Consider the following 121,896-nt stretch of genomic DNA (forward strand, 5'->3'; position numbering starts at 1 on the left):
CAACCACCTCCCCACCACTGTTCAGGGCAGCTCTTGTCTGCCTCATGATTTGTTTCTCATTTGCCAATGTATCTTGTTTCCCTGATTCACTTGGCTGCTAAGAGAAAGATGTTTTGGTAACATTATCCCATACTGGCAAACTGCCCACTAGGAAATACATCTGGAAGAGCTGAGCATCAAATAGGAACAGTTTTGTTCCTTGATTCTGGCTTGGATGATCTATATTTTAGCAAGACTCAAATTTTCATAAGCAACCTGTTGGGTGGGTCTTAGTTTTGCATATTCAGTTTGATTTCCAGGACTTAATTTTCTACCATTTTTGAAAACCTGAAAATATCTGCAGATGTTAGTAAGGCAGCATCATCCATGTCTCCTCATGGGATTCTCAAATTATCACCATGTAGGTGTGGATTTGATCCTTAAGAAATAGCATTCTTGATGATGGAAAAAGTATCTGAGAGAAAAAAGTAGGATCTAACAAATTCTAAATCTGTAGAGATCCAGGGAAATAGAAAGGAAAGGAAAAGGAAGGACAAATAACCCTAGTCTGACAGAAACAATCAATGATTAGAGAATGCAGATTCCCTAAGGAAAATAACAGGGAAATCTTAAGGATGACAATGGCAAATATTTTTACCTTCCTTTACAGACATGGTATAGAATGTGCACTCAAGTATAGTAAAGCAGCACTTTCACAAGAATTTTTTGCATGAGCATGTATCGTTTTCCAGAATGTCAGTTTCTTACCCTTTCAATTCAGACTTTCTTTTCAATGCATTTTGTTCCACTTTGACTATGAATACTAGTTATTTACATCTCAGTTTTATTCAAAGAAACAATGCCTTTTGAAAAACATTTGCTACTTGAAATTTTCCTCCTGTAAGAGCTGTTGGAATTTGGTCAGACAAACCTAGAATCTAGGTGATTTAAGGTGCTAAATTTCACAATTAGGAATATGCAATAGTAGTGTTATTTTTTAATAAGGTACATATTCATCAGGTTTTCTTTAAAATCTGCCTGCTGGGTGAAACTGAGTAGTCTCCAGTGCTCCAAGGAACCCTGAAGAGTTGCACTTTAACAACTGCATTTCCTGTCTTTTTGAAAAATCTTGAAGAAATTGTTTCATATGGAAATGTTCTGTTAAAGAGCCAGACACCAACTGGATCACAAACATGTTTATTGATTTGCATACCCAAGATGGTGCAGGTTCCTTTCTCAGTTACTGGTGGGTGAGCTCTCTGAACAGAATTGCTCAGATGCAGCTCCTGGTAGAACTTGCCTGACTCAGTTCTGAGAACAACTGCACAATGCTACATACTGCCCCAAAATGGTTTTGCATTTACACAGCAATACAAGATGCTGAGGAGCCTCCCTTGAGAAGTTCTGGGAACAGGAGCACAGGGAGTGTGTATGATGCACAATCACCTACCCTAAGATTTCCAAGCACATCTAGCTCCCATGTACTTTATTCCTTGTAATTTCAGCATCCCAGCAGACACAGATCCTCTTTGCTATCCCATTTCCCATTATCCACTCTCAGCTGTAGTGGCTCCCAGTGCTCTATAAACCCCAATTCCCAATTCCAAACACTTAACAAAGGTTTGAAAAACACAGTGCATGTAAAACATGGCTGGTTGTCAGTCTCCAAGATCAAACCAGGTATTGGCTATCCAGAAATTTAAGTGTGTTTGAGTTCCTCCTTCCTCTGAAAGAGGATGGCAAAAGGCACCAATAATGTCACTCCTGGTAATAATGTCTCCTCAGAGCTAAACTTTTTCATTCTTATACTATTTTCTGAATTAATATTAAAGACAAGAGCACAAAAGTGTGTCTATTCTAGGAGGAAAAAGAAAAGCCCCATTCTAGCATCTGTTTCTGTCTCTCAAGTTCTTTTTATGCTACAGAGCTGGTTCTATCTGATGAGACATAATGTCATAATAAATCTGTCTACCTCTCACTCACTCCACCAGAAAGTAGATCTTGCTTTTTATTGTGTATGTTCTTTCCACTTTTCTGGCTGACTTTTTTCCTACACTTCTAAGCAAAGTGCAGTAGTCCTTTTGTTCTCAAGATGTACTTCCCTTGACACTAGTTCTGCTTGTGAGTATCATGCACAGGGGAACTTCTGTACTGTGCTGCACCTCAATAAAAAAACCCAAAACTCAGCAGCAACCTCAGAAAATTTTTTCAAATCTATTCTCTCATATACCATGCAGAGAAGACAAAATGCAAAGTAACTTAGCCCTTCCAACACCAGCTGTGCAAAAAGCATGGCCTTCTTTTTGCTACAATCTAATCCACAGAGATTAAAAATAAATATTAGAATGATGGTTTTATAATTATAGTACTAATAAAAAAATACCTTCCAAGTAAAAAGGGAAGAATTACCTTTCTTGGCTTTGGGAAAATTACTGTCTCAGAAAAAGCTCTTGTGATTTTTTTTCAACATTATCCTTGTTTCATGACTTACTGCCTCCTGTTTATGTCCCTGGTGGAACAATCAGAACCCAGGCATCTGAACTGACCTCCATCTCTCTTCTCTCTTGAGTACAGATGAAATAAGCAAAGAGATCACAAGATTAACTCTTCTGTCAAATGCACATCTTCTGGATGTTGTGAACAATATATACATAACATGCAAGGCACTTTTAAATCACTACTCTCTTTTGCTGTTAACATCATCTCAGCATCTTAATAAAACTTTGCACTCCCATATTCTTTAAGTGCTGAGTTCCTGCAACATTTCCTTACTTATAAGCAAAGAAAAGTCAGGAAAAAAACTACATATGAAGAAATGCAGCCAAGGAAAAACCATCAAGCCATCAAACTGAGTAAACTCTCTCTCACTTCTATGAAACTAAGAGAAAACTTCTTACTTACCTGACACTGTACTTCTGTCAAAATAACAGCTATTCTTTATGTCTGTCTTCAGGTACCAGACTTAGATCAGACTCTTAGGGAAAAAACTGTTCATGCTTTGTCTCTAGCTCCTTGTCTCCTTCACTGTAAATTCTGGAAACACAACTTTGATTGGGCACAATTCCCTGGCCACTCCACAAACCAAACTGAGATGAGGCCAATTATGGGAGTCTTTCATCTTGTAGAAGTGAGATATCAAAGAGTGTAGTTTGATAGAGGCAAAAACTTCTAGTGAGACATTATCACATGTATTACACTCACACATGGCACTATGGACATAAAAGATCAATGCAGAAAAGTACCAAAAGGTCAGTTTTCAAGATTTCCTGAATATTCAAGGATTCAGCATAGATTTCTTTCTGACTATTGAACAAAACCAATTTAAATGAAAAACTCTGCTTGTGGATTGCTTGGTCAACTTCCCAGACCTTCCATACTTGCTATTGTAGAGAGTCAAACAAAACAAACATTTAAAAAATATCTATTATATATTTAAATAATTTTCAAACAGAAGAATAAGTATTAAGTAGATTTTCTCATTAGCCAATAGTTTCTATATTTTCCCTGAAGTGGTAATTTAATAAACATAGCTACAGGATTGTTTAAGGCTAAAAGAGATCCTCTTTCAAAAAAAAACCAAAAAACACCAAAACAAAAAACAACAAAACAAAAAACCCCCCAAAACAAAAAAAACCCCAAAACAAAAAAACCCAAAAAACCAAAGAAACAAAAAAATGCCAAAGAGATCCTTCTTTAAGGGCAAAAAAAAAGCTTATTTACTTTTTTTTTTTTTTTGGGTCTATTGTGATTATAGACTCTTAAGAAATGCAACTTTTTGTAATTTTAATTATATAAATAATTCTCAAATTTTTTCCTCTATTTTTCAAGCTCACACAAGAAAATCAGGCAGTCATACATAGAAACAGGTGATTGTGAAGTGTGGTTTTACCTAGAGTAATTTTTGAAAAGGAGAATCCTGACTGAAAGCTAAAGGTAGAGTCCTAAATTTTCACTGAGAAAACAAACAGTTGTGGCCAGGAAGAATTTGTAGATTTGCAGAACTTAAAGCAACTTCAGTCTTTCCAAAAGCTGCTTTTTTCCTCCTTTCTCTCTCTTTTTCTCCCCCAGAAACACACATACGCACATAGCAGACAGGAGATGTTTGTGAAAACTGCAGTTTCCGCAATCAAAAGTACAACATTTACTATGGCTTTTATCAAAGATTTCAATTCCCTCATCTTAAGGAAAATGACCCTTTTATTTTGTTGTGGACATAAAATTATGGTTCAGGGAAAATTGGAAGCATTTCTGTTGAGGGAAATCAATTTTCTCACTGCCATATATGATCAACATGTCACAGCCATCACCTAGATAATAATAGTAAAGTACAAGTAAAATGGCTGGTAATACTGGCTTCAGGGAAAAAAAAAAAGAGCCAGATAACACCTTTTTTCCCCCCAACATGTTTTCAATAAAAAAAATCTAAGAAAGAACTCAAAGGTTTCTCCTGTGATCATAGCCTTTCAGAATAAGAATTCTGAATAGGAAGAGGTTTTTTTGTTTATTGATAGTCTGAAGTGATGATGAATCTGATGAGAAATTTGGTCTTCCTGGAAAATAGTCAGCGCTTGGTGTAAGCTGTGCTGGGCCCTTTTCAATCAGCTTGTTAATGGGTGGCTAATGGTGAGGAGAAGTGACCAGCCTGAGATTACCCAGGAGTATGTTTATGTAGAGGCAACACTCAGAGCAGAGAAGCATCTTCTTAATTTGGATACTACAAACAAAGGAAACATCAAATTTGACCTTGCTGGGGAAATGTTAATGGCTTCTGCTCATCCTCCTTCTGCCACTTAGCATCTCTTGTGCCCCACCTTGGGAAGCTTCCCGGCAGAAGTGTGCATTAGCAGAACTCTACCCTTACAAAACACTGGCCCAGGCAAGGAAAAAAACATTACAAGTGATTAAATGGTCTTTTGATGTTCACTTCAACAGATGTAACAGGTCACCACAGTTAAGCACATCTTCAGTGATGCCATAATAGTATATACAAGGTAAATCAGAACTCTGTAAACAAAAGGAAATAGTTTCATGTTTCAGGTCGAATTTTCAATGTTGCCAAGTAAAAATCAAGAAACTACAGCTGCAAAGGTTAAGGACTGCAATGCTGGAAATGAGAATACATATCAACACTAATTTTAATTCATTAAAGAAATGTAAATGTTACAGAATCCTTCAAACCCCAGTGGTAACTGAGAGTAAATAATTTCTAGAACATGAAATAATAATCATCTCTGCACTTCCATCTCTGTTGTACTTTGAACGTCACAAAATTTAAAGAGAGATGATGCCATTTATATCATGCTTCACAAATGGCAGTGGGCTTACTGAACAAGCTGAAAAATTACTGTGATAAGGTTTGTCTTAAGACAGAAAGGGAACACAGAAGAAAATTAGGGCTAATCCATCTCCCATAGTTTTTGTTGATGATTCTGGACTTTGCTACATTTCTATTACCCAGTCACCTTACCATCTGCAGCTGAATGAAACTGGTTTTTACTTTGTTATGCATTCCTAGGAACTTATGTGGGATCCGAACACAAAATCACTGACATAGATCATCAAATGAGTTAGGGTCCTTGAAGAAAGGTATCAGCGAAAGGTATGGACTCTAGGTGTTTAGCATCAGTTAAGCACTGTTTGGTAGAGTGCACAGATGAATAATTAGAAGTGATTTTCCTTGGTTGTGCTTGACCCATCCCCTCAAATCACTCCTTCCAAATACGTCCGAAGTAGTATGATTTTGTAGGGTGGTGTAAACTGGGATGATTATATATAAGGATATGAAAAAGAAATGACAGCACCAATTGAGGTCACTTTAAAGTATAGCTATTCCTGACATACCTTTGCCAATAGTGTCTTTTAGAGAAGCCCCTGTTTCCACTCAACTCAAGTGAAACTGGTGCTTTGGCTCATGGCTTTCTCCCATGAGAATTCTTGTGAGAGGTATTCAGAGAAAGGACCTAATTTGTGTTCTTATTAATGACAAAAGTGAGGAAGAGACTTTCTACTTGGGTTTTCAGACAGCAAAAATATCTAATTTAAATATTCTGGTAGTTACATTCTTCACTAAACTGCATAAAACAAAGCATATATTTATATTTTCTGAAGCACTTATTGTGAATTGCATGAAAGTCCACTATGTCCTTGATTTGACAAAATGTTTAAGAATAAAACTAGTGTGACTCCTAAATGCTTAAAATCAAGCATCTGCTTACTTAGGTGAGGAGCTGTGTGTAATAATTGATGAAGGTTAAACATTAAATCTTCCAAGTCTATCTGATCATTTTAAGAATGTGCAATGTCATGACATGCTTCAAATTTAAATACAGTCTGGAAGTGTGTGTCTAAGGAGTAAAAAGTATAACTGAAATGTGCTAAAAATACGGTGAAGACCTTTCAAATCCTTTTTAGCCTTTAATCCATTATTTAGCACTTCATTCTTTAAAAGAAACCTGCGGAGCTATATCCTCAGAAGCACAACCTTGAAACAAAGTGTTTTTAGACATGCACAGAAAGCATTAGCAGCTTTCATTGCAAAATGACACCTGTGTGCCCGTATGTCCTGATCCCTGAAGTCATACTTCACAGTATAGACTTTTTCATTCAAAAACACTTCATCTGATTTATATCAAAGTACCTGCTCCTGTCTACACAGACTAAAGTAAATGTCCAGCTCAGACAGCAAACATTACTGTCTTGAAATCTTTCATTCTGGTGTATTATCATACATTTATCATTATGGTGTTTCATACCAACATACCCATAAATATTTGGTTTTGGTTGTAGGCAGACCTGAGTGTCATGGAAAGCTGACCTGCAAGTAAGTAGAGAAAAATCTTATCTGTGGCCTTGGAGAAAGGGAGATAAAAATGAAGGGAAAGTTTGAGCAGTGTGGGCAAAACTTTTTTAAAGGTAAATTAAGTAAATGTCCCGTAGTCAGTTATTAACTTCACATGGTTAATACTGCTGTTTGGTCTAGGAAGGTTATCTGCTGTACGATTTCTTAACATTTTCATAATGTTATCAAGAATTAAAAAGGCAACATTTATCAAACATTCACAGTGTCTGTGAGTCAGAACAAAGAGCAGCCACACAGTTGTGATAACGTCCGGCTGTCAGTTAGAAGCGAGTCCAAATACCTTGGAGATATTTGCTTTTGCATGATGCATTCTCTGTCATGTAAAAATGTAACTTTTCAAAGTACACGTGTTACTGATTAAGTTAAAGTCAGAAAATCTTATTTCCTTCTAATTACTTCTAAAGCCATATGCAAAAGGCATATGGAGAAGGAGAAGGATAATCAACGGGATGATCCAGATAAAGGAGCCTTAACATGAAGAGAAATCAAAGGGCCCAATCCTCCAAATCCTTCTATGATTAGTCTTTAATCTGCAGTGAGATTGCTCATGTGAAACAGAAGTTGCAGGACCAGATCTTAAGTCTCCCAACTGCATCTTCCTAAGAAAAGAGGTGGATTAAAATCCAGACCTAATGTCTCATTGCGTCTGGCAGAATCAGAGAAACAATGGTAGCAGCCATTGAGTCTAAAAAGACTTGTACCATTCCAGCAGGCTTTGATTTGGACAGTTAGGACTAATCCTCGATGTTGAGAAGGGAAAATTTTGATTACAGCACTTTGTGTTAAAACCCTTGCCAAGAAGCAATTGAACCTATGCAAGTGATCATGCCAAAGGCAGCCAAAAAGCTGGGACTGACAAACCTTTTCGCTACAGCAGAGCATAATCTCTGATTGAAAAGCTTACTATCATTTCAAAAGAATGAAAGGAAAAAAAAAAAAAAGTTAGGTACTCTACCTTCTTTTTCTAACATTTCCATCAGTGGCTATCATTGCTGCCAGAGTGCTGGAAGTGTCTTGGGGCTGAGACTATGACACTGTGTGCTGATTTACATTTCATGTTGACAATCATACATGTGGGGGTAATTCCAAGAGACAGCAACGTGCAAATTAGGGAATGGAGAGGCTTGAAAACATGGAACTGAACAGCCTTGAATACAATTCAGATCTGTTTTAGGTTCACCTCCAACCATTCATTCCCCTGTTCAGGTCTGGGCAGATCCGATCCTGGCTCTTCTGTACTAACAGCTCTCATCCAGATCTATTTCTGGTCAATAATGAATAACTTGGGAAGAGTAAATAGGTGAATAGAATTGCTAGTTACAATCTCTAACAAATTAAAAGGCATCAAATCAATATAATGTTTCAGCAGAACTCCACACTTTCCAATTCACTCGATACTTCCTAAAATTATAATTTCACTAGTTAATCAGGGATTATTTAAATTATGTGTTAACAGTGGCTTTTCTGTCAGTGTGCCTCCCAATATGCCCAGTAAATCCTGCAGCAGGAAGTGGGACTAGAAGATGCACCTGCTGGTGCTCCTCAGTGTGTAGGTACACACAAAGGCTGGATTCTTCACATCTCTCTTTGGCTGGCAGCCCCTCTTATGGCAGGAGCCAGCAAACAGGTTGGCTCTGCTTCTACCTCGGTAGGACAGGGGACATGGACAAAGGGAGCAGCACAGGACAGCTCCTACTACTTCCAGGTGTAAAGCTCCCTAGGACCCACAAATGCCTTCACTTCTTGGGAAGGAGAATGTACTTCTGCTCTACATTTTCCTTATTTCCCAGATTTGCTAATATTTTAATGTAAAATACATCAAAATTATAGATGGCTCAGTGTCTTCTTTCAACATGTTACCAAAGGCTTCCTGATGTCCTGACCCCTCTGTGGAATATAACAAGTCTTAGAATAAACCTATTATTCAGACCTGTAGATATTACCAATTCTGGTTCCATTCCTGATAGGCATGACACAAAATCCCTGCTCAAAATACATTCTGGGTTTTGTAGCAAAATGCAAAAGTAGTAGAACAATCTTGTGAATTTATTGGGTTTTCTAACTATGGAATTGATAATATTTGTTATTTTATTTAATATTTGGTATTAATTACATCCATCTATATTCTCCTTTGAGAGGTGCTAATCTAGGATGAACGACCAATTCCAGGCCAAATTCTGATCCAATTTATAACCAGCAAGTACAGGATGATATTTTGATTTCAGTGACATTGCTCTAGATTTACTCTAATCTAACCAAGATCATTACCAGGCTTTCTTTAAAGACATTGCTCTCTCAGATGCCTTTCCAGATTAATTGGCACAATTACGTCCTTCTTTCTCTCTTCCCCCTCAGGTCAATCTGTATGTCAGAGGGCTACAAGCTCTGTTGATTCAGAGCTGAATGAGTCCTGTAGGGAAATGAGTTACAATGATCCTCCTCATCTCTAAAGGCCCAAACTCCTTTGGTTTTGACATAGCAGTCACAAAAATACAGTAATCTTTCATTCACCCAGACTTCCTTTTCTTCATTTGAAGTGTAAGAGACACTTCCAGGATGTGATGGGCTGTCTCTTCACATGTGAAGCACTTCATGAAACCCTACACGCTCTTACTACTTCAGCTTCCAGAGTAAAAAGACTATTGGCATTTACAGTCAGAAAGTAATTTGTCAATGGGAGAATTGCTAGGCCAGAGGGGATAGCTTAGTGATCTGAACATCGAGGATCAAATTAAGCCTTGGTGCAAGAGAAAGCAACTCATCTGACTTCAATGGAACTGAGCACATTTACATCAGAGGTGAATTTGTCCCAAGAGTCTGCATGGGAGCAGAGACTCAAATCCCAGCAGCCACAGATAAGGGAGGACTGTATTGTCAACTCAGCAATATGAGAGAAGATTTCTTATGAATGCTGGCTTAGGAATGGCTCCTGTGAATAGAAGTGGAATCTTTTTGTGAAAGATACAGCACACCCAGCAATGAAGAAGGCTTGGCTTGGAAATGTATACAAATCCATGGCATATCACACAGGAAAAAATCCCTCCCCCTTTCCTTTCAAAATTTCTCATTACTTTATTTCCTTCAAATATTATTTGAAGATATCAAGATATTTTTCAAAAATTTTTATCAAGACATCTTACCAAAACGTATTAAAACAGGGGTTTCCCTTATTTAAAAAGTTACTTTATCTAGTAAAAAGCTTCAACAAAAAAGCAACATGAAATATAAAGAGACATTTACAGTTTGCCATGTGTTTACCTAAGTCTAAATAACAGCAACCAGAAAGATACTGCTGTTAACTTTTCCTGAAATTTGTGATAATAGTAGTTTTTCCTCTTCTATTTTACCATTCAAGCTCATTGGCTAAATAGCTGACAAATTTTCATCAGAAGAGAATACTGCTAGATGTATTTCATTAAATAAGCATTTCTGAATATCTTCCACTGTTCTGCACAATTTTTCTGCTATTGTTTCCATTATGATAAAAAAATTAAATAAAATCTTCTTTTATACCACAAGGGAGCAACTAATACTCTTTTTTTTTTTTTCACTGCCCTTTGACTATATTCATTATTTCACCAAGGCTAAGTAATCAATATTTTAATTTAAAAATAAACACAAAAATCTTTTTGTTAAGAACATAAATGCCAGTTTCAGACCTGCTGTATCAGACATTCTTAGGGAAAGCAGGAGAAATCAACGACAGCTCCTATTCTCTCCTCTGCTGTTTAAATTTCCAGGGGAAAAGGCTGTGGGTTAGTAGCATTCAAAGACAATGTTCCAATATTAGAAATCTCCCAACCAGAAAGTTGTATTTTGGGCTCGTGTTTCCCAGACCTCTGCAGCAGCAAAATCCCTCATTGCTCTTGGATGGCAATTACACTTTAAGCAAAAAGATATTGCAGATCATTGATTCCTGCAAATCTCTTCCCCTTTGAAGTAGCAGCACTTGCTTATGAATGAAGATACACACACTTTCACCTTGAAATCACATCAGCCTATTTTCTCCATTTAGTCCTGGAAGCACATGAATTAGATGTGCCAAATTGGATACATCTCATCAGAAGAAAAGAGGTTTGGTCCTGAGAGCCTCCCTTTAAGAAGGTAAGATACTTGCCTGAGGAGTCTTAGCAGTGTGACTGACACTACCTGTGGGAGTAAGAATTACAAACAGGAAGCTTGTCTTGGGCCTGAACACTCACAGCCCCACTCAGGTGAGGAAGATCCAAGTCCTGCTGCAGCTTTGTGTCTGAATGTGTGCGTGTGCAAGGATTCCTTGCAGGAGGAAGGCTTGCACAACTCCACTGTGTGAAACTACGCAGCTGATTGACAGAGAAAAAATAGTTGAATTAAGCCCTTCTTTGATTTTACGGAACATTGACTTCTGCAAATGTGACCTTAAATTCAAATTGATTTGATCTTAAATGCAGGAGATTTCATCTACCTTCCAGGCAAATATGCTCCATATGTTAAATACCAGTAAATATAGTTAAGTTCTCCATTGTCTATGAATGGAATACAGAACAGCTTTTCTGTAAAGACCAGATTCTCCCTTAGCAGCAGAAGATTTAAAAGGTCAGAACTGGTAATGATCAGCTGAAAACAAGGGCTTGCCTGAAAGCTGTTAGAGTTTGCATTTCCAGTAGGTCCTAAAACCCAGTGCTTGACAGTCCTTATAGAAAAATTCAGGTGAAATGGCACCTTGTGGTTTTGGGTTTTTTTTGTCCTCATGATGATTCTTTCTTCTTTACTTTCTGATGGTGAACAAGAAAACTTAAATGCTGTTTTTAGGGCATATCATCAAAATTCAGGTATCTCCTCTCAGAAACTGCCACAGGTTCATTATTTAAACTGACTACTACTGTAAGGGGTAAGAAAGTAACTTTTAATTAGTAGTCTCCTAATTGCTTCCTGAAAGGTTTTGTAATTTTTCTTAAGGGTATTGTACGGCTTGACACCTGAAGAAGATTTTTTCAACAATTTTGGCTACTTATTTGATATGCAGCCCTCTGATATTGTTCTGGATAGCCTCTATTTTTAGCTCTTGGATCATACATCCTGGGGAAGGAAAGTGATTCTATTCTCTATCCCAAAGATAGATTGCCCCTGAGTGCCAAAAGCTGGCAATGGAAAAAAAACAAAAACAGCAGCAAAGTGCTCATGGCAGAAGGCTTGATGGAAGCTTTAGGGGACTAATTCTGATATGTTTACTTTATTTTCTTTTTAATGGGTTGTCAGCTGAGGAGAACAAACAGCTCTTCCTGCATCCAGAAGCATAAGCATTTATTGGTCCAGATAAAGCACAGAGAAGAAAAATTGTTCAGGGTGTACTATAAGTCATCACCATGTCTCTTCAGGTAAAAAAAACAAAGTATTTCTGCTGTACAGTTTTCACTGTGCTGCTCTGTGCAGCACAGACTGGAACCAGAACGTACCATGGCCATGGGAACAATGCAGAGTTGAATATTGAATATAACCTCTGAATCTCACCCTGCAAGAGCCAGTCAGGTGAAAACATTGCAGATATCATTAACAGAAAAAGCAGTTCCCTTGGGTATGGTATTAAAGTGTGTACTTTCAGGAGAAGGGTACACACTCCTATGCACATTCAGCGCCCTCCTAGAGCTGGGAGGGGTTTGGGAAGCTTTGAAGAGTCAAGGATTTCAGTGTCCCAACTCTGACAGACCTGTACTGGGAAGTCCTACTTAATGCTGTTAAACCAGTCCTTCCTGTGCAAAAGGAACTTGCTATATTTTCCTCTTCACAATCCATATCACCAGTAAAGCCTTGATTTTTTACACTGGCATCGGATCAAGCAAAGGGTATGCATGGAAATTGCTTTCCTAACTTTTCTGGATAAGGACCTTAGTAAAAACATAGGGGATTGTTTTCAAAATGCCTGTGAAAGAAAATCACATTGATACTGTTTAGCTGTGTTTCAGAATGTTGTCAGTAAAAGTGCAAAATTACATTTCCCCATGCCCACACTGGAGGTGTCTGGTAAATGTACTGCTGAGCTGACATTCAGTGTCCTTGTAATGAATCAAGTCCATGTCTTTACAGAACCTGGGGTTTACAGCAGTGCTCCGAGTTTATAGCTGAGGGTAGTCTTAAAGATCCATGTTTCCTTTATGTATTTCAAATTGATTTGGACCATAAGCCTTTCTTTGCAAAAAATTCTCTAGAAAGTAACCCTACTAACTACCTTATATATTCTGGACTAGGACCTCAGCTCCTTCAATAGGTTACATCACAATTGCACCTGTGTTGCTGTGTGAAACTGCCCAGAGGGAGACCAGAATGGCAAATAAATCTCATTGCCCAAATGACTGTTATTCTGGTCAGCTTTGGTGTGGTTCTCTTGAACTGGCCAGTCTTGAAACGTGTGGACATTGGTTCTTTTTATGACCACCAGTATTGTACATGTCAATGAGTCAAACAGTCTGAGAGGCCTTTAGCTGTCTGATGGGCCTTTGTGGTGACAATGACATTACCCTCAAAGGCAACCCAAGGACATTCCCAGACTGAGCAAACAGGTTTTGGTGGTGGCCTAAACACATGCTGGTGCCAGGTTCTCAAAAGGAGCAATGGAGATGCATACAGGGAATCCAGGGAATTGCTGGAACCCTGTCAGATGCAGGGAGAATATGGCCACCAGGGATCAGCAAAACCAAGAACTGGCTGGGTAGCTCTTGAATTCCACTGTTTTAGGGATATGAGAAAGGTATGGTTGCCATTTTGTCAACAGCATGCCCAATAATTTCTGCTCAGGCATAATCATTCATCTATATCTGTTAATGACAATTTAATTGCATATCCTTGTCTCACAAATACAGAAATATCTGTGTATAGTAATATGTGCTAAAGAACACATTGAACTTCACTTTGCCATCAATTTCAGTTTGCTATTTATATACAGCATATGGATTTCAAGTTTTCCCTTGACACTGGCATTGTTGAAACAACCACTTGATCTATTAAATTTTTTGAGTAGCTCTTTAAATTATAAATAGTGCCCAGTTGTTTATTTCAAGTGCTTTCAATACTCCAAATGTGGTTTAATTGTATTTGAAAACTGCCAAATATCAATGGAGATCAATCCCGTCCCATTGATCTGTTTATGCAGTTAAACATGTAGAATATCAGATTCAGGCTCTAACATATTTAAATACTCCTCTATTGATCAGCTGCTGCCATGATCCAGCACAGATGATGGCATAGATGATTACAGGAAACTGCCTGCTCTGGTTTGCTCAACTGATACCTCCATCTTTCAAAAGGCATCATGGAAAAACTGACCCACACCTCAAAACCAGAGGGTGAGTCAGATGGGCACATGACCTTGCTATATAAAACTGTTTAATATCCATGGAAAGATTTTAGCATCTGATGTGGGGAAAAAAACCACATACTGAAAAGTACAATACATAAAAATCCTGACCTTTCTGCCTTAATGGGACAAGAGATTAATTAGGGACATCAAATAATCTTTGTTCCTTCCCAAAAGCAGACAAATACCCTCCAGGGCTGCTTGTCCAGCTACAAGATAAAGGTCTAAACTTATGATGCAGAACTGTCCTCTTTAGAACATATGGCAGAAAAATGTAGTAATGCCAGATCTGGCAATGATGGTACTTCAGTGATTTGGATGAGTATGTGATCCTGATTAAAGAGCTCTACAAGCAAGGGAAAAACCTTTGCTTCAACCCAAAACACTTACGAAAAGATTTTCTAGAGCTAAGGTCCCTTTTATTTGTTCGCTATTTTAATTATCCATGAAAAGGCTGACCAGGAAACACTGACCTTTGCACTTGTTGTTCAGAACTAACAGGGCACAGAGAGAGTGAATGGGTAAGGACAAAGTGTTAGTTCCCAATACTATGTACTGATCAGGGCCAGGTATCAGAGGAAAATCACTCTCTGGCCAGTGGTGAGGCTTCAATGGAGCAGTCAGCTCTGTGTTGGTATCTCTCAGTCAGCAGAGGGGAAAGACCTTTGCATATCTCTCAGACATCCAGAGAGCTAAATGAAAACTGCAAAAGGCAGAGGAACACAAGGGTTTAGATCTTGGGAAAAGAAGGGGAGTGGGATGGATTAAAGAGCAAAATTGCTTTAAGGGATTTACAGGACCTTTCTAGGTAAGAAGAAGAAAGGAATCTCATTTATAGTTTCATAAAGTACCCCATGCATGTGACAATATTTGAGAGAGTGGAGTGATGCAAGGAAGTGTCAGGAGAGTGGTCCTCCCATTCCTAAGCACAAGGTCTCAGAAGAAAACCAGCAGTGCTGTGGATGAATGAGCAGAGTTCAGGCAGTTCAATAGCTCTTTCTGAGACCTAAATGCTTTATTTCTTGGGTTTCTTTTGAAATTTCAGCTGGCTGTGTAATACTAAGGTGAGAGCAAAAAACAAATACATATAAATTGCTCTGTGCTGTTTCAGGTGAGTGAAATGCTTGGAATGCAACCACCCATCATTATTATTACTATTGTGCTTTGTCTGGGAGTTAAGGTAAGTAAGAAATCGTCCTTGTCAAGTTTTCTTCAAAACTGATGCTTGCTTCAGGCCTTAAGTAAACAGCCTTCTCTGGGAAAACTGCACATGGTACTGTCGTTATCAGATAGGTACTTTTTCCTGAATTATACACAAGACAGTGTTTGAACAAAGTCTAAATGTTTTTCAACTTCTCTTCATAGCACAAAATAAGACTAAATCTAGTTTAAGGTAACTTACATACCCATTATGACATCCTATAAACTTGTCCTGAAGCAAATTCATATAGCCTCAGATAGGAATTAAAATACTTTTTCATTATTAAAGAGAACTATTGTTTTGTTTAAACAAGTTTTGAGGACACTACTGCATCTGCTTTAGACACAGGACTCCACAGCTGATGACTGTCTTTGGCAGGATTTAAATATTTCAGCAACTGCTGAAAATTAATTTTATCACAGATACAACACCAAAAGTATTTTGCACATTAAAATATGAAAAAAGGAAAAGTACGATTGTGTTGAGTTCAGAAGACTTCCTTCTTATCAGGAGTCAAGAATTGCAGGCAATACACTGCTGGTAGCAACAACTTGAACCAGCACTCATCAATTTTTCTAAATTACTAAGAGTCTAGTTAATAATTTGTTTCTTTACACCTTCTGGCAACTTGCAGAGATTGCTATGAGTTAATATAAATCCCATAAAGTTCAAAAATGTCCTCTGACTACTGGAACTTTGTGGGAAACACTAATAACCAACCCAGGGGTTACACTGCAGAACGTTTGTTGAAGGTACCTCGGTATCTGCTGTGACTGACAGGGTGATGAATGATGATTGCTGGGCTGGCTTTGAACAAGCGTTCTTCCTCCAGCAAAGTCAAACAGACCTTGCAGAGGAAGTTACAGAATTTGCTTGCTGTTAAGGCAACTCAGAGATTAAAAATCCATATGCCAAAACTTGCAAACTTGGAACCCAGCTTTAGGAGTGGATGACTCTTCTCAAAAGAACCTCCCTGGAGCTCTCTTGTCACTGCTGTAATAGCTGATACCCCTGTGCTCACCAGCAGAGACGTCGCCAGCAGAGCCCAGCACAGCATTCAGAGGAGAGATGCTGCCCTATCCTGTCTGCCAGGCAAATGCAAAATACCTGCCCAGGATTGGTATAAATAATATTTGACTCTGTGTGCTCAGCAGATTTGTTGTTGAGAGGTTCAAAGTGGGCATAGTGGGCATAGAGAACAGTAATTGTTGCCTTTGTATGTGTGAATTTGAAAGCCTCAGTTAAAATTCACCATTTATGTTTAAAGGCTAAACATTCACATGATCCCTCTCTTCTTAACACAGTCAATACACATCATAGCATTCATTCATAAATGCAAGCAGACAGTCACAGAAACTGAAAAAAATAAGGATGGAAGAGGGTAAAATATGCAGGAAGCTATCCTATCCCCCTATGGCCTGAAATTTGCTCAGGGTATAATACATGTGATTAGCAACTGTCTGTCAACGAAAGGAAAAAAACTTGGGAAATTTAAGGAGGATATGGCTTTTACTGAAGATGCAGTAGCAAAATAATAATGAAATATAAAAGGCAGCATTGTAAATTTCAGCCTGAAAGGTGCAGTCTTTGAAGACAGAGAAAACAAGTGGTAAGATTCCTCTATCTTTTGTTTATTGGCATGTTTGCTAAGACTAGCCTCATAATAGGTTAACATTTCAAATGTAAAGCCAAGTCTATCATTTGTATTGTTGCAGTCTGATCGTCAGGACCAAAATGAGACACGTTTATCTTTAAAATAGCTCTAAGAGGACCTCTAGAATACCTCTAAACATATGTGTGTATATAAAAGTATAGAAGAGTTTGATGAGGCAATAGTATTGATTATAAATGGACATGGGCTAATACACATAAAGATTGGTGCGCAATACATACATGCAGAGGGAAGAGTTAAGCATTGCCACAACCATTCTCTCTGCAGTCCTAGAGCTGACATTTCCTGATATAACGGCAATCTTCACATTCACTATTAAAATAGGTGTAAATATGGAATATACAGTAGTGGATACAAATAAATACCTACACACATACATGCTGTACATGTACACAAGGCTTGACTGAAAATACTTTGGAATCAGTACATCTGTTTTAGTGGGGCCACAGCAGATAAATGTGATGTTCTTAATATAAATGTGCAACTTTGAATTTTAATGTATTTTAAAAACCTAGCAAACATTTTAATTTAGCATCTCTAATAGGAGTATTTTACACCTTCACATTTAAGTTTCATAAACAAGATATTCATCATAAGCATGTATAATTTTGTCTCTCTGGTCACAGGATTTTCTGGATTTATGGTGGGATAAACTCTTATAGTCTATTCCCACCCTGCATTCTTAAGATGCCTCTCAGAATATCTCATAGAGGATTCACAGTTATTGCTGTTTCTTTAGGCTTCACTCCACAGTTTATTTCAAAAGTACAATGAAACTTCTTAGGAGAAGGAAAATTACATTTAATCTTTTAATATAATGACCAGGTATATGAATCTGTTTACCTGCATTTGTTCCATTAAAGAAATATAACAGCTTAATTTGAAAAGGTCAGTGACTTCTGCAACACTCTTGATTCTCTTTCCTGTCTGTAGCCAAGAAAGAGCAGAGACCACTCTATTCTCAGCAGTAAAGTGGTTCTGTCTACTTAGCTAATTTCCCCCCACACTTTGTAGTTCACTGGTGACATATGTCCAATGCTTCCCCAGGTCTTAAAGAAAAGGAACTCACATTTTGCCAAAGAAAAGCCAAGACCACAGAGGAGATGAAATATAAGATAAAGTAGTAACACTGCAGTGGAGTGAACCCAAATGGGACCTTGATTTTTTTAAAGTGACATATTACAGACATAAACCCGAGTTGGAGAGATCAAATCTATATCAACAGCAAGAGCTAAGCTCTCCAAAATTTAGCAGGGCTCAGATCTACTGGCTGGCTTTCTCCCATCCTTCTGTGAGATGAAAATGTAATAGGAAACTCTAGGAAGAACATGTATTTTCAGCTCCATTATTTGATTAATACTGGTAGAGCACTTTCAAGATTATTCATATTGCATAGCATGCATTTCTCTTGAAGAGGATCCAATCCACTTTTATCACATTCAGAAATGCACAAATACTATGTTTTACATACATTCCATCATCCTGTGCATACCCTTTGTACATCTGTAATGGCAATGTTCTTCAGTTAGTTTTCTGGCAATAAAGCCAACTGCCATTAGAACTGAAAGTAAGTTTGAGTGAGAAATTATTTTACCTCCCAGAAAAGCATGGGCATGTTAAAACACTTCCTATCAGGCACGGTCATCAGGAGTTTTTGTAGGTCAAGAGAATGGATACTGTTCCATCGTTTTATAAATTTTTGTAATTTTCCATACCGGAGAATGTTACCTCACTCTAATTTACCAGCACAGATACAGCATCTGTTTCTACAGTCACCTTACAGTGAGTCATACCTGCTCGTATAAATACATAGCTATAGTACTAAAACCATGGAAAACAACATAAATACCTCATAAGGAAAAATAGATTAGTACTTAATTTCACAGTGTTGGGCTCAATAGACCAAGGTAGTCAGAGAAGCACAGTTATGGATTAGTTACGCTCATTTTTGTCCTATAAAAGTTAAAGCATTTTATTTTCATTATTACTTACTTTCTAAGGATAACTTCAGACACCCAGGTTTACTAATGTGATTTCATTAGTAGAATTGCATTCGTTGGTAGCATTTCAACTGATAGGTCTGAGACCAGAAAGAAAATAGAAGTGCTCTTGCTGGGAAGAAAGTGTCTGAGGGCAGAGGAGGGTCTGCTGTGTTTTTCTCTGGATACCATTGCAAAGTTTTAGCCATGGATTGCCACTGAGGACCTTATGATAGCTTTCACAAGAACAGTTCAATGCATTTCACTTAGTTGTCACTTTTTTCAAAAACACCGTTGTGCAATGGCAGTGGTGTGGAATAGAAGTTGAATTTCACTGTAGAGATAGCTACATTTCAGTGGTGGGTGAAGTGATCCCAGCAGACTTTGTAAAGCACTTTGGGATTCTTACAGATGAAAGGTGCTATATAAATGTCAGGTATTGTTATACACCACTTAGGAAAAATGTTCCCATTTATTCCTCTGGATTTACTGTTGAGCATTTAGAGATAATCGTCATTGCTGATAATAACAGTAAGAACAGTATCTTGAACGCTGCAGACTGTGCAGATCGTTCTGTATTCTGCTTGTCTGTAGCGGGAGGTCGCATACTGATAAGAAGGAGGAATTTTTGGACAATGTGATTATAGAGAACAAGCTATTTTTTCATATTATATGGTCAAAGTGCAACTGTCAGAGTTATTTACATGGCTGCATCATTTACAGCCCAGGATTATTGAAAAGACTCAGCTGAAAGGTAAGCTGCTTTCATGACGATATTCAAAACAGCATAGTACAACAGCTCCCTGTAGTAGGGCCATTTGTTTTACTGTATTACCTCTCTATACTTGTCTAAGTTCTACTCATTCATTTTATTAATAGAATTTATTTAAATGCATGACAGATGTTTCTAACAATGCTTACCCAAGCACTGATTAGAATGTGTTAGAAGGATTCCAGTGTTTATCCTAACATGAGCACCTTTGGATTTTGGTGTTTTGTTTATGGTTGGTGGGGGGCTCTTCTTTTTAGCATAATAGAGTTTCAAATGGAGTTCAGTATTGATTTTAACAGGAGTGTAAAAGGCAGACGGCTTTTGCCAGGTAGATGAGTAATTTCAGCAGTGCACTAACAGATCAAATGGTCTTTATAGTACTGGAAAACAATCCTGCCCCAGCAATTCTCTCAAGTGAGTAACACCTGAATATAAAGAAACTCACATTTCCCCTTCCTCTTCTGCTTCCCAGTCTCTCCTCTCAGATTTCTGTCTTCCAGTTGGGGTATCTCATTAACCTGCAGGCTCTATCCCTGCCTCATTATCTTCTCCTGAACATCTGAGGGAGGCAGAAGTGAGGCTGTATTAACCCACTGATTGCTGCTGACCGAGTGATGCCCCTGAGCCCTTTTGGAAGCAGCTTTGGCTGAATAAAAGCTGCTGGAGGATGTGGTCCAGGAGTGACTACTGGATACGTATAGGAGTAATCTACAGTGGGGATTCCTTTTATTAAAACCTTGGCAAAACCTTTGTGTGGAAGGGATCTGAGTCTATCTCTGAGGAAGGCGTGCAAGCTTCCTTGCTATTCCCAATGTCTTTTACTACAGAAGTTGTAAAAGCATTAAAATGTACAGAACTACCTCCTCTCCTTTCTGCTAGCAGCAAGGGCACTTTCCCAGCTAATCCAGAAAAATTAACCCCTGGAAAAAGACTAAATGCTAAAGAAAATTTATTGTTGCTGTGATTCCTTTTACAGTCCCATACCCCTATCAAAAATGCCACATGAGAGCTCAGTCCCCATCAGCATGGGAACTGAACCCAATACCTGCAGGATTGTAGTTATGGCTCTATGTATCCTATGTAAATTCCCAGAAATTTCCAGTCTTCCTAGAGTATTGACATTTACACCCACCTTCAGAGCACTGCTCAGAATTATCATAAAAGATCAGAGTGCATCTTGGAGGCCAGTGTAATCATAATTTGACCATGCTAGTATATTTACTCTAGATAATAGAGTTTCTTTCCTCTTATTTTTCCTTTTTGCTGCTTTTACCTTGGTCTCTTGCTGTGAAAGTTTAACCACTGACTATCATTAGAGGAAGAAAAAACTCAAAATTCTGGAAAAAGTGTGATAGATTTTTCCCACACACGAAGGAAAACGAGCCAAATGCTAGGAACAGAGATTAGCATCTATAGATTAAGGGGGATAACACAGGATGCTACATGTTCCATGGGCTAAGCAAAAATTTAACACCAATTATATGTGCTTAAAAGACATAAGAGAAGGCATTTTTAAATGAAAAATTTAGAATGAAACCTGTGAAGTACTTATGCTGTTAGTCATATATGAGTCAAGATATGAGGAAAGACATTTCTAAAATCTCATATAAAAAAACCCACACAAAGCTTAAGGTTTAATCCAACAGTATCATCAATTCTCCTCACACACAGGGTTAGTACAGGAGAAACCAAAGAATGGAGTGTCTTTCAAATTTTGACTCTTTTCAAGTGAAGGAATATTCTCAAGTATTTAGCCAAATAAACATGGACACAGACTAGGACACGTGCTCATCATATGAGAGGTGGCAGATCCATCTAACTCTTCCCAGAAATTTCTTTATGGAAACCACCAAAGAACGTCTGTAATTTAATCACTGGCTGCTGCAACTGGCTGCCTGCCTGTTAATTGCTTGGACAATACCCAAATTGTCAGACCAAAAGACCACCTAGTGATTCATTGGGCTGTCACTTCATATAACCAAAGCAACAAATATAAGAAAGAGTGCCTGAAATGAGTCTTTGCTTGTGATGTTTTCTCTGATACTTTCTCAGTATCCAATCCATTACAATTGTTCATCACCTTCTTTAAAAGCTTGAAATGTTATTGCTGCAAATCTCAAGTTCCTAAGGAGAAGTTATACTTCAAAGTGATTCTGCAAAAACATCTCTAAGGAAAGCCTGTTTGGTAGTTCTAAGAGTTTCAATGTTGTATTACTCAGGTGATTTTGCTGCTTAAGCCTAGTAAGTTTGGGCGGGGATAACAAAAATCTACCAACATTTTTATTATGGAATTTTGCTTTTGTATTAACTTGCAAAACACCATGACCATCTTTTATATATCCTTAAAAACTGCTCCAATGTGCTACACAGAGATAGCACTAATGTGGTGACAGTTATTTCAAGTTCCTAGGAGCTTTTAAAATATATTTTCATTATAGGTGATGAATAATCAGCACTAATAAGAATTCTAAATGTATGCTTGGTTGCAATGCATAGAACTCTCCCATAACTACAATGAGTATATTACCAGTGAGGTAGATGGAAGGTGAAAAGATATTTTTTATTACTTAAGCAGTGGCATAATTTTGAAAATACAGGGAAAATAGTGGATTTGGGAGACATTGAAGCAGCTTTTTGACAAATATCTGCTCAATGAAATGAAATCTAAGGTTGATTTAATGGATGCTATGAAGTGAGAAGTAAAACCCATCAAATCTTCAAACTATATCCCAAAAGCAGCAAAAATATATTTGCTCTCAGCATGCATTAGTGTGGAAGACATTTAAGAAGAGCAGTGCTTTTCCTGTTACTGATGTCCAAGGCACTGTACTCCTCAACAAGTGTAGGAGAAACAAAAGCTGTCTACCCCAGTGCTTTGATGCAACACGTGTCCAGTTGCTGCTCTTTTCTCATCACTCATCCACTTTTACTGTTGTCACACATTTTATCAGCCAAGAATTTCTGCTTTCCCTTTGTAAATCCTTTGCCTGAAGCAGTAGTTAAGGAGTGCTGTCACTCCAGGATATGTATCACGACACCTGTACCATGTTTTTGGTCACAGACATTAGAGGATTGTTTGGTCAGAGCCCATCCACTGAGTGCAGTGTGAAGCTGTGACAGACCCTCCCATGTGGAATCCTGGCCTCTGCAGACTGCCTGACAAACAGCTAGGTGATCTCCTGTGCCAAGAGTTTCTACTTCACACCACACAGTGAGGGCATAGAGGGATATCAGTTCCCATTTCTCTCCCAGCTTCTGCCAAGGGTTTGAACAGACCTGCCCAAATCTGCAGCTGTGGCAGTTGGATGAGGATGGCTCAGTGCCACAGTCTGTCCATTTTCCCAGTTACTTTAGCTGATTCCACAGTCAGTGTGGCTTCAACCTCCACCCAATGCATTCTAAGACAGGATCCTGTGGAATGACATATGCTGTCCATTGGATATTTCATCTCCCTCTTCAGCTGCTACTGGTTTAGAACTATTGAGGGAGCTAGTGCTGATCCGCTTTGTATGACAGCTCACTGTAACACTACTGTTTGCCCCCAGCATTTAAACAGTATTTTCTGGTTCAAGGCACTGAGATCATTATGCTTTCTTGTGCTGGTTTTCCCTCTGTGCACAGTTACACATATAACACCTGCTTTTATCTCTGAGGGCCTGGAGATGATCCCACAAAGTCTCCCTGAGGTTTCAGTTGACACTACAGAGACTAAGACTACTAGACAGCTTTGATTCTGGGTCTCAGTTTTGTTGCTTCTCTTTCAAAATCTCTCTACGTAGCCAAAGTAAATGTCAGTGCAGACAGTTCTACACTACACAAAGATAAAGATATTTGGACCTTCAAAATGTTTTTTTTTTTTTCCAGATAATTCATGATACTTTCTATAAAACACTGCAATTAGTAGAATCCATAGCACTACACTGTGTATCCCACTACCTTTATCTGTGGTTCCTCTTTGTATCTTTGACCAGGATGTCCACAGTCATCAGCTTTCCTGCCAGGGCTGCTGCTCATTCTGCAGGGAAATAAAATTTTGAACTTTCAAAAACATCCTGTGTGTCTTGCAACCTAGTGCAAAAGGAAGAATTCTAGAAATTTAATACACAGGGAAAAAAGTCAAAATGTAGAAAAAAGTAACAGTGGCAATTATTTTAATACGGGCAGATATGACTTACTGTCTTTTAAACACTCATATTATGAAGTTAAAAGCTTCTTTAGAGGCACATGTTACTAAACGAATATCCATCTTTAAAGTAATCAGGCTTTCGGTTCAGTCTCAGCAATAATATTCCTAAACATGTTTTTTTCTAACAAACTCAAGAAAAAGCTGGAGTGAATTTGAAGGCTTGAGTGCTGCTGCCATCTACATGGCAGGAAGACTATAAACCAAAACAAACAACAAAATCTGTATGTTACATTTACTGGTCAGAGCTGTAAGTCTGCAGATCAGTGTGATGACAGAAAATACAGTTCTGAAACTGAACAGAATCTTTTACTACCCTGAGTTTCTGTGTGGAAACTTCATGATGATTTAGGGTAGGATTTCCCTACATCCTTATTTTTGAAAAGATCATACATTATTTAGATAAAATTTAAGAATAAATAAGGAAAGTATCACTATTTTACTAGTTTTGGATATTGTTAATATTTTTCTGATGAGTATTATGTTTTCAAATCCCCCCCAAAAAAGAAAGAAAATCTGCCAGTTGATGTAAAACTGGAGGGACTAATGTACTTAATGAAACAACATGTACTTACATATACTGCTTACTCCAGTAAGGCTATTTTTCACAACTGTCTTATTGAGAGTATTGCAGAGTAAGAAAACCAGTTTTTATTGCTGTATTTGCATGGCACAATGTAAATTCAGGCAGCACAACTCTGTATTCTGAAGCTAAACATACATGAAAGAAAAAGATAAATGTAATTAAATTTGTACTGCTAAGAAATTTTGTCAAATGCACAGTCTGCTCTAAAAAAAACTTTGCAGACATTTACTAAGTTTCATAATCTTTGACATTGTTTAGCAACTCACACTGCTTCACCTTGGCAGCTCTGTTTGTACTCACCCATCACATCCATCAGAAGACAGGGAAGGTGTTCTTGTGATGTGCCTCCGTCCCACAGCACAGCTCTCAGACACACTTTAGACCTTCCAGCAGGTGTCATTCAAAAAACAAACTCCCATGGGCCCCAAGAAGACAATCTCAGGTTACTGTGTGAATTTTATGTTCCAGCTGAGTTCTGAACTACTTCTCCAAAAGTAAAATTGATGAATTTTCAGTTTGGGGATCTATGAATTCAAATGATACCCTAACTCAAATGTTAACAGTAATGCTAAGATCTTTGTCTAGCAGTTCAGACTACATATTCAATGAGGAGGAAAAAAGCCGAAGACTGGTCCTTGAAATTCCTTTGCATCCTTTCTCATCCAAGAAATGTGGCCTGCAAAATCCAGTAGAAATTTCCATTATATGAAGGGATCTTTGTCTTCACAGATGCCCCATCACGGATGTGGATGCAATGCTGTTCAACACTGGGGCAATGACTCTGGGATCTGTGCTGGAGCTCACTGTCCTGTCTGCCTTCAGAGAACTTGTTCTTTCAAAAGGAGTAAAATCCTGGGCAAAGGTAATGCTGCCCACTGAACTGTCTCCTTCTTTTCTGAATTTTCAACACTTCAGCTCAGTCAGACTTGCAAAATCATTTCCCTTGCTAAAATGCTGCTGTTTGGAGGTTGTAGTCCCATTGCATAGTGCTTCTTTTAAAGGATCTCTTTATTTCAAACACTGAATCTCATCAAGTCCCATGCCAATGTGCTTTGAATACATCTTTCATTGGGTTAGGGAAGGGCATTGCACCACAAAATACAGCCCCAAAATGGAAGCAGTTTATTACAAAGATCAAATTCAAAATATATGAACGGCACAAGAGATTTCAAAATAGAATGTTTGGATTTGGAGATATAAATGAACAGTTCAAACTTTAGGGAGGTTTCCACACAGGAATCTTAAGTCAGTGACCATTCAGTATGACCAGTCAGACCAAGAATGAATTATTTGGAAAACTCAAAATCCCACAAATAAAAGAGATGCTGAAGAGTTTTGATTTTGTCTAATACTAAAAGCACTAAGTGTCCTTTAATTTTTTAAAAAGAATATAATCAACTATGCATGCAATATAAAAAATGCTTATAGGATTTGAAAGCCAAAAGTCTATGTTTAAGTAAGACCCCTGCACATAGCACTCCAAACTTCAATTTCATGCTCATTTTTGTGTTAACTGTACCACATTTCCACTGTGGGTTGCTTGTTCCTCCTCTGGTCTTTGCACTGAGGCCAGTGCTTGCCTTGGCACAGCCTGGGCACGCAAGCAGTAGTGCAAACATAAGTGAGGAGAACGCAGAAGACTGAGGCTGGGGTGAGGAGAAATCCCTCTGACTGTGAAATCACATCTTGAGCCATACAGATCATTGTATCCTGTGACTTGTGAATGGAAAAATCCAAGCCAAACCAAAACACCACATTCCTTAAGCAGTTTAGGTATTCATGAATTTTCCATCCCATATTTAAAATTTAAACAACTACTCAAAAATATTAGTATACTATTCCTTTTGATAGGATTCCTCCAGAGTAACACAATAGAAAAATATATTCATAATTGCCTTGGGACTTTGTTGTAAACTCCATCTCCAAAAGCGCGAATGCAGTGGTACATCAGACCACACTCATAGAAAATGCTTCTTCAGTTTGACTTACAAGAAACTGTTGCAGGAAGTTCATCTGTATTTGTGTATTCAGCTCTGAAATTGCCACTTTGTTGCAAAAAGATTTTTCTGAGTGAGTTCACTGCAAGCACATATTATAAAGTTGGTTGTTTGAAAGACATCCAGAAGACAAGGGGAATATATTTGCTTTACTGGGAAATAAATGTACCTAATAAAAAAGTTCCTGCCTTACCTTACTGATCCTGTAATGATAATTAGCAGGAAGCACGCACAAGCATGTGCCAAACACCGATCATCACTGCACAAACCCTTCTAGAGGGCTGGCTCTATCGGCAGGCTGCTGATGTGCACTGCTTTGCAGAATTAACGACAAGCAATCAAATATCATGTTGCACAAATGTAATTGCTACTACAGCAGTACTGGGTGTTACGGGCAATGCCAATTCCTTGAGCTATGAGACCTCCTTGAACACATCCACTTTTGAAATATCTAGATGAAAGAGTTTTCAAAAGATTTGTTATCCTGGCCCAAGTGAGCAGACGCTGATGTAAAGCAGTGAGTCTTGTTGTGAACAGCCTTTTTCATGTCCATGGAAGAGACTGCTGCAACAACTCAATGTGGTTGTTCATATGGAACAGGAGCAAAGGAGGGAGATGGGTCCATCCTTTGTTTGCAATTTGTTCTACTGACTGCAAGGTTCCTGTAGGGCTAACTAAGTTCTGTAGGTATATTTACAATTTTATTTTTACCTCCTTGATGTTTGCAACTCTCATTCAGCCACAAAAGTTAAGAGGAGGATATATGTTAGCTAAAGACATGTTCTGCTCTCAGTTGTGTTGTGCAAGTATAAATGCATCAATGATATTATTCCACACATCCAGCACAAGTAATGCAAGAATGAAGCCATAGCACTGAATATTCAGTCATCATAATTCAAATACAACCACATCTGAACCAAAGATACATTTTAGAGAGGAAAATGCCTGCCATGAACATGGAAAGTTGTTTCTGAAAAATACCAAATGTGTTAAAACCATTGACTTTTCTGCCCAAAGATGCCATTTTTCTGCAAGGTATTCACAGTCACAAAAAATAACATTAATTATCTTTATCTTCTCTGGATTGCAGCCAATTTGATTTATATATTCTTTAGTTAAATAAAAACTGGGGTACTCCTTCTCACAATGCCCTTTCACCACCCAGTGTGTCAGAATACCATACACTGCACTGAGGGACATGGACTTACAGGATATAAAAACCAGAGGGAAGAAGCTTTCATGTCTGCTTCATTCAAACCATATTGTGGCAACAGAAACCAGGTTTTATCATGCAGCCATGACAACTCCCCACAAGGAAAAAAGAGATTCATTGCCAGAGAATCTTTCCACACTGAAGAAACCTCCACTCTCCCAGTTAAGGGATCTTATGGCTAATGTGACAATTGGAAGGGATAAATCAGGATTTCCACCATGAGGTACAGATCCATAAGGCACATCCTCAAGATCCTTTGCCTTCAGTAGCACTCCAGCTATAGGCAACAAAAAGAGTGAGCTTACTGCTCTGAGCAGCCATTATTTGTCAAACCAGCTTAAGTCCCACAGAATATCAGGTGATAAATGAGCCTAATAAGCTGTATTTATTCTACAAATGTAAGTGTACTTTTTTTAGGAAAAAAAGTAAAAAAGGCATAGCTGTTTTTCCCAATGAGCACAAATTGATATTCAATGAAGTATATAATTTCAGAAGAGGACCCAATGGGCTTCTCCAGTTCCATACTTGTACTACATTTCTACAGATTATGGTAATGGCAGTATTTAGAGAAAATTTACATCCTAGACATGACCAGATTTGTTATCAAGTTTCCATTCTCTCAGAATGGGAAATTGATAACAAATGCACAGAAAAACAACAATTGAAATTGATAACAAGTGCACAGAATACTCTTTGTTTTTTAGTTAGTTCTAAATATTCCATCTTTAATTCAAACTGTGAATTTCTATTTTCAGTAAAAGTAAGTTTTCTAATTATTTGAAATGCATTTGGTTTTGCTCAGTGTTGAAATGCTATTGATAAGAAAAGTTATAAGGAAAGAGAGAGAAAAATTTATATTTTATATATGTAAAACAATACTAAAATTGATATAATTATTTAATGGCAATCAAAGTTCTAAAGATCAATATATAAACAAGTGAATGATATCCAGCAATGAAGACTTGATATTTTCTATATCAAAACTACTCAAATTTAGTTGAATATATGTAAATCTATTAGCAATGGAAGTGTGAATTGAAGCCAATAAATCAGCCAAAAGAAGCTGATCTTATGGAAGGTATTTCTTCTGAAAATTAATTGTTAAAGGTACCATAATAAATACAAAAAGCCATTTCATGTCCACTTCACCATATAGGTCCTATTTCTTGGCTGTCCTACATCTTCCAATTCTTTTGTCTCAGTGGTTTTTTCTAACACACTTTACAGGAGCAGACCTTAGATATCCAGGGATGTTGCTTCATGTCATCTGGAAAAGAAATGCAAAATTTCATAAGGATTTACAATTTGAGGCTTAATGATTTTACAATATACAGGTAATAGCTGAGACTTTGTTTCTTTGTTACTAAAATATATGTTATTTTACAGACTTTTTATAGAGTAACAAGCTGTATAATTTTTGTAATGGAATAAAAACTTTCAGCACCCTAATATTAGCATTAAAAGGTGCAGAAATCTACCTCCAGAAGACTGTTCACATTATATGTGATATACCACAGAAAGCAATATGGAACCTGAAACAGCTCAAGAGAATGTATGGCATTCCTCAAAACTCTTCTTCTGCACAGACTTCTGCTTCTTCCTTTTGTTTTAAAGGAAAGTGCTCCAGTGGATCAGCAGAAAGACAACTTCTATTTTAAATTAATAGAATTTTATGTTCTCTCTGCAAAAATAATTGTCAAATTATAGATATATTTCTCTTAGCAGAAATAATCCTACAATAGCTGTAAACGGAAGTTATGTTATATTATATTTTAAACCTGTCAAGGTAATTTAGACTTCAACAGAAAAGCTTTCAATCACCAATTTTTATCTTCATAATTTCTTTTAATTTGAGGTATGTTGCAACCTGAATTTTAAATATTACTTGCATTAGAAGCACTGCTCAAACAGGTACCACCACACCTCTCATGATTATATGAACACTGAGAAAGCAGCACACATTACTTTATTCCTATCTAATGAATACCTTGTAAATTTATCATATTATCTATGACCTTTCTATCTATCTGTATTATAAACACAGAGACATAGGCATTTTTCTGATGACTATTATGCAGTTTTCTGAGTCTACAGTTAAATTTGCTATTAAAAAAACAAAACTGAAAGCAAAGAAAAAAATCACAAATCAAACCAAAACATATGAGTCATGATTTTAGTAACCCAGAACACTGATAGGACATGACACTACATCTGCTGCAGTGAAATGATGATGAATTCATCCATGCCTACACTGGAAATTCCAGAACTTCTTTCTGGAATAACTCCTGGGCACTGACATTTTATACACAGTCCCTGAGCCAGCTGTGCCTGTGACCAGTGGGCTGCCCCTACATTGCATCTTCCTCCTGCTCCAGCATCCTCATAAGCAACTGCCTCCAGCACCCCATTCCCAGGTCAGTCCTCATTTACTGCCTCCTGCTTTTCATGAGCATGCAAACACAGAAAATCATGACTTTCTAAGGTGCTTTGTACCTGGAAATTTACTGAATATTTACTTTTACATTCTGCCTGTGTTCTGATCAACGGCCATAGAGGTGACAAAATGCTGATTTTAAAAACACTCTTCAGTGGATGGAACTTGGAGCTGGTATGTGAATATTTGATGCAGTAATTATAACTTGCCAGATAACAAGATAGTCACACTTTTAGGGCTACATTTTTAAGCACAGTGTGGCTAATAACACATTTTTATTTCTATTTGCTGCAGTTCTGCCTCTCACACACTATTTCAGGGACAGTCAGAGACCTTTCCCATTTCTGTGCCAAGGTCTCTAAATAGCACAAGCAATTAAGCAAGACTGTGAAAACTGCTTGGATTTTCCCTATTATCTGTTATGCACTCAGAATTACATTTTGTCCTGAAAAGTGAAAAATTGAAGAGAGAAAATTTAATATGTGGAATGGTTTTGGAATGCAGGGATGGGAGAGATCTTGAGCTGCAGAAGGTATCAGGCAGAGACTGTCTGATACTAAAGGCCATAAGCATACATGGGTTTTACTATTTACATGGTTTCTATCCAAAAGATGGAAAACACTATACTTTCCATCTACAGCTTCCAATTCAATCTTCCATTAGTGAGGCTCATTTTCCCTCTATTACCAAGTGAAGTAATAGTCTATTTCCTACTCTACTGCAATGTGTCTTTTGGGGAAAATAAGAGGGAAGAGGCATCTGTGTCTACATGGTTTCTTGTGACTTCAGCTCAAATCTATTCCTTCTCCCCACAGGAGCTGCACTTGCAGAACTGTCCTTAGTGGGACTGCCCCACACATGAAAGCTAAGACACCTCAAACTGCATTAAGTCCTGCTACATTCCTCTTAGATTTTGACTAACAAAATGCAGAGCATTTTCAATCCCCTCAGGGACCATTTCAAGCAACTCCCTTTGGACAATATGATCTGCATCTGGGGTGTAAATTTTCCACCACTGTTTGTACAAGAAAATTCAGGTGAATAGCTCATACCTAGAAGTCTGACTAATACATCCATGGATACTCACTTTCAGCTTCTTTTTGAGTTTCCTTAAATATGGAAAATTTGTCTCATAAAATGGAAAACTGCTGGCAATATTTATTTAAAGAAAGAAGCACTTTAAGGGTAGTGAATTCTTTAGGGGAGACTGATATGACTAAAAGTCAAGTTCTACAGAAAACTGTTGCAATTCTTATCTGATTATTACTTTCAAGGCCAGAGCAGAGACAAATTTGAAAAGCCAAGGCTTTGCATGTCAAACAGGAGTAGTCCTCAGCATGTGGGGAAAAATGGCAGTGATAAACCTACTATTAGGCATCTGGGAGAGAAGCCCAGCATCTCCTCTGTGTGGGGTCTAAAATAGACAGGAGCCACTATCACAGATAATGGCAGCCTGTAGACACATGAAGGGAGAAACTAAAATCCATTTCACTTAGACAAGAAACTGCAGTCTGATATTTACCTGTGTCCATCACTTGTGAAAAGTGTTTACTGTGAATTATCCAAGAGAAAAGTGCAGGTTGAGGGGTTTCATTACCTATCTGAGAGTAGTTCAGATCACACATTAAACACAAGAAATCACAGGTAAATCTTGGATTGGTGTCTTGGGTAGTCAAATGGATTCCTGCTATTCATCTGAGTATCTGCCTCCTACAATTGCTGGAGGCCAATGCGCAGAGCAGTGAAAACATGTGCAGACAAAGAAAATGTGAAAGTAAAACAAACAGAGCAAGTTTCATGTTATTTTTGGAAACAAAGATCACTTTAAAAATAAAGTTCATTCTAATGTCAAGGAAAGAGACTGCACCTCTCACCACCAAAAACCACAATGTACAGATAGATGTGTTAATGGCTGCTCTACAGCCTTCCTGAATCTGGTAGAAGTAGTAACAAAGAACCCTTTCTAGCAATAGCTGGAATTCCTTCCAGGTATATTGTCATATTTTCACCTTTTCCTCATCAGAAGAGATAATAAAATAAATATATTTCTTAACATCACTTTTGCATCTATGACAACATCTTGTAAGTGAAGCACAAGAGACTCTTTATAGATTAGTAATAAGAACTTCTAAGTTTGTAAGTTTGCCCAGACTTTGAATATGTGTGAGAGATTCTTAAGTCACAGGTTTCACCAAATGAAACGCTGACCTCCTAAGCACTCTCAGGTTCCATGATTCAAAGTTAAAGCACCTGAGAAAATCATAGCCAACTGAATGTCATATTATTGTTTCAATGTTTGCTACTAAAAGTAAATGGTAACCTTTAAGTAAATGTATTGTGTTACCAAATCTTTCCTTTCAAACAAGCACTTCTGTCAGAAGTGTCTTAATTTCTTATCACAGAATTTCATCCGCACAAGGAGCAATAAATAATTCATGTTCCTAGCTCTTTGTTGTGTGTCCCTGAACTGCACAGAGCTGGAAGGCTGACAGCTGTGTCAGGACAAGCACCAAAGATCTGACATGACAAGTGACTAACAAGTTTCTTTCAGTCTATAGTGAAAGAAGACAATGGCATAAAGTGCAAAAACGAAATCCTGAAACAAAATGAAACTGTTTCTTTCTCTTTACCTAAGTGTTTGCTATGAGCTTATTTCCGACCCATAACCTCTGGTCATTTTATAGTACTGCCCAACCCCCTTTACTCCTCACATTCGCCTGGCCATTTACGCCTGTCCACGGATCAATATGAGCAATTCTTGGAGAAATACGATGTCTCCATGACAACCAAGCCACAAATTCTCAGTGGAAAGCAGTGAGACCAGTAGTGAAATCTCCTGAGGTTTTCAGACCTATAAGACAAGATGTCTTAAAATGCAGGAATGGACAGAAACAAAAGCCAGAGTAATTCATTGTTTATTACTAGTTTAATGATGTCAGATGGACCGATTGGAACTCAGTTTTTAAGTTTGGATGCTTTATCAACATGTATTTTTGCCAGTCAATATTCACCTCCTGAAAGGCTTTTATTCTTTCCATTACTTCATATAGATATGCAGAGTGAGGAATTGGATTTGTAAGTTCCCATCCAAACAGGTACACTTTGCCAGAGAGAATTAATTTAAGGTTAAAATTAGTGTTATCTTTAAGGTACATTAATTCTCCCCTGAACACTGTAGTGCCATCTTGCTTTAATCCTTTCTCACTTCAAAACTGATCAAATCTTGGACAATCCATATTTTGGCCCATAATTGTTGTTGAAATGACTACAGATGGTTTCTTAAGGAGATACTAAACACCACAGATTGTCAAACCTGGCTCCTTTCTGAGTAGATTACCTATTTCTTTCTTAATCTCAGGCTGGTTTCTGCTGGACAACGCTGAGTCCAAGTCTATGTGGTTTTAAAATGAATAGAGATTTACAATTCATTGGTTTCAATTATTGTAACATATACTGGTGCTCATTTCTCTGGAAAAGATGAAAAGAAAATGTAGTTCAAATCAGGTATATGACAGTAGTTGAACTCCCAAGGAATCTTGGAAGAGTGGAGTGTGCTGAAATATAATCCCCCAGACATGGGTCCTATCCGGGTTCTGAGATGACTTAGGGGACCTGACATGGATTTCAGACTGCACCCTTTGACTGAAAATTAAATCTCAGCAGTGTTCCTTGGGGAAGGATCAGGGGACTGTTGGCAGCTGCCCCCTGTCAGCACAGGCTGCAAGATTTGGAAATCTCTTAACTAAGCTGACAGGCCGCAGAGACGATGAATCAAAAATATGATACACGGATCAGCACACAAAGATGCAGGAGGGTACAGAGAAACCAGATAAAACAGGAAGGAAAATACCAAGTGAAGAAAGATGTTTAACTCTTTCACTAATGAGGACTGTGTACAGGTTATGTGTGTGCTGTATATGGGTCAAGCTCACAGTTTGCTTAAAAGATCTTGGTATTTAGTCGCACAGAATGTTTTTAATCAGCTGTGACTCGATACAATTTATATTTAATTGTTTCCTTTTGGGATTCATTAATAAATTTTGTAGATGTTCCATAACGAGAAAGATAATGAAACTACATGAAGATAAATCTTTCGGTTACCAAAAAGGATGCACTTTATGGATGTTCCTGTATTTAGCTGAATCAATGTTAAGAGTCATTAAAATGAAATGATTGTGAGCTGATTTAAAGGAAAGAATCAAGCTATTTAATGCCACCAATTTGCTTTCCTCCAGAGATACGGTGTTTGAGTGTCCACTGCTGCATTCAGCTGCAGTATATACAGTACTTCTAATTTTTCATAATCTCACACTACCTTCAAAGGGTCAGACATTGTACATATATTAAGCAAGCAGTGTAGTCCAAAAGTAATTATAATGAACTAGTAGTGTCAGCTTTCTTTTTGGTCATAAAGCCTTTATCCTTTTTCAGACCTGAAATCCTGATGAAAGAGGAAAGGATAACAGCTCCACACTGTGACCCCTGGAGGTGACCATTAATTTGACATTGCAGCTGCTAAAAAGGAAACAGCATTACAATCTGCTTTTTTTACAGACCCAAAAGCTGTGTCAGATTTATCACTTGATACTTGGTGGTTGTCTTTAAATGCCTCTCACCTGGACTCTCAGACTCTTCCAAGACACATCTGTCAGACGTATCCTCCACATCTTGGAAGTTTGCCGACTTGGAGCTCTTGTCATGCTTCAGCACACTGACTGCAGCAATAAGAATAAAACACAGGGAGAAATGTAATGTATGCAGAAATCAACACTTACTGCTTTTTTGCAGAGCCTTCAATGCTGAAGACATAATTTGTAAACACAAATAATAAATTGAAAAAAAAACCCAGAAACACAAACTACTTATACGCAACTACAAGATAGTTGAAAAATCTAGGGACAAGAATGTGTGCAGGGTGATGTTTGAGGCATCAGGTTAAATGAGGTCCCTTTGAAGTAGTAAACCAGTTTTTTCTTACAGAATCTTAAAATAATAAAATAATTAGGAAGTCATAAACAGTTCTTGTCTGTTTCACCAAAGAAGCCAGTAAACAACATAAAAGATCAATCAGATGGTTTTGTAATTACTGGAGTCATTTAGCAGGGAGAGAAATGGTGTATGTTTTAAAATGAAAATATGTTGTATACAACAAGCTGGAATGTGTAAGAAAATTACTCAAAATTCCAAAATGCAGTGAAACCCAGACTGAGTTGCAGTTTAAGGATTACCAAATTTGGTTATATGTTTTACTTAACTGCTAAAAACATATCCATTTCTGAGCATTCAAATATTTTCAGGGCAATAATTACCAGTCTATGTATGACTTTTTAATTCACTTGGCTTTTGAACAAAATACCACATAACTTTTCTTGAGGAGAAGAGAGTTGCTTCCCTTGTCAAAGTCCATTTCCCTCTCTTCTGCTTAATATCACTACATGGAGCCACAACTACAGCTTGAAGATGAAGTACAATTATAAGTAGTATATTATAGAATAATAGAACAGTAAAGACTAGATCTCGATTTTTCTGTCCCTTAAAACTCCTAGCTGATCCTATTTCCCAAGATAATAGCAGTGGCTAGAAAACACTTCTTTTTTTTTTGTAATATCTAGAAAACTAAGCAAAATTCCAAACTTCAGGGGCATGGGGATACAAATGGCTATGCACAATCTCCATGTTCTTCTGTCTTCTTTTCAAAAGAGAAATTCCTTCCCTTATAAATGTTGATAGATTTTTTTTTGGACCAAATGAATATTTGCTGAAGGATTATGTAATTTGAACACCTATTTAAATTTTCCAGGATTATGAGTGAATCAACAAGGCCTCAGGGCAGTATGCAGACATGGGAAACTCAAAAGACACATATTCCACTTCAGTGCCCTGTGCTTTCCATGGGTTTGCAGCTATTGATCCCAGGTCACCAAAAGGTTCCATCATTCTTGACTTTTGCAACTACATAGAGTCTGTTTGAAGCAATCAGGGCTTCAATACTATTGTGGAATTAGAACCTTGAAATGTAATATTAAAACATAATATATAATAAAATCTATGATAGGGACACCACGCATTTCACCTGAAAAAACCAAAAAACCAGTAAATTTTGCTTAGAAGGTTTGCCTTGGATAGCAACAAATCAGTATGTAAAACTCTGCCCAGGTAAAGCATGAAGGGTTGACATGATAATCTGCATGGAGTGAGTTGACACTGAAGAACAATTACAATAACAAATAACAAATGTTCTTTTTCACACATAAAAAACCCTATCATATGTAAAGGAAGAAATATCTTTAAAGATAGCTGTCCTTTTCTCTTTTTACAACATTTAAATAATTTTCAAATACACTAAGTGAATATTCACCCTTCAAAAGAAAAATTGGAATATACAAGTATTCATACTATATTTAAAAACAAAATAATTTTATGCCAAATTTTTAGAACACTTTTTTCTAAAACAGTTCTTCATACAGTGGAGTCAGCTGCAGTGTGCTGAGTGACAGATTGAGTCATTACAGCTGCATGAATTTAAAAGTCAGAGCTACTCTGAAGTAGAACAATAGAAAAATTGTCAACAGAGTACCCTGTGATGAGAGAGAAAAAACAAAAAGTACAGCTATACCTTTGGAGGGAAAGCAAAAAATCACAAGATCTGTCTGTTTTGGTCAAATAGTAGTCACCAAAAATTCAGAATCAGCCTTTCAATATGAATTGTGTATTTTTACCCAGTCAAGAACTCTCATAGTGAACCAAAGAGGGAAGACACTTCCACAGCACCAGAATCAATCCCAAGTAGGAGCTGGCAGAGACTTCCCTTACTGGAACTCTGTGCTGCAACCGCCTTGCGTGGGACTAAAACAAACCTGCTCAGGTGCTCTGCTCTTTCCCAGGCCATGTCAGCACAAGTCAGATAATTTCAACTGACCAGCTGGACTTTACAACACAGTACTGAACAGTGTTCTTAGTGAAGATACCAGATTCAGCTGAGAACTCATAGCATAATAAATAAAACTCAACTAAAAGCAGTTCCATACACAGATGAGGTAGCTCACAAGGAAGGTGTGAAATGAACAAGACAGAAACCAAGACAGGACAGCAAGATGCTTGGACAAAGCAGGAGGATTTCCAGTTGGTGTATCTGAGTAGATACTGCAGAGATTTGGGGAAATCTGGGAGAGGATGGAGTCATTAAAAGCCAAGAAATACAAAAATAAGAAAAGGAATGACAGGCAGTGCTGATAGAGCTGAAAAATGCCAAAAAGCATGAAACACTTGCAGAAATAGCTGGTCATTAGGAACAGTTTAAAGGGAATGGAAAGCAGCGGTGGAAAGAGTTTTCATGAGGACAAAGAGACAGAACTCTGGACAACTTGTGCAAAAACAGCTGGCAAAGAAGGCAGTTCAGCAAGTGGGAGTGAAAGGAGGGAAGTGCTTGTTTCAGAAAGCCAGAACACAGGCTGGGATGGGGTCACTGGTGCAAGCAAGGGAAGTCTCCCTCAGCCCTGTCACCTGCTCAGAAGTACACACACCTCCCTAGGCAAAACCAGGCAAATAAACTTCACAAGACCCTGGTTTATGAAGTTACATAATAAGCGCACGTAGTGAGCAAGAAAGGGACCAAGGCAGAGACCTTCAGATCTTTTCTGAAACATCATGTTATATGCTCAACTGGAAAAAAAGGTTTCTTAAAAATATCGTAGAAGAACAAAGGGAATTGAGAAGTTAAAAATAAGGAAAGTACAGTCTGGCCCAAATAAAGAGTGAAAGTAAAAATGGCATTACATAATAAAGGAAAAATATGAAAAAAATATCTCAGCACTAACACCTATTTTTCTGCATGTTCTCTTAGGGGAATAGGACTTTATGTACAAATATCAGTCAGAGAAAGAGTGTTCTGAACTGCTTATACTGAAGATGCTGATGGAATTTAAGTTATTTAAACATAAACAGTGTCATCTTTATTCAGAAGACACTCTGTCCTACTTTGGGTTTAAATAGACCTTAAAATTACTTTTGCTTCCCTCTGAAAGGTAATCTCTGTAGTCAAAGTGACATAAATAGAGTATAAATGAGCCCCAAATCTACGAGTCCTAAGCAAGTTAAAAACTATATCTGATAACTCCAAAAACATTTTCTTTCTATTCAGTGCAGTGTCATTTCCATTGTTATATGGACAGTAGAGATTACCTTTGTTAGCATGGAAATAAGGTAAAAGCACATATTTCGTTGAAGCAAATGACCTTGAACTTAGCATATAAAGATGACATAAATCTTCATTGCACAGGATCTATCTTGAGAATTGTAGTATTTTTTTCTGATGCTTCTTATTGAGCTCTTAAGATTTGTTTACTGAACTTGATACCCATTTTCTTACATTATTGAAATAGAAAAAGTCATTAATATAGGTATGGGATTTAGAATAGTAATGTCATAAGATAGTAGCATTTAATGAAATATATATGTATCTAGTTTCAAAATATTTAAAACAATTTCACACAATAAAAGCAAATAATTTCCAAAAAGATACTGGTGATCAGTCTTTAAAGAACAGCCTCTGAACAAACTGTTGAAGCTGTTCTTTGTGAACACAGCCTAATCACAAAATACAGCAACAACTCACCATGGTCATTTATTTCTACACGTTTGGTTGAAACTCTGAAAAGCCTTGTTCCACTCTGTAAATATCCTGCACTAAAGTTTAAAAAACATGCTCTGCATAGCAATTTTTAGAGGGCAGACACACTGGAGAAAGAAGTTTGCATAACTCAGGCAAATAAAACATTTAGCATTTTCTGATAAGATGCCTGTGTTATTGATAAGGTGGATTAGTGACTTAAAGACAGTCTGTCTGTAGGGAAAACAAGATATTATTTGTCATTCAAAATGACTGGATAGGGGAACAAAAATGATTTTTCATTTGAAGATGTTAGGCAAGAGAAGATTCAGGTGATAAATATATTTAATGTTCAATATGGAATACAAAGCAACCTGAATCTAAATAAAACTGCATGAAAAAAAAAAGCTGTAAAAGGGAAACAAAATGGTGGCATTTTTAATTTTTGTAAATGGATAAAACAATTGTGCTGCAATGTGACTTCTGAGCTGTTTGGCTTCTAAAGGCACTTACTGTACTATACTTAAGAAGCTTGATGGAGCAATAAATGCTTTGAGTACTATTTTAAAAGCACACTTCATAGATATCATAAAAATATAATGAAAAGTTTAAGAACAGCCATATTTGCTGAGACTAAAAACTAGCAGTTTAAGAGTCCAACAACCATAAAAAAATACTTCATCAGAAATTTCTCCTAAAGTCCAATCTGAAACTCAAAGAATTACAATTTTTTTCCCCTCCTGTAATACCTCACAATAGATACCTGTTCCACAAATTTCTTCAGTTTTTCCTTAAATGTGCAATTTTTGCATCCTTTACATCCTACATCCTAACTCACTTTGAAATGGCAAACTCCATAGTTTTCTCACATGAGGGCACCTCATTTTGTCTGTCTGCTTATTCCCTGTTGGCTTAATGTGCAACTTCTTGTTTGAGAAAAGGCACAGGTATGAGCCCAGCACACTCTCTCCATAACCCCTGTGGCTGAAATCTTTAATTTTCTCTCTTTTCAAGACTGACGGTTCCTAATCCACTTTGCTTTCTCCGTGTACTTCCAGCCAAACTAAAAGGGTAAGATTATTTCACAAATATTTCAAGAAAAGCAGAACACATTCATGAGCTGCCAAGAGAACTCTCAGCAGAAGCTCTGCAGTCCCAGAGGCACAGGAGGGGCAGACACGGAGGTGACACGGCTCAGACGGAGCTCCCAGCCCGCCCAGCAGGCTCCCAGCAGGCAGGAGTCTGCCCGGGTGGGGCTGTGCCCCTGGTGCCACCAGTGCTGAGCACAGCTCAAGGATCACTCACAGGTTTTCCAGGTGACACTCCCCAGTGTGGTGCTTGCCTTTGTGCAACACCAGGAATGCTGTTGACTCATGCTCAACTTGTGATTCAGATTCTTTCCTGAGAAATTGTTATCTTGCTTTTTCTTCCCCATCCTGTCTCTTTGCAGAAGATTAATCCTACCTCAATCTAGATCCCTGTCCTCATCCTTATTGAATTGAACCATATTTTCTTCCTAGGCCATTTCTCAGGCTCCACAAACCAAAAATTCATTTCACTGACAGAAGACATCAGATGCTGGTCATTTCATAAATTTTAGTGTAATTTGAAAAAATCTGCACAGATATGTGTAGTTGTCATTTAATTGAGAATGGCTGGTTTTTATCTTCTGATGATTAAATATCACATTGGCCCAATTTCCATTATATTTTAATTTAAAAAAAAAAGAATACATTTACCTAGAGAAACGTATTATTATTCTGAAGTGAATGCTGCAGTACATGGCAGTTGAAATAAGCCAGTATGGAACCAGCCAAACTGGAAGGTCCTGGACTTGAATCCATCACAATGAATGCAGAAGTAGGACCTGATGGCAGAGCTCAGTTTGCAGAACAATCAACCCACATGCCTGGGAAGTCTGAGCTGGCTCTTGCGCTTCAAAGGCACCTGCAAACAGAGCTCGTGCCACTCGCCAAGTGAATTGCAACTAAAGAACATTTTTCCTTCTGTATGTGAGAAAGGTTTTAATATATCAAAAAAATCCTCAAAAGTCCATTTTCCTCTCTCCCTATGTCTGTGAGGGCAGTGTTCCTCCAAACAGAAAAATTGAGATTTTCAGCGATTCTTTTCCCAATATACCTTGAAGTTTTATTCACCCAGAGGGACTTCTCTACTTCTCTCAACTAAAATATAATGGCATGTAACAAATTATGCTCTCAAAGGACATCCCATTTTTGTTTCATTAGTGCAATGAAACATTCACTCAATTTTAAAGCAGTTGTCTTGATCTTAGTTGTGATTTATAGCAGATTCTGTCCATGTATTCTGTGTAGTATATATTATAAAACACCTAACTAGTTAAATTTGTCTCTGTGGGTTCGACTGCAAGAAATAAAATACTTTCCCGTAAAATTCCACACAGCATCTACTGCACAGCTCTGAAGCACAAGCTTCTGGAAAACTTAGGAGGATTTTAAAAAGGAAAATGCAACCCCAAACTGCCTTTTATTAATTCTTCTATTGTTATATACTGTTTCTTCTTCTCAATGTCCTCTCTGGAAAGAAATCCTAAAATTCTCTTTTCCAATTTCCCTAAGTGTGTCATTTAATCAAACATGATGTAAGACTGAATTATTTGATTAACATTGTTTATCCCTCTCTCATTTTTTTTTCCAACCAGTAATTGGGAGACAATAGGGAAGAAAAATTTGATTACAGAATCAGTAAAGAAAGCCAAAACCTGCTAGTTACTAGATAATCAGTCTCCTTTTTAATTAAGGTATATAGCATTTCCTCACCTATCCAAATTTCTAAAAATATCAGAGAATACGCTGAGATGGAAGGGACCCACAAGGGTCATCAAGTCCAACTCCTGGCCCTGCACAGCACCATGCCCAAGAATCCCACCCTGTGCCTGAGAGCATTATTCAAACTCTTCTTGAGCTGTTTGGTGCACTGCCCACTTCCCTGGGGAGTCTGTTCCAGTGCCTGGCCACCAGCCACCAAGGATGAAGAACCTTTTCCTACAGAAATACAGCAAAATTCCCCCTGGTTTCTGTATTTTAGACCAATAGTGCTGCAGAGCACACAGTGCAGATGTGAATCCTAGCACTGTGTCAGTAACACCTACAAAACCAACAAAGAAATACTTCCTATTTTTAAAATTGCATACTTGACAGCATTGATATTATTCTTTTCATGATACTAGATTGATTTGGTATTCAAATATAAAATCATAAATCAGGAAGCTTGCAGAGGATTCTGGTTTAGTTCCTTTCTACAGAGAAATTCTTACTATAGATTGCATCAATTTGCTTTTAAAACCAAAACTAAATGAATGTGTGCAGCACAGTTATGACACTGACACATCCCTGTGCATAATATGAGTGTTACAGCTTTTATAGTTTTTCCATCTCTCGATCAAAGCTGTCCAAATAGCTTAATCCATGGAAAAAAAAATACACAGAGCCTCTTTATTAACCTCTTCTGGCCAGATTATTGTTATTCTTTTGCATTATGGTCTTGGAGATGTATTACTGATAGGGAGGTAAAGCCAACTGCAGCACAGCATGACTCTGCTGAATGGCTGCTGTAGGAAAGTGGAAGTACTTATTTCCAAGACATTTCTGTGATGCTCCCTACTGTTAAAATGTTATCTGACTTTAAAAGATTTTCAGTTCAATTGTAAGCAATAAGTAAACTCAAGCAGTACAGAACCGTCTACTGAAGAGTTTCACTAGCTGGTCAAACAGGCATTATTCCAAGACACTAATGTTGTATAGGACTGCTTCCTGGTGGCTGAGACCTCTGATTGGCAAAAGACAGTGGACTTTTCAGTCAGCAAGCTCGTTACCCATGGATGTGGCTCAAGGCTGACACACAGATTGACTGGTTCACACTAATTTACTTCACACAGATTCCATTTATCTCCTAGAAGATCCCCTGGCAGCAGCTTATAATGGCATATCCTAGGATGCCTGCCTGCATGAGTTTTTAAAGCGGCAGAGCTTGATGAATCTAAGTCCAGAAAACAGTTCACAGATTGAGGACTAGGTGCAATCAAAAAACATCAAGTAGCACAGCTGGGACTTGCTAGCTTGCTTGACTGGTTTGAGCAGCTGAGCATTAACTACGCTTGCTTTCCTGCTGGCAGCCCTGTGTCACTAGGACAAATCGGAGCACTACCCGACAGAGGAGCAGAAAAGAGATGGAAAAAAAAGAGAGGAAAGGAAAGGAAAGGAAAGGAAAGGAAAGGAAAGGAAAGGAAAGGAAAGGAAAGGAAAGGAAAGGAAAGGAAAGGAAAGGAAAGGAAAGGAAAGGAAAGGAAAGGAAAGGAAAGGAAAGGAGAAAGGAACACAGATCATTGCATTGAATGGCTACTATTTACAGATGCAGAAATAACTCATTAGAAGATTTAATATCTTCCCAACCCTAGGATTATTAATGTAAATAATGTACTGTTACAAAACAATGGATGTTTTGAGGCAGTAAATTTGGAAAATTTTGTTTTGGTCATCGTGACAGTTTCTAGGAAAAAGACCTGAATGAAACTAAGGTTGTTCTCATTTCTTTCTTATTGAAAACAAAACATATTCAATGTAAAATTCATGTACATTGAAAAATAGTTACCAATATAGTTGATTATTCATTACAGCAATGTGAGCTATATGGCAATGCATTGCCTTGCCCTGATGGAGAACAATAGACTTCAATAAATGCAAGTTTGTAAGCAGTATTTTTAAAAGGACTAAAAATAAAAAGACTGAAAATACAGTGTTACACTCTAGCTCTCCAAACTCAGATGGATAGAGACTATTCTAAAAAGTACTTTTTAGAAAGGAAGCAAAAATTAATATTATCAGAGAATAACATTTGACAGTAAATGTATTGTGAGAGATCCAAAGCACATTTAGTACTTAGAAGGTTAAAGACTCAGCTGTAGTGCTAGTTGATGAAAAAGTAGGATTAAGGCTTTAGTATGAGTCTTGACATGATCATGTTGTCTGCCTGCTGTCTTAAGCTTTGAAAAACAGCTGGGATCATCTTCTTATAAGCTCCAACTCAAAGATGTTTAAGCAGTTCCAAATCCAATTAAACAGAGGTAAATATAAGGAAGGGCCCTACTGAGCCAAATAATCTTATTTTTTTAATGAAAACCAGCATAATTGCAGGTTACACAACTCCTTAATCTCACTTTAAACCTAACAGACTGCTGCCTTACAGTGCACATGGCAAGTCCAGTTAACCCAAGCATTCTGTATTGGTGTGCTTAATTTTTGATCATTATCCTTTATTATGTTACTTGTAATCCTAAAAGCCTATGATTGTGTCCAGATATTTGGCAAGGATTGTACCTGGATATACAGGGCTTCCTCTTCTAAGAGTAATGGATTAATTGGATAGCACCGTATGACTAGTAGATGGTTTGCAGTGAAACTGCTGCGCAGTTTTTAATTTGTGAACTCCACTTCCTTCTCCTTCTGTGCCCATCCTTTAAACAAATTGCCTTTTTGAACATTAGCAGTGTTGTGGGAGTAGCCTATCTATTCTCACCCCTAAGGTGACAATGGATTAGCAATAACACTGCCCTTTGGAGTGGGCTGCTTACTAAAACCCTCTTCATAAAAATTAATGGAAGATATGGAAATGTTTTTGGAAATGGTATTTTTCACAGGGAATTGCATATTCAATTTAAAAGTAGCTACCTTTTGAACATGACCCAATCAGAGTATGATTACTTAAAGGCTTACAGCATTAGACCCTTTATTTTCCATTGAGTCAAAAGATTTTTGAAATGATCATACTGGACCAAGGTATGTATTTCTTACATTAATACATTTAATACCCTAAAAGCAAAAAACACACATAGGTAATCCTTCTACTTTGTCCTATAAATATGTACAAGGACATTCTCCAAGGATGAAAAGGCAAAATCTCATCAGGGACTACTTCAAATACAAGCTCCTCATGTCGGTAAGAGCAAGAAGGAAATTTAAATGATCAGGAGCGGACTGTTTGCAGTAGTTGTGTTACATTATGCATGATTCTTGGCTGCACAGGATTTAATTAATGATTTCCAGTTACATGGCTAAGATTTGTAGTAAATTAGTGTTTAGGGCAGCAAACTAACATCTCACACCATAATTTAGTGATTTTTCCCAAACACCAGTTACTCGGGGTTGCTGTCCCCTTTGTTATTTTGTAGCTGAAAATCAGTTTTGTATATATGGGCAATAATTGTGAGCTCTGTTACAGAAGCATGAGTTTAGATTAATTTCAAAGCAGTTATTCTCCTGATGCAACTTATAACAAAATCTGGACTTTGCTATTCTCTGAATTAAGGAGCAATATCTGTTGCTATGTGTAAATATCAGAAAGGCGCTTGTTGAACTGTCAGGTGATACACAGTTATATTGGTAATGAATGTGGATCATCTGCTGCAGTTACCACAAAGCAGACAGGTTTGGGAAACAGGCTGTCCACTTTAAGCAGCACTGGATGTATCTCCAGAAAATGAATATGGCACTCCCTCAAATGAATAGATAGCAAGACTCTGTGAAGTACTTAATGGGTAAAGGATGACTGCTGCCAAATACTGCACCTTCACCTACACTCAGCTCTATTCTTCAGGCCATCAGCAAGACAAGGTGTAAGTGAACAGAGCCCGGAGCCTCCCCTTTGAGACAGGAAATAAAGAGGCAAAACAGACACCACAGGCACTTCCAAGAAACTGGACATCTAAGGAGGTGACTGACAACTGTCTCTGTGCTCCAGAGGCTATGTGAGACCACATGTACCAAGAACTAAAAAGCATTGGGTCTAAAAAGGGCAGCTGATCTGCCTTGCCACGTAAGACTTTGTGCAAGATCACATTCTTATTGGAGTTAAGGACCATGGTGGGATAAAGAGCCAAGGCGTAACACAAGTGCGAGCTTTTCCATGAGCTCTTTGATGCATTCAAGTGTCATGTATATGTGAGGCAGAAATCATCTAGATGGAGAAGTGGCAGGATATCTTAAATATTTTAAAATGTCAAACTCACTGCACTTTGCTTAAATAAGGTTGGTCTAATATAACAGGAAGATGCTGCTCAATGCTGCCAAACTGAAAAGTCTGTAATCAGTTTTGGTATTGCTCACTTTCAGCGTAGGACTTGAGCCTCCAGAGGTATTAGGTTAAAAAAAAAAAAAAGACAAGAAGAAGAAAAGTTTTCTTTAGGTTCTGTTTTCACTTGTTTTTTAAGTGTTAGCCTTTCTGGGTGTTAAGCCTTTATTTCTCAGGAAGAAAAATTTCCCTATAGCAATAATTGCATACGATCACTTCGTCATACAAACTGGGACTTTTGGGAAAGAAACACACAAGATACCATAAGATTTACCATAAAATTATGAGGGTTGGTGAAACATTACATTCACTGGCTGCATTATATTACCATAGTAGCCAAATCACTAATTAGAATTTATTTTTTCATTAATGTCTGATCATTAGTTTCTTATTAGTTCTGAAAATAAACATTTCTATTGGTTTTCTTTTTATTACACCTTGTCAAAAGTATCTGGAATATCTTTATTTAGGTGTTCTGGAACTTAAGTCTACTAGGGTGTTGTTTATTTGTGCACATCTATATTCCAATCACACATAGAAAAGGTAGGTATACACTGACTATTGGGAAATTATCCAGTCCTCCACAAGAAATTCCATATGGAAGTGTCCTACCAATCTGCTGCAGATACTTCAAATTGTATTGCTGGAATTCTTCTCTTTTACTGGTTGATTTGTTTCTGTTTCTATTTCCTTTCAACTACCAACTTGTCTGCACATTCAGAGGTGAATCTAGGGACAGTCATATATATCCTTGTTCATATGGAAGGATAAAAACAAATTTAGTGTTTCAGGACACAAAACTGCCAGTTCAGGAGATCACTGAAGGTTGCACTCCAGCTTATAAGATGAGTGAAGTGGAAATGCCAAAAGGGCTCCTGCACAAAAAAGGTACAAATGTGCAGCAGGACCTTGACTGCAGTTTCAAAAGCACTGTGCAATGGCTGTAGCATAATTAACAGAAAGCACAGCAGTCTTGTAAAATAAATCACAGAATGCTCACTCCCTTCTTCACCTCTGTGTTGACTAGGTGCACTTTTATAAAAAGCAATAGAGCTGCTCTTGATTTAGCACAAACTGAGTTTGGCCAAGGTGACCGAGATGAAGCAAGCAGTGTAGAAATTCCAATGGATATGTGAAAAGGACAAAAACAGATACTGTAAGTGTAAGATGACTTTTCCTAAGTACATTCAGAAGAACAGAAGACAAGTTCACTTATAACTGGCTGCTTAAGGAATCTGCTTAATCATTTCCAAAACAACCCAAGTAAATTCTGAGCTTCAAAACAGAGCTTCAGACTTCTTATTCCATTGATTTGAGACTGCACAGCTGTAGCACCACAGTGTAACTGCTTTCAATCGTTAATTAAATCCACAGAACCCACTGAAACTCACAGGCACCCCAGTCTTTGCACATCTTTATCATAAATGACAAATGCAGGTGAACCTCTAGCCATAAACTGCTCCCACAACCCAAAGCTTTTTCCAAAGAAGAATAGCCTACCTCTGGCAAGAGAGCTCCACATTTTTACATTGCTACAGAATTGCAAGAACTCTTGTGGCAGTCTGTGAAAAAACACCTAAAGTGCATGTGGCCTGTTGGACTTCAAGAGGGTGCAAATAGATCTACAGCTGTGTAAGGCATCAGTACCTAGGAGTATTAACTTACTTACAGACATTATTTTTCCTAGAAAATATGAAAGGCTAAAAACAGATTTAAATAATTCTTACAATGGGAAATAGTAAATTCAGTATTAAAAAATTGGGATCAGCAGTATTTACCATACTGTATTGTTATAAAAAACATTTGCTTTATCTACCTGTCACTTTTATAGTTGCATACACCTGCTGCCACCTCAGGTTCAATTCCCAGGGAATTGCTCATTCAGAGGTAAAGGAAAGTGAAAATGTGGCTTAGAAGAACAAATTACTTGATTTGTTTCAGCTCATGAAGACAGCTACAGAGTGTAAATGAATAGGTAGGGCTCACTTTCCTTCTTGTCTTATTTTTTATTCTAATAATGTCACCACCTAAAAAGCAGATTTTTTTATTGGTTTCTTTTAGACTACACCCTCTTTTGGATACGTATGTTCTGCATGATATTAAAAGGCTGGAGTAGGATCCAGGGTTAACTCACATTTGGCAGCACATGGCCATGTTTCTAGACAATTCAGAGGGAGCGCTGAGAACTCTCCACATAGCTCACCTGCACTAAAAATAGGTCACTTGTTTGGGACCACAGTGTGTAGGTAGAAGCAAACAAATATGATATATAAAATTACAGAATACCTGCAAGATACAGACATTACTTATGAACAAGAGAAACTCTGCACTTCAAACAGTCACAGGGCAAAATCCTGCATTTCATTAATACTAAATGGCCTTAACTTACAGTTTAAAACAACCCAAACACAAAAACCCTAAATGTGCCATCAAAACTGCAATGAGTACAAGACTGTTCTTAAAGCTAAGGAATTTGTTAAAAGGACTCCTGCACTCTGTTACAACTCTCCCTACAACAAGCAGTCTTTCAGCTTACCGTAATTAGAAGAAAACACTTCATTCCAACCAAATGTTATGCACACCTTGACATCTTACTAGTATACATTTTTTCTCTCCTACAAGAAATATCAAAAGAGGAGGGCTGATAACCTTACTGAATACTAATGAGTGACAGAGCTGCATTTACTAAGGTGATTGACTACAGGTATTTGAAACACCAGAAATGCAGTATTTGCAACAATTCGAGTATCTACACAAATACAGATGTTCAGGAGTTTTTTAATGTAATTTTATCACTACTTTTTCATAGCAATTTTCTTCATTTATATGCATATGATTGGTCATATTTAAGATAGGTACAAATACTATTATTTAAAAATTTATTTTACAGCAACACTTAAGAAACCATAAATCTATGGCAGTATTACTAGAGGAAATCCATTTCTATGAAAGCTGTATATTTGCAATATATTGTTGAAGTATATATTGCATTAATACTTCACAGCATTAATATAGGTTATTTGTTTATTACTACGTCAAGGTTATTCATCATATGCAGTGTCAGAAAGCACAAGCTGACATCTCATATTGTCTGCTTCAAGGGCAAGACCAATGTGACCTTTGGCTCCTTCTTTTAAAAAGGATGAAATCATTCCAGAGGGATAATGCTGAACTGCACAGCTCCCTTTAAGAATCAATCTGCCATTTATGGTTTCCAATTTTCCATACTGTAGTATGGCTTGTTAAGATCTCATGGCTAATTTTCTCTTCAAAAAATTCCCCAAATATGTTTCTTACTGCAATGTCACTTATGCTTCCTACTTTAATCATCACAGAATTAAAATTGCAGATCATCTATTCTTTTTAATTTTGCTAAGGTGCTTCTGGATTCTGTCTGGACATGCTGGCCAGTGACTTCCTAGATCTAGATCACACCTTGAATCAAAAACTATTTTAGACTCAATTTTTTTTCTTTCCAGATTCTGTTAAAATGTCCAAGAAAAAGTCTTCATATTTATTGACTTTTCTTGCTTTACCATGCTTCTAAGCTCTCCTATATTCAACTGACACAGGTGTGCAACTGATGGTAGAAGATACAGTTACCAGTGAAAATACGTCAGAAACAGAAATAGTTAATAGGTAACAGTGCAAAAATATGGGAGTGATAAAAATGAGAGGTCATCTGTTAACTATGGAGCTCTGCCTTCAGCTGCCTCTGTACCACGCCAGGGGAAAGCAGATGCACAATCAAATCATGAGCTAGATGTGAAGCTACGTGTGTTATTTCACAAGGATGACAAGGTGCCTCGAGGATCTTGAAACATATTTGTACAGGCAACTCTTCCAACTTCATCAACCTCAAAGTGAGTACATTTTTGGAGAGAGAGGGATGAGATTAACACGTATTGGTAATTTTATTATCTGTGCGTGATACTGATTTCACTATAAAATTCAACCAAGGAGAATGCAGCATTCTTTGACCTAGCTGATAAAAGGTCAGAAAGCAATTTTGAATAATAAATGAGACCTGCTGACCTCATGACCCAAGTCTGGCAGGGTCAGCAGCAGCCCTCTCACCAGATGCTGATGGCAGATATACAAACGCAGACAGCTCAACTAATGAGCTTCCCGGATAAAGGTTTTAGATCCAGTGACATTTAAGTGCTATGCAGTATATAAAATAAACTTACAAATAATCTGTGCCATAAAAAATTAAAGTGATATTTACAGTGAGGTGCAATATGACATACTTTGTAATCTTCACTACAATGATTATTTTACTGCTTCTCCTAGGTGGCCATTAACCAGAAAATATAATACCTGACTAACATTTCCTCTAAGGTCTTTTCACGCTTATATGGTTCCCATTCAGTGGATGCACTTTGAAAAGACAGACTTTGATAGTACATTTTCTTGGCACCTCATTCAATAAAAGTCAACAAAAATTACTTTTAAGACAAGTTTGAATTTATTTTATTTAAATTCAAACCAACGTATTTCCTCCTAGCGAGTAAAAGACAGGCTTAGGGTATTGTAAGACCAAGAACTATTTTCTTCTCATTGCTTCATGAACACTTCCACACAGAAATGAGTTACACAGTACGTGGTTCATGGAGAGGGAAGTGTGCTAAAATTCATTCTCTCCTCTACCTTATATTTCACTCTGCAAATGTCTTATTCCATTCGAGACCTCAGAAACCCTGAGTTTCAACATCACCCTGGGTGCTGGGTCTGAGTTCCACAAGCTATCATCTCATTCCTCAGGTATATAACCACTGCTTGTTTGAATTTGTAGGAATATAACTATATATTTATGTTCTGCATGAATTAGCAGTATAAGGCAAAATTTCTAAATATCATTTTTGAGAACTGATTTGTAAGGAAAAAGAATTGATTAGGTTCTTTTCATCTGCAAATAATTCACCATGAACACAATTAACTACAGCAACCACAAAAATTAGCTTTTCTGTCTTTTAAAGTCACTATTATTAATTCTATGGAAGATGTCTTTTAGCCACTTACTGAAGTCTAGAGACTATATAAAAATGTTACAGAAAAATTATTGTGCTCTACTCAATTCTGTGTTCCTTTGTATAACTAATTTTAACTTATACAACTGGTGCTTAAGAACTCAGAAAAATTAAAATACTAGCTGGAGATGGAGGAAAAATACTGTCCCATTTCATTGAAGGGGAATTTGAGACACTAGGTTACATGAAGAAATATTTTCTTTTAAACTTTAGAAAGTTTCAGCCTTTCAATTTAATTGCATTCCTGCATGGTCTTGAATTGTGAAAAAGGATAAAGAATGATTAGTTGATTTAATTTTGTTAAACAATATGTATACTTCTACAATACTATTTCCCATTTAACTCCTCTTTCAGCTAACCAGCTTTTAAAATTACATTTATATTGTTAATTTTTCTTGCCTATCTCTAAGGTGTCCTCTATTTAGGCCATAGCTTTTCAGAGTCAGCAAAAAAGATCATGACCTCTCCAAAAGGCCTCCCAATCAATGTACACAATAAATTTGTAATATTTGCGGTGTTATTTACATTCTTCTTATATCTTCACAGTACATCAGCTCTTCTGAGTGCCACTGTACAACTTTTGACTGAAATGTTACCCCTGACATTTATAGATGGAATTTACCTACCCAGTGGTGACTGGCATACCACTAGGGAGAGAGCATCTGTATCCTTCCGATCCAGGGGCTGCCAGGAGCCATTTAGATCTTTTTAATCAGTGCTGATTAAGGCAAGTCAGATGACTACCCTCAAATTTATCACTGCTTCTAAAGACTTTGTAGCTGCCAGTAGCTTGGGTAGCTCAGGCAAGGGATTGTCTTGGCCACTCGCCTTCCCTCTGCACTTGTGAGGACTTTGCAAGGGGAATTACACACTGTCTCTACATAATCTATCCCAATTTTTCACTGAGTCAAATGTGTGCCCAGAATACAATTTTGGGACTTCAGCACTGTGTGTAGATACCAATTAAACTCATTGTTAGTGAACCCAGCTTCTAAATCTTAGTGCATTCATTTAGGGAACCAGTAACAGTAACCAGCTCCTGCACTCTCAGCCTGCATGCAATTGAAATAGAATTTGATTATAAACATATTAAATTATAAAAGTTGCTCAAAAATCTGCCTGTAGCTTTGCCTCATGTATTTAAAACAGCAGTAGCTTCCACTACCAAGAAAGATTTTCTTACTGCATCTAGTGCATCAGTAAAATGCACTCAGTCTCGATGCTTTGATTTCTGTCTTGCCACTAGACAATTATGTGTATTGTAAGTCTGCTAGATTTCCTTAAAATATTACATTCAATCTGCCTTTAAATGGCTTCTCCATTTCATCGCTATGAGAGTACAAGGAATTTTGGAAGTCAAGAGCTGTTCACAGTAGCTTCATACCAATTTTCCCAGAAGAAGACACTACAAAGCTGTGCATCAGCAGAACTTCTGCCTAGCAGAGTAAATCTTTCATTACATAAATCAGCTGGACTTATGTTAATTATTTACTGGTGAAATAGTGCAAAGCAGAACAGTGGAATCTGGAATAAGATTCAGGGTTTGGAGATACATCTCTTAATGAACACACCTGAAAATGTAATCAAAGAGAGAGAGGAGGACTCATGAGATCCCTCCAGTGGGATCACCTATGAGCAGAAATTCCATTTAGCTTTGCTCAGCAAAAGAAAACAAATGCAAATAATAGAGTTGATCTAACTACAGGCTTGCAAGAATATATGTATGGAAAGGAGAATAAGAAAAATTACTGTACCCAACTGGTACTGTAAAAACAGGAAACTGTTCTCTTACAGAAAATCATCCTAGATAGGTAATATACACTAAAATTGTTAAACAAATCTAGCTGTGTTTTGATGTACCCTCTGCCCCTGCACCATTTTAGTGACAGCTAATGCGGGATGGGCTGCTCTTTTCCACTGCTTGTCCTGCTTTTCATGCAATACAACACCACCATCCCATTTCATTTTTTATTCTGCACATTTATGCTGTGACTACATCCACCAAAGGATCCATTTTACCTCTGTACTCTAAATGAAGAATTTGTAAATTAGTTCTGTTCACTAAAAATCAACACACTTTTCAGAGTGTACAATATTTATTCTTCTTAACCTGGAATAGCTTATTCCCAAAAGCAATTAACATGCCTTATGCTCTTTCCTCTCCTCCTCCTAAAATCACTACAAAGAAAACTAGAAATTAGATTTTCATCTTGGTATGCTTTATCCAAATACAGGCCAAAAATCAAAGCCCTGGTTGCCAGAGTTCTAGCAAAATTATGCTTGAGAGGAGCCACATTCACATATACCAGAACAGCTTCTGCTGTGGCTTTAATTTTCTTTTACTAATTACATATGTCACTTTTCCTTGAAAAGATTGTTCTCTTCTGATTCTGAATGTGTACTACAGTTTTGCAACTTGAATGAACTAATCAGTTGTGAATTTTCAAAGCAGAACTTGTACATTATCACAGTAATAAACATACTGTAATAATTTTTCTTTTTTTAATTTCAAAGAAACAGTTTTTCTGCATATAAGTTCCAAGATGTCTAACAACCCAAAATGTAAAGCTTTTACTTGTATTCTTGTTTAGGACATTAATTATTATGACAGATTTTATAAACATTTTGTCATATGTCATCATATTTTCTCAATCCTTAAACTACACTTAATTTTTAGTCTTCTCTTTTGAGTTTCACTTAGGACTGACTCACATACATACTGGTCTTCATACATCTAAAAAAGTATTAGAGATTTATACTTCTTGTTCATACAGATTCCCTTTAATTTTATTCTTTATACTAGGCAGCTTATTCACTGAGTAAAACCTAGTTTTCTAGGAGTCCATTGTATGTAGGGAAGCTTTCAAATATTACCATGGCCATAGGATAATTGAAAAAAAAAGATAATCAGAGCCTCTGGAATAATAATGGGTAAAAAAAAATGTTTCTGATGAAAACAATTAGTTACAAGCACTACGAGTTGAAATTCAGTTCAGCGTTAAAGAGACAGTTTAGAAGCACATGGTACATTTATCACAGCTCCACAGACAAGTTATTGAGCTGTCTGTGAAAAACAGAGCCAAACAGGAAAGCTTTCAGCAGAAAGCAGTGGTTGAGGTCCTTGATTGATAGAGTTAGATGATGCAAAGCTGTCTGATGGCCTTTCTGCAAAATAAAGTGAAGGAACTCAAGGTCTTTCATGACGATCTCTGACCACAGATGAACAGCTACTTTATTACAGCACAGATTGAGGTTGCACCTTAGTCCATATTCTGCCACTTTTGGATGCACACAGTTAACTTTACCAACAATCCACTGTGTTTAACATAAGTGTCTGCCATCTTTATACCATTTTAAAAGGGCAGCAGATTGCAGTAGTTAGAAGCTTAACCTCTTTTCTTTTTAACTGTGGTGATTGAAAAAATATAATCAGTTTTATCACAGGGTTCTTATTGCAGTGATAGGGCTGATTGTTCAGGGGGAAGTGCCTCATCTAAAAGATACAGATAAATCCCTGCTATGTGTAAGAGCCAAAATCTACTGGTGCCTCCTCCCTCAGAAAGGAACTAATTTACTTTTTCCAAAATGTAAATCCTGTCTTCCTAATGACTTGGGGGTGATTCCAATCTTCACTGATGTGATGCTACAGATATCATAAAATACATCTTTGCAAAGCCTGAGAACAATTATAGCACATTTGCTCTCAGCAGAAATTGAATACTTATCTCCATGATTGTGATGTTTAACAAAAAATGTTTAGGAAAAGATACTACACTACCTGACCAATATAAAGTACTTACAGTCACTCAAACAACCCTGACTTGGGGGGCACAGTTCAGACAAGAGCAGTGACTTCTATTCACAGTTCAAATTGAGGATATTTTGTCTGGGGTTCTCACAGCTGCCTGTGATTCACACTGGCTAAGGCTGCACTGCCTCTTTCATTTCGAAGTAAACCTGGAGACAAATACTATGACCCAGTCACTTCTACACTTACCACATTGACTGATACTTTTGATTTTAGAAAAACAAAAAATTCCACAAAGAATTTTTGAGTACATGAGTTTGACTCTGGGCTATATTTTAGTTAAAGTTTCTATTAGCTTAATTAGCTAATGGGGTCGCTAAAGCAACTGTCCAGAAGTTACTCTCATTCACTCTCTTCAAATGTCCTTTGAAGAAAAATATGTTTTCACATATTTAAAGTCCTTTCTCCTTAATTATAGGTCTCTTTCCCTCATTGACAAGGCCAAAGTAGTGTCCTGGACTAAACAATTGCTGTAGGCTTCTTCCAAATGAACTATTCCAGTCTAGTGCAATTTATATTTGAAATGCTTCAATTAATCCTTGCATTCATTTGTAACTTTGTTCTGGGTTTACTCTCTCAGCTCTAGTGCTCCACTGTGAGCATCCTCAGAGCAGAACAAGTTACAGTAAAGCAGTAAACATCTCTCCCCAGGAAGTGTCTCAGTAAAGAACAAAGTGTCATTGATGGCAAAAACCTCAGTTCTAACAAGGACAGGTTCATATATTCAGACATCAGCTACAAGAATTATTCAGCTTTTTAACATTTTCTGTCCTGCAGTGATGAGTCTTGCTAATACCAACACATCTACTCCCCATGTCTTTGACATCCTTGGTTTTAAAGTCAGTGTTAATCACTACTCCCCAAACTCTTTTCCTCAGAATAGCTTTTTTTCCCATTACCTTAGTTTAATATTTACTTTAGAGGCTGGTGCCTAAATTGTCTGGATATGGAATTCAGTGTGTCATCTATCAAAGGACTGACAAGAGGAAGTCTGCCCTGAAATTCTGACTTTTGAATTCACAGAACTGCCTAGCTCCTTTTTCACGGTTGAAGTGGCATACAGATACTATGACCCATGTACTCAGCTTTCAACTCAGTTATTTTACCATTTTTACAATACCATACACTAGTAGTAGTTTTAAATTATAACATTTTAAACACCTCACTTGATGTTATTTGGTTGAATCTATTCTGAGTGCTGAAACAAATGCTGCAAATCTTACAGGATTTTTATGCAAAGTGAGAGAGTATTATCCAGGCTTTTCCTCCTGTATCATATAAAAGACTCCTGAGCACAGTGCCACCTAAAACTTCTTAAAAAGGAAGATGCTCTCAATTTCCTAGGTTTGATGCTGGTCCAACAGAGTTGAGGAAAATAAAAACAACACCAAGTGCTGTCAGTAGAGACAGGCACTGGGAAATAAAAAAATATTTCAGTCTGAAAGTTTAAATTGATATGTGTTTCTACCCACAAAACTGTAAACAATTTCTAAAGCATTTAAGATGATCTCAGAGTAGTCTTTCTCTCTGATTAATGTTAAACACAATGTTTTTACATAATAGCGGCTGAACTATGAAAAGGAATGCTTTATTACACCTTGGTTGCATAAGTTCAATCTTGAAATAAAAAACCCTTTAAAAACAAAACACCATGTCTGGTTCATATAAATAAAGGTGTTTTAAAAACATGTATTGACTTTTCCATGTTATTAAGCTTTTTAGATGAATCCAGTTGTTAAATGGTTGTTCTAGTAACTGGCCTGTCATCTGGAAATGTTCTTAGATTGTTTTTTTGACACAATGTCCCTGCAGAAAGTTGGGCAGTGTGACACAGAGAGCACAGGTTTGCCTATCACACTGATTACTTGATGTAATAGTAAGCAAGCTTAAGTGAACTGTGTGTCTTCAATCTTTCCAATCACTTAGGGATGGGCACCAGAGGATACCATCCATCATCCATGGCCTGAAACATATGGTGCATCAGCAATCTTAGGCTGACCTAAATGATAGTAAAAGCTGCTATGCTGTTCACAATAAGGAATTGTTGTCCACTGAATTACAGGATTGTGATTAGATTGCTAACATGGCCAACTTGATGTATAAGTGAAGTGTCCAGGAAAGATATTCCCTAGGATCCTTTGAAGATTAATTTATACCCTTGAAATGTGTACCAATCACAGAATGAAAAAATATGTCAAGGTATTTTTCTTGTGAACAAAAAAAGCACTGCAGTGGTAACAGCTATTAATTTATTTTTGGCAGTTTTAGCCAACAGAATTCAATAAACAAGGTTCTTAAAGGTTTCTGTTTTGTTGCAAGGTTTTTACTGCTTGACTCCTAAAAGCACAGAGTTCTACAACAATATCTTCTATAAGGGGGTCAGTTCCCCTCACATTCTATTCTAAAATCTCATAAAGAATTGTAAGCATTACACAAAGGCAGCAAGAAAAAGACTGAAAATTCTTCATTTTGTATTATTGTATTACTATGTAATGGGCATGTAAATACAGTGCAATATTATGCACCTATTTTTAAGATAAAAAACATACACACTTGACCACTGATCCCAAAATTATCAATTTTTTTCTCTCCATAAATTAGATTATGCTTGTCATGTTACTCATTCATCAATTTAGGAAAAAATAACCCGCATCACAGAGCTAAGGCTTCAACCGCAATATCAACTTTGGTGTGACTCGGGGCAGGGGGCAACAAGGAAAGGGGGAGTTATTATTCTAGAGTAGCTCTATCCCTTAAATCCTCTTTAGGTAGTGACACAGAGATAGTGAAAAGCACATTTTAGGAAGCACAGGTAAAGAGTGAAAAAGAACATTATCTTATAACAGCTCTGAACTGTATTAGAACACCACTAAAACCAGCATACATTTGTGCTGACCATCCAAGACCATTCAAAAACCAGCTTAGACCAGGCTGAAGTAAATTACTCCCTTATAAGATATGGAACTTTAAAGAAATTGTTTTGCAAATATGTCTACTATATGCAATTATCATGAGAAGACTGGAAACAATGTTCTTTTCTGTCCTATCTTCCAGTCTATTTTTTTTTTTTTTGGTGATTTGCTTTGCTTTTCCTGGAACGTGTGAGGCAGATGTGCCTGCTGTGCCTGTTAGCTCAGACCCTCTGCTGGTGCTTTTACTTTATTTCTAATGTGCTTGTAAACAGTCTAAGTCCTTAACCATGTACAAGTTCTATTTTAAAACATTCCTAACCACACAACTAAACCATTAAATTTCATTACATAGAAGCACAGGTTTAAAGTCATGGACTTTTTTTTTTTACTATTCCCCAATATAATCTGCTGACAGAAGTGTAATTCATATAATACACTATATATCACACCTTGACACAGATAACAATGGTCACTAGTGAAAGGGGGCCCTATTGAACCTTTCAAGGGGACATACTAATTAAATAATAAATTCCTTCCTGTGCATTGAGAATGGCCTTAATCTGCTAAAAATATCTGAGACACACCTATTAGAAAAATTTGCCTAAAATACCAAAATGCTCCTTTTTACTGAAAACACAAGCTAGGACCAGTGTCTGCTTAACTTACATTAAAAAAAATTGTCTTTTCAGTCAAGACAAAGACTTATGCTCATTGGCAGCATTAAACTTGACAGTTTGGTGAGATGCAAAACCCTGACAGCACTTAATGTCCAAATGAAACAGAATAATTTTTAGCATTACCATATTATTAGTACATTAAATTGAGCTTGCATGCTTTAATTATGTCAGATTCCTTCTCTCTTTTTACACTTCTGAAAACGGAAAAAAGAAATCCAAAACCTATTCAGATAAATGAATGGTAGAGAGGAAAGAATACACATACAAGGTACTAATTATTCTACAGGAAATACTTCCTGGATTCAGGTTCCTACTTCACCCTCTTCACTAGGCTATCTGAGCATCTCCTAGTAGTGCAGCAGGTGATGTGACTAACATCCATCATAGGAGAACAATACTGGCACCTGGTCTTTAGGGAATTAGTGATATATATCTTCAGTGTGATATAAGTTGAATTTTTCCAAGAGTAGGGAGAAAAAATTCTTCTGCTGAAATACTTGGAATTTGACAAAAATTTCCTCAGATACATCAGAAAGCTTTCTGTATTCTTTAATTCTTACTTCATTTGAATAGTCATCTTTACCAGCAATGGAATTGAAGAACTAAAACATGATGCTGAAGCAAGATAGGATACTTGGTGGACATAACTTTGGTCCTTAAAATAAAGCATACAGGGAAACATTAAATATGAACCAGCCATGAGAGAATACTGAACAACTTAAGTTTCAAAATCTGGAAGTCATTATGTGCTGATTGGTTCCGTGCACCATGCAAATATGAAATACTATTTCTCTTAATGATGTTCATTTGCTTTGAAACAACACTGAGTTTACTTTTATATAACAAAGAGAAACAGATTCTATCCACATGAGACAGGAAATACAAAGAGATGCATTAAGCCTTCTAAAAATGTGTACAGGTGCAGAAGTGCACCCAGAGATGAACACATGGTCCATCCTGAAATTTAACAGCTCTGTTGAGATACACTCTAGTGGTGATGGATATACGTACCTCCAACTGGTTCAATATTTTCTTGATAAAGAATACTTTTCTTGGTAGGAAAGTATTTTTTATTTTATTATTTTGAGCTATTTCCATTTTTTGTTTGCTGAGACAGATGCCTTGATCTCATTATTAGAGACAAGCACTGTTCAGTTGTGTCAATCTGCTGTGTGTTAGCTGGAAATCTCTACTTCCATACTAATAATGACTTGTATAAATAAAGTAGTTTTACCTTTCAGCATGTTTTTCACAAAACACATAATGAAAAATTTCCATCTTACTGAAAACTATTAGGAGCAGCTTGAAGTAATTTCTCTTTCTGCAAGGTTTTTTTTAAACAAAAAAAACCTCTTAAAACATTTAACTTGTCTTACTGCCAGACAATATTAGTAATTCTGTTGGTTCAATATTTGCATGATTAATTTTATAATTTCATTCCAAATAAGGTCTGTTATTCTGGAATTCCAGGACAGAAACATTTCAAATATATGTAGTTATAGACCAAGTTCAGGAACTCATTCTGTATCTCCTAAAAGTTTAAAAAATTTAAGATGCAAAATTCAAAGGTACCTTGCTTCATATATCATTAAAAAGAATCCCTTCAATAAATTGTATTCCAATTACATGAGAGAAAACTAACTAAAGCATGACAAAAATTAACTGCACACTGCAGATTGTTCTGCCTTCACTACTGCCCAGTAGAAGCCATAGGTAACTGCAGTCAAAATGTCTCAGAAAGATTTTATTCCCCATGATTAGGAAAATTCAGACAACAGAACCTGAAGAAAACGTTGCCAAACTCTTGCAAACATTTTTTAAGCATGGCAGCCATATAATCATATATTGTTGAGAACTTCTGCCTGGGGGTCATCCCTTTAGCCATGCTGTTCTGAACCACTCCTCTCTCAGAAAGCATCTGGCTCTACAATCTTTCAAGGTTAGAACCTATTCAAGTCTTTCCTGCCCTATGTGTTCCTATAGTATCCTACATGAATATCGAACAGCAAAGAAATTAATAAAAATAGTATCAAGAGATTACAAAACATCAATACAGCACAGAAAAACTCTAGATGGTGTCTTATAAATATGAACAAGGTATTCTAATACTGTGTTACCTATGGCTGTTAGCACAGAGCTCAGTTTCAGTGTTAATTATGGACTATACACAGTACTACTTTTTCTCCCACCTCAGCCTGCCTCTCATATTAGACCCATCTAGAAAATCCCCAGCTTTGCAAGAACGATTTGCACAAAAAATTCTAGGGGAAGTGCTAGAATTTAAGTAATCTATTTTTGCTATTTTATTCACAAGATTTTACAGAGGCTGGGTGAGCAAAAAAGCACAGAGAAATAGGGAAACATCACTAAGGCCATCACTCTGTCCTCTTTATTGTCTACACTCCTTAACAGTGTAGACAATAAAGAGGACAGAGTCTGAGCAGTTAGAGATTGATTATTACAAATTAAAATAGGAGAAGGACAAACTTCAAAATATAACCTAACCAAGGTGAAAACCTTCAGGTTTTGTTCTTTCTACCTTTGTGAATAAAATTAACACTGTGTTATACAGACACAAATGGATTAAAAAGGAGAGTATGACACACAAGAAATGAAAACATTACTTGGTAACTTATACACTTATTTCTTATGCTATGTTCAGATGTCTTCCAGTTGTAAGGGTTTATTTGACCCATGGCTCTCTGACAAGAAATCCAAGGCTCCAACAATGATTTCAGGTTATATACTCTCAGCAAGTCTGAACACTGTGTTCAACTAAGAGCAACAATATAGGCAAGGAGACATTCAGACTAAGGAAACAAGATGTGACAAGGAGTGGCTCCTCAAAAAAAAAAAAAAAACCAAACTACAAAAAACCCCAAACCCAACAAAAGAAGAAAAACAAACCAAAAACAACCAGTAGAAGACAGTCTTAGAGGAGACTAAGTAACAAGGAATATTTGCAGCTCCTTCACATGTTATTTTGAAGCCCCAAGTCAGATCTGTGAAATCTAAGATGAGCGTTGCACTTTACCTCACCCAATGAAGTTCTAAATAAACAAAAGAGACTAAAAATGAACCAATGATAATTTTATATGTCTGTATTAACAGCTCCTCCCCTCCCAAAGTATTTACCTTTAAAGATTTAAATAGAGCATTAGAGATTCTTTGCATTCAGTAAGCACAGAAAAAGCACATAAAAACCAAAACTGACTAAAGTTTATTACACATTTGAATTTAGAATATATGTGATCCTTATGCCTCCTTGACCAGTGAATCCTATCTATCCTAATGTTTTGTAGGAGTCTGAGATGGCGCCTTTTGAATTTGATTTTGTGTAAAAATACACACCAAATCTGATTTCTGCTACATTAAGGAGTCCTCTGGTAAAATATATGACGCATGGAATGAAATAAGCTGTAGTTCTAGAATGAGTCTTTAAGCTTACTTCCTTTAGTACTTGACCACTAATATTAAAGACTACTGGATCAAACTACAGTTTTAATTGGATATATAGGACATGATACAGTGGTATAGTTAAACTGCAAGTTAGATGCTAAAATATAGCATTGATTTGTATTCTTTTACTGGAAATATTTGTAATATGAAACTATGATACAATATAGTCATTTTTAATGCCTATTCTGTACAGAGGAAAGCTACTGCTGTCACCAGGTTATGCCCAAAGTACACTCTTCAAATAAATGTTAGATTAATTGGTTTGCTATTTCTCAGTCTAAAATGAGATTACAGATTAATCTAATTCACATTAATAGTGATGAAATGTTGATTACATAATTCCTACACTGCTTATTGCTAATGCACACACACAAAACTTGCCTGCCACATCATTTTTTAAAATCGTCTGATGTCTAATAATTTAATGAATTGTTGCATATAGGAACTTGCCCAAGAGCACAAAATACCAGTTCCACCTAAAACCTTTGTTTTATTGGACAAAATGTTTGTGCTAATAAGATGACCAGATTGGATAAAGAAATTTCATTTTTGAGATAATTTACTGATTACTCAGGTTCTGTTGAAGTTTTCCGTACATTTAGTATCTCACCAGAACACAAGCAATATAAATTATATAAATGTGTTTATAGTTAAACTGTGTCAATGCATTTATCCCCCAAAAAGTTACTTCCCCAGCAGCCAGGCAACAGAAGTTTTCATTGAAATCTTGTATAACTTTTGTTGGCATCAGTGATCCAAAAGGGCTAATGCTCCAAGTCAGGATTATCTTTCGGGTCTTTGATTGTTCAAATACAGAGTCAGAATGCAAATCTGACTAATATGAAAAGGAAGTAGGTTATAACAAGATGACAATGTGAAAGAATATATCAGAGACAGAGCAACCCTCCTCTTTGGCTGCACTTCCTTGACAAGACCTTCAGACAGAGAGCAGGCAAGGAGTTTCATTTGCTATGTAGAAAGACAGACACAGAATTATTTCCTAAGAGCTGACATAAAAAAAGTCATCTGCAACTGGACAGGTTTCTGAAAGGCTGACAATGGCAGCGTTTAAAGCCCTGTGCCGCAGGTCACTATTCCTCTCTAGTGAGCAGGAGCTGTTATATCCCGCCCTGCATTGATTTACCATTACTGAACGGATTCCTCATTTTAACAAAACATATCGTTAGATTCTAGGTAAGTCTTTGACAATTCTTTACACTGGCCTATGGAATTCAATTGCCACCATTAATTTCACTCTGGTATTTATCAGCAGAAGCTTTTTTCCTGCATGAACCAATTTATTTAATTGAATAGTTTAAAGGGCTCCAAAACCACATACAAAAGATGAGGTTATAGCTAACAGCTTTCAAATATACTTAAAAGCTTGAATCATTAGCAGTTGCTTAAACTAGGAATTTTTAAGTGCAAGCCAGAATTTATTGCAAACTAGTCTCAGTGTTGTGATTTTTTCACATTTCATTTTTTCACAAATACAGCAGGCAGTTAAAATATTATGCTGTATTTAGGAATAAAGCCTATACTTTGCTGTCCTTCCACTTTTCCAGTTTTTGGCATTCCTGGAATATCCCATGCATCATTTCCCCAATTTATTACCTGAGTATTAAGTTCTTAAACACATTTATCCCCACAATTTTTTTAAAATGGTAAATAAATCCAGTTCCTCAAATTTCACAAAAAACTGAGGCACCCAATTCCAGAACAACTGGAATGCTGTAATGCTGTTCCAGATAAAAAATTTTTGGCTCCCTATGTATTAGAAGAAACAGGTATCAAAGGATGGCACATGGCAAACTGCTTCAGTGCAGTAGCTATTGGGAAATTGCAGTCCTACACACAAAATGCACCTAGAGGTGAGAGAATCTCATTTCTAGCTATTAACTGTGCAAATATTTTGATATTTCCACAAAAAAGGGAAAATAAATCTGTAGATGGCTAATTGCTGAATGCCCTGAAGATAAGCAATGAGTTACCACTGAGAAAGATACAGGTTCAGATCTACTCCAGGAGGGAATATCCAATTTCTGTGTGTCCAATCAGTGGGCTAGGGAATGACAACAGTGGTTTTATCCCCACACTTCCTTGATCAAAGAAATTCTGCACGTGACTTGGTATGGATTAGGTATGTATGTCATAAGATCAAACACTACAAATGAAAAATGAATGCCGGCATAGTTCCTCTTAGCTTTATGCTATGTGGATATAAAAGTGGATAAATAAATTTTCAAGACCTGAAAATCACTGCCTGTGACTCACATGAGAGTAGAAAACAACCATACTGACAACCTGTTAAATGGTACTATTAACCTGAGATTATTGCTGTGTAGAAAAAGGCACGAAGGGATAAAGTCCAATATACTTTTTCAGAATTATGATGAATGTCAAAAAAATTAGGGAAAACCTAAGCTTCTTTGAAGAACTGAAGAAAAACCTTCAGAAATCAATAGTAAGATTGCTATCAATATGTTTGGAACAGGTCCAAAATTATTATCTCTGACATTAACATAAAGAAATTGCAGCTGTTTGCATTTATAATTCCTTTTAGCAACAATGGAAGAATGTACTAGGACAGAATAGAGTTAACCCTTTCTCTGGCATGCTTTACATGCACAGTTTAGGTTTTTTTAAATTCCTTATCTTGGTTTCTGGAGAAATATGAGTTTGGTGACTTGGGTTTTTTCTTTTGTTGTCGTTTTTGTTTGCTTGGAGTTTTTTATTCAAATAAGCTATTCTGTCTTTATGGAACCACAGAAAAAATATGGCATTTTAAATTATTCATCAAGTGAAGCTGTTGTCTACATTTTATCACCCTTAACCATGAAGTAAGGATGCAGGAGCTTCAAAGGAATAAGTACCTTTCTGAAAAAAAAGCCCCAATTATATAATATACTATGAACTTCAAAGATTAAAACAGAATGGCAAATTCTGAAAGTTTGTATTTTAAAAAAACAAAAAAACTTCTATTCACTTCAGTGGAAATTTGTTGAGTTAAATAAGATTAAACTTCTCTAGATCTAACTTATTAATTCCAAGTAAAGAAAAATGCAATGCAATACAAAACAGTCATGATGGCAGCCAACATTCAGATTCTTTTACTTTGGATCAGAGGGCACAAAGCCAGCTTTAAACTATAACTTAAAAACCCAAAACAATATTTAATCTTTACCTTGATATTGCACAAGATGCCAAATACTGTACAGACCATAAATACAGAGTATTTAATAAATTATGACATACCAATTAGATAAATTACTAAATCCAGATATAATTACTTGTCTGAACAATTACACTGGTCGTGGACCTACTCCTGAAATTTCTGCATATCATTTCAAGACACAAATAGTTATACTCTTTCATATATTAGAAATCATAAAATTATTTGTTCAATTCCCTATGAACTCATCAAGTTTTACAATACATATGACAAAACCCGACAAGCCAAAACAAGAATACTTCTGCTATTACATATTGTGATAAATAATGCAACAAACATAAGTGGAAATGAGAACAAAAAGAAGTCTAATATAATATTAAATACAGTTCAAAATCTCTTTTCCAATCATTCTGAATGTTTTCTGCCTCTTTCAGACTACACTAAATTCTGAGTATGTAAAAACATCCACTCTTCTTTGCAGCATGTATTTATGTAGTTCAGATCATGGAGCATGAAAAATTCATAGCCAGTACAAATGCTTATGCATGGTGTTCTCCTAGCAAAGCAACTTTCTAGATGTTTTTTGAACAACCATCAAATAATTGGGTTAAGAACAAAATGACAATAGAAACTATTTGTTACTAGACATACCAAAAATCCCCCTTTCAGAGAGTGGAAGTAACTCCTCTGAATTCATAACTTGTTTGAGACTTAATTAGACTTAAACATCAATTGACTACTAGAATCATACCAGCACTCTTTATGTAACAGAAATGCTTTTTTCATCTAGTACAGAAAGTTTTGAAATAAACCCAAAGATCTAAACACATTTGGAGTGTGAAGACACCTGCATTTGCAACTTTCAATGGAGAAATTAGTTCCATTTTAGCTGTAAATCTCTGTCAAAATACTTCATTGAAATATGTCCTGAAAATTCAGGAAATTGGAAATTAGGTCCATACATGAACTTTACAGCTGGGGCTGCTTTAGTTTCAATGCAGGTTGAGCCAAACCATATAAACAAAATTATTTGAAACAATATTAAATGTAAGCAAAGTATAAACTCATATATGACAATCACTGAAAGTGTTTTTCATTTCAAAATTATAGAGACACCTCTTTGTATTGTGGCCTGAAGCACGTATCACTGATCATTTTTAGTATGCTGGAACAAGGATATTGGTAACAAATTTTCATGACAGACACACACACTCAATGAGATAATAAATTAGTTTCCCAAGTGAAGGCTCACTAATAAGATTGGATCTAAAATTTAGGTCACTTAATTTTAAGACTCAGCTAATGGGCTAAAAAAAAAAAAAGAGTATAACTTCATAACATAAATTCAGGTTCAATCTTTTTTACCATAAACATTAGCACCATTGTAAAGTTGCAAAGAGTAAGCTTCTTGTAAAATGAAATGATCTAATTGTAAAATGCATTTGATATCTCCTTGCATGGAGGTTATTTCTAAAAGAAAAGTAAAATATTCTGTATTACATTATCAAGTTATAAAATTTAAGCAATTAATTTTTAGTGCTGTGTAAGGTCTGATGTCACTGAAAAGATAAATTTGTAAAACTTCTTTCCAATATGATTTATTGATTCTATTTCAAATACAGTGCTTCTTTTATTTGCAAATACCAGACCTATTATACAATCAAAGAAACGTTACCTTTTCTTATTTAGTATTTAGAGGTGACAAGAGAGTGTGGAAGTCCTTTAACTCCTTGACAATCATATGAGAGAACTCCTAGCCTGATCAAGTCAGAAATAGGCCATTTGGCTTGTCTCACATAGAAAGTACTGTGAGCTCTACTCCCAGCTTGCTCTGATTTCTAGAGGAAGTTCTTTTAAAATTATACACCAACAAATTTTCTACTTACAAAGAAAAGAAAATTTTCTGAGAGGGACATTTTACAAGGTTCTGTAGTATAGAAAAAGGGGCAATGTATTTGAAATGAAAGAGGATAGATTTAGCTTAAACATAAGGAAGAAATTCTTTATTGTAAAGGTATGAGGCACTGGAGCAGGTTGCCTGAAATTGTGGATGTCCCATCCTTGGGAGTGTTCAAGGCCAGGCTGAACAAAGACTTAAGCATCCTCGTCAAGTAGAAGGTGGCCCTGCCCATAGCAGGCAGTTGGAACTGGATGATTTCTAAGGTCCTTTCCAACCCAAACCACTCTATTATTTTTAATGTATTGCAAATCCCTCTCCTCAGTCTTTGAGAGTGTCCAAAACTTACCATTTCCATTCTCTACTATGGCCAATGGCTCTCTGCAAATTGCATTTCTCAAGGGATTAATAGTCCTCTGAACTTCTGCCAGCAGCACTGCTTGCATTGCTTCAACAATCTGTCATAAATGCAAATTATTATTAGATGATATCAGTACCTCAATTATTTATCAAAGTATTTGACAATTTTTACCAACTTGCACAAACTGGAGACTGTCCTGGTGAATGTCATTAGAAAAATAAGTCTTTCAGACAGTGATAATCATGTGTCTCTACATGCACACTGAGGGAGAAAAAAGGTTAACTAGATGGCAATAAAATAGGGTAAGTTGTCAGTCAGGACTGCTTCCCAATATAAATTCATTTTCTTTAATGTGAAATCTAGAATCAGTCACCTACTGCCTCCTTAATTTCAAGGATAAACAATTACTAACAAAATATGCTAGTAAAACACAAGGTGCTAACAGCTAATAAGTATCTTCATTCTTTTTTTCTGATGTGTGCAAAAGTGCTTGATAGACTGAATAATGACCTTGTTATCTTGGGGTGACTTGGTTTTGACTATTTTAGAATTTCTGGCATCTAATGTCTCTGATAAAATTAAAGAACATTTTGTCATTAGGAGTGATGCTCTATTCCTCTAGCTCAAACATAATACCCCTACATTTTTTGTCTAACACAGAGAGAAATATCATTGCTCAAACCCCTCTTATGGAAAAGAAACATCCACTGGAGTTGTGAGCAGCCTGTAAATGGCACTTGTAGTAGCTGATGTACTTCATGTGGGCATTGGGACAATGCAGTGTGGACACTGTCTGACAGAGTTAATACTTCCCTTCATTTTAGCAAAAGGGTGCCATAAGAACTAAGGACATTTTAAGATGTAAAGACACTTAAAGAGCACATGAAGACCTTAGACAAAAGACTGCAAACCTTTGTAATTCTTAGTCTAAATTTCAGCATGGTGTACCTTCTCTGCATTTGGTATTTCCTTCAGAAAAGGAATACAATTTTTCCCATTTAGGAAGGTATTAATTCTCAAGTACAAGAAATTTCCTGAAAAACAGGGTGAATCTAAGGTTTCAACCTCAACTTAAATATGAATTTAAATGAAATACAAAAAATTTAAGTTTAAGTTTAATATATGTTATTATAAACATTTTAAGCTTATATATATTTTAAGCTTATTTATATTATAAAAAAAGCTATTAAAATTTAAGTTTAAGTTTCATATGGCTAAAAGTTGATGTGCAGGATCTTTCAAACTGCCTGGAAGAGAGATTGTTTCAACTCACTAATCAAGTACTTGTCCTCAAAAATACCTATAAATGCCCTTGTAAATTCAAATCATTAAGTGGAACAAAGGCTGTGGGTGTCCTCTGTGGCAAAATCCTTTATTGTAGACAAATATACCATAGTCAGGTCCACAATGTAAAAGTTCACTGCAAGTGAACCCAGCCCTATGTGATTCAATATAGCACAATCCTTCATCTTGTTATAATAGAACTTTATTTTACAGGGGACATCAAAGGCAGTTTCTAGTTCCTCACATCTATACAGCCCTGAGCTTTGGGGATTACAGATCCTGACTTTGCAGCAGACTGTTACAATATATCTATAATAATTAAGAAAGAGAAAGAAACACGGACACATTTTCATTGTCCTGGGGAAATTTTTGATGAAACAATTCTTACAGAGGTACACAAAAGATACCTGCTAAGAACCTGTCACTAATCTGGATCAGATGCTCTTTACTTCTATCACTGCTGTGCATGCCAGGCAGTATGTTAAAGCCAAAAACTGTAACAAAGGGCACAACACAATAGAGGCACCTGTAGATGCCTCTGCATGTTACTTGACTGTGTCTGTACCTGCATTTCCACACTGCTTGGTGTGGTTTCATGTTTAGTTTTGTCTTCCCACGGAATCTTACTCCAAAATTTATATACCTCATCTACCCTTATCACCAAGTTCAATGATCTCCAGTAGTTTTTCCTGTTTCTAACATGTAACAAATCTACATCAGCACCTTTCATTTGCTCTGATCACTTCCACTTTAGTGTCCTTCTAGATATAAATTAGCTGCCTTATTGACTGCATATGCTTTCGTTTTTTCCCCTACAATTGTAATTGCTGTTGAAAATACAATGTGTTTTTTTAGTTTGGATTGTTAAACGTGACAAATTATGCTGCTTCTTTGACTGAGGAGGTATAAATAAAGTATGTTGACCTATAAATACTGATATTAAAAGTGAAAGATAATTGTTCAACTCTGAAGCAGCAATAATACAGAATAATTCAAAAAGACAAGTGAACAAAAGTTGAGATAAGTAGTACTGTTGCGTCCATACTACGTTATCTTGGCTTTCCTTTCTACACTTTATCAATTACTTCCAAGGATTAATATTCTCCTTCTGATTAGTGTGTTTAAGAAGAGAAGTCAATCGATATCACTCCTGGTTATTGCTCAGGCCACAACCTCTACAGGTGTGAGCCTTGCAGAAACTGCCTCCCAGGTGCCTCCATAACAGTCACATCATGGGGCAAAAATACACATCAAAACTGGAATGATCCAGTCTGCTTCACTCTGATTCTGCACAGTAATTGTCAGGACAGTTGTCTAGATATTTCTACTGAACCATATATTTTTCTCCATATACCCCTCTGGAAACATGAACACACAAGTCATTTCTGGGTGGGATGGGAATGTGGCAAGGAATGGCTATATTTTGTCTGAAAGAGCAACAAAACAGATGAAGATGACCTTTCCTTTCAAAACATCAGGGGAAAAGAAAATACTAAGAAAATATTTAAAAAACATACATATTTTTAAAATTTTAGTCAGAAAATTACCTCCCTACAGCCTTCAACTTCCAAAAGTCAGTAGACCCTAGATAAAAAATTAGCAGCAGGTTTTTTCAGTTCCTTTGCACAGAATCTGTTACAGTGCTGTAAGGAGATGAGGAACCAATAATTGGTAACTCCTTTGTGTCATGCTTGAGAGTCAGTATCCCTCACAGAAGATCACAGTAGAAGAAGTTTTTAAAAACAGCCTAAATAGTGATGTTTTTGGTAAATGTACATGAGTGCTTAATCAGGCTGCTCAGGATTAATAAAATAAAACTGGGCATTAAACTGTGATTACATAAATAAGGTTTCAACAAAACCATCTTAATGTCAAGAAAAACTATAGTTTCATATAAACTAGTGGTCATTAAATATCATACGTACTGCCAACAATTTTTTTTTTTGAATCTTAAAAGTTTTATGGCACTTTGGTAGCAAGCAATCTAAAATCTGTGCTACTAAGTGGGTTATCAAAGCTTAGTACAGCTACAATGCTGTACCTGAGTAATGTTAAAATTTGAGAAGCATTAAGAGTGTGATATTTGCAGTACTTGACAATTTCAGTGTCTTACATTTAAAGTCTTTTCAGGTGAAAATTGTGAAGCAGCTTATTCCATCCCTTATCTTTCAGCACACTAACCTCCTGTGCTAGATGAGACCAGTATCATTGTATACACTGGTCATTTGCTAAATGCACTCAAAAACATAAATACATAGATCTCACATAATCAGTTATGCTACAAACACAACTTCATAAATATATTAACTACTCTCTGAAGAGTTCCAGTGCCTGACCAGGTCAGCAAGAGATTTTATGCATTCCACATGACAATTGCAATTATTGAGGTTTGAAAAGGAAAGGGAAAAACTCTTATTGTAAGAGAAAGGGGAGAGAAAAAGAATTCAGAAGTGATATGGAAGGTGTGCAGACAGCAGGAATATAATAAACAACTGATAAGCTCAAGATGAAATGCTGGAATCAATTGAATGTGAATATGTGCAGAAACTATTTTTGTCTAACAGAACAGGGGACTATTACTGGAGCACCCCTGCAAAACTCAGCTCTGGAAAATATTCTTTGCATTTGAAGTAGCAGAGAGTTGCATTCAATTTCAAAAGTAATATCATAAACTAGATTTGTAGCAGGTATTTTCCCTTTCTGGAATAAAATCCAATTGTTGTCAGAGTATAACATCTTGAGTTTTGTATCCCTGAATATTAACTCCCTCAAACAACAACACAACTTTATTAAAATGCATATTTCTAAAATGAAAAATGGTCTCTAGATTTCACTGCTTAGATTGTTTCACTGCAGCCTGTCAACTCTCAAAAAGTTATTTATCTCTCAAGAGTTCAGATTCTTCACTAATAATAGATAGGGATGAGCATCATCTGACCTGAAGAACTCATAATTACATTACTTGCAAGTTGTTCTTAAAGACTGTTGTAAGAATTAAAGACTCAGGATTTTTGCTCTTCACTAAGGCATTTTCAGTCTCTTCTATAATAATACATTTATAAATGACACTGTTCTTATTTTGGCCTTTTGTTTTCCTGGAGCCAAAACCAGCATTTTTGATGTAAGTTACATGTGGTTGTTAGGAAAAAAACTCATTCCTTAAATAAATGCTATGAATAGGAGTACTTAGATAAAAGATTAGTAGGAGAGTTACTTTGTCACATCTAAACATTTACTTTAAGGCATACTTCATACTGTAATACTAATCTGCTTTCCACAGACCTGAATGGCATGACTTATGTAATAGTTTCCCCATAAATTATAACTATTAGGTCACATTACTGATTCCAAATACTAAATTACAGCAAATGGCACTTAAGGATAACATTGCTACAACTCACACAGGCTATTTCCTACCTTTACAGATTGGTCGTTCCAACAACAAATGAGTTTCAGCAATGAAATGCTCCCAAAGTCTGGGGGATGATATCTACTCTTACCTGAAAAACACAGGTAGTTTATGAACTGACAATATATAGAGAAGCACACAAACAGAAAAATATTTTAACATCTTTAAATTTTCAGCAAGATACCTGAAAAGATCTGAAAAAATGTGATTTCTTAGAACACGCTCTCATCCAATATAATGAACACAGAGTGTTCAGACAATCTATTGCTTTAACATTTATTCTCATCCCAAATTAAATTAGTGTTGGGTCTTGGGAGGATTTTTTCCTGGGTTTTTTTGTTTGTTTGTTTATTTGGTTTTGGGTGGGTTTTGGTTTTTTTTTGTGGTCTTTTGGTTTTTTGTTGTTTTTTTTTTTCTTAAGCAGAACTGATATCCCATGGAGTATTCTTTCACCACAACTTTCTAAATACATTAAGAATACTTCTGTTTTGGACTACTTACCTATGCATTCCCTGTTCTGCTGTCCAGTCTGTCCTTGATGCTAAAGAACAGCTTGTTCCTAGAATCTCTGCTATCTGCAAGTCTCAGATCAGATTTTAATTTGTAAATCTGAACAACTGTATGAACTAGGAGATATGGCATATAAATTAGATTACCTTAGAATTTTTAGGTCACTCAGTAAATCTATTTTTATGTTAATGAACATTTTAGTCACCATTTCCATGCATTTCCCCTACTTATTTTCTATTGTCATTTGATTTTATGTTCCATCTCTTTTTTCCAATAGATATTTCTGCTGTCATTGTAAGTTCTACAGTTGGGGTGCATATAAGACTCAGAGAAGGAAAGGTAACTAATTTTTGATGAAGATATTAAGGTTTACCTACACAGCACAGCACCAAGGTTTGATGTAAAAGACTTTGTGTTTTCAGTCTAGACGTAGCTTATTCTGTAAGAGGACTGCTATATTTTTCAGGTAATATGTACTGAAAAATGTCCATATTCTGATTAGGTTTTTATTTAAATGTTCTTTCGTTATTTACATACTGCAAACAAGCCAAGGCTGGCTTGCAAAGCCAAGATTGACGAGCAATGGCCTGTGGGACATTAACAGGAACAGATTACTTTATTCTGCCCTGAGCCAGAAGTCTCAAGGCATTATTGAACAGTCAGGATGGCTCTTGTATTACTAAGGCAACAGTTTGCTTGGAGGGCTGTATATATTATTGGGTGGGCACGTAATGGTGATGAGGGAGATGGGGGAAGGGGGTGAGGGCAGTGTTTGTCTTATTACATTGCTGTTTTTCTGATTGCTGAAAAGAGTCTTTAGAAACTCAACTAAACGTCTTGTCGTAACAGGAAAAATATCATTGATTCCAGTTAACACTTTGTTTACACATTTTTCATGATATTCACAAAAGAAACAGTAATTCAGTTTCTCTGTTCGCAGATTGGACAGCATAAAGAGCAGCATTTTTTATCATTATTGAAATTCAATTCCATATTTTAGCAACAAAAAGCATGCAAAACCAGAACACTTAAAAGTTAATACTGCCAATTCACATACTTACTGCTTGGTAATTCCGCATAAAAATTGGGGCACGAAAGTGTTATGGCTTCTACATTTCGCCATTTGTCATGTACAGATTCTGGTTTCTGTGGACTTAAAGAATATGAAACTATTAAACAAAACCTGAACACACATACAAGACACCTTATGTATTAAGGTAGGGTTGGGATTTTTTAACAGTAGGTACTCTGATATCAATTACTATCAACCCCAATTAAGTTTCTCCTCAGAAGCCACTCACATTCTTTTGTCTACAACTTGGCATTGAAACATTCACAAATATACAACACTGAAAATTCCCATCCAAATGCAGGAACTTAAACCTAATAAACTTTGAGCCAAATGTGATGCTTCATTTTGCAATAAAGAAACAAATTCATATGTAAAGAACTGAATTAAAATACCATTTTCACAAAAGAATTTGTCTGGGTTTTTTCCTAATACACAGGAAAAAAGTTCAAGGGAAACTAAAAGCCTTTTTTTATAGGTTTCCCTTTTTTCCCACAGTGGTAAATAATTTAGAGTATCGTTACAATACTTGGGATTTCAGTGGATAGCTACAATTTAGGAGACTAGCATGTACATATGCTTACTCTTTCTGAGTCACTAACTCAGCAACCTAACCCTTGAAAACAAAGGATATGGATGGCAGAGAAAGTAAAAACCACACTCAAAATCCTTGCACAATTTAGAACTATTTCTTTTAAATAAATCACTATAGTAACCCGCATAAACTACATTTATGTGTCATTTTAAAAATAATATATTTGCCTTTCAAATTCACTACAATGAACAGTGAGTTGTAACATTTCAAAAGACTTTACAATACCAAACCACTCTGAAAGCTTTCAGCTTGAGAGCTGTAAGTTTGGGACACAAATGTTAAAAAGCAGAAGAACACAAATTCATTGAAGATCTTTTCTTCCCAGCTTCTTCCTGTCTCTGTCCCACTTTTATGATCTGACACATTTTGCTGCAGGTTCCTTTATTTTCACAGGCTGTGTCAAGTTGCAAAAAACCAACAGATAGACAAACACCATCCAAGCTGTGAGAGCTGTCCTACTAACTGCTTCTGCAAATACTGTGCTGAATTAGAATTCAGCATCTAGGTTTCTTTTCCCTTGAGCATACTGCAGTTTTGGATAAAGCAACTGTCCAAAGAGATTTGGCTGCATACTGTACTTTTTGAAGGAAAACCCACCAAAATAACATTTGTTAAAGATGGTAGGGCTTACATCTTAACATATCCTAGAGAAAACTTAAAAGTATATAGCATTATTTGGGGGGGGGAGGGGGAAAGGCTTTTTTTTTCCTTGCAGAAACTTTAATACTTATTTACAGGATTTATGTCCCAAAGCCAGGATGTCCATGTCTGGCAAAAATGCTTGATTTTAGTATGCTAATTCATTTCAATTACACAATGTCTTTCCAAAAGAATACTTTCCAAAAAGCAAGCATAAAGTACTTTTTTGCATGGAAAGGAATTCATGTTCAAGCTGGAATCCTGAAACAAGTATTCGTGTAGGTGTTCGTATTCCAGATGGACCAATAGGCAACACGATTAGCAGCAAAAGTAAATGAGAAATGTGCTTTTGTCCTGCAGGATGGTGCACATGTCTTGAGAGAGGCTGAGTGCCTGGAGCTTTGTGGGAGATGCAGATATTTGCTGCAAGATCAATATTTTCTGTCCCCCCTTCTTGCCTTGGGGCATAGCATCACCGACACTGAAGTTAATTGTCCCTAAAAAACTAAATACAGACCAACACTATGTTTGCCAAACAACAAAAAACTCGTGGATAATATCCATTGCCTGATTAGCATGCTCTATTTGGCTTGGTGAAATAATGTTGAGCATATTATTTTTCCTTTAATGCTGAAAAAGCATTTAGTCAATACATTTGCTTTGAGTAACATAAATGCTATTTGAGATGGTTTTCACAACATAAGGGCTGATGAGGCATTCATTCCCAGGAGCTGCCATCATTACTGGGGGCATTGTACTTCAGATAGTATAACTAGGGCAGACTATTCTTCTCTCTTATGTTTTATTTATCTGTGAAGTCAAGGGTTCCATGGCAAAGGAAGTATATTGCTTATAGGGAGTGGAAGTTTAAACAGCACAAATGTGCTTAATGCACATCTCACTATGTGCCTAAAGAGACCTCATTATTCTACTTAGTTTGAACTGTAAGGAAAAGAGTGATCTCTGAAAAAACTGGGTGTGAAGCCAGATAATTCAAGGTCTTGCTCTTATGAAAAAAAAATCTTGCATCGGTTCTCATCTGTTTAACAGAAAAATGTAAAAATTACATCCTGATCTCCTTTTCTTCAAAGAACATCTGTCAAAGAGCTCCAGAGAAAGAACACAAGCTTCATTAAAGAAGTACATATTTAAGAAAAGTTTGTTTCATTTTTCATCACTACAAAGGAAGAGAAGACTCAGACTATTCTTGGCTGTAAGGGACCCAAGAAGGACCACCAAGCCCACCTTTTAAGTGAATGGCCTATAGAGAGATTGGACCCACAACCTCAATGATATTAGCACTATACTCTAACCAACAGAGCTAATCTCAGAGTACTACAGGAGTGCAGAAGCTGAAAGTATGGAGACTTACTTGTTGAAGATCCTCTTCCCAAAAAGTACGTGACTGTGTGTGTTACCTAATAAGCTTTTCAGAGATAAGGTTTGGGGTAGGAATAATACCAATTCAATAATTTATGCTTAGAGATTACTCTGCTGTGTTTGATTACTCTGTGGTTTTGGGACAGAAAAGTATAACCAAGTGAATTAGTGTGACTAGGAGGAATTAGATTTGGATGTAGAGGCATTAGAAAATATAATCCACTCATAATGAAGAAGTTCTTACCTTTCAATTTCATCTGTAACTGCTGAAGGTGTGTTAATTATCCTGTAGATTAAAGCTATTCTGCTAAATAAGAAAAATACTGTTTCCAAGTCCCTTGTTCCATAATCATTATTCCCATGTCCATCCTTCTGTCCAAATTGTCCTTCAGTTGCAGCAAGGTATTTGTTCGATAAATCAAGGACTCTTTTTGAAAACAAATTGAAAACTCCATGTTCTCCTAGCACACCACAATCAGTACATTTCCATCCGGGCAACATCAGTGAGAGGTGGCTTTCATCTGACACAAGTCCAAAAGAAACAGGACACTGAAGCCTCAAGATGTTCAGGTGTCTTGCACAGAGATTGTCTATTTCTTTATCTACACCCCATGGTAGGAGACATGACAAAAGCAGTTTGGCCGTATCAGTTACCATGTTCACATCAATGTTTCCTGATGGCTGCATTCTGATCTTTCTTGAACTCTTCATTTTTTTCCATCTTTTTATGCCACCACCTTCTTCCATAGGCCTAGCTGCATTATTATCCCTGTGAACTTGGTCTGAACAAACAGTCTCTGCCTGCCCATCTACTTGAGGTACAAAGGCAGCAGTTTTATTTCTTTTTAATGTCAGTGCCCTTTTCTCAGTAGTACTTTTAGCTCTTTCTAGAGTGTATTGGTTGTGGAATGATTTTGATGACTTTAATCCATTGAGTTGAGATGAGAGAAGTTCCTCAAGTTTTTCCAGGTCAAATAAGAGAATATGAAAGTTTGCATTGTTCCATTTTGTCTTAGCTGGTAAAATAGTAAAGGGCTGTTGGATGCAGCTGGTATCAGTCAACTAAAAGAAAAATATTAAATGTCTAAACAGTTTTTTGTAATTTTCAAGATATCAGCATAGAATTGCCTATGGAATAGAGAAAATCTATTAACTCCGTTAAGTTCAATTAAATTATATTTGTTCAGTTTTTGATTAAGTACAAAAAAAATTTGCTTCCAAATAGCTTAAGACACCCAGAGATATCTGTGTGCAAATATTATAAAACAGGCTCCTTCAATTACACACCCATACTGTAGGTAGCACATATCTTTGCAAAAACTCCAGGCTGTATTTCTTCCACTAAATCTCATTTCAAGTTAAAAGGATTTTTGGAAAATTTTAAAGCATGAAACCATTTTTTTTTTAAATAAAGCTAGAGAAGCAAATACTACAATGCTGCAAGATTTTTGCAAACCCTGAGTGTCTGTATGCCTTTTTATCATTTGCTACATATATATAGAGAGATAGAGAGAGAGGATTTGTACGGGATAAAGACTACGCCTTTTGCTATTTCAAAACATGCAAAGCTACCTCCTTCTGAGATAAGTCACAAAGCAAGAACAATAATGAACCTAGGTAAATAAATCTACACACAATTAATTCACCTTAGCTCCTTAGCTAAAAATAATTAAGAGAAAAAGCTTAATAAAATGTTTGTGAACATCTGACTTTATCTTGTGCCACCCTATTTCCTACCTGCATCTTTTCTAGAATTCTCCATACTTTTCCCCCAACTTTGAAGCCCGTTCACAGCAATGGCAATTCATAAAGAATAATTTCAATTCTACATACTAACATAATAAACACACATGGGTAATTGCTGTTGTTAATAAATGACCAAAGAACATAGTTTTTGAAACCAGAAGATTTGAGAAGAGCTACAGCTTCACTCAACTTTAGTATCACATGTTAAACTGTAGAAGTAACTTGATGATGATGAACTGTCAGCTGAACATAAGGAAATGTTCAAAATCATCTTCACAAAAAAAATTAAAACTTATTCCATTTTAGCCTTGCAGTTTCATTATTTAAATGATAAATTGTCATTAGGAAGAAAACTTTACATCTTTTCTTTTACCAGTGCCCTTGGCACAAGGTGAACATGCTGTGATAAACTCCAGTGGAAGGGATGTCTCCAGGCACTTTGAAAATGACCTGATGAGTTCACAGAGTGACACAACACCTTCTAATCCTGCAGCATCTACCAAAGTATGTTTTACCTTCAGGGAAACACCAGAAGTGAGGGAATATAAACTCCTTGTTGACACTTCTGCCTTTTTCTTTAAGCATTTATGACTGGTATGTTTTTATTGTCCTGCACAAGCTTATACTCTCAGCACCATGCTCAGCCTATTTCACCTTCACAAACAGAAAGACACATCAAGAAGCAACTTTTCATCTCAGTAATACTTCTGCAAACCATCACGCCAGCTTCCACATCACAAATGACACAGAATTTTCCAGATCACTCTTAGTTTTAATTTTCTTCTGATAATTTGAAGCATTCTACTAATGCAAAGAACTTTCTGTTGAACATAGTTAAATCTCAAAATAAATCATCACGTGTTAGTAAACAGAGCAGCAACCAGCTCTAGCTGGAATGCAATGTTCTTTACCTCATCTTTCTCATGACCATCTTACCCAACTTCTTTTACATTACAAACTATGATTTTATAGGATTAGCTATTTTTAAACTGTTAATATTTTAGTACAAATAACACAAGGAAAAAATTGACTGCATAAACTCTATGACATGACTATTTAGTTTTGGGCAATAATATAATTTGGCTTTTTGTTATTTAGGGAATGATGCTCCCAACCAGATGAGAATGTACTCTAAATACATAATCTCATTTAAAGATCTCTATAGGGAGTCATAAGTAAAAGATTATAAGTGCTTTTTCAGTTTTTTTTTTTATCCCTTTCCTTTTTTAAAAAATAATACTTTGCAGTTAAGTACTAGGATTATTTTAATCTTTAATTATGCTGTTTCCTAATAGATAGGGAGCACCCCATGGAATGTAAATACTGGAATTCCCAGGCTAGCTTTGACATTAATTGACGCTATTATTATTTAGCCTATCATTTTCTTCTTCTACACACTCATAGTTTGCTTTCTTCTACACACTTATATAATTTGCTTGATTAACATTTAGAAACCTTTAGTGAATCAGCATCCAAACAAAGGAAAACACAATGACAATGGCAATCCATTGTGACATCTGGTGATGCTACTACATGTGAAGTCACAATAAACATTGATGTTTTATTGGCAATATGAAAGTTTATTGACATTGATCCTAAAACTGTCTGCCAAGTTATCTTAGCTCTCTGCCACAGGCATCACATTCCAGTGCAAGAAGGTGGGCATCCAAAGCTTTAGACATAAAATGCCCTTTAGGACATATAGGCAAGCTATTCTCTGTAATAGAAGATTACAGAAAATGGAAAGACACCCATAAACCTAAATGCAAACCAGAGAGCTGGAAACTGCATTTTTTGAATACTGAAAATCAGATCAACAGATATTTACATTATATATTGTACCTTTCCTTTTCTAGTTTAACCATTTCTAGTTTTTAAGTTTATTTTTGACATGGACAGCCTACTGTTGGCTTTAAAGCAGCAAAAAGGCTGACTACAGACTAAAATTATATCCTGAGACTTGTGAATCTCTTGTACATCACTGACCCACAGCAGAAAATGCTTTATATATCCAGGAAAGAGCAAGATTCAGGGAGGCTTTGAAAAGCCAAGCTATTTTCCATGCATGGCCATCTCCTAACATCTCTCCAGCTTGCCACTAAAGATGTTGGAGCCAGGATCAGACAAGAGCTAGAATAAACTACTTCAGTTGGAAGGGAACTACAAGGATCATTTAGTCCAACTAGGCTCTCCAAATGGCCCTTAAACACTCACTGGTTTGGGGCATTGTACACATCTCTCAGAAGCTTGCTCCAGTTTTTAGGCATGCAATTCATCACTGCTCCAAAAGTTACAACCCTGTTCCTCTACATCTTTTCCCCTTTACTTGTTCTTAGCACCCAAGGAAAAGTTTTCCTGTCACTATGGGGAGAGGGCAGCAGGGGGCTGTGCTTACTGTGGCCCCCAAATGCATCAAGACATGCCATTATCTTTAACAGATTTAGGACAGACATATCACATAAAAATTTCATGGGAAGTACAATTCAAGTGTTATTTTACCTAGCTGCCTTCTCATCTCTAAAGGCCTTTTTCCACTGGGATCCAGCTTGTTCTGGGAATGGTATTCCACTTAAAATATACTCTTCCATTAGCTGACAGGGATTCCCATACTTTTTCAGCTCCTTGTACGTATGCACTTTCTCCACATATCTGCTTTCTTTACCAGAAGTATTCTATTGTGGGTTTTGTACTAAAAGCAGATTTGACAGGAATGATCTTGACATTCATTTTACATAAAGGAAACAAAGTGGTAAAAAAATCACAAGGTAGAAATTTTAGAAGGCAAAATACCAGCACCAGCATTCAAAATATACTTAGAAGCTGCTTTAATATCACTGAATAGCAGTTGCTCAGTTCTCACAGCACTAGTAGTACCAACTCCCATGCCAACTAAGTCCTGAAGTATTAAATGTGACTTTTCTTCTAGACTTACAGACTTCTTTATTCATTGCACTCCCACTTTATCCCAAAACCTAACAGGATAGAAGTGGCAGAAAATTGGTCCCAAAGTTCCCAGTACCTGCAGAAGGAATCATGATGTACAAATCCTAAGTGGGAGCTATCCTGTTGATAGCTCATATGCTGATTCTAAATAAGTCTTTTTAAATTATGTAATATTTAAGAGGTTTAATTCTGTTCCTTTGAACTTTCCCCTTTGAAAGAACATATTTTGATTCATAAACATGGAACAGGTTCAATCCCCTCCTTTACCCATTGCTTGCCACCTGCAAAGGCTCAGGAAAATATTAGACAGAAGTTGAACAACTTTAATGGGAATTTTTAGGTAGATTAGGCAGGGGGAGACTGGAGTGATGTGTGGAGCTTACATGAAATAATGCCAAAGAGTCTGGAAGGTTGTTTCATTCACAGAAGGTGCACCGCTGTTTTATTTTTCTTGGGGCCAGGGATTTTCTACTTCTGATTTGCTTGAGAGATTTTTTTTAAGATATATAACCTTTATATTTTGACAGCAATTAGGCCATTGGCTTTTAATACAGATACAATACAATAGCTCACTGAAGGACGTGATAAAAGAGTATGTCTTACCCAATGGACTTTTAAAGAGTGTTTCATTATTAAATATACTCACTACCAATAAATTAATCCAAACTTAATCATTAAAATACCAGCACCCAATTGTTTGCTCAGTGGAGCTATTCTGTGAATATCCAATTGTGTGAATGCCAAATTGACATATTTTCAAACAAGATTTTTTAAACAAAGTCCAACACAGAATCATCAAAACTACCATATCTCATAGGCTCTAGGAAGTTTTTTGACACGATAATTTTGGAAATATCACAATGATGTTTGATAATACCAATATGCTTATTTCAATGACATTAACAATTGTTTTTGTTATCTGTCTTCACTGTGGTCTTTTTATGACACTAAAAAGAAAATAGAAACTGTAAAGACATATAATGTCTGAATCAGTCTTCATTAACAGTACACATTTTCCTTTTAAGAAACTGAATTAAGGAGAACGCGCTATAGAAATAAAAGAGAAGGGTAGTAGAATTTGTCAAACAAAATTTATTGATGGGTGAGAATTTTTTGTGTCTTGATCAAGCCAGTCACTGGATTGTCAACAGTTCAGAGGTCATAACTTCTCAGAATCACATCTCATCACTGATCGGGCTCTGGGCTCACAAAAAATAAGTACAATCACACATCTGCTTGTAAAAGCTATTTAGGTACTCCTACCCTCCTGTTACATTTGCACTTTGTGGAGATTGAAGAACTGTTAACTGAAGCATGGTTACCACACCTAAGGGTGTTATACATTATATTGCCAATGACAGCTCTATTTTATTCTACATAACGTTTTATCCTTGATGGTGGGAAGGAATATGTGTGTTAGTTTTTGTTGGATTTGAATTTGCATTTTTCATCTGTTTTTAACTACTGAATGGGTTAAAAATCATCTTTTCTTGCAAAAAAAATTTTCTCTTCAATCTTTTTAATAGACATAGTAGCATAAGAGTACCTGCAAATGTGTCCCCAAAACTTAAATCTATCTCAAGCATACTTTTGCAAAATAGGAAACTTGTAACTGTCTCTTGAATTGTCACAGAAAACAAATACATAAACAACGCACAAAATGGCTGGCACAGTGTAAATTAAAGCATTAAATTTATTTCTAAATCCTCTGAGCCCTCAGTTGCTAGAGATGGTAGTCGATAGGAATAAAAAAAATTGCCTCCTTGAAATGTGCTTGGTGAACAGCAGCTTGATGATTGGCAGCACAAATAGAAGACAAACGAGAAAGCCTTCAATCTGCAGCTGATGCACAGGAAGAACATGGGGAGCTGAGTTTACAATAGAGAAAACATTACCAAGCTAATGGCAGAGGCAATCGTTTGACCACCATGCATCTCTGATAGCAGCAGGGCATCCATTTTCAGTTAAGTGTTAGAGTACCTTTTTGCTTTCTCTGACCACTGCAGGGGTAAAACAACCCAGTGCGTGAAACCCACTGACTGGTAATAAATTACTATATTGGATACTTTTTGTTTTCTTTCAGCAATGACTTGACTGTGTATTCTTGCTATCATTACCAATTAAAGTGGAGCCCACGTTAGCAAGCTGTATCTAACTGTATATCAGTTCTACGCTCCAATTGCTTTGGCAAGAACCACGGGGTCAAGAGGCTCCTTTGACCTTTATCAGCTACCTCTCTCTGACCACTCACTATTTGAAGCAATCTCAGCTGAACAGATGGACACTTTTGCAGACTCTATAAAGCTTAGAATATAAAGATAAATGAAATTGTGTTTGGGGCTTCAAACTGGTTTATGAGCATAAAATATAGTTAGCAAGTTCCACAAAAACCTCAGATTTCAAATAGCACATCTTAAACCTACACCATGAATGGAACACCTCTTTATCTACTGGGAAATTGTATCTTTTGGATGTGTCTTCTACATAAAAAATGAAAAGCTTGATGTAACTTATGTGTCTACTTAGCATTAAGTCACTTCTAAATTTCAGAAGACTAATTTACTTTGATCACTAAAAGACAAGCAAGAAGAAAAGCTATTATAACCTTTTCCCATGACAGCACAGCATACAGCACATGATCAAACATCATTCAGTAGAACAGTACTAAGAGAGTGAACACCACTCATCTATTTTATGACTAGAATTTTGATGCAATAATTTAAAAAACAAGTTCTTTAAGAAATGTAAGATAGAGAAATCTGAAATGGGGGTCCAAGTTTTCCCTAAAAGAAACTTCAAATTCTCAAGGTCATGCTTGAAGAACTGTTAACAATTAGATAGAAATATGGTCTTTCAATCCTATTTAGGTATTTGTAACTTAAAAATAATCTAAGCATTGAATGATGTCTTATTTCAGGTAAATCCCATTAGCAGACCTGCTTTCTTGAGTTCATAACCTTTTTGCAAATACACAGCTATCTTATTTTCTTGCTCTGCTGAAAGGGCAAGCAGTCTAGGATATGTGCAAAGATGCATTTACTCAAAAATAGTTTGCAAGCAGCAGGTATATAATTGAAATAGCACTTAAACATACACCATACACCATCTCTAAAATAACCTGCTGAGGAAGAAAGGATGCAAATTATTGGCTACACTTTCATCTTCCCATAAAAACCATATGCACTCCCTAATCCAATATTAGCTCCTATCAGCAGCCCGCATATCACACCCCGATCTAACCCTGCCCACATCCCGAGCTTCAGATTTAGGGAGCACGTGATGAGTTTGTCACTGAGAGTATCAATGGTCTCCCAAAGGGTACAAAGAGGCCAGCCTACCTGCCAGAAAGCAATGCTGGCCTCTTGCACAGGGTGAGCATCACACACAGTGTCACTATCCCAAAGGCATTTATTTTTCTTACCTTGAGACACCTTACCTTGTCATAGGACAGAGGATCCTTTGATGGGGGCATTCAGAACTTTTCTCTTATTCATTTACCCTTTTATAGCTCAGTACTCAGATATAAAGGACTATCTGTAAAAAGCCTGGAGTCAGTAGTAGTGCCCCAGTTTGCTTTCACATGCAATTTATGCTTGACCTGAGGCTTCATCATTTGGACAATGCAGTCTTGAACAAATGTGTCAATTCATGATGAATTTTCCTATATGAACTAGTATAACAAGCTGTTTTGAACTTGCCTTGCATTACTTTTATTATGGCATTCATTACAACTCTGTTCTTATTACTGAGGATGCCCAGATCCTCCTAAGAATCCACCTCCCATGAAGAAAAACCTACAGTATTTTTTGAGTTTGCACCAGTGTTTATCTATCAACTTAATTGCAACATAAGCAGAGTCACCCTCTTTCCTCCCAACTCTGTAATCTTTCTTTTTTCTTTTGTTAAGTCCCAGTGGAAGGCTTTACTATCCTCACAGCACTTTGAACAGTAACTGTAGCATCACTGCTGATGCATCTGTGGCACAATGTAAGTAATTAAGCCAAGGAGTCTTCAAATTCAAGCTGTGTGATGAATAGTCTAAGCAACTGAATAAACCCTCTTTTTATCATGTATGGAAGGCCACTGTCAGGCAGATTGTAGTCCAGATGGATCTACTGGGCACAAAAATTGCAATTGTTCAGGAAGAATTGCTAACACATCTATTGAATTGCTCAATGTGGAGGTCTGGTATCAAAATTTAGTGTTTCGCACATTTTGTTTTCAAGCTAACACCCTCTCTCTCTGCAACACTCATCTTAGAGTTTTCTATTGGATTAAATTAAAGTGTACATATAAAAGTAATTCTGGAGACAAATCTTTAAAAGATATCAAAGAATAACAGGCAAGTAAAATTAATATCCTGAATATACTTCACAACTTTTCAACACTAGGAAACAAGTCTATCCTTTATTTTTCAGAAAAATATTTGAAGAAATGTATGACTTTTTTACAGACAGCTATTGCTTTGCCCTGGAATTCATATCTCTGGCTGTCTGGGCACACTATAAGGCAATTCTAAACATAAGACTTTTGACAAAATCTTGTCTAATAATTTTATCATAGAAAGAATATAAAAGTGAACTGTAAATCCAGTCATCTTTAACATCCGTTTCTGACATGAACAGTCTTGGCTGTGAAAAGTTTAGATAGAATGAAGGAATAAGATGGTGTTTAAAATTAAGTATTATTTATACACTCAGTATTCAAATACTCTGCCTACATCTTAATATATTCATTATTTTGAATGTAAAAGTAAATTTTCTAACCATATCTTTAGAAATATTTACAGCTCAGTGCTGTGTGGTAGTGAAAAATTTCTGTCCTCTCTCAGCACTTTAGAAAAAAGATGGAACATATCCAAAGTTTTCTTGATCATCAACTGGACAAGAAATGCTACAGCAATCCAAAGCCACAGACTGCTGGCTCAAGATTTAGGAATTATCATATTGAACAATTTACTGGATGAATGAACATCCTAATATCTGTGAGATATAATGCTGAACATAGAGATACTGCCAACAGGACCTTTGCAGGAGCTTGAGAATATTGCTTTGTCCTAAGAAGGACTGATGTATATAAAAATTAAGTTAGCATGATATGTCTGAGTGCTGACTCCAACTGAAAGAACATATTTTCCCCAGGCTGTTCTGAGTGCATTTCCCATCTTGAATTATAAGAGTCCCACCCAGAAAATTTACCTACATAAAAGTTCTAGGTCAATTCATAAGCAAGTGACTTTCTACTAAAGAAAAAGAACCAAAACACAAAAAATCCTGTGTATTCTAGAAAGTGCCATTCTTGAGATTTTAAGAATAGGCAAGTTGGACTTTTCTCAGATCCTATAGCATTCTGAGATGTATCAGAGTAGCAGTTTCTGCATCCATTGATTTCATACTGTTCTTTCCTAGCAAGATGTTCAGTCTTACTGCAGAGGCTTCCAAAAGGACAAGTTTTGGAAACAAACATTCTCAGGTGTCTGCTTGGATGACTCATCCTTTCCATAAGTATTGCAAGAACCAAACCTGACTACTGGAACAAATAAAGGTTGAGTATTAATATACAAAAATAGATATCAAGAGAATGAATTTACAACCACTGCTGTTGCTTTGTTTGTTTGAAATCAAACCAAAGGTTAGCCAAGGATTTTATTTCTGCTCTATAACTGAGACGAGTTTCAATTAGCAATCAGAAGGAAGCTAGCAGATAACAAGTCTTTCTTTTGTGTGTAAGGTTTGTTTGCTGCAATTCCTGTTTCTAAGTTGCATGTAAGATGATGATGTGCTTCTGAAAAAGTCAATGCATTTTTTTTAAATAGATGTGTGAGCCAGAAATCTAGGAAAAAGTCTCACACTGAATTCACTCTGAATTCTTGCTAATATTTTTCTTCACTAAAACAATACTAATTAAACTATAAGACGCCAGGGAATTAACGTTTAGAATAGAAAAGTGATTATCAGACCTGCAAAGATTCTACCATATCACTATAACAAATAGTGAAGAATTTAAAGAACACTATTGAACAACATGAAAATATAAAGGTTAAAACAAAGATCATGTGATTTATTCTAGAATTAGGCAGAGCACTTGGAAGGGAAATCAGTCAGGCTGATCTACAGAACAAGTCATACCTTCTAGACTACAAAAGTAGTAAAGGTAAAATCCAAGATAGGAAAACTCTAACTGTGCCCAGCTCCACAACCAGACCTAAAAGAAACAGTCCTAAGTGGCAAATATGATATCATGAACACCACTTCCATTAGAGAGAAACTGTAGGTTTTTAACTGTAAGTATAAATCCCTAACCAAAATGCAAACTTTGCGAAAGATTCCAAGGGACAGAAGGGAATTGTAGCATGACAGAGGGATGGGAAAAGACAAAGACAACAATAGCTAGGTTAGCTTCAATAAATCATCCTTCAACATGAAATATTTCACAAGGACTGTTGATATTGACCTTAGATTTATTTCTAGTAGGATACCATAGCAGCCTCTTTAGCTTTATCACACAGTCCAATTAGCTGTCTAAGAAAGGAAAGAAGTTTTAAGTCAATCACCTCCAGTATAGTCACAGAGTAGAAAAGAATCAGTGTCAGAAGTGCTGAAATAAGTAGTTAAGACTTATTATTAGATTTCTGACATCCTGCGTTAATTGCTATCCGCGTGTGTAAGATTAAAATGTGCTACAATATCACAAAGGCAATGTTTTGGTTTCATTTTGCTTTGAGGCAATCAATGAAGAAAACACAAATCATCAAATTCTTGACTTGGTGTGCCAATTCAAAAACTACACCAACTTCCATAAAGATGGCATTTGGTCAAAGCTATCAATATCCCTCAGGATCATGGTTCTTTTTAACTGCTCCCAATTTAATCTAATAACTCCCAAGTTACTACTTCACTGTAGATATGTTGCTACCTTGGTCCCTTAATAAAATACTTAATTGTAAAATTTTACAGGAAATGTAGTACTAAAATGTTTTGCAACTGAATTACAGAGAAAAAAAAAAACAACCCTGCATACATTGAGCCCTTTTTCTTCACTCATTTTCCTATTACACTTAATAAACTACTAAATATGGCTACAGAACACTAGTTCCAGGAAAAAAAAACAACAAACCCTTGCAGCAGCAGTGTGACATTACCAACTTTAAGGAGAAATACTCTACTACTTTCTATTTTGCTTTGTCCTTAATAATCCACTTTATATAAATCACCAAGATCTGTAATTCCCCATAATAATGCTCTAAATATTATAAAAGGAAAGAAATTAAAGGAATCCATGTCTGTGACACCATTGTTTATGGTACCACTCCTGAATTCCTATTTGCTAAGTATTATTTTGTATTCGTGCTTGTATCTTATTTTCATTTTTCTATCAATTTTTCCATCAGTAAGATTTAACTAGCAGTGATTTTCCAGACTTGCAATAACAATTTAATTTTCAAATCGCTTCCCTTGCTATACTAAAACAAATAGCTGCTATTATCCTACAGTCTTCATTTGCCTCTTACCTAGTCTGTGCAGCAAAGTAGATCTTTCTTTTATTATTTACAACTTCTGGACATTCTTCCCTTTACATATTTTTGCCCATAACAGAATATGTATACTAGTATGTAAGTGAATATCAAGTTCTAAAGGACTCCTATTACAACAGATTTTAAGAAATTTCTGAGTTAATATATCAAAAAATACATATAACAAGTCCACATATAAATGAATGTTTCTCTCCCCCATCTTTGTCTTGTCTTATATACACAGTAAAAAAATCTCTGATCTAGATTTTCAGTAGTATAATTTAAGAGTTCAAGCTTCAGCAACCATTGCACAGAGATTATAACCTTCCCTCCAATGTTTTTACCCAGACCATTCTGATTACTGAAATCACTAGAAACATTAGTGCATGATAAACACAGGCTTACATCCAAAATATTGAAGCTGAAAAGGTAGGAAACTTTCGAACATGAAGGGTTTCTGGAACATCAGGAAAACAATCCCCAGACACATCCAGCTTTTTATGTGCATCAATGAAATCTTCATATGATGCACTGGAGCATTTCAATTCTTTTTTTTTTAAATCAGTTTTTCACAGAGCTTCAATTTTCAAACAGAACTATGACTTAAAGCTATAATGAGAGCTAGTTCCATATGAACACCATGAGCACAGTCTAGTGTGTATTCTATTGTAATTAAGAGCAGTGATTCAATACCTATTGCTACTGGCTGGGTATCATAGCAACCTTGTGTCACTGAATACTGCTGGAAAACTGTTCAGCACTAGCAAGACCATGCTTCAGGAAAATCTACAATGGCACTACAGATTGTCAACATCTGTGGGGGTTGTTAAAGGGAGAGCAACAAAGAAACCTGCTTTAAAAAAACCCTATACCTAGAAAATTGACAGGGATTCTACAGTAGCACTAGAAAAAGAAAAAAACACAGAGGAAGGAAAGAATATTTTTTGTCATTAGTTACACAACTTATGCACCCACATCCTAACATCTACCCCTATAAATAGAGTTGCAATAATGCTGCATCATCACATCATTTATGTATATCCACAAAGCACTGCCTTTTACTTTTTAACTAAACACAAGCGTCATTTGCCACCAACATTAATCTGGAAATAAAACAGCCTCACTTTCAAAATAATGTTTAAACTTTCACAAATGAACTCTAGATAGTCTTGTATAAATCTGCAAAAAAAAAAAAAAAGAAAACAGGTTACTATGAACAAGAACCCAATATTGATTTTTCTGCGGTGCAGTAAAGCATCTCCATTCTATTTGGCTGCTGTCAAAGCCACTCTTTAACAGCTGGAGTCAAATTGCACTATTTACAGCAAGAGCCCTTGTCAAGTGGACCATAAGTATTCTAACAATACACTATTCAAATGGCACTTTGCCACACAAATTGCTGACTTGATGAATACCCTATGTCAATGACTAAGGCCAATATAAAAGTTTCATTTTTATGAGAGGTTTTACATTCACATATTAAGTAAAGCTTTCTTGAAGAACTATTAAGCTATATATTTTGGGTCTTCTGACATTAAAAATAATTAAAATCTGTTTAAATATATCAAGGGGATTTGACAACATTAATATGGATCTTGTGTTAACTGCATTTGTCACAGTCATCTGTTATTGGTACTCCCACTGGCACGTGCAGCACAATAAAAGAATTATAATGGTCAACACACCATGAAATCAAAACATTCTGCTCTTGTATCCATGATTTACATGATGGCAAAAGTTTTGAAAGAAAGCTTTTGGAGCTGGACTACTATGTGAGAATATTTATCTTTTTTAGGATGGAGGAAAGAGACCATTATTTTGAAAACATTCTTTCATCTTAACTATAATAGGAAGGGTAAAACAATTTAAATATGGCAAGAGCAAATGCTGAATTTTACTTGCAATCTTCATGTGGATCATTCATTGGACAAAAGGATCATTCTCATTTACAATACCAACAGGAGACAATATCCACTCATTTTTCCTGTCAGATAAATTTTCTGAAATTCAGTTCCTTAACATATACTAAAATTGATGACGGGTTTTTTTGATAGAAAAGTTATTAAAAATTTAGTATGTTGTTAAATTTCTAATACACAATTTGCCAAAGAAGTAAATTGATAACAAAACACTCATTCTATATTAAAACTCTCTGATAATCTAAAAGTTTTGTGATATTTTTATGTGTGTAGTAATTATATGCTTTAATTAAGAGGGGATGGAATGTTCAAGTCTGATAGCTACAGTCCTCTCACTAATTAAATGGGATCTGAATTTCTAGACTATTTCAAGATGCTAAAATACAATGATGCAAGAGAGTCAATAGAGCACTTTTTCAAAAACCTAATAAAAATTTTTCTACACAAAACTTAAGAAAAAAACCAGACTTCATAACAAGCCTTCAATTTAGCAATAACAGACCAGTGCTAAAAAAGCTGCAGAGTTCCACGCTCCTTTTGTGTAGCCAGCACTGGGCTTCTGCAATAGCAATAAGGGGGCTTCCATTGTTATGTTTTCCCCTGGTTCAGCTACACTAAATACATTTAGGCTCCAACATCTCCCACACCAATCTACAGAACCCTTTCCAATGCAGATGCAAGTGGGAAGAATCTCTGAATGTACTGGATGACATATGCTTGATGAAAGAAAATTGCTTTCCCAAATACAAAACCTAATTTATTATGAATTTAGACAAACCTAACAGGTCTGTAGTGACAAAAAAGAACATGAAACAAAAAAAAAGATTTTAACATGAAAATTCTAAGAGACATCAATAGTATTCTTAATAGATTTGCATTTGGACAAGGCAATTAATGAGAAATATTTAAACATGACAAGAGAATATTATTTTGCTAAATCAGAGCAGACAAGATGTATATCAAATCAAAAAAAAAGGACTACAAATTACTACATTTCCACGGTTTCCTGTTGTGATATTTCTCCAAATTTAAGATCATAATTCCCAAAGCATGTTAAACTCCACATTTTAAAGTCTACAAAAAAACTCTTTTCCCATATTCCATAATCAGCATATTTTCATTCCTCCCACCTTGTTAAATCCATGCAATTTTCAATTTAATAGACATACCTAAAACTACTTACCAAAGAACTACCAAAACTTTTTTTTCTTTTGTTCCTATTTAAGAAGGCAAGAAGAAACTATTCCTTTTAACAAACTAACAGGGAGATCAGATTCTGTGTCAATGGCCAACTAGTGCACCATCTGCCCCACAACATGCTCAGCAGGATTACGCGCTAATAAGACTTTTCAGAAAATGGGATCAAAAAGAACTTTAGAAATCAGACTAAGGTTAGTAAAAGGTCAAAGAAAAATATTAAGAGTTAAACTACAATCATTAGAAACTCAATGTTATATGTAAATTTGATGATACAATGACGAAAACTTAAAATTCCAGAGTGAGGACTTGGATCAAGCTGTACTTGATCAGTTTTGTAATACCTGCTACTTCATTTCCTATAATTAATAAAGCTGCAATAAAGGCCAGAGACCATTCTGAAGGCCTTTTCTATGTGTGATTGAGGGAAAGCATTTTTTACTCTCAATACTTGTGATAAAACACCTTCTATGTACACCGAGGGTTGAGGAATAGCGGATATGACCTCTGTTTATTACAGAGAACAGAATTTCCAAAACCCATTAATTACAAAGTGGTAAACAAGAAAAAACAACATAAAAGCCCTATTCTTAAGATACACTCTAATCAAGGGTTCAGAGAATATACTACCTCCTGATGCATATAGAGGGTTTAAGAAAATATTTTTGGACCATTTTTTTCCTACATGAAAAAGGCAATATCCATCTCACTTAATTTGAGGTTGTATTAAATTAGCGACAGTTATAATAAACAGTTTTAAAATTAGCAAATACTAAATTAATTTTTAAATATCTACAAATAACTGATAAAAGTATAGATTTATCTAGGCCACAAGAAAATAGAGTGACTATTACATTTTTAATCTTACTTCTCATGATTTGATGCCTCAGTACTCATTTTCTCAGTTTTAACATCACATTAACACTACTTTAAGCATATTATTTCCTTCTATTACTTATTCAAAACAAAAAGGAGGAGCACTTCTCCATCAGTCTCAATTAGTTGGTTTAATCATTTTGGTAGGAAAGTATTTCTAGATAAACCTAAACACAAGTCTCTCCCTGGCCAAATCTTTCCTGAAGATGATCATATCCATTTGCAGCCCAGTACCTCACACAAACACTAATTTAATCACAGTAATAAAAACATAAGGCACTTGCAGTGTATTCTGTGATGATGCTAAGAGAAAACACACCCAATAAAAACTATCTCTGAATGACAAGAGAGATCTGTGGTCTCATTAGAAGAGCAACATGAGAAAGAGCAACAGCACGGGATCGCTATGTGCTTGTTCTCAGGACATACACATTTGAATGGGTGCAAGGTGTATTCAGGTGTTCTCAGGGTGCTACTGACAGGTGCTGTCACAAGCTAGAGGCATGAGGAAATAGGATCTAACTACAGGTAATAAGGTCTGAGAAAATCCTTTTGAGATTAGCTACTAATGACCTTGCATAAGGCCCTCTGCCAATTTTTCTCATTTATCTATGAAATGGGGTTGAAGGCATAAAAGCTGGGCCAGCCAGAGGAAGCCTTTATAAACTTAAAACCAAGCCACTACCCCATTTACTCATCAGCAGGTGATAGGGTAAAGAATTGGAATCACCACTAATTGCACAGGAAAAATGCTCTACTCTTCACTCTTACCTTATCTGAAGATTTCTCTGTATGAGCAGGAAAAGGGCCCATGCCATGCTTATATGAGCTGGAGTGTTTGTATCCAGAACTCTTGTTCTGTTTTGACTCCTGAGACACAGGAAGTAGAGCACCTGCCACTAAATATTCTGAATCTTCAATGGCAGCAAGAATTGCTCTTGCTGTGTCACCCGTTTCATGTCGTTCCAGTGTGCCTAGAGAAACACAACAAAAGTAACTTTTTCAATGAGCTATCACTATAATATCATAGCATTAATATAGTACACTACATGTAAGCAAATAAATCACAGAATATTTACAGATGAGACGAATAACGCCTCTTTTTAAAACTAAAAATGTATTATACACTATCACTACTACAAAAAAATAAAGCTTAATTTCTAAAGAAATTACTGCAGCAAATAACTTTGTATCAGACCACAGACAGCTCCAGATGTTTTATACATTTGGAGTGAGATGCAGTTTTCAAAGGGAGCCAAAGATATTCTCAAAAAATATCACCTGCCCTAACTGTTCAAAACAAATTTGCTTTCTCCTCACAAACCCCTCCCAGAGCACCTATATCATTAACAGTGTAAACAACAACACATTTATGTAATATTTTAGTGCTGTCCTCTAGTGTTCTGGATTACAAATAGCAAGAGATAGCTCATTTTTTTTTTTTGTTCCATTCCTAAAAACTGTCAGGCATTAAGAAGGTTTATGCTTGAATATACATGTAGCTTAGTCATCAGGGATACGAATGTGATATTTCAGAGACTATATCATCGCTTGTGTGACTCTGTGGAATCTAAATCCTGAGATGCTATGGCCAGTTATATTACTTTAGTAAAAATTTTATCTCGTAATAATTTTAGAAATAGTATTTTAATTATAACTAACATTCAAAACATCAAAACTGAGCTTATATGTATTTGAAATGAGCTACTATTACATACTACACATTTCCTATAGGAATTAAAAGAAATTGCTGAAATAGCATGTTTCCTATAAATATCAGGGATAAAATACATCTGAAGGGTTTTTCAAGTATTAAATATCAGCTATAAAATGAAATGTTTTTCCCTTAAGTTTGAATTCTTTCTACCCTCAAGTAATACAACATGAATTTTCCCTTTCACTGCTACAAGAAAAAAATGTGTAACACTGAAGTTCTATCAGTAACACCTGCTAAAAATATTGGACTGGGATTGAGGGATCTCATACAATAAATGTTTGTGTGTATATGTGTGTATAAAATCTCTTTATCTGAAATTATTTCTCTGAAACCCATCCATTTCTTTTCACTGCAGTATCACCTCTACTACTCATATGACAAAGTCTTTGAAATCAGAGCAGAAGAAAACAGGGCACCTGATTTTTTGTCCCCTAATAAAAATCAGTTAAACGCCACAGATGACTGTAATATTACACTGAAAGAAATAAGAATCAGACCCAATTGTTTTTAATGTGCCATTTTCTTAATTCCTCCCCAGGACTTGCAGCCAGTGCCATACAGAGCAGGAAGGTCACTGAAAGGAAACTAAGTTGCCCAAAAGGTCTTCACAGTTGGACTGTCTACAGAGCTCCCAAGCACTGACACATTCCAGGAACACAGAGACCATGTTTATAGATGCCTACAAGGGATGATTGTACAGTTCATGCTGGACATGAGCAAACATTCTTAAAAATACTACAGCATTGGCAAAGTGAAGAAGTTTGGAAATAATACAGTCACTCAGCTAATATTATTTTGTTTTATAGATACTTTATATATGTAAAGTAGCTTTTCAAGCTATAAACATGCCACAGAACTACGTGGATTATTCAAAGTTCAATATGAACAAAATTCAAATAAATCATTATTCTTCTTACTTTGAAGTGTAGGGGCTGAAGCTTTCTCTATCCCCTTCTGTGGCAATTTCGCTACACAGTGAATATTTGTATGCATTTATACACATACATTTGTCAAACCTTGTTTTCTATAACACTTTCTTCACTGCAATTCACTGCTGGAGTCCTCAAGACTATTATAATATCTCTGTGAAACTACCAGGCCTCATGTTCCTTTTAAGAGAAATTACAGTAAGTTTTTAATAAATCCAGGACTTCTGGGGGCATGCTATTAAATTTCAACAACCTGACTATGTATAGTCTTTGGTATTAGACAGAACTTCCAAACGTGTCTCAGTAGCACCAGATGCATATGAGTGCTTCAGCAGCAGTCATCCCCCAGAGTCAGACTATCCTGTGGGATAATCTAGTGGATAAATAATAGAATATAATTTAGTTAATGCTATCATACTACAGACAGACTTGGGTTATTTCCCATATATCAGAGCTTTTCTCTGGCAACAGCTTCAGAGCCAATTTTTCAACCTCTGGTTGAAGAAAAAGATTTTAGTTGACAGAAAAAGAAACATAGCAGAAGTAGTAAAAGGTACAGAAAATCTGACAACAGAATTTAACCTTGGAAGGCAACAGCCTGAAGAGAATATACAGGTATTCTCAATGTACATTAAAGCAAATTCATGTTTTATATATTTAACACACATCTTATTTCAAACAGATGAGATATGCTTCTATATATTATAGACTTAGCAGATGCCAAGTGAGAATGTACCAACAGGGTGTTGGGTTACTGAACATTTCTGCTGCTAACAAACTCTTCTCTAAGTGCATCAGAACAATGCCATTGCAAGTATATAATTTTTGAGTAGTTTGGAGAAGAGAAAATTAACATATCAACTGAACAAAGCTCTTCTGGGTTTACACTAAGTAAGAAACAGGGCTTGGCTTCTCACATAGAGAACTTATAATTGGTTTTTTAATTTTCATTTTTAATGTACATTTATAGATAGGAACATTGAATAGCAAATGCCCTGGACAACCAGCTTATTTTCTTACTAACAGAACATTATGACACCCTAAAATCAATTTGAAAAACTCCTGTTATACCTTTAAATCATTTATATATCTCTCATAACAGCTATCTGAAATGCCTTTTCAGTAGCACCTTCCAGAAGATGTCTAGTTTCTTTAAAAAACCCCATCCTTTCTTGCATATACTGCCCAATCATGTTCCCTATTATGAAAATCTGTATATACAGGTTTGTGTGTACAGCTGGAGCTTCAATAAAATGGCACAAAGTGCATAGGAAAATGTGTGATCATGAAAGTGGTTTTTATAATATAAGCTCAACTTTACTCTTCTGAATAGCCCAAAATAGTCATTTACAGAGCAAATAGTTGGCAGAGATAAAATAAAGGAAGAGATCTATATTCTGTGATGCCTGAATACATCTGAGAAACAAACAGGGAGGAGGAGAGGAAAGGATTTAGAAACCTGTATATATGACAAAGACTTTCTGACGACTGCAAACAGGCAAAATAATACTGGGGCAGGGTGCTTATTGTTCATAAACTGTTGTTTGTTAGGAATATGCTTAAAAGAAAATAAAAATAAAGAGTAAGAAAACACAAAGGTTGTAGATGAGAGTACAGGAAAGAGGACAGAATCAAAATGCACTCACAAACCTGAAGTATTTAAATACAAATAAGTCTAAAGGGTTTTGATTGAAGAGCATAAAATAACAATGGATGAACAGGAAGAGATAGGGGTGTCTACACAGCAGCAACACCACTGCTATGACCCCCTACTATACATACAAAATACAGGAAAAGAAAGTCTTTATCTCTCTAAAGCTGTGACCATGGCAACCAAGTCTCAGGAACAGACAAGAGTGGAGTATTTCACTCTCCTGGGCAGCTCTGGACCACCAGATGTGACTGGCTAGAGACTGCTACAACATCTTATTCTTCCTGTGGACCAAGTACTGCAAATTGTGTCTCTTGGTGTTAGCGCTGTCCACAGAGTTCTCTGGGTTCTGCATACTGAAGGATGCATTTTTACTGGAGAGGTCACACAAATCTTCCTGCCTCGAGATGAGGCATTCACTGCCATCACATGACCTGTCATATCATCAGGCTCCAGTGCTCTCTGTGTTTGCTGTCACAGCTAAAGTAAGGAAAATCCTCAATATTGCACTGCTGCTGTGACCTACTAACTCAGATGACTCTTACAGCATAACAGTGCTCTGTGAAAGAGAAATTATTTCAGAATTGATTGTATTTAAAAACAGCATGTGGTTGAGAACAAATCCTTTTCTTTATTAGTAGTCAGAACAGAAAACTCAGCATTCAGAACAAGTACCATCTGTAACATAAGTTGGTTTATTTTCTGTTAAGATCATCTCCTCTATAAATACCAATTTTACCTGAAAAAACCTCTCCCAACACACTTCCTTCTATGATGGAAGAGTAAGGCATACAGAAATGTTACGCTCCTTGCTACAAAAATGCTTGAATTTTACAATACTACAATCTTGCTCCAAGACAGTTGGCAAGCACTTTGTTTCAAAAATTTCTCCTTATTGCTAGTGCTACCATTCCAGTATCAATTGGCCCAAAACAGATGGAACAAACGTTGCATTAAGAACATATATTCTAAACAATACCAAGACAAAAGTAAATGCCATCTAGCAAATAGAAATGGGATAGACTACACAAAATCCAGCCTCTTAAAGTACTCCAATAATATCTTAAAAGCTATTTTACTTTAAGGATGAGATAAAAAATGGAGATGCCCTGTGATGTGTCTTTGCAGACCCTTCTTACTCATTTGTGCATTTGGAAGATTTCTGTCATGTCCAGCTCTGTGTGTTATTGACATTCTTCAGAATACACACTTTCAGAAGAGCATTAGCAAACTACTGTCAATATCCTTTGGCTGAAAAAAAGCAATGAACATCAACACAAAGAAAACCACTGAAATGTAATTTATAATGTTAGTTTATATATGTGGGTAAAAAGAGCAATTCCCCAACACAGCCAGTCCTTACATCAGGATTTCTGATGCAGGCACAAGACCCCAAAAGAAAGGACACTCCCCTGCTCTCTCCCTGACTCCATCTAAACTATTCCAAACAGTAAAGGACAATAATACCTTGAATGAATTGTTAAGACATAATAAATGTACTAAACTGGGCTGAATGGAAGAAGTTACCAGCTCTGAACTTTGAAGATAAGCAAGTAGTTTCTACCTACTTCTTTATCACAAACTGAAAGATGGGATGAGAATCTGTCCCTTAGTGTCTGGAATGAAACCCCTCCCTGGCATGCACTCTTGTGACTGCACTGGATCATAGCAGTTTTCAGTTACAATATATATATGTATATACATATACACACATGCAGAAAAGAAATCTCTTTAAGAATAAAGATCAATTGCCAACTGGAAGGAATAGATACATACAGCTAAATTCCACACATGTTCCCCCAAGTATACACAAAGTACATAAACATACACGTGTGTATGCATAGATAATATAAAGATACACTCTTGTATACTGGCAGGAGTGAGGTATCCTCAGCTTCTGCAAACTAGGCAGAAGATGACACTGTCTTTTTTTTTTACCCTGAGACACACTTTCCCAAGCTCCACTACCTTTTATTATTCTACATCAATAAGTATTTACTGAACAATGACTCAAATTTAGAGAGCTATGAAATATTCAAGTACAAGCTACAGACTGACCTGAGGCTTACACATATAAAATATAAGATGCAATAAAAAAAAGGCAAAACATTATTTAAGTTTTACCTTAAGACTGACAAATTAAAACAAATTGAAAAAAGCCCCAAACCCAAATGCTAAGTTCCACAAGGCATATATATTCCTTTTTAAATCTTATTTTGAGATTTGCAGATCTTGAGGCTATGCAAAACTCATTAAAAAAGAAACAAGAAGGTAGTGACTGCTATGACTTTGACCCTACATCATGGCCTCCAGCAGATGAAACACAACCATGGGATTTATCAGTTAGGCCACAATCACCCACTCAGATCTAATTCTGACCAATGACCTGAAGAGAAAAAGAGAACAATGGAGGGACAGGGAAAATGAAAAAGAAATCAAAAGAGACTGTAAATCACTAAATTTTACAAGGACAAAAAGTCACAAAAAACAATTATTCTTGGTTCTACAATTATCTAGGCATAAATCTTAAAGTAATGACCAAATTTACTGAGTTCAAAGTTTCATTAAAACTATACAACTTATTTTCTCACAGCCATCTGATGACATCTAAGCCTTAACTTTCTAAACAGTTTAATCCCTAATTTCTGTGGGATTCTAATTCTGTGGGACCCTATTTGTGTGGGATGAGAAAAGTTGTCAAATGCATTAAATAAAGGCCTACTTAGAAAAAAAAAAAAAGCCAGCCAAACAACCCAAACCCTGCCCCTCACATTCTTTAACTCATGTGATACTTGCTGTTTACTACAGGTTTAGAAGTCTCACTGTTGGCACCAATTATAAAAATATTGGAGCATATATAACTACATAAAAATATCTTTAAACAGTGTTTGAAAACCTTCCAGCATGTTTGACCATCAATATGATCAAAGGCTTGATCCATAACATCACTATCTGCAGAGTAATTTCATTTTCTCTATGGCAGGTGCACTTCTGAAACAGCAGAGGTTTTATGCAACATTTAAGTTTATCGATGTGGAGTTAAACACAACAAGAATTGCTTTCAGAGTATTTCTGAACTCTCTTCTATTTTTCATAAGATTTTTTATGATCATACAGATGGATTTGACTAATTTTAGACACTGCATATTTTATTAGGGCTGAAAAACTCATTAAAAGGCTGCTTTTTTTTATTGATACCTCTGTAGCTTTTAAACATTGAGGTAAAATTTTCTATGACTGACAGCTATCTTAAGGTGGTATGATTTTTTTTCATTCTCAGCAGAAGTGTCTCAAGCCATTAATCATTCTTGCTAAAGTCATGAAACAGAAGTGTTTCAGAAAAGCTTCATGCCTTCAAGTATGGACTCAAAGCTGAACATACACCTTTTGTGAACTGAGTCTCCAAGCTGACACCTTGCTCCCACCACAGTGCAGCACTGCTGCTTTTCCTCCTTGCTCAAGCAGGAGAGGTCCATACAGACCATTCCACATGGTGACAAAACAGTCCTTTACAGTGAATGGACTTACCTCTACCAAAAACCTTGAGATAAATACATCAGTATCACCCTGATGCTACATTTGCAAAAACAGGTGGAAATAGCAAAGAAAACCTCTGAATTGAGGTAGCACTACTTCTATGTACACTCTCTGGTATACTCAATAATCAAAAGAATGAGGGGTTTAAAACTACATACCAGCTAGAGTGTTCTCAGAGTAATTCTGTAAATAACTGTCATTCTTAGGATTTCTGTTTTGTTTAGATGCAGACATTAGAAGCCAGGACAACTGTAACACTTCTGCACTTATAAAGAAAATGGCAGCACTATTGTTACTAAGCACTCAGATACTGTGATAACAAATGTGTCAAAATACAAGGAAAAGTATTCTATTCAGAAAAGGATTCAGGTAGAGCACAAATAGGGAAAGTGATACACAAATAGTGTGGATAAAACAAAATACTGTATATTTAGTTATTGTCTATCATTTATTGATGATTTTTGACCTTTTCTAGCACAGATTGTAAGCAGAGTTAATTTTGACTATTCAGGAGATCTGACCTCAAATATATTTTTAGGCATATGTTTCAATTTTTTTTTTAAGTTGGAGCTAGTAGCATGTAAGATAGCTCTGAAAATTTGCACTCCCTGGGGGAGTATGAAAAAACCACAACATAGCCAGTGTAAAGCTAAATATGTAGTATGAGAACAGAACAATAAATTGAAGTTTTATTAAGTGATGTTTTTCTATCTTTAAACCCAAACTAAACATATCCTTAATAAAACAGAGCAAGGCTTGCAAGGCAAAATAAAGTAACAGGAAATTAGTAAATGATTCATTCTGCAAGTATTATGAACTTCGAGGAATAAATTCACTTTAAACTCATACTAATTGAAAAACAATTTATCACTGAAAAATGAAGATTATTAACTCTGAGCAAGGAATATTGCTATTTAAAGCCCACCCATTCATTCCTCACTCTAAATACACATTGGATCTAAAGGCAGCTTGGTAGACATGTTGCCATATGCTGTACACAGTAAGCAAAAATCCTCTGATCCTTTTACTACTGTATCTTATTGTAATGATATTTACTTTTCTAAAAAAGCAAAGATACCAAATGGTTAGGAAAATGTAAAAGCAATACAGATAACAGCTAATTTCCTTATTGAGGGAGTTTTCAAGTGGTGGCTATTGGAAGAAATATTCTGCACTTTAATTAGAATAAAATTTGTTATTGATTTTCATATTTGTCTTCTAGAACACAAGTTTGGAGAATATCCTGTAGACATAGTATATTAATATTCCAAATGTATGATTAGATCAATATTCATTGTCATGGAAAGATATTCCACTGTAATGGAAAGTTGCCGTATCCATATATTAAAATTTAGGTAAAATGCATTAAACTACCCAGATGATATTTCATGGCCTCTGTATTGTTTTCTATATCACTATCCACATGCAGAGGCAATATCAACATTTAAACTTCAAATAATTTCACTTTGCTCTGTAAATCAAGGGAATAAAGGATTTAAATGAATGTATCCAATTCTAGACCTGTAACAGCAACAGGAAGTTATCTTTTTCCTTTTTATCCCCCACCTTTTTTAGACTTGGTTTGTAGTCAGTGGAGAAGAGATACAGACTTAAATTACACTTGAAGTCAACCATACTCCTAGTATTTAACATTTCAGCATAAGCTATGCTGAAAATCCTATTTATTTAGAAAATATGTAGACAATTGTACTCAGAAAACTTTCCAGTGATCACATAAAATAAGGCCATCTTTGCAAATCTCATGGAAAGAGTACAAGTTGTATACAAAGTAACACTGGTTTAGACTTTAATCTAGAACACAAAGTTTCCTTCGCCTCATAAAGTGATAATTATGAAAGCCTCTTGAGACAAACATTTTTAGGTCTTTTCGAATGCTTTCTGTACAAGTGTGTCAACCTCTGTCACTGGAAACTGGACAATGAAATCCATAACAAAATCTTCCCATCTGCTCTAGGGGTCACCCTACTAATTACCTGATGGAAGAACCATTCTAGAGTCAAAGTGGTACTAATTCTCTAAACTTTTAAAAAGTCACTTGTCAAAATCAACCAAATTATTTCTGACTCTACAACAGTGTAAACACTGAAATATTCATAGAAATTTCTTAATCCACAGCCTGGAATTCTAAAAAGACTGGCTGTTTTCCCAGCTATCCATTACCTTTTGCACAGGAACACTGTTCAGATCCATTTTTTTTAACTGCAAACAGTGATATATGAGTCTGGCACAATACTGCACTGACTTTAACTTAAAGGCAAAGCCTAAGTCATAAGCTAACTGCATAGCCAGAAGAAATACAAACACTTTTTGACTGCAGAAGCAATAAAAGCTATCTTATGTCCCTTCCCATAACAGATTTCAAGCACAAGGCTACCACTCAGATTTTATCCTATTTAACTGAGTCAGGGAACATGTTCAGAGGAAACTCTGTAGGCAAGCGGGACTATGTGTGGTTGCCCATTTATTTGCCAACAGATGAAATCCTAATCAAAGGTGCTGTGCTCCTGCAGAGGTGCCTCAGGGATGCTGTGGCATCTCTGTCACACATCTGAACAATGCTTTGTCTGCCGGAGTGCCACTGAAGTATCTACACAGCTCTTGATCTAGGTCAGGCCAATTTCAAGGATCAACGCCATGACCTCTTGTGTTCTGCTGCAATACAGATGTAATTCAACATTAAAGCAGCTACAATATATCCTACTAGGCTTTCTCAGGTATTGACCCTAGATGGCACCTTTTAGTCAGCAATGCATAACAGGAGCAACAACAAAAAAGATTTGTTAATTTTTACTGCAGAGCAAATAAAAGCATCTCTTCCTGTGTGAGGTGGTGACTGTGGCCCTCATGCTTCCATGATACTCATAAAGACACACTTTTAGCCATATCTACCCTGTCTGAATATGTAATATGCATGAGCAGTGGTATCAATTTTATTTCCTCTTTAATCTTGAAACAGGCAATGGTTTTATGGGTAAAGGAGGGACAGTTCAAATATATTCTGAGTTTTCCTGTTTTGTCTAAAGCAAACAGTGTAGATAGCATGTTGTAATAATCTGTAAAATAAATTGTGATCTCAGGGGTCAGTTAGTAAAATTGCATTTTGATACAGTTTTAATGTGCTGTGCATTTCAGTGACTCTGGACTCAATGCACCTCCCTCCTTTCAAGACACACAGCTCTGAATTGCCTGGACACTCATAGTGTCTAATGCCATTATAACCCCTGATAGTCTTGTCTGTCCAAGCTCAAATAAGTACATTTATTACCCATATGAATCAGCATTGCATTCTCAAATCACCTGGGAATCTACAGTTAAACCTGAAAACACTTACCTTTAGTTTTGCTGTCTACACAGTTATAAGCTTTGCAATTATGTTCCACTATTAAGTGATCATCAATTAAACCAAAAGATCTCAGATCATGAATTTTTGGAAGAAAGCATAACTCTGTGCTCCAACATGGGTCAGTTTAGACTGAAAACATCACACTTTTTAATAAGTTTAGTTTTTATTTATAGCTTCCAGGAGTATTCTACTCAATTCACTACCACATCAGCTAAACTTCTGATTATCAGGATGAGACTTAAGCCATGCTATTTTACTAGTGGCACACCTTGAACTGTAAGAAAATAATCTATTCTTCTTGCTGATATAAACATGGAAACTCTCCCATTCATATAATCAATGTGGTGGCATTTCTACTAATGTTTTGGCCTTCTATGACTAACATCATGGGACAGAAAAACCTCCAGGAAAGTGACCAAAACAACAAAAGAAATAGGATGACTCCTTTGTGTTATTACCTGTTTCAATTTCCCAAATATAAACTGAATTGTCTTCACATCCAACAATTAGCACATTCTCAAGAGGGTCAAATTTTATCTTCTTCACAGGAAACAGATGCTTTCTAGCATGTAAGAGACATTGTCTCTTCTGGAGGTGTAGAATTGCTACTGAGTGGTCACTGCACACACAGCACACTATACTCTGGTCCTTTAACTGCAAAACAGAAAACTCCAGTTTCAACACGGTAACCACTATAATTCATAACCACAACATTTCAAAGGAATACTAGGAAGAGTATTCCAGTGATTTTCTTCCCAGAACATACTCATTTTACAAAATTATGTTTTATGTCAGCCAACATCTTCAACTTGTTTTCAGCAGGCTGGGTACACAACTAATTTCCTGACAGGAAAGCATACCTTCATCTTTATTTTTCCAGCATTTTAACTATAATAATTTAAATTCCATATATTCACAATACTTAGCATATCAAAGCAGTGATTATATAACCAACTATACAGTAGTAGTTGCCCTAGAAGAGAAAGTAGTAAAAAAGTTATCTTAAACCAAATGGGTGTTCATGTGATATAAAATTATGTCAGGTCTAAAAAGCCAAGAGTAATGTATCTCTAAGAAAAAAATGAAGTTACAAATTCCTTTCATACTGTATGGATCTGAAACTGCAAAACCTTCCTTTCCTGCAAGTAATTTTTGGTGACACACAGAGGAATTCCCCCACAGAACAATTCAGTTCTTTAAACAAGACTGAAACACGAGCCAGGCAGGCATTAAATCCTATTCAGTTTTCAGAATAAAGATGAAAAGGAGCCTTACAAATATTAAAAATTTTGTTATTGCAAACCAATTTTTTGCCTCTTTATTCTGGCATGTAAGTTAACTGTGAGTCATTCATAAGTATCAAATCTGTCTATGCAGGCTTTGTAAGAGGAAAAATGGAAATTCCAGCCCCACAGAATACACAGTTCAAAAGTTACATAGAACATTCAGTACAGTACATTTTCACCTAAATTTAACTTCAAAATTTAATTAATTAGAACACAACTTTAAATTATTCTAAATATTAAAAAATGCAAAAACATACACACAAAGGACCAAAAAGATATATCAGGAACCAAAATGAAGTACATATTTTGGACCAACAGAGAAGATTAAAATACTATGTTCAAGCTCCTAGCCTCACTAAGTAAGTTTTTTAAATTTCAGGAGGAGTTAATCAGATTGACATATAAGTCAATAATCATGATAATAAAAATGGTGAATAGAATGTTAAGAGCTTCAATTTAATATGTTTCAAACAAAAAAACTCAACTCCCTGCAATTAAAAGCAGATTTCAAAGACAACAATTAAGTGAAGGTAAACTAAGCATAAAGTAGTGTGGGCTAAAGTACTGCCAGATAGTGTTTTATTTTCTCTTGTATATAAATATATACACACAGATGGGTATACAGAGGGTTTTTTGAAACATCATTTTTTATGCTTTTACTTACTCTGTAGTGTTCTGGGGATCGCAAGAGCTCTGTCACTGCACCAGACTGCAGATTAAACTGCTGTAGGATGCCTCCAGTAAATATATCCCAGCAGATCACAACAGAATCCTGGCCCCCTGATAACAGCCAGCTGGGATCAAATCTTACTGATTTGTCATGTGGATAAAGTAAGCAAGTGACTCTGCTACTGTGACCATCCAGAACCTTATAAGGTAGATTATCTGAAACAAGATGACACATTATTTTTGTTCTTTAAGAATAGGAGTTCCATATTTTACAGCACATTTCCTGAAAGTCAGGATAAATATAACCTGCCTTTACATGGTGTCAAAGAATTTTGGACCTGTTCCTAAAAGGGAGAACAAAGGTCTGCACTCTGAGCTTCACTACTGAGATGCACCCTTTATGTTCCCTTCAAGTGGAATGATATTTTAGAGAGCAAATGAAATAGAAAACTGCCAAAACAGTGACATGCCATATATCGCACTTCTAGGAGCTATCCAATCCCACAGCCATTCCCAGATTCCTACTACTGGAAAGCACCTTGGTAGTACTAAGCTGTGATCCAATAGATCAGCTGTGGAAGGAGAAAGATCATCATAACCTTCCATTTTCCTCATTCCATTCCTGACTGCCAGCCCTACTTTTCAGAGAATTTTTACAAGGATCATTGGAAGTGATGCCGGAATTATGAAGTCTTGCGTGTTTGAGAGGACTCTGAACAAATTGTTAAAACTTACCTTTAAGAAAAGATATGTTTTCTAAAAGTCTTGCTCTTGCAGTTTCTAAACCTAATGTTACAAAAATTTTTCCATTTTCACATCCACATACAAGCTTATCAAGACCAGGTATGTACACAGAGGAACTGACAACTGCGCTTCCAAATCCATCTTCAGATCCACAAAGCTGATCAATAATGCCCTCTGACATGGAATGATGTTTATCAAAATTATCCTGAAGAGTCCACATGGTTGTAATTGGGATCTCTAGAGGGTAGGGCAAGAGAGGATTTTTTTATTTATGCAAAACAAAATATAAAAAAGTCAAACTAAAGAAAGTACACCTCTTCATCTCTTGATCACTTTCCTTAACTTATCCTTTCTGCAGTCTAGGGTTGCAAAGTCAGCAGTTGCTACTCCTCCTAACTTCAAGCAATCACTACACAATGAATAAATGAGCATCACTTTCTAGTGTAAAAAGTTTTTTATGAGAATTTTGATTTTCATGAAAATTGACTCCAAGACATAATGAAATAGATAGTAGTAAGGTGCCAGAAGTGCCAAACCTTTTGGAGAACCATCAAATGTTGACACAGGAACATCAGGAATGTGCCACAAAGTGATCCGTCCTGAAACTTCACCAGAAAAAAGAACCTTGTAGAAAGGCTCCTTTCTTTCATTCATGAAGCCCATGACAGAAGGCAGACTCTGTCAAAAACAACAGTAACTCCATATTTGAAAAGAAAACAGATAAAATAATGTAATAATTGTAAATGTGAAGGGGGTTTCTTTCATCAAAAGCTGTAAAAATACAGAAAAAACCACAACTGATTGCTTATCTGCCACTAAATCCTGCTCAGACCAAGTCTACTCTGCCTGGTACAAGCCCCTCAAGGATCACCCCTGCTTTGTAAGTACCCTTGGCTAAACCCATGGAAACCTAAATGGAAAAGTACACTGGGAGGTCTCTCTGGTTTTATGGTTTCACCAGCATAAGGATCAAGGACAGGCTGAAAAAACAATGCAGTGAAATATCGATAATCTTTGCATCAAAACAAATTCAGTAAAGCTTCAGTCATCACAGCTTGCATGACTACAAATAATGAAAGGTAAGGATTATGCTTTTACACAGGTAATAGCCTATAACACTATCATTGAGTCATCAGGTGGTGGAGCATTTCCAAAGAGCAATGAAATTGCTGAAGGGTGTGGAGCACAATCCTGATGGGGAGCAGCTGGGGGAGCTGAGGTTGTTCACTCTAGAAAAAAAGGCTCAGGAGAAAGCTTATTGCTCTCTACAATTACCTCATGTTGATAAACTTATTTACAGTTTTACAGATTTACTTTTTTACAGATTTTTAATAATCAGTTCCAAAATAATTAACTGCCCCGTAAAATAGTTCAGTTTATAGACTCAAAATGGAGTTCAAAAGAGATCACACAGGTGATTTGGTTGTCTCACAAATCTGCTATAAAAACTACTCAGGCAGTAAGACAAGCATTAAAGCAGAAATATTAAAAAAGAGCATGTCATTATTTTTTAAAAAGCATACATTTGGGGGGAAACATATGTGAACTTTGTACCACCACCATAACCCTATTATTTGCTAAGCCATGTGTTTTGGCTGTTCCTTTTCCCTCACCTTTCCTGACCTTTTGGCATCCTTCAGCAGTTATCCTATCTGATTTTTAGATCACAGCATTTGGGGAAAAGCTGAATGGCTTATGCTATTTCCCTGCAACTGAAAATTAAATCTGTCAGGCTTCATAGGATTATGCAACAAGCATGCTTTCTAAAAGCCTACATTTGTCAACAGAAAATGCTAGAAAACCTCACACAGGTATATATTTAGCAATGTTTCTAGTCAGCTACAAATAAAAATCTGTTTCTGTTGCATATTTTCAGAAACTGCTTAACAACCTGCTTGAGCTGTCACACACACACTCTAAAGCAATTTCAGGCAGGAATTAAACCCACATCTTTCAGCAATTGCAACTTCATTAACAGAATTAGCAATCAGCATTAGCAAAAAAACCCCAACAAAACATAACCAAAGCTACACAGAATAATCTGTTCTATTTGCTCTGGTTCATTTATTGCCCAAGTAAGAAGGCTTCCCACATATCTTTCCTGCCCCCCATTTTCCAGCTTCCTAATTATAATGAATTTTCTTCTTCAAATCATCGGGGTTTCCTTATTTATTTGTGATCACACAAAACACAACATAAAAAGTGAGTGAAGATGCAGGTTTTCCAACACAGCTGTGTCCATTTGAGATACTTGTCTACATAGTTACTTCAAATTTGAAATTGGTGTGACATGCTCTGCTAAATATAAATTCTCAAACAAAAGTGTAGAGATCAGCTACTTTTTCATCTTCCTCTTTTCTTAACATTAGAGTCTTCCTCAAGCCAAGGCCATATGAAGAGACTCATATGTGTGTCATTTTATGCACTCTGGGTACATCAGTCTGCTCACAGTGCAAGAAAGTTCTGCATGCGATTATGCCTCTGAAGCCAGCAGTATTCTGGATAAAATGCCAGATTCAGACCCCTTCAATTTCAGGTGGATACACAACCTATTTATGTAGTTACATTGAACCATGCATACATTCCTTAATAAAACAAGAACTAAGTAACTTGCTCATATTTGCTCATGGGTTACCTTTTTTGATTTTGGTTTTATGGCATAGTTGTATTTGTTGGGAATTTTATTTATTTTATTTTTATTTTTTTACAGATTTGAAAGTAGAAGCTTCTAAAAATATTTTAGACCACATCTTTGTTAAGAAATATTTTTCTCTTTGCCAAAATTAAAGAAAAGAAACAAGAACCAGTCTATATAGAGTCAAAGATAAAGGCATTTTTCCACTGTGAAAAAAACCTAAATATAGCCAAAAATCAGGCAACATATGTTATGAGCCTCTTCAAGTTTGTAAGAAACAATTTTTATATGAAGGAATAAATATTATTCCTTGTTTTTATGGAACAATTAAATCTGTTAATGAATTCATAAGTTCCTTTGGGATTATTCAGGTTATTGCAACCAGACAAATAAACTTTCAAACCCTTATGAATTTACCTTATTTTCCTTCATACCAGTAAAGCTGAGTAAATGAGGATAAACTGTTTCCTTGAGCGCCTTCCCATCAGCAGGGTACATGCTTTTAGAAAGGCCACTGTATAATTAAACAAGAAATTTTAAACACACAAGCTTTAGAAAGTCATTTTTTAGGAAGCAGAACAGTAACATCCAAGATTCACAAGTTCAATTAAAGGTAACCAAATAAGTAATTACAGGAGACTTTTTGAAATCACAGCACCAGCTGCCCAAGTTCTACATGGCTAATCTTATTCCTATGTCCCCTGCTGTGTCAAACAAAGACTGAGGGCTGTCAAACTCAGGGTAAATCTTTGAGTGCCAAAGTGGTTTTGTTCTGGTTTTTGATCATTTGCAACATGCAGAGATTTTCCATAGTAACCCTCCCAAAGTTCATCTTGTACCTGAACTTTTTGTGTGAATTTCCCATCTGAGCCCACCTGTTTAGCAGCTGGTAGATGTAACTGTGGCCATCTTCTGTCCAGATGATAAGTCTGTAAGCTGCCAGCACTTCCCCACCAGCAAAGCACTGACCACTCTTACAGAACTCAGTACAAAGCAAGGAGAAATCACAATAATCATAGACCTAAGTTCAGGAAAACAACAAAATATAAACAAATAGTATTAGCAAATTCATTTTAACCTAAACCAGGTTTGGGCAGCGAATCAGGAAGTAGAACATGAGTTCAACTCTTCATAAATGAATAACTATTTTTAAAGCCTAACATGTTTTGATAAACTACTGCAAAGTCAGAGTCAAACCATACAGTTCAAAGTTAAAGAAACTGACAGGTAAAAAAAAAAAAAACAACCAAAAAGTAGCATTAGGGTCCTATAGTCTTATTATAGAAATTAATAGAAATCAATGGATGTTACAGATATTTTTCCATTAAAAGTGAAAAATCCATTCTACACATGAACTTTCTCTATAAATGCTTTTGTATAGAATTTAAGTAGCCCAAGAGACATCTCAAGGATAGTCTACAAGTACATTATCTGAAGTTGACCCAGATATATGTGAAATTTTTTGACTCATTCCTGTCCCCATAGAGATGTTGGAATCAGGTATACATGTTGAAATAATCCTGAGTGATTAATGCAAGAGAAATTTTAGCATTAAACAAAAATACAGATTTTTTTACAATAAGTTTCAGTTGAAATATATTACGTTTTCTCTAAAACTGTTATTACTTTTTTTTCATTTTAGTTACTTTATTATAGCTTCAAGAAAAAGCAATATAGCCTGGGGTCTCTAGTTTTGCTGCTGCTATCAACAAACAAAGGTCCCAGACTACTGAGAACTTGCCAACTGTGAGTACTTCTGTCATACTTAAACAGGGATTTTTATTCTTTGTCTCCCTTTCAAATGCACTGTGAAGAGGACAATAACGCACTCAGTGCTCTAAAACTGTCTAATACTTAAATCCCCCTTCTATCCAGCCAATTTGGAGTTAAACTTTTAAAGCAGAAATACATTCATAAAAAATAAAAGCTTCATCTCTTTCACACAGTTAAGATAAGCCAAGAAGTGTTGCAGGCATCATCATATTTGACAATTTGTGAATGGTTTCTTTAACCTAAGAAGAAGAACAACAATCTGCATTTAAAAATCATATTAGCCTTTCAAAATCAACAACATTAACAAGAAAGTGTAATCGTTAATGTACCTGCCAGCACATGGAGGACACAACAAGAAGGAGCCTTTCTGTGTAAGTACAAAATCTTACTGCTTGACAGTTTATGCAGTCCAGAGATTTTGATTCCTTCTCGCACACACTTTGTTTCTCCTTTACAGCACAGAGGGGAAAAAAAGCTATAAAATTTGTTTCAGATATCTGAGCTTTTAGTACAGAAACAACCCACTGAAAATAATTTTCTCTTAAGAGACTTTCAAAATTCAAAGCAAGGGGTACTTCTCAATTAACAATAGAAAGACAACAGGTTCACAACTAACATGCAAACAGAAGAATGTAAACATTCGGTGTGGCTCAGACTGTGATCTCACTTAAATTATAATGAATGTGGAGAAGGACCAAAGGCAGGCCATAAATAGAAACTGCTGCAATGATTATATGCCAGGTATTCTTCAGTCAAAAAATAGCTACAACACCTATAAAACAGAGGATCAAATTCAGAAAAGCTGATGAATATTTTACTTTCCCACTCGTTCTCATTGCAGACAGGACAGTCTGAGATGCTGGTGTTGCCATATGTCCTGTTTGCTCTTAACACCTCTAAAGACAGTGTAAAAGTAATTCAGTTCCTTAGCTTTTTATTGCTAAATGTACTGTTAAAAACAATGTATGTATTTTCACACTTTTTGTGGGAATATCAGACATATTAAAGTCATCACACTCAATTATTCTACTGGCATTATATTTATTAATTATTGATTAAATCACTTAAAATGTATGTTTTCTGTTTTTTAAGATACCAACAGTCTCAAAACCTCTCAGAGAAGGGCTACAGATGCTTGGAATCATGGCTATAAAACTGAAAGCCATTTTCTTATGACATCTTGCAGCTTCAGTTAATTCCAAGTAAATCCAACAATATTTATTAAAATACTGCTCTTTAGAATTTAGCCGGATTGTGACAAACTCTGCAGCAGTCCCTCCACAAAAGGTGCCCCCAGGCAGTAAAAAGACTGCACCACACCATATGTTCCTCTGACATCTGTAATCAGTTGTTAGAATCCTCAGAATTTTTACAACACAGCAGTGGGGTTTGCTCTAGGAATGTTGAAAAGATGCACCCCAAAACACCACAGATAAATCAAAACCACCAGGATGGTGTCAAACTTGACAGACTCTCCTCAGGGGCTTGATTTGACCTATAAACAAGTAGTGCTGCCCACACCCTGCAGTTTGTCCAGGCAGTGGGTGAGTTACCAACATTCAGAGAAGTCTATTAATATTTTGCCATTTCTGTCTCACTGTAGAAGCCCCTTTGTGAATCTAGCTTTTAGAATATAACTAGAACACAAAAATTGCATCCCAATTCTAGCACTTGTTCATGGAAGGTGACAGCTGCTGAGACTATTAACCCAAAAAAGAGCAAGTTTGAAGGTAGAAAAATAGGACACTTGACACAGCAAGAGTCTTTTCCAAGTGAAGACAGCATTGTGAAAAGCAGACTGAGGAAAACAAAGTCTAAAGGACCATTTTGAAGAGAGTAACAAGGGTGAAGAGGGAGTACAAAGGCCAATATTGAAGAGCTTTGAGTGTAAAGGACAGAGTGAAGGGGTTCAAAGACATTATCAGGAGAGCAGGAAAGCATTGCAACTTAAGTATCCTGGAATATGAAAAGACAAGAAGCCTGGCCAAAAGACAGTACAGTTGTCAAGGCAAGAGCTGTCCAATGGGCCAATTTTAAATAATGCTATGAAGATGTGTTTTCAGAATTTTCTAACAAAAGTAATAAAATCTATTTAATACACATCCAGAAGATGGAAATTTATTCATATTCTGTTTCAATGTAGCCTTTACTTGAGAACATTCATGTTAACACTGACCTGAATGCTATTCAGAGATGAAGACAGGTCCCATACTTTGAGAACTCCAGCTACAGACACTGCAACTAAAGAGTCCTCTGTGAAAAGTTAACGTGAGACAGTCAACTTGAAGCCAAGTTCAAACAGCCCCCATCTGTTCAGCACTAAAACAAGGATTCAGCAGGATACTGCTTATCAATTGATTTGATAGGTCAAATATCAATTTTAGACAAAAAAGTAAATTATATACAGAAATACAAAAGATGTAAGCAAGCAGTGAATAATGTATTAACAGAAGGCACAGAACTGTGGTATTTTGCCTTTAATTTCTCTGATATTACAGAACTTATTTATACTTAAATCCAAGAACTGCGCTGCTTACAGCCATTATAGAAGGTGTTTTTTCTCTAAAAGCATATTAAATAAAACAGGACCAATATTAGGAGCCTTAAAAACACCTCTTGTGCTATCAATGAAACCTTAACATCTTCTATATAACAGCTCTGTGAAACGATTTGATATTAAATGAAGCAGGAATATACCATCGATACATAAATATTTTATCACAATTTAATTAATCTACATAAATACATGTAAAACATATACCTTGAATTCTTGCAGAGTGTACAATACACATACATTTTATCCAATCAGAAGACTGAGATGATGATAAAGTGTGAAGAACACCCAAAGTTTTAGCATCAATAATAAGAACATCTTGATATTCTCCACAACAAAGAAGCCAGCCTTCACCTGTCATTCTGAATGAGCAATGGTAATACTGTCCAAGTGGAAAGCAGAGAGTCAGCACACAGATATACAAATGGCATGAAGATTTTAACACTGAACATGTCATAATCAACACTTGTAGCATCACTAAAAAAATCTAAGGCATATGTGAAACCATACCCAACATTACTAGTAACACTAGAAAGGCACACTGCTTAGTAAAAGGTGCTTCAGACTGAAAGCAGCATCTGTCCCTCCTAAATATTAGGATTTTTGTAATTTTTGGAAGAAAGTCAGGTGTTAATTTTCCCTATAAATTGCTCAAGAGTTTGAGACTTGTTTCTCTGAAACACCCCTCTCCAAACATTTCATAAACCTCCTGTCATCAACAGTTGTATGAAAAGAATCAGATGCAAAATATTCATAATTAAATTTTTCATAATTACTGATTACTTTCCAGGAAGGATTTCTACTCCATAGGATATTCTTCATTCTGACATTAAACACCCTAGTGCTCAGAATCTTCTGAACACTATTCTCAGCAATCACAAAGGGAAAAAAACAACAGACAAAGCAAAGGGACAGAGTGCAGAGTGACTATGAGGATTTTTTTTTTTTGCTAGGTGTTCTATATGTGCAAGGACATCTGCATTGCATGTCTAGCTGTAATTGTAAACAATTTCCATAAATGCATAAGCAGCCACCTCAAAGCAGATTTACATTTATTACTAACCTTAAAGGGAACAATCATCTAGTCAGACAAAAATATCAGACAACCCAAAAAACTGTACCTCATTTACCAATTTTCTGTACAGTTTTGGTTATATCATAATTCTTCGTTTTTTTCAGTAAACTAACTGGAGTAATAAAAATAACTGGAAATAGGATAAATAGTAATACAGATATGAATAAACATAGGCAGAAATGGTTAGAATTTACAATTACTGTTACCATTAAATTAGGCTTGAAATAGAGGATTTGTATAGTCAGTAATTCCTCTGAGAAAATTCCACACTGGTTAAGAGCCACAAATGTTTAAGTGTTGACCCTGGTGTTGAATTTCATTTCAAATGGCAAATATTCAGTTTGCACTACTTGACATCTGCCATTCATAGTTAAATCATCTACACTGAACAAAAGGAACCTACTAGAGCAGATAGGTTAGTAGTTCAATTAAAACCAAACATTAACTACAGCACAAGCAACCGTTCCCCATGGAACAACAAGGAAAAAATCTACTACAAAACAGAACATCCACAACAGAAAACCACAATTTATTACAGTTATCAGAAGGCTGCATTTTAAGAGTAGTTTCCCCTCCCAGCAACACCTTCTTTTCCCTAAGCTTTCCTGTTAGGTGTTCCTGTTTTCTATCTTGCCCAAGTTATTAAACAAATATAATTATTAGCCACAATTAGGTTTAGCACATTTCTAATAGAGAGGAACTACCAATTTTCTGCAAGTATTTGCTACACCTACTTGAAGGGTAAGAATGAATATTCTCCCTCTGATCTCCACAAAAAAATGTACAGATTGTCAGTTAGGCCAGATTTGCCTACTTCCCTTCAGAATTTATCTGTAACTTCATCTATTGAAATCTAATTAAGCATTAGAACATAGCAGGTCAAATTATAATTTGAGGAGCAATAGAAGTATTTTTTGTTTGTGTACTATCCATTTAATGAATATAAACACTTAAAGCATGTGTACAAATAAAAGTGTAGAATAATTCTTAAGTTATACAGTTTTTATACACATACATATATGTAAAAAAAAAGTTCATCTTCCATAATTTTTGTTGGCAATATATCCAAGCTTTTTCATCCTCCCTTTACAATGAACAACTATTTGAAAAACTATTTTGTATTTGAACTCCTCATATCAACCAAAGCAGTGTCAAGAAAAACATTTTCTTCTGGAAGGGTTAAAAATCTTGGATTCCAAATTGGCTGTGCTTTGGAGTTACATGAAGGCTCAGATACCCATCATTTGGAGCCTTAGTTCCACCTTAGACTTCCTCACTGAAGAAAACCAGCATTTTAACTAACACAGGAACCCTGAGCTTCTCCTCTACTAATGTAGAAATAAGCAATGTCCCAGAATCAAACCCATAGATGCTGGGGCCCTCAATCTCACTCGCATGTGTATTTCAAATTCTCCCACACTCCAAAATCTAGACACTTATTTTACCTGGATACAGTTTCAACCAGAGAAACCAAATTATCTGAAGCAATATTGAAAGTCTCTGAAAAGAAGGGATTTGTCCTGAAGTTCTGCAGTGAATCAAAGCGTATTTTTGAAAACAGGGTGAACTCTTTTGGAGGTCAGGAGGTTCAGCACCAAAAACATTCAAAAGCTTAAAAATAAGTCTTTCAGCAGATTGTCTCACAATGTTTGGTCAGATTACTTGTACTTTTAAAATGTCAAGAAAAAGCCAACATCAGACCTGAAGCTTCCATGCAATTGTAACAAGACAAGAGCAAAGATTAAGACCATTTCACTTGGCTACCTGATGCACAAACAGTAAGTTAATCAATACTGCATTTCAAATATTTGCAGCTTAAAAGTAATCAGTCTGATTTGATTAAGGAATGCAGAGGAACGTAAAAGTCTCAATTCTTTTCTTAGAAGAAAAAAACTGAAAAAGATAAAAAATACTTATTTTACGACAGGGTCTTTTTCCTACGTTACAAGCTATACATTTAAAACTGTTTCTGAAAAAGATCATGTTAATAAAGCAAAACTCTTGTAATGAACAGAGACCCCATGAAAAGCTGCTATACTTACATGGATTGCTGTATGCCTATAAGGAAGCTTTGCGTTCTCAATGCACTGTCCACTAGTGACATTCCAAACACACATCTCCCTGCCAAAGATAACTTCATATTATTCTCTGTCATTTCCACTCAATTGGCTGGAATAATTTTGAGCCACCAAGTTTTTCTTTAGTGCTGTATTTAAGTGTAGTCTGGTCATTTATAAAGCTTTTTGTTACAGATTGCTGGGTAAGAAAATGTTGTCATTAGCAGGGGATGACATACAGTATCTGTTTCTTTTTGTTTTGGTAATTACACCCTGCTGCCTTGCAACCAACCTGACTTTAAGACCAAGTCTGGTCTACAACAAATTGTAGGTATGCTGCCATTACAGCTCGTCAACATGTCACTGTAACTATCTGTCACTGGAACTACATCCTCCTGAAAATGATTCATTTCACTGAACTTAAACCAGACGTTTCAAAAAGCATCATGCATCTTCTCCCACATCAGACTTCAGTTCTTGAGAGGAACAACGTTTGTTAAGAAGAAACAGTGCCATCATGAGGCCGTTCCCAAAATCTGCTCTCAATACACTCAACCACCTGAGTACCTGTGCAACACTACAGCTACACTTGGACACACTTAAGGCTGTTTGAGGAGACTTTGGCACACGTTCCTTATCTACACATTATTCAACACGCAGTGGGACTGGATTACAAGAGAAAATCAAATTAAATGTTGTACATGAGGCTGTATGAGATAGCTTATCATAGCTCAGCAACTGAATGTTAAACTTTGATGCGTTTAGAATTTATTAAAAAAACAAACATTACTTCCAGAACTGAAGCACTCATTTCATTATTTCTCACATTACATTGTAAGAAATTTCCTGTATCATGACTTAAAGAACACACTCGAGACAGCATTTTATTATATAAGAAATGCTACTTAGAGACTTACATTTTAACCTACCTGCATTTTAACCTACCTACTTACCCATTTGATGTTAAACTCAAAGCATTATTTCTTACTGTTTTTCAGCTGAGCAATAGCAGCATCAAAGCTGGTAGATCCAAAGTCAGAAATTAAGTGAAAGCTTTATACTGTTTGTGAAACCTTTCAGAGCAATGCTTTTCTCCTTGTTTCTATCAGAACTTTACTGCTTTAGCTACATTACTGTGACACATACATACCTACAAACATGCTCAAATGAGACCAGAATGTCAGAATGTAACTTCAGCTTCTGGATGATGTATTCAATTTACTGTTGTGTACTAATAAGGAGTGAGCAATATCACATATACCACACAGTATGTGCTGTAGGACAGGTTTGTCACTCATAGGACAGCACTGAGAACTCATGAATCATTAGAGATTCCTTTATGAACTTGCATATTAGAAGCACAAAATATAACATTATAAATAGCCTCTTCTACTGGTTCAGTTCTCAAGTCTGAGCTCAGGAAGAAACAGAGAAAAACACCATGATACTCAAATGCTGTTGAACTGCTGATGCCCCCCAATAACCCATTAATTTCTCTTTGAATAGGGTTTAGTCAACCCCTTGGAATAATTTCTTTTTTCTGAATACTAAGTGGATATGTGAATCTGCCAAACCTTTCTGTTGTCCATGGGACAAGCTCTTATTTGGACCATTGTATATTAACAATGTAGTCACTACCCTAAGTAGCTGCTACCATTTTAATATCATGGAAGTAGATTGAAACATTTCTGCAAATGCATAATCTGACCTACACTTGACACACATTTCATAATTTAAGAAATGAATAATTGAATATTCAGTTACCTACCCATTTTCAGTAGCACTTACTACATATGGCTGTTTCTCAAACTCTCTTGCTTTTGCCAAACAAGTTACAGAAGCAGTATGGCCAAAGAGCATTTCTTTAGATGAAATCTAGGAGAACAATATAATGATTTATCTTGAACAATTTCTATATAAACTAAGGATATCTAAAACCAAGGGAACTTGTCAATCTATATAATTGTCAATCTGCTTCATAGTCTTATGTTCTTCCATCATGTTTCTGGAATGCAGAAAGATGTGGAAAAATTTTTATGGAGTTTGAATAAAAGCTAAGTTTTTGTATTCACTGCATTCATCATCTGAAGAATGTATGGAACATCAAATGTTATAAAACAGGCAATGTGCAGGACATCTCTGGCCTTCAGCCTACAGCATGCACCAGAAGTGGCACAGTGAAGTGGAAACTGATAAACCAAAGCTCTTCAGCACATGTTTCATGCCACACATTTAAATAACCTCATTATCATCACTGCATGCAAAGGTCTTAATTGGAAAAGGTAGCCTCATAAAAGGGCAAACTTTCAGACTGTGTTTGAGTCCAAATGGGGCAACTAAATATAAAAATATAAACACAGTTCTAGAAACAAAGAAAAAAACCAAACAGGAAGTGTTTTGACTCTGATCCATTGTGAGAAAAATAAATAAAGCAATAATTGTATCTTGGTTACATCAAAAATAAAAGTTTCATCTTGCTGCTTCCATCTTAGTAGATTTGGTTTTATAAATATTTTTCTTTAAATGACAGGTCATGCTTAGCAATTGATTTACAAAAGAAAGAAAACCTTCACAAGACACAAATCATGATAATTGTATATATTTACTTGCTGTCACTGCTCAGAGCACAAAGTCTCAAATTATAAACCACTGGGCATGCTTATCTGTGAAAAATTCTCCAAAGTCTGCAAATTACAGGTTGCTTATACAGGCATTTCACTTACTGCTTCATGAGTTTCCTATAACAAATATCACACTATCTTTTAAAATTCATCTAAATAAGCACAAGTATGGATAATCCTATTGCCAATACTAAAAGATAAAACTCCTGTCTATTTGGCAAACCAGCACAGTGGACACAAACCTGTAAGTCTGATGAGAGATCCCAGAGACATATTTGTCCTTCTTGGCTCCCTGTAACTATGGTCTGCTGGTCATCTGTGATCATCACAGCAGTGATGCTGTGAGAGGGAGCTGTTCTCCCCCACACAGCCACAGCTGGTACTGATGCCTTCATGGTCAGCACCTAAAAACAAACAAGTCATGATGATCCTAAGTAGGATTAAATAAGGAAAATATCACCTAAAAAGGGGGGAATGTAATCAACATTTGGAAAGGGAAACTACAAAATATTGCTGTGAGACACTGATAAGGCATTGAAACATTTTCTTGCTGTTGCCAACATCACACTAACAATTTCAGGGATCAGTACTAAGAGAATACTGAATCATCAGCAGCAAGAGGTGTGTGCTGCCCCACACAGCCTGGCTTAGCTCTGATGGGCTCTCGTTGTTCTCCCCAGATGTGGCTGGTGGAATACACAACACTTCCCCTGTTCCCTCCAACCAGCAGCTCTGATCATTAGCAACAGCAGGAGCCAATTGCTGGAGCAGAGGTGGCACAAGAGCAGGGTGTCAATAAAGACATTGTGATTTCAAGGAGGGTAAGACAAGAGAAGGATAATGTGGCCAAAAGGAGAGAACTGGTGGGGGTGGGTCAGGGAGGAAGAGAAAAATGAGGCCCAAGTTGGCAAAGCTATATACCTAACTATATACCCAACCATTCTGTGGCACATCCTAGAGACAAGAACAAAGGTGACAGCAGAGTTGCAAGCTGAGAAACAGAGAATGAAAAGACTTTGTTGCTCAAGACATGAGTTCCTTGCCCCAAAAAAATTATCTAATAGATTTGTCCCTACTGAAAAAAATTGATTTAATGGGGTTGTCCATCTGGCTGAGAGCAGTTTTGACTCCCATCAGCTGGGCAATAGACAGACAGATTGACAACTGCTGACAAATTGAACAACATCAAAATTGTTTGTATACTTCAATCAGTCAGGTGTCAGTGAACAAGAAGGGATAGATTTTAAGCTGTTTCAGATTCACCATTATCTAAGGTCACTTAAATAAACAAATTTTTAAATTTTTCTTTTCAAATACTGTATGTTACCTATGTCATCTTTCTTTTAATCCAGACAGTAATATGATTGAAGGCATATTTCAGAGCAACCACTTTGCAGCCACTAAGGAAAATTCACCTTTCAGAGAAGGTGTGCTCCAATTTGTCCTGGACAAAGAAGAGACACCAGAGCCCATTGCACATCCTTAGGACAGAGGTTCAAAATGAAACAAGATGATTCAGTAATGCAACTGGGAGAACTCAGTCAAAAACCATGACCATAAAGCTGAGCTTTTCTGAGGAGAGACAGCAAGTGGGCAGAACAAAATCCATGACAGCCAGTGAGTCAAAGGAAGTACCACAGGAATGATGAGAAGTGACATGAAGAGCAGTTCCTGTGATAATTCAGAAAAGACCACAGGACAGAAATGGAGCACAGGAGCAGCCTTTTAAGTTATGCTTAAGGAAACTGTAACCCAGCACAACAGCAGTTGAAGACAAGAGGTATCTTCATGACTACTACTAAAAGCCTAAAGTGACACAGAACTAAAGGAATGGTCTTGCTTCCTTACAAGAAAATGAGCTAAAGGGCTCAGCTACTGAGAAAAAAAGGCTGAAAAGACTGCTATGGCAGACTATTGAGGTCCTGCCACGCAACCTTGACAGAATGCTGAGGGCAGAGGAAGAAGAATCTAAGAAAAAATTGAGGTCATGAGTTCATTAGGCTAAATCCCACTCAGTTCCATATAAAAGCTCCTTGTGGATATATAAAAATACTGAGATGTTTTATTTTTCCCAGCATTACAATCTGACTTTTCTAAAACTTTTTTTTTTAAGTCTCCAGTCATATGAAGCTACTGATGAACACTGAAATCCTTTTATCTTGCAATTTATGCCCTGAAATAAAAGCTGTTCTGGACAACCTTTAATGACATGGTTTTAGTTATCAGGTAAGCTAATAAAGGTTGCCATTTTCATAGGGTTTATAAAGGGATGGCTTACAAAAGAGTTTGATGAGCCAAATCCTGCATCTTTAAAATGCATTTGCTTGCATATCACATAGTCTTTTATACTTGTACCATGGGAGTGTTCAATTAGTGTAAAACAACACAAGGAAGCACAATTCAGGTTTGTACTGCATTGAATATTGAGTCATAAATTATATTTCCTTATAAGGAAGCATAGAATCAAGCTCAATATTCTTAACCAAAGACCTACTGCTGAGCAAGTGATTTGAGAGAACTCAAATCAACAGATGTTAAAAAGAAAAGAAGCTGATAGAATTTGCTAATGTGGAGATGATTTATCTGCAGCCTGTTTAGTTACTCATGAGTAACATGAATAAAAAACTACTGCCACTGACAAAACGCTCGTTGTAAGAGAATTAATTTGACTGAAATGTTACAGGAATATTTTGTATGCTTTCCTTTACATTATGACTGAAGCCCAAGAGAAGGAAAGCAGAAATTATATGATTTTTTGCATTAATACAGTCCTTAGCTTTTTTCTCCACTTGCTTCTTGGTTTTTTGGATTATGATATTTTGATGCACAAGCAGTTTGAATGAAACCTTTGCTTCTTAGTGTAGCATGACTTCACTAGAAATACAGCATATCCACATGGACACATTTTGACAATACTTAGCTTTACCAAATTTTTTAGTGATACTGATGGTACCTAAAGCAAACTTTTTTG

General features: G+C 36.2%; 1 protein-coding gene across 1 annotated transcript; it reads right to left on the reverse strand.

The window, feature by feature from the left end:
• Positions 1–28,982: 28,982 nt before the first annotated feature.
• WDR72 (WD repeat domain 72) lies at positions 28,983–119,320 on the reverse strand. Its single transcript, XM_071442063.1, has 19 exons — positions 119,168–119,320; positions 118,073–118,179; positions 116,290–116,368; positions 113,380–113,554; positions 112,795–112,871; positions 110,948–111,067; positions 109,721–109,866; positions 109,259–109,359; positions 106,747–106,890; positions 106,202–106,447; positions 105,462–105,682; positions 103,970–104,165; positions 93,085–93,287; positions 76,364–77,181; positions 73,498–73,589; positions 71,935–72,017; positions 67,222–67,330; positions 34,822–34,920; positions 28,983–29,038 (listed from the first exon to the last, which is right to left on the reverse strand). Exons 1-19 carry the CDS (start codon positions 119,318–119,320, stop codon positions 28,983–28,985), a joined length of 3,225 nt encoding a protein of 1,074 aa, XP_071298164.1.
• Positions 119,321–121,896: the final 2,576 nt, after the last annotated feature.

Source organism: Agelaius tricolor, unplaced genomic scaffold (genome assembly GCF_023055355.1).
Source record: "Agelaius tricolor isolate 1412-34295 unplaced genomic scaffold, bAgeTri1.0.p SCAF_16, whole genome shotgun sequence".
NCBI lineage: Eukaryota > Metazoa > Chordata > Aves > Passeriformes > Icteridae > Agelaius > Agelaius tricolor.

Bases quoted from the DNA above. Each gene is read 5' to 3' on its own strand.
- WDR72 (XM_071442063.1), bottom strand. From the start codon at position 119,320: ATGAAGGCATCAGTACCAGCTGTGGCTGTGTGGGGGAGAACAGCTCCC. The intron at 112,872-113,379 runs GTATATGTTTTA...AACTTTTCACAG, and splicing joins ACACTCTGCAAGAATTCAAG to AGGACTCTTTAGTTGCAGTG. The intron at 93,288-103,969 runs GTAATAACACAA...GTGTTTCTCTAG, and splicing joins TATTTGGGAAATTGAAACAG to GCACACTGGAACGACATGAA.